We start from the raw sequence: 144,179 nt of genomic DNA, 5'->3' as shown, positions 1-144,179 counted from the left end.
CAGAAAGTACCTTGACATCAGTCTTAACAAAGTTTTTTTGGATCTGATTCCAAAGGCAACAGCAACAAAAGAAAAAATAAACAAATGGAACTATACCAAACTAAAAAAAAAAAAAAAAACTTCTGCACAGCGAAGGAAACCATCAACAAAATAAAAAGGCAACCTATTGAAGGGGAGAAGATATTTGCAAATCATGTATCTGATAAGAGGTTAATAACTAAAATATATAAAGAACTCATACAACTCAACAGTAAACAAACAAACTGATTTAAAAATGGGCAGAGGACTTGAACAGACTTTCCAAAGAAGACATACAGATGCCCAACAGGCACATGAAAATGATGCTCAACATTTCTAATCAGGAAAACACAAATCAAAACCACAACATGATATCATCTCACAGCTGTCAGAATGGCTATTATCAAAAGGACAAGAAATAACAAGTGTTGGCAAGGATGTGGAGAAAAGACAACCCTCCAGTGCTTTTGGTGGGAATGTAAATTGGCACAGCCACTACAGAAAATAACATGGATGTTCCTCAGAAAACTTAAAATAAAAATACCATATGATCCAGCAATTCCACTTCTAGGTATTTGTCCAAAGAAAATGAAAAACTAATTTGAAAAGATACATGCACCTCTACGTTCACTGAAGCACTATTTACAATAGTCAAGATATAGAAACACCCTAACTGCCCATCAATGAACAAATGAATAAAGAAGATGTGGTATATATACATAGAGTGGAAAAGTACTCAGGCATAAAAAAGAATGAAACCTTGTCATTTGTACCAACATGGACTGCTAAGTGAAATAAGTCAAAGAAAGACAAACACCATGATTTCACTTACATGCAGAACCTAATAAACAAAACAAAACTCATAGATACAGAAACAGTTGGTAGCTGCCAGGAGGGAGTGCTGTTGCAGGGTGGGCAAAATGGGTAGAGTGGATCAAGGGATACAAACTTCCAGTTATAAAATAAGTCATGGAACTGTAATGTACAGCATGGCAACTCCAGCCAATAACGCTGTATTGCAAATTTGAAAGTAACATAAAAAAAGCTGTCATCTTAAAAGTTGTCATCATAAGAAAAAAAATTGTAACTCTGTATGGTGACAGATGATAACTAGACTTATTGTGGTAATCATTTTGTAATGTATAAAAATGTTTAATCATTACATGGTACACCTGAAATTAATATCATGTTGTATGTCAATTATGCTTCAGTTAAAAATAAAGATATATGTTTCCCTATGAGGCCAAAGATACCATTTGGTTGTACAGAAAATAATGTTTATAAAATCCCAGCACTGTATGTACTGATTAATTTTTATTTCTATAAATAATTTGTATCTAAAACATGGAAGGCTAATTAATAGTTTACAGAGCAGAATTTATATATTTGTCAGTGTTAGGAATGTGAGAAATGAGCATTAGAAAGAAGATAAATGGAGGACAGTGTATGGAATGCGAATGTCTGGTTCTTATACAATGGGGTGTGATTACAGTCAAAAGACTGCTGTCTAAAGCTGACAGAACAGGTAATATAAGTTTAATAGCAAAAACTAACAGAGAGCAGTAAACTATAAATATCAGTATAACTTACTTCAGAGTGGGGAAGATGAAAGAGCTAAATTCCTAATTTTTCAAAGTGATAAGTTAACAGTTAACACAAAAAGAAATAGGGTGTATTATTTGTATAATGGTAGAAAGTACAATAAGAATTTAAAATAGACTATTAAAAGTGGTTACCTCCAAGGTATAGGGCCAAAAGTGGAGGAAAAAAAAACTTCATGTTTCATTTAAGCCATTCTCTATTCTTTAATTTTTCATTTAAGCCGTTCTCTATTCTTTAACTTTTCTTTGAACGGCGTGCATATGTTTTACTTTTATGATTAAAAGAGAGCTAAAAATAGGAAGTCAGGTGCTTAGATAACATAAATGACATTTAAAGAACTGGGTTATAAAGGTAAGCAGAGAGAGAAGATGACAGCTAGAGAGAGATAGGAGGCCAAAATAAGTGATTTAAACAAAATAACAGTGGAAGACTGAATATGCTGAGAGTGACAGAGACAGAGCCTGAAGATCCAGGAGAGAGGGGGGTGATGGATGAAGGGAGGTGTCTGAACACAGGGAAAGAGGATCAGATGCAGAAACCAGAGGAAGTGTTAGTGTTAGCCTTATAGGGGGAACCCTTTTCCGACTCCCGTGGTCAGGAAAGAGGTTGGCAGAGATGGAACTAGGCAAGTTTGTGGGCTGTGAGAAGAATCGGGACTTGGAGGGGATTTCTGCTCCACGCTTCCCCATTTTCTCCATGAAGTAAGCGAGAAGGATTGGGGTTGTCTGAGGGTCACTAGTCCCCAGCAGAGGTCCTCCCCTCTGTTTCCCAGCCTGGCTGGACAGGGCTGGGGTTTTACTAAAGGGGACGCTGGGAAGGATAAAAAAGAACAGGTGGAAGTGCTGCCTCATGTGGCCTAGACTGGGAAGGGAAGGCGCTGAAGACAGGAGGGAGCAGGCACAGGAGGAGAAATGGAGAGGATCCCCCAGGGCCCACTGCAGGGCTGTGACTCTGAAACCTGGGCGTGTCTTATGGGAGATGCTCCATCCCACCACATCTTGCACAATGGTTCAGAAGGTCCTGGCAGAGCTGTGTCAACCTCATTCAACCTCATGGATGCTGATGTAAAGCAGGCTGGGCTAGCACTGCTCAAAATCAGAACTCCCTACTTGGCCCCTACGTTCCCGCTCTCTGTACATCCTTCCCCAGAAGACACCACAGTCCCCTTTAAGTGTTCCACTTCTGTTCTCAATAGTGATAATGAGAAAGACTCTCATAAACACTTCTTACTTTTCTAAGTATGTTAGTTCATTGTATCAAATAAATGTTATATGTTAAGAAACATTTATTTTTTATGCAGCTCACAAAATCCTTGATAGCTAAATGCTTCTATCAGTCTCCACCAATATGTCAATTTTTACAAAATCCCCTCAAAATTATATGAGATATGCTCATTAAAAAAACAGTGGTGGGCTGCCATTTTGCTTCAACTGAGGTATTTTAACACGCATTTAGGCATAATAAATTTCATCCAAATCAGCCAACTTCCTTAAAAGAGAATATTGGAGAAATTCAGTATTGAACAGTCTAGATGAAAGACACTTAACTACATTTGACCAGTTATGGGCTATATTTTTTAGAAAACAAAAACTATGTTTTTATTTCAAGTTTTTCACTTAGGAATGTTGTTCTAAGTAGATATTTTTAAAGTATCACAATGGAATGAATAATCATAGAGAACCTGGCATAGCAAAATTTCTATTAATAGTACAATGACACCCATGCTGCAACTAAAAGACCTTGTAGGCCACAGTGAAGATGGAAGAACCCGCATGCTGCAACTAAGACCCAGAGCAGCCAAATAAATAAATATTATTAAAATGAGTACAATGACATTAAATGAGGTAAAGAAAATTATAATCAATATTTTAGAAAATTACATTTAAGACACAACTTTGATACCTGACAATAGCGTTCGAGTTCAATAATTTGGTTATGACGATCTCCATGAAATAAATTTTCAGCTGCATTGTTCTCCTATTAATATCAGAAAAATGAGTAAGTCAATACTTAATATCTCTAGGAACCAAATCAAGCACTAAAAATATATATTTAGCTCTATATTAATTGTTTTTTTAACCTCAAAAGTATTTCAGAAATCTACAATATAAAGCATAGATGAAGTAAAACCAAACCCCACCATCATGAGGATGAAAAAGATAAGAGCCAATTAAAAAAAGGGCTAAAAAAAAGAGGGATAAAAGAATGAAGTTATTATATAAGAAGCTAAGATTAAGAAAAGCTCCTGAATATTCATATGAACAGTTTATAATATACATACAAACAGACACACCCATAAATGTATGTGTATGCTGGATTAGTAGACACACTTATTTCCTAGCTCTGTCTACTAAGTGGGACTAAGATCTTGCTACACAAGAGTAGCAATGAACACACCTAGCGTCCAGAGCTTGGTTTCTAAATACCTCTCTCCAATAAAAGGAACCAGAGGTGAATTCCAGAGCTGGGACAGGGAAAGTATATATGAGGCTAGAACACCTTGCAATGTCAGAAAACATGGAATTGCTAAAAAAAGAAGTAGGAGGATGTCAAAAGGTCACAGGAGCCAGAGGAGCTCTCAATATATCATCAAAGCTGTAAAATTTGATCGATAAAATAGTGGCTATATTGGATTATAATGTATATAATAAAATAAATGCCCACCAGTCCATATTGATATAAAATATATAACTGAATAAATAAATGGGGAAGAAAGGATAGTTATTCCTTACAAATTAATTCCACTTAATAAATACAAAGAAATAAGGGAAACAGAAAGTCACCAATAGGCAAACACCACAGTAGTAAATGTTGCAAATAAAATCTATGAGCTAACTCAACACCGGAGAAGGCAATGGCACCCCACTCCAGTACTCTTGCCTGGCAAATTCCATGGGCAGAGGAGCCTGGTAGGCTGCAGCCCATGGGGTCGCTAGGAGTCGGACACGACTGAGCAACTTCACTTTCACTTTTCACTTTCATGCACTGGAGAAGGAAATGGCAACCCACTCCAGTGTTCTTGCCTGGAGAATCCCAGGGACGGGGGAGCCTGGTGGGCTGCCGTCTATGGGGTCGCACAGAGTCGGACACAACTGAAGCGACTTAGCAGCAGCAGCAGCAGCGGCAACTCAACACAGAGCAAATAGTTGAGGACAGGATGTTAGCACAAAGTATACTCCTTCCCAAAATATTTATTAATTACAAAGGAAAAATAGTAATTTTACAATGAAAAAATCCAGAAGACCACCAGATGATTGGTGTTAACATCACCAGTAAAAAGACATATGGACAGCTCAAACTCCTGATATGATTCTTGAGGAGAAAACATGGTGTATGTGGTGTTCTTGCCAAATTGCATAATTTCAATCTATTCAAAAGAAAATATCAGACATACAAAAATCAAGAGACACATTTTACAAATAAATGATTAGTACATTCATCAAAATGGTCAAGGTCACAAAAGACAAGGAAAGACTAAGGAGTCGTCACGAACTAGAAGATGCAACTAAAGTCAATGAGGAATACTGGACTGGAACAGAAAAAAAGACTGGAGGAGAGGGGATGGTGAAAACCAAACAAGGATGCAGTTTAGCTAATTGTAAGGTACCAATGTTAATATCCTGGTTTTGAAAACCGTACTGTAGTTAAACAATTACCATAACTTTAAGTTATGCAGGTCAGTTAACATTAAGGAAAATTTTGTGAAAGACAAGAACTCTCTGTAATATATTCATAACTCTTCCATAAATCTAAGTGAAAGAAAGTGAAGTCACTCAGTCGTGTCTGACTCTTTGTGACCCCATGGACTGTAGCCCACCAGGCTCCTCCATCCATGGAATTTTCCAGGCAAGAGTACTGGAGCGGATTGCCATTTCCTTCTCCAGGGGCTCTTCCTGACCCAGAGATCGAACCCAGGTCTCCTGCATTGCAGGCAGACGCTTTACCATCTGAGCCACCAGGGAATCCCCCATAAATCTAAAACCATTTCAAAAATTAGAAAAGTTACTGAAGCAAGGTACAAAACTGCTATGAATTTCTATTAGATAAGGAAAAGAGGAAAATAAAATGGTAAAGTACTCATGTAAGAGAAATATTTCCTTGGGCTCACCAACTCCACAGTAAATGAAAGCTGAAAAGAATTTTAATCACTTTCTTTATGACAGTAAATGTGAATATATTTGGCAATTATCAATTAATACTACAAAAATATTCAGTCTGATGTACATTCATTAATGACACTTTCACCTTCTTCACAATCAGGTGTTCATGTTCTTACATAGGGAGGATTTATTAATAAACCAAAAGGAAATACAAAAGAAAGAACTGAAAGAAAAGGCTTCAATTTCGCTTACAACAAGCATTAAAGGCCTAAAGGACCTCTGCCCATTGCAAGCATTACAATAACATGGAAAGATATTTCCAGAACTGTTTTCTCATTGAGTCAACTATACTTAAGACAATATTTTCCATTAAGCTTAACCCCTTATGTACTTCAGGATGGAAAGACTAGTCTTCTAGTAATCTGGTACCAGAACTGCTTTAAAAACAAATATTTCTAAACCACAAAGAACTAAATGGTGTATGACTTTTAACTTTCAAATAATCCAACAGTGACACTCTGTGGACAAAGCAGGAAGCACTTAAGCACCTGTTTTTCTTAATAAAATTACTCTAAGACATCTTAAATCCTTTTTTGGAATAAAACACAGTATAAATAAGTAAACAGACAGCAAATAGCCATTTGATTTAATTATTATAACTCTTTATTCTAAGGATAAATTGTGGACTATAAGGATAATTTTAATAGAACTATACCAAGTAATTATCAGTGTCTTTGTTTTTAAAATTATCTGAATTACCCCGCATTACAAATTTATTAGGCAGTAAAAATTTTATGGAATTATAATAGATTAGTATAAAAACAATATTGTCATCTTACCCTTCTACAATGCTTTATGCTTTTCAAAGTACTTCCACATAAATATGTCAAAAACCATGGCTCTTGGAAGGCAAATAATACTATCCCCCAAAGATTAAAACATCAGGGCTGACAGAAGTTAAAAGAACTGCCTACACTAACTAGGTGGTATTACTATCCTCATCCTTATGTAAGTAAATCACTGTATTTTCTGTTAAACTTAACTATAAACCATTTAATAATCTATTTTATTCATTTCAGAGATCTAGAAGCATAGCACAATATAATGAAAATGTAAAACAGCACAATCACTTCAAAAAACCATTTGTCAGTTTCTTATAAACTTTAATCTACCCTATGACCCAGTATCTCCACTTCTGAGGATTTACCCAAATTAAATGTAAACATATGTTGACAAAGAGACTCCCATAATAATGTTCATAGCCACTTTACTCGTAATAACCAAAAACTGGAAACCACCCTAATGTCCATCAAAAGGAGAATGAATAAACAAATCATAGATATTCATACAATGGAATATTACTCAGTAATAAATGGAAATGAAATAGTGCTACAACCAGATGAATTTCAAAACATTACTCTAAGGAAAAGAGACCATGGCATGAAAGAATGCACACTGTGTGAGTCTAGTTATTGTAAAGTTCTAGAACAGGCAAAACTAATCGATGATGGAAAAAAACATCAGAATGGTATTTCAAGGTTCAAGGGGATGGAGACTTACTGGGAACAGTTATGAGGGAACTTTCTGGGATGATGTAAATATTCTTTACCTTGATAGAGGGGGCATACATATTTGTTGAAACTCATTGAACTTAAGATCTCAAGTTATACTTAAGATCTGTGCATTTCACTGTATGAAATTAAACTCAATCTATTAAAAGAAATAAAGCTGAATGAAAAAAAGAAAAATTTTAACTTTACTGTACAAACCATGCGATCGTCTTCTGGAACAGAGAGTCGCCCTTTTTTGCACAATGGCACAGACTCCACTTCCTCTGAGTCAGGATTACCTCTTTTTAAACATGCCAGACATGAAACTACTTGGCTATTTAATGCTGCAAAATCTTCCATGTCTGGAAAGCAAATGCATAAAAAAGTTACTTAACACACTTACTGCTTTAATAAATTTAATATGGATGGATATATTTTCAGAACGCCAACTCAGGTTGAATTGGAGTTCTAGCTGAATTTTAGGGAGCAACAAAATGAGAATTCTTTTATTAGTGATTTAGGATAAACTTTTAAAAATTGAAGGACTTTATTACCCACAAGGGAGAAGGCAATGGCATCCCACTCCAGTACTCTTGCCTGGAAAATCCCATGGATGGAGGAGCCTGGTAGGCTACAGTCCATGGGGTCGCTAAGAGTCAGACACGACTGAGCGACTTCACTTACTCTTTTTGCCATCATGCATTGGAGAAGGAAGTGGCAACCCACTCCAGTGTTCTTGCCTGGAGAATCCCAGGGATGGGGGAGCCTAGTGGGCTGCCGTCTATGGGGTCGCACAGAGTCGGACACGACTGAAGCGACTTAGCAGTAGCAGCATTGTCCACAAGTAGGAATAAGAACCCAGAACAAACACAGTTCCAAATTGTGAAGCAAATGCTTTACAATCTAAAGGCAACAGCATAAGTGCTGAAAACAAATGAACAGAGCATGAGTCCTAACTGCTCTGGTCAAGGAGCTCAGAGGCTTTTCACTCAGGGAGGCTGCAGGCCTCCAAATTTAAATCAGGAGTCTCTTCGAGCTTGGGCCTCCATCATGGTGTGGCCTGGGCAGACCACTAAGACATCAGCTTCTCCCCTGACAGGTGAAAACTGGGCGAAATTACATCTAAGGTCATCTCAGTGCTAAAATTATGACTGCTTCCATAGTTAAATTTTATATTAAACCTAAATAACTGCATGTGAAAAATAAGCCAAAATCTCTTCTAGAATTATGAAGGCTCGTTTATGGTTGAGTCATTCATCTCTGCAACCAGAAAAAGACACTGAGTGCAATGCTATTATAGCGTATCTTTCTGGGAGGATCGTTCATGAGAGAGTTAATACCCTTTATCCATCCTGAGCCAGAGTAGTAATAAGAGGCAGAATGATGAGATTCGAGTTTCATCTCTTTTCCTATTTCCTTTTCATTCTACAGTAGAAATACTAGTCATGAACAAAGGTTCAGAAGCAAGAAATCAAAGGAGATAAAGACTCTCAAGTTAGATAAATGCTGACTAATATTGTGGGGAAAATTCAATTATGAAATACCTCCAATTTGAGCTATAACCTCACTTTAAAAAAAAACTCACTTTTTATTTTTTAAACTAGTTGCTTTTTGTCTGACTAATACAAGCTGCATTGGAGGCAGACGCTTTAACCTCTGAGCCACCAGGGAAGCCCATAATTAAACTGTAGTGTTCTCACACAAAGAACTACACAGCGATGGGAATAAACCAACTACTGCTATACACTGTGAGAATGAACCTCACAACCATAGCATTGAGTAAAAGCTAGACACAAAAGAGAATATAGTTGTGATATCATGCATTTATAATAAGAAATATATATTTGGTCTCTATCCTGGTTTCTACCACTGAGTTCCTAAAATCCTTAAAATGTTTTAAGTGATGAGTGATCAGATATCTTTTGTCATGTTATTGAGGTTACTTCTGGAATGTCTCTGGATCACCTAAGGATAGAGGCTGGTCACCAGAGGAACCAACCACGTGACTAGTGGATGGGCACTTCCAGTCCCATTCCCCTAACCTCCAGGAGGGGAGAGGGGCTGAAGGTTCAATCAATCACCAATGGCCAATGATTTAATCATGAATCTGTAATGAAGCCTCCATAAAATCTCAAAGAGAGTTCAGAGAGCTTCCAGGTTAGTGAACACATGGATATTGAGGAGAGTGGAGCTAGGAGAGGGCTTGAAAGCTCTATGCCGTTTCCCCATACCTTGCTCTGTGCATCTCTTTCATTTCCCTGTTCCTGAATTATACCCTTTTATAATAAACTGTTATTCTAGTAAGTAAAATCTTTCTCTGAATTCTGTGAATCTCACTAGCAAATTAATCGAACCCCAGCAGGCTGTGGGAACCTCTGATTTGTAGCAAGTCGATCAGAAGCACCTGGGCTTGCAACTGGGGTATGGGCACAGGGAGGCAGTCTGGTAAGACTGATATCTCAACCTGGGGAATCTGACACTATCTACATTAGGCAGTGTTAGAATTGAGTTGAATTCTCAGACACCCCGCTGGTGTCCAAGAATTGCTTCATGTTGTGTGGGAAGCCCCAACACACTCAGTAGAATTGGATCCAAGAACCTAAAAGGATAATGTATGATTTGACTGACCTAAAGCTCAATCTAAAAACAGACAAAAATAATCGATGGTGAGAGATATCAGGATAGCACTACCTTGCAAGAGAGTACTGACTGAAAGGGAGGTGAGAGCTAATTCTGGGGAGCTCATAACCTTCTATCTTTTAGTGTGGGTGTTGGTTATATGTGTGAATCAATTTGAAATTTTATGCTGTGTATTTATGATTTGTGCATATTTTTGCATGTGATAGATTTCTATAAAAAGTCAACCTAAAATTAAGTTCTTTATAAAAAATTCAGAATCTAAATTAAGTAATCTATCACTAATAAATATCATAACCCTGAAATACAATTCCTTTTCTCTTTTTTACTCTCTATTTTATCTAGTAGTTTGACCCATACTGTACACTGAGCAATTTTGTATGCCATTTGTAATTTTTAGATATTTTAAATGCCTGCATAATATTCCATTATGTGTATGTCCACAGGTTATGTTATCTGTTTTCTGTTGCCAGACATTAATACAGCTTCTAGTTGCTCACTATTTTGCTATAATGATGTGTACATATTCAAATGTAAATAGTTATGTATATCTCTGAGTAGTTCCTTATAATGGATATATAGAAGAATCCCTAGGTGAAAGGCTATGATTCTTCCAGGGGTTCTTGACAGGTGCTGCCAAAATGTCCAAAAAGGTTACACTAATTTACATTCATAAAAACTGTAGTGCAATTGTTTTCTCCATTAACACTAAAACAAATCATGTAAAAATTGCTAATCTGATAGATGAAAGTTTATCTCATTTTTGTATCCCATATTAATCTGCATTTCTCTTGTTACTAATGCAGTTGAATAGATGTTTTCTATTTTTTTCTAAGATTTCTTGTCCTGTAACTTGTTATTTTCCATGTCCATGTCCCCTGCTCATTGCCCTATTAGAGTTTCAGTGTTTCCTGTTTGATTTGCATGATGTCTTGCTATCTTAAGAATAGTAACTCTGGAAAATGCATATTTTCAGGAAATACTTTTCCCTGGTATTGATGTGATTTTTGAGGTCTGAGTTTGTGAGATAGGGAGGGGTTATTTGTCCTTAACTTTATCAAATTCATTAATATTTTTGTGCTTTCTTGAGCTGCTTCTATACTCAATCTTCCATAAGGATTAGAAAAAAACATTCAACTATGCTTTCATCTAGTCTTCCATACTTCCATTTACTGCATATTCAGCTCTTTAATTCATCTTGAAATTATTTAAGAGTGATGTGAGGCAAAATCAAGTGGTCTTCCCCATTTTTAATAGTTAACCATTCATACCAGCATGATTTGCTATGTAATATGTTATTCTTATTAATATACTGTGGTATATTAACTCTAAATTCTTTATTCTGTTTATGATCTTCCTATTGTATTAAATCTGGCTCCCTACTTCAAAACTAGTACCATAATATTTCATAATTGTACTTTTAAATGTTTTGTGTGTTTGATATGGTAAATGACCACCTGTCCATTAAATAGGTTTTCCCAAGGTTTTTTTAAAGGTACACTAGGGTATTTTTTCCTCAACCAGGAAAAATTTGTGTCTCTCCACAAGCTTTTGTCTCTTTGTGTCTCTTACTCAAGCTTTTTTACATGACGCTCAGTAAAGTATGTGCTTTCCTTTCATATAGGTTCTGCTATTTTTTTATTCCTTACAATTTTAAATATTTATTTGTAGCCATTATCTGTTGGGGTTTTTTCCCTATATATCTTCTAAATTGTTTGATGCTGATATGTGAGAAAATAATCTGTCCTATAATTTAAAAAAATTATCTAAACTGTCCCAAGGGAAAAAAATTCTCAACAGATCTATAACAAGTAAAAAGATTAAATCAATCACCACAAACCTCCCAGTAAAGAAAAGGTCTGGACCAGAGGACTTCAATGCTGGATTCTACCAAATATTTAAGGAGAAATTAACACACCAGTCCTTCTCAAAGTCTTCCAAAAAATTTAAAAATTACCCTGATACCAAAGTCAGATAAAGACATAAGAAAAGAAAAACAGGCCAATATCCTTATGAATACAGATGTAAAAATCCTCATCAAAATATTAGCAAGTCTAATCTAACAGCATATTAAAAGAATTATTCACCATGACCAAGAGGGATTTATCCTAGGAATGCAAGGTTGGTTTAACATAAGACAACCAATCAATGTAACACATCACATTAATAGAATAAAGAGGGCAAAAAAAACACGATCATATCAATTAATGCCAAAAAGACATCAGACAAAATCCAACACCATTTCTTACAAAAATTCTCAGAAAATCAGGAACAGAGGGGAAATTCCACAACTACATAAATGGTATTTATGAAAACCCACAGCTAACATCACATTCAGTGGTGAGTGACTTGAAAGCTTTTCCCCTACAATCAGGAGCAAGACAAATGCCCACTTTCACCACTATCAACATTATACTAAAAATCTTAACCAGAGCTATTAGGCTGTCTGGAGGCAGAAATGCCAAGCCACTCCAGTACACTAGCTGTGAGAACCCCATGAACTGTATAAAAAGGCAAAAAGATATGACACTGAAAGAGGAGCCCCCAGGTTGGAAGGTGTCCAGTATGCTACTGGGGAAGAGCGGAGGACAACTACTAATATCACCAAAAGAATGAAGTGGCTGGGCCAAAGGGGAATTGACACTAAGCTGTGGATGTGATACGTGAGGAAAGTAAAATCCAATGCTGTCAAGAACAGTACTGGATAGGAGCCTGGAATGTTAGGTCCATAGTGAATAGTGAATAGTGAAGTTGCTCAGTCGTGTCCGACTCTTTGCGACCCCGTGGACTGTAGCCTACCAGGCTCCTCTGTCCATGGGATTTTCCAGGCAATAGTCCTGGAGTGGATTGCCATTTCCTTCTCCAGAGGATCTTCCCAATCCAGGGATCAAACCCGGGTCTCCCACATTGTAGACAGACACTTTACTGTCTGCGCCACCAGGGACATCTTGAATCAAGGTAAATTAGAAGTAGTCAAACAGGAGATGGCAAGAGTGAACATCAACATTTTAGGAATCAGTGAACTAAAATGGACAGGAATGGGTGAATTTAATTCAGATGACCATTATATCTACTACTGAGGGCAAGAATCCCTTAGAAGAAATGGAGTAGCCCTCATAAATCAACAAAACAGTCTGAAATGCAGTACTTGGGTGCAACCTTAAAAATGACACAATGATCTCAGTTCTTTTCCAAGGCAAGCCATTCAACATCACAGTAATCCAAGACTATGCCTCTACCACTGATGCTGAAGAAGCTGAAGTTGATCAGTTCTATGAAGAGCTAGACAACTTCCTAGAACTAACACCAAAAAAAAAAAAGATGTCCTATTCATCACAGGGGATTGGAAGTAGGAAGTCAAGAGATACCTAGAGGAACAGGCAAGTTTGGCCTTGGCGTACAAAATGAAGCAGAGCAAAGGCTAACAGAATTCTGCCAAGAGAAAGCATAGGTCATAGCAAACACTCTTTTTCAATAGCACAAGAGACGACTTTACATATGGACATCATCAGATGGTCAAAATTGAAATCAGATTGATTACATTCTTTGTAGCCAAAGATGTATAAGCTCTATACAGTCAGCAAAAATAAGACATGGAGCTGAGTGTGGCTGAGATCATTAGCTCCTCATAGCAAAATTCAGGCTTAAACTAAAGAAAGCAGGGAAAACCAGCAGGTCAGTCAGGTATGACTTAAATCAAATTCCCTATGAATACACAGTGCAGGTGAGGAACAGATTCAAGGGATTAGATCTAGTAAACAGAGTGCCTGAAGAACTATGGACAGAGGTCTATAAGACTGTACAGGAAGCAGTCAACAAAACCACCCCAAAGAAAAAGAAATGCATGAAGGCAAAGCGATTGTCTGAGGAGGCTTTACAAATAGTTGAGAAAAGAAGAGAAGCAAAAAGCAAGAGAGAAAGGGAAAGGTACACCTAACTAAATGCAGAGTTCCAGAGGATAGCAAGGAGAGATGAAAAGCCTTCTTCAGTGGACAATGGAAAGAAATAGAGGAAAACAACAAAAAGTAAGACTAGAGAACTCTTCAAGAAAATTGGAAATATCAAATGAACATTTTATCCAAAGATGGGCACAACAAAGAACAGAAACGGTGGAAACGTAAAGATCTAATAAAAGTGGAAGAGATCAAGAAGAGATGGAAAGAATACACAGAGGAAGTGTATAAAAAAGATCTTAATGACTCACGATCTTAACCACGTGGTTAATGATCTTAACCACGACAGTATAGTCTCTCACTCAAGCCAGACTTTCTGGACTGTGAAGTCAAGTGGGCCTTAGGAAGCACTCCTTCTAATAAAGCTAGTACAGATGATGGAATTCCAGCTGATCTATTTAAACTCTTAAAAGATGATGCTATTAAAGTGGTGCACTCAATATGTCAGCAAATTTGGAAAACCCAGAGCAGTGGCCACAGGACTGGAAAAGGTCAATCCTCATCCCAATTCCCAAGAAGGGCAGTACTAAAGAATGTTCAAATCACTGGACAATTGCACTTATTTCCCATGCGAGTAAGGGTATGCTCAAAATCCTGCAAGCTAGGCTTCAGCATTATATGAACTGAGAACTTCCAGATGTTCAAGCTGGGTTTAGAAAAGGCAAAGGAACCAGAGATCAAATTGCCAATATTTACTGGATCATAGAGAAAGCAAGGGAACTCCAGAAAAACACCTACTTCTGCTTTACTAACTACACTAAAGCCTTTGACTGTGTGGATCATAACAAACTGTGGAAAATTCTTAAAGAGATGGGAATACCAGACCATCTTACCTGTCTCCTGAGAAACTTGTATGCGTGTCAAGAAGCAACAGCTAGTACCCTACATGGAACAACTGACTGGTTCAGGATTAATAAAGGAGTACAACAATGCTGTTAACTGTCACCCTGTTTATTTAACTTATATGCAGAGGACATCATGTGATATGCCGGGCTGGATGAGTTACAAGTTGGAATCAAGATTGCTGGGAAAAATATCAACAACCTCAGTAACATGGATGCTACCACTCAAATGGCAGAATGCAAAGAGGAACTAAAGATCCTCTTGATGAGGGTGAAGGAGGACAGTGAAAAAGCCACCTTAAAACTACATATTAAAAAAAAAAACTAAGATCATGGCATCTGGTCCTATCACTTCATGGCAAAGGGGAAAGGTGGAAGCACTGACAGATTTCCTCTGTCAAACCTATGGTCTGTACAGATGTGAGAGCTGAACAATAAAGAAAGCAGAGCACCATAAGAATCGATGCTTTTGAACTATGGTACTGGAGAAGACTCTTGAGAGTCCCTTGGAAAGCAAGCAGATCAAACCAGTCAATCTTAAAGGAAATCAACTCTGAATACTCTTTGGAGGGAGTGATGCTGAAGCTGAAGAAGCTCCAATTCTTTGGCCACCTAATGCGAACAGCTGACTCACTGGAAAAGACTCTGATGCTGGGAAAGATTGAGGGCAGAAGGAGAAGGAGGAGACAGAGGATGAGATGGTTGAATGGCACCACCAATTCAATGGACCTGAACTTGGACAAACTCCAGGAGATGGTGAGGGACAGGGAGGTCTAGCATGCTGCAGTCCATGGGGTCATGGAGAGTTGGATACAACTTGGCGACTGAACAACAACAATTAGGCTGTCTTATGCTACCCTGAACACTTATAGATGATTAAAATTATAAATATATATATTTTACCACAATAAGAAAACTACTTAGCCACCTTCTTTGAAATCTCCTAAATTTTTCTTTCAGTTAGATAAGATAAAAGGGATCCAACTATAAGTACTGCTTTGCAACCTCCTTTTTCTACTAAACATGTATTAGTCTTTCCAAACACAAACCTCTAGGTATACTGCAATCACTTTAACAGCTTCTCAGTTTCCTATCATGCAAATAGGCCATGCATAATCTATTTAACCAGTCCCTAACTCATGTATATTCAAGTTACTTCTAAAGTTTTTCCTCTGGCAAAGAACACGGCTGAACAGTCTTGCACTTCTGCAAGTAGTTCTGTGGGATAAATTCTGAGAAGCAGAAATGATAGGTAAAAGGGTATCCACAACTGAAAATTCTCCTCTATTTATTTCCACACTAAGGAGGGCTGTTGTTGATGTTTATAATACACTAAGAAAGCATCCTGTTGGTTTTGTATATAGTTTTAAAACCAGAACTAATAAAAAGTGATGACTTCTGGCATCATTTAGACCAGGGTTGGCAAACTACAGCCTGCAGACCAAACCCACCCTACTGCCTGTTTTTCTGTAGCACAGGAGCTACAAATGGTTTTAGTTGAGGGCTTTTTTCCCCACATTTTTAAGTTTTAAATTTTAAAAAACACAAACAAAAGAAGAATATTTCATGAAATGGAAAAATTATAGGATTCAAATTTCAGCATCTATAAAGTTTTACTGAAACACAGGCATATACTCATCTACTAATATAATGTTCTTTTCATGTTTCAACAGCAGAGCTGAGTAGTTGGAACAAGAGGCCTTACAACTGCAAATCTTAAAATATTTACTATCTGGCCCTTTACAGAAAAAGTTTGCTGACCTCAATCAAAGCAGCAATATTTCAATGTTTTAAAGAGTAGTAAACCCAATTCTCTATGCAAACAGAGAAGAGCATACTGTCATAGTTAATGAAGGGATGTTCCCAAGGGGTTAATGTCTCCTGGCTCTGTGTATAAGTGAGGAGGCAATGAGTCTCCCATTTCCTTGTGATTGTGGCTGAAAAGCAACCACTAGAAGGACAAGTAGCTAGAGTTCTGGTTGCAGGATTCTACTTTCCATGGACTTTTTCTTGGGTGCTAATGTAAATAAAATGCTGTGTTTTGAATTCAAGTTCCAAATGTTTATTGCTTGTATACAGGGAAGGTACTGATATTAACCTTGTATCCTGAGAACCTTGCTATAACTGCTATTTATTAATTTATTAATTATATAATTGCTTGCTATAATTGCTTAGGAGTTTTTTTTTTTTTTTTTGGTGATTCTTTGAGATCTTCAACATAGAAAATCATGTCATCTATTCCATGGACTCTTGACCCAAGCTATTTCTCCCAAAAGTTCAGTTTTAGCTTTGCCACCAAATCATTATAATTTTAGTTGCCAGGTATAAATAATTTTTCAGAGACAAAATATACTCTCCCCAGTGCTTTCCAAGGCTACCTCCCCAGTCCCCACAGAACAAAAACAGAAAAGGAGACATGACAGAGCTTAAATAAATGGAAAATGCAAGCACAAGTAAACACTGTGCTTTTACCACAAAGCTTGGCCTTCTGGTAATAAAGAATTAAGGTAAGAGTGAGAGGAATGTTTAAGTAATTACTGGAAATGGGGACTGGGGATCAAAATTTCCCACAGGAGGAAATTTAACAAAATTACCAAATGAAAATTCAGGCGGTTCCTCAGAAATATCACTGTCATCTTCAGAATCTGTTAGTAGAAGCAACACTTCATCATCAGAAAGTGAGTCCTCAGTAATATCTGTATCAAAGCCTTGTATTACCACAACTTCAGCAGCACCATCATTATCATCATCATCATCATCACTGTCTTCTCCAACAGATAAAACTATACAATCTAAGAAGAAGCAAAGAGAATGTGTAGATTAGATGCCACATTAAATAAAAAGTTTCTAGCAAAAACCACCTTATAAAGTTATGGAGTGTTTAAAAAACATTTTAGCTGAAAAAAATTAAGTATTTTCATATCTCCAATCATTGCCAACTTAACTAAGAAATCAACTGCTTAGTATAAAGCTTAGAGAGATATATATATACATAAACACAAATAGTACTATTTCTAGGAACTTCAGTTCTATAGAGCAATAAATTTCTTCTCCTTTAAGAAATTAGACCACCTGGCCCATGTACTGTCTTCAGTGATATCCTTTTAAGTTTTAAATGATACAACTGAGATTATACAACCACACTCTGGGGTGACCATGAATTCCCAAACTTGTTCTCTAAAAATTAATATAATCTTTAAGATACTAAATAATAGAGAAATAACATATAAAAGTAATGTTATTATCAAAAATTAAATATAAATTGACTCACAAAATGTAAAATAGATGACTACAAGTAAACTACATGTGAAATATAAACTTGGCAAACTTTGTATTTTAATGAATACAAAATGTAAAATATATAAATGAGCTTTCTTGTTTCCTAAAGTTGGTCTGAAAAAAGAACATGTTTAAGCTTGAAGTATTAACTTGTAGGTCACATTTACCTTGCATATTTTGGATTCAGTATATTTATTTCAAATAGACCAAAGTACTAGAATAAAGTAATGAACTAGTGTAAGGTGGTGTGAAAATGGTACTAAATTAGGAGTCACGTGGTGGAGGTTACGATTCAGGCTCTCTAGCTAACCAGATGTATGAACTCTGGGCCAGATACATCTACTCTTTTGCCTCTGTTTTGTTATCCATAAAACTTTGGGGTTGGTTTTGGAGAGTTGCAGTGAACTCTATCTACTTAATAGTCCTCATAGAAATAAAACAAAACTTTAGAAACTACCTGGTATCCAAATCAAAGAAAATTGGTTAAATAAATTATGGTAGTTCCATATGACAGAATTGTATATTGCCAATGAGAAGAACATTTTCAACATTTATTAATATTATAAATGCTTGTGAAATAATCTTAAAGGAGCAAAAAGATTCAAAGCAGAAAAATACAGCATAATCTTAACTTTGAGAGCAGAAGGAAACATACCAATGGTTATCTCTATGTCACTATCTCTGGGTGGCAAAATTATCTTCATTAGATTCCTTTGTTAAGATTCTCTACAATAAAGTTTAGACTTCAAAATCAAAAGAAAATAACAAAAGCAAAGGCAATTGAAATTTTATTTTTAAGATAAGCTTTTGCACATCAACAGATCTTTCAAACTAGTATGAGTAAAGCAATTGACAATTCCACTATGGTTTCTCAGTTAATTTGCAAAATTCCAATTAATTTCTTTAGGTATATGCATAGCCTTCACAGACAATTTTTAAGACACTATAACATTTAGAAGTAGTTTGAAGATTATGCTCCCAAGGTACAAGGAACTAAGTTGCCATGAATTTATCAAGTAACACATAGTTCACAATGATGAGGGCTGAAACCTGGCTTTCACATGACAACTACTGCAAAAAATGAAAAGTGAAAGTGTTAGTCACTCAGTCATGCCCAATTCTTTGTGACCCCATGGATTGTAGCTTGCCAGACCCCTCAGTCCATGGAATCCTCCAGACAAGAATACTGGAAGGGGTTGCCATTCCCTTTTCCAGGGGATCTTCCCAATCCAGGGGTTGAACCCACGTCTCCTGCATTGCAGGTAGATTCTTTACTGTCTTAGCCACCAGGGAAGCCTACTGCGAAGAATATACACAGAATATACACAACTAAATAGGACAAATAAAAATGGCCAGATCATTCCTTTTTTTTTTAAGCAAAAATGCGCATCAAAACAATCACTTTCTAAATCTTCTGTCAGGACTCTACAAAGCAGTCCTTCTACTCTCTCAATCAAACTTTAGAGACTAGGAAGTCCACCTGATCCCAAAGGATGATAATACTGTGTCCCCTCACCCTGCATTTGCTACAGGCAGGCTTGAAACTGAACTGACCCCATGCCCTGCTTTATAAAACAATGCATACAAAAAATGCTTGTAAAAGCTCTACTTGTAAATATTAAACCAGTTGACCACCTCCTGTTATAAAACCTGGGAGCAGTCCTAATTCATAGAAAACTGGGTAGAGGAGGGAGGGACGCTATCCCCCACTTACTAGTCTTTTCTACCAAACCATGCTCAACCCATACAGCTGGCTCACACAGAAGGGTTGGTCCTGGAGCTCACACAGGAGGATTCCCCTGCCTTACAGGGTCCTCACATTTTGCAGTGTTCTCCGACTCCTGCATCTGCCCTCTTGAAGCAAAGAATGCACTCTGTGCTGGGATTTCTCCATACACATATCTTTATTTTCTTTCTTCTAATTTGCATATTTACCATAAAACAGAGGCTGCCCAATCTGTCTTTGCCCCAATCACAAAAGATATTATAATGAATCAACTCGCTAGCTTGTCAATTCTATAAACTCAAAATTCCACATAAAATTTTGGTGCTGAGTATGCTGTAGGGTATACAGAAGTAGAAATATAAGGCACACATGAAACATATATTACGAACCAATGTTACCTCAGTGAAATGCAAATCTAAAAGGAAATAACAATAAAGTTGTAATATTTTTTTAAAGTCTACATAATGGCTTAAAGTCTTGGTCCTTCTTGGACCCCAACCCTCTATGACAGAGAAAAGAAAGAATAAAGGATCAACTTGTTCCAGAAAGTCAGCACGAAGTACTTAAAAAATAAGTGGCTAAATCTCAAAAGCCCATATGTTCTGGCATCCCTGGAGAGGCGGGGGTGGGGGTAGGGGGGCGGGAGGACAGACACCCCACCCTCCAAAGCGCTGCTACAATTTGAGGTTGCTGTGCAAGCAAAGCAAATCCTCTCCTCCCAGGAGTGCCCCAGCCGTTAAGCCAAATCACTTTCCTGTGCAACGCACCACGCTCTGCAGCTGCTGGTGGCGCGAGCACCAGAAGCCTTGCAATGAAGTTCAAAATAAAAAACTACAACTGCACAGAACTGCTTGCCTGCCAGTGTGGCACACTGCCCTCTGGAGGGCGCGGGAAACAACCGAGGTGGCCCACCCTCTGGCACGGTGAAGACTGAGACTTTTCTACCGCCACTAGAGGTCCTAGAAATAACTGCCGCTCTCACGCCGGAAATGAAGCTGGCTCTCACCACGTGCGGGCGCCATGAGAATCGGCGTCCTCTGGGATCACCTCGTCTGAAGGACACCATAAACACCAGAGACCTGAAAACCTCAGGATCTCCTCCACCCACCCCCCGCCCCAGAACGCCATAAACTCTGTAACCGCCTTGAGCCCCAGAATCCCCTTAAGCCCCTAGGACACCAGAAAACCTGCACCTCACTGCATGCCCCGGGAGCCATGAACCGAACTACATCATGCCCCAGGACACCATGAACCTAGGACTCCATTATGTCCAGATAGCCTCAAGCCTCAGGGATGCCATGAACCCCAAAAACCCCCAAAGCCCCAGAACCCCAAAAAGCCCCAGAACCCCCAAAAGCCCCAGAACCCTTCAACCCTGTGAACCCACAAGCTTTGGATCACCTCTAACCCCTGGGGCACCATGAACCCTGGGACCCCAAAAGCCCCAGGACCAGCTAGAGCCTCTCGAATACCCTAGCCCCGGGCGTACCTGACCAATATGGGACTGAAGCCGAGAGGCCATAACCAGTCATGCCCTGGCCAATACGCAGTCAGTCCCGTGGTCGCCCACGCAACCCTCTAAACTGACTGGGTTCAAACTGTATCAGAACCTTTCCCCGAACCAGGTAAGGAGAGGAAAAAGCTAGTGGGGGTCAGCTTTGGGGGCGTCTTACCATCCTCATCGGACATTGTGATGCGGGATGCCCAGGCTGGGTGTCTGCCCTGCTGCCTGAACACGACCTGCCTCAGCGAATAACCGCCACAAACTGAGATGCGGAAGCCAACGTACGCAAACCACCCAAGCTTCTACGGCTGCGCAGTAGTGCCTGGCTCCCCAACAGGGGACAGGGGAGACCACGCAGGACGCCAAGTATGGCGGTTTGCCTCCCTCACTTTCTACCTAAGTGTACTTTTTCAACACATACAAAAAAAAAAAAAGTGAACTGGTAGCCACCAGGGTAATTCCACCATAGGAAGCTTGTAGAATGTAAGAGATTTAAGTTCAGACTTTGTCTAAGGTTTCCCGGGTTTTGTACTCATATTCAACACCAGCTTGGGTACAAATCTGGGAATAATCCAACTTTCAAAATGTGCCTTTAATAAGGCCCACTAAACCTGTGCCGGGGGCTTTCCAGGTGGCGCTAGGGGTAAAGAACACGCTTGCCGATTTAGGGGACATAAGAGACGGAGGTTCGATCCCTGGATCGGGAAGATCCTGTGGAGGAGAGCATGGCTATCCACTCCAGGATACTTGCCTGGAGAATCTCCATGGACAGAGGAGCCTGGTGGGCTACAGTCCATACGGTCGCAAAGAATTGGACACGACTGATGCGACTTAGCACACAGCACACATCTGTGCCACCCTGCCCTTTAGCTGGACCGCTCCTTACTTGCTATTTTCCAACAGCCATGTGCGTGCACCATTCCTCCACTAAGTAATAACAGCTATGATTTACCGAGTGCTGAATGGCAACCCACTCCAGTATTCTTGCCTGGAAAATCTCATGGACGGAGGAGCCTGGTAGGCTATAGTCCATGGGGTCGCAAAGAGTCGGACATGACTGAGTGACTTCTCTTTCTTTCTTTCCTTTCTTTCTCTCTTTCTTTCTCTCTCCACATGCCAGTCACTAAGAAGTTGGTATTACTGTCGCATAGTAAAAATGAGAAAACTGAGGCTTAAAGAGTTTCATTAACTTGCTCAAAACCCCAAAGCTGGTGGCAGAGTTATGATTTGAACAAAGGTATTGCCCCCCCACTCCAGAACCAGGCCCACACCTCCCTGCCCCATAGCAGATGCTCCCATCCCCTGTTATTCTATTCTGCTCAATTGCTTCTGGAACTATCTCACATCCCTTGAAGCCTGTTCCAGAAGGACATTTGTTCTAATAATACCTACACCAAGAGCCTTTTCTACAGCCCCCTGGTAAGGAACTAGTAGCTTCTTCTCTAGGATTCCACAGTGGGTTCCTGTCACCTCTTGTTAGCACTTGTCATTTTGCTTGATAACAGAAATCTCTGTGGACATTCTTCTCTCTTTCTAACTTCCAGAAGAAAAGCACCACATCTTCTTTATATTTAAACGGTACTTCCTTCCCAAGGTTCTAAGAATTAAATGTTATAAAATATAGATCACCCAGCACAGTGCCTGGAATTTTGGTTTCATTTCATCAGGGCAATTATACAGTGACTCTTGGCACTGTACATCTTGTCATTTGGGGGGAAGGGTAAGAGCTTCTTCACTTGTAAGAAAGAAGGATCTATCTCCTTGGGTAGAAATGTAGAGTTGCTTCCTGGGAGTACAAGAGTGTAAATATGTGTAAGAGGGTGCACAAGGAAGCTGAGTGATAGAAAGGATGCAGTATGCTGGTGTTAAAATCAAACACAACAGAGACCAGACTTGAAAATTCCCTGAGCATACAAAACCAGTTTAGTCACACAAGCAAAGCTTAATTTAGTTTATTTTGCAAGGCAAGTGAGGCTCCCTTCACCTGGCTCACTTCTTGCTTATGCTTCTGAAAATCATAGGTGAAACAGATTATTCCCCAAAATTGTTTCAGTTTCAGTGCTTCTGGTCTACAAAAGGTCCTTTTGGTGTGTGCAAAATAAACTTTCACTAATTACTGCCTCAGTGATTCACTGGTTTTACTTTTTATTTTTTCTGAACTTTTGACACTGGTGCTCCCTTTCAACTTCACATTCACCCTTTTGTCTTCTCTATGAAAATGGATATGGACCCTTAATTTTTCCCTTTGCCAATAGCACAGTTTAAGCTTCTCTCAGTAGGAGGTATTGAACACAGATTGCAGAAGGAACAAGTTTTACCCTACAGGGCATATTTCTGGCAAGTTCCAGAGGGTCAATTTACAAGTTCCACCAGCGCAGCTGCACAATGATTTGTATCATTCAGTCATAGTTGTGCCCTCTTGGCCCACTGTCAGCCCTAGAGGTAGTCACTGTTACTTTGTTACTTATAGCTGTTATTTCTATATTCGTTAGAGTTTTCTGTATTTCTTACTAGCCAGTCCCTCATTACTACAATACACCATTATACTTAATACATCCTTGTATTAAACTTTCTCTGTTCCAATTATGTGATTTTTTTTCTCTTTATTGTATATCCAGACTGATCCACTACGCAGTGGACCCAATGTCTGTTCTTAGAATGTTACTGAACATCCAACAGATGCTCGACAATCCCTTCACTTTCATTTCTATTCAGAACTCTCCATTCTTTTGATTGACCCCTCTTCTCCATCCGGGGACACAGAATGGTAGGTGGAAATGCTTTCTTACCATGGTTCTCTCCTAAGGCTAGCTTTCCTCCTCCTAGTCAACCTAAGCTGCATCAACCTGACCAAGTAGGGCAGAACGCAGTGCCCAGGAGACCTTGCAGACATGGGAGAAGTGGGAAGAGATGCTGGTAGTACCATCAACCTAGGCTGAGGTGAGAGCTGAGCCACCATCCTACAGAAGAGGAGGTATTTTAATCAATACCCAGTGCAGTCAATGGAGTTCTGCTTCCTGTCATAATGGACAGGGGAACTGCAGAGCAGCCATTCTGGAAGACAACCAAAAATGCTGGATGAAATGTTCTAAAAATAGTATCTGAGAATATACTGTATAGCACAGGGAAATCAACCTAGTGCACTGTGGGTGACCTGAATGGAAAGGAAGTCCAAAAGGGAGGGGATATATGTATATGTTTGGCTGATTCATTTTGCCATACAGTAGAAACTAACACAACACCGTAAAGCAACTATACCACTACTACTAAGTTGCTTCAGTCGTGTCCAACTCTGTGCAACCCAAGACGGCAGCCCACCGTCCCTGGGATTCTCCAGGCAAAAGCACTGGAGTGGGTTGCCATTTCCTTCATCAATGCATGAAAGGGAAAAGTGAAAGTGAAGTCGCTCAGTCGTGTCCGACTCTTAGCGACCCCATGGACTGCAGCCTACCAGGCTCCTCCGTCCATGGGATTTTCCAGGCAAGAGTACTGGAGTGGGTTGCCACTCCAATATAAATTAATTTTTTAAATATATTTTTTAAAAGCTAAAAATATAAATAAAATAAAAATAGTCTCAAGAACATCAAAAAGTTAACATTATGAGCAATTACTGAGCTAAGAGCTGGAAAAGACCAGAAAACTAGAGAAGTGTGAGCAGCTGAGAGGATGGCTTCTGCTCTAGGGTATTTACTGCTCTTCCATAAAAGGATGAGAGGCCTTGCTGTAGTAGTGCTGGCTTTGTTGAACTGAGGGACAAAGTCAGACTCTGGGAGCCACCAAACAAACAGGGATGATAAACCACTTCCTCCCTTGGATGGGGACCATAAAGAGTCATCCCTTCAGAGTAAAAGTGATCCAACATTAAACAATATTGAGCAAGTTTGAGCAAGCTCCAGGAGATGGTGAAGGACAGGGAAGCCTGGTGCATTGCAGTCCATGGGGTCACAAAAACTGGACATGACAGAGTGACTGAACAACAACAATATTAACCAATAATTAACCACACCAGCTGTAGCTCAGTCTCATCTCATCTAGGGATTCAGCACTCCCAGGTGTCTGGCATAAGCAAATAAAAAATTTTTCCTAGGAAGAGAACATCAACTTATTTCCCCAAACAATATTTAAATAGAATATCAAGCATGAGGTGAAATATGATCAGATATAGAAAACATAAGACAGCTGAAGAAAGAAGCCATTAAAAAAATCTATGCTGGGGGGACAGAGGCCTCTGCTGCACCCTCTAACCTCCATGACAACACGGGGCCTCAATGCATAGTGGCCCTGAGACAGGCACCTCGCTAGTGACCCAGGTCCTCTGGAGGAAGCTGGTCTGGGGGCATCTCAGGACATCCATGGGAAGGATCCAGACTGAAAATCCTCGAGGCCCCAGGTTTTCAGAAAGGAGCCTCCTCACCATTTCAGTTCAGTTCAGTTCAGTCGCTCAGTTGTGTCCGACTCTTTGTGAATCCATGAATCGCAGCACGCCAGGCCTCCCTGTCCATCAGCAACTCCCAGAGTTTACCCAAACTCATGTCCATTGAGTTGGAGATGCCATCCAGCCACCTCATCCTCTGTTGTTCCCTTCTCCTCCTGCCCCCAATCCCTCCCAGCATCAGAGTCTTTTCCAACGAGTCAACCCTTCACATGAGGTGGCCAAAGTATTGGAGTCTCAGCTTCAGCATCAGTCCTCCCAATGAACACCCAGAACTGATCTCCTTTAGGATGGACTGGTTGGACCTCCTTGCAGTCCAAGGGACTCTCAAGAGTCTTCTCCAAAACCACAGTTCAAAAGCATCAATTCTTCAGTACTCAGCTTTCTTCACAGTCCAACTCTCACATCCATACATGACCACAGGAAAAACCATAGCCTTGACTAAATGGACCCCTGTTGGCAAAGTAATGTCTCTGCTTTTGAATATGCTGTCTAGGTTGGTCATAACTTTTCTCCCAAGGAGTAAGCATCTTTTAATTTCATGGCTGCAATCACCACCTGTAGTGATTTTGGAGCCCAAAAAAGTAAAGTCTGACACTGTTTCCACTGTTTCCCCATCTATTTCCCATGAAGTGATGGGACCAGATGCCATGATCTTAGTTTTCTGAATGTTGAGCTTTAAGCCAACTTTTTCACTCTCCTCCTTCACTTTCATCAAGAGGCTTTTTAGTTCCTCTTCACTTTCTGCCATAAGGGTGGTGTTATCTGCATATCTGAGGTTATTGATATTTCTCCTGGCAATCTTGATTCCAGCCTGTGCTTCTTCCAGCCCAGCGTTTCTCATGATGTTCTCTGCATAGAAGTTAAATAAGCAGGGTGACAATATACAGCATTGACATACTTCTTGTCCTACTTGGAACCAGTCTGTTGTTCCATGTCCAGTTCTAACTGTTGCTTCCTGACCTGCATATAGATTTCTCAAGAGACAGGTCAGGTGTTCTGATGTCTGTTCGTTTCCAAGGCAAACCATTCAATATCACAGTAATCCAAGCCTATGCCCCAACCAGTAACACTGAAGAAGCTGAAGTTGAACGGTTCTATGAAGACCTACAGGATCTTTTAGAACACCCAAAAAAGATGTCCTTTTCATTATAGGGAACTGGAATGCAAAAGTACCAAGTCAAGAAACACCTGGAGTAACAGGCAAATTTGGCCTTGGAGTATGGAATGAAGCAGGGCAAAGGCTAATAAAGTTTTGCCAAGAAAATGCATTGGTCATAGCAAACACCCTCTTCCAACAACACAAGAGAAGACTCTACACATGGACATTACCAGGTGGTCAACACCAAAATCAGATTGGCAGCCAAAGATGGAGAAGCTCTATACAGTCAGGAAAAACAAGACCGGGAGCTGACTGTGGCTCAGATCATGAACTCTTTATTGCCAAATTCAGACTTAAATTGAAGAAAGTAGGGAAAACCACTAGACCATTCAGGTATGACCTAAATCAAATCCTTTATGATTATACAGTGGAAGTGAGAAATAGATTTAAGAGATTAGATCTGATAGACAGAGTGCCTGATGAACTATGGATGGAGGTTCATGACATTGTACAGGAGACAGGGATCAAGACCATCCCCATGGAAAAGAAATGCAAAAAAGGAAAATGGCCGTCTGAGGAAGCCTTACAAATAGCTGTGAAAAGAAGAGAAGTGAAAAGCAAAGGAGAAAAGGAAAGATATTCCCATCTGAATGCAGAGTTCCAAAGAATAGCAAGGAGAGATAAAAAAAGCCTTCCTCACCCTTTAGTGACAGAAAACTGTATTCCGGCAAAGCCAGGGAGAGAGACTCGTGGTCCCAGGCCTTTCTAGTGTCCCCTACAGGTGACAATACCAGCTGAGGGCGCCACTCCTTGCATAGTGTGTGGAGCTAAAGACCTCAACATTTGCCACGGTGAGAAAAATAGAGCCAGGAAAGGTTGGCAGGGCTCTTGGAAGACAACAGAGAGGGGGATGGAAAGCAAGGTCTCCAAGGGAGCTGGAGGAGCAAGCTGGGGAGCATGGGGCCCAGCTCCAGCCACTGCTCCCAGGGGAGGGCAGCCAAGGCATTGCTTACTGTCTTCACTCACATACCCAGCCCCGGCTGCGCCCACCAATGCCAGGGGAGCTGTAAACACTGGTGCCCAGGTCTGGGCCCCAGAGATCCCCAGGTCCCTGGTCAGGGGAAGCTAGGCTCTGAGGCTGTAGAATTCCAGGGGTTTCTCACAGGTACTGGGCTGAGAGGCACTGCTCTGTACCCCACGAGAGGCTGGTCACGGGATCTTTGCATTTAATTATCACATCACCTGACAGGTTCATGTTATCAACCTGGTTCATGGAGAGCTAAGTGAGCATGGAAGAGGAAGTGAAATGACTAAATGCCTACTCTGCCCAAAAGACAGAGAAGGGTACAAATAAATATTCTCACAAAAGAGCAGTGACCCCTACATTTCAACTTCATCAGAACTACTGCAACCTGGATGACCAATCAGGTATATGAAAAGATGCTCAGCATGACTAAGCATTGGGGAAATGCAAATCAAAACCACAATGAGATAGCACCTCACGCTTGTCAGAATGGCCATCATAAAAAAAAAAAAAAAACCACAAATAAATGTTGATGAGGATGTGGAGAAAAGGGAACCCTTGTACATTGTTGGTGGGAATGTAAATTGGTGCAGCCACTGTTGGAGAACAGTATGGAGGTTCCTCAAAAACCTAAAAATAGAATTACCGTATTACCCAGCAATTCCATTCCTAGGTATATATCCAAAAGAAACAAAAACACTAAAAAAAAAAAAAAAGAAAGAAAGAAAGAAACAAAGAAACAAAAACACTAATATGAAAAGATACATGGACCCCAATGCTCATAGCAGCATTATTTGCAATTTCCAAGACATGGAAGCAACCAAAGTGTCCATCAATGAATGAATGGATATGAAGATGTGATTTATATGTATATAATTGATTATATTCAATTTAAATTATTTAATTTTAAATAAATGAATTATAAAATTATTGATCCAGCAAACAAAAAACTACTGCAACCCAGGGCTGGATTCACAAGGCAGTACTGATGGATGCCAAACAGCCTGAAATACTGGGGACTGCAGAGTCCATGTGTGGAAACTCACACTTGACCAAGACGTATGTCCCTGTGTCCTTGCTGACCCCTCCACCCCCACCTCCTAGGGTCACAATGAGGCTATTGGATCCAAGGCCTGAAGAACAGTTCTCATTGTGGGGTTGAGGGAGAGACGAGGGGTAGCAACAACACAGGTACAAGTTTGACCAACTTAAGTTCTCTTTGTAAAGACGGGAAAAGGCCTAGGAGAGGGACAGAACACCGCTTCCAGTGGTGGTGAAACTGGATCCCATTGGCCAATTAAGGGCTGAAATGGGGATGGAGTGTGTGAAAGAGACTGTGGGGGAAGATGGGGCTACGCTAGGAGCTGAGAATAGAAAAGACACTCCAGAGAGGACATGGAGGGAAATAAATCCAACCCCTCTCCACTGCTGTGTGACCTACACTTTGTAGGTGGCATCAGGCGAGGTAAGTGGGACAACAGCTTGTCTGCCTCCCTGGCCAAGCCTGGGCCTGGGACCCTGGTGGCTCCGGGGAGCACCCTCTCACCCCCAGGTGGTGGCCGTCTGAAGACACAGGACTCGGGGCCTCTCCTCACCTGCCTTCTTTGTGGTGATGACAAGAGTCCCACGTGGCTTCCTGGCCATGGTGCCTGGCTCCTGGGCTCCTGGGTGCCTGGGTGAGGTGGGGAGATCCGTCTGCACCCCATTGCCCTTTCAGTTCAGTTTCAGTTCAGCATCAGTCCTTCCAATAAATATTCAGAGTTGATTTCCTTTAGGATTGACTGACTTGATCTCCTTGCTGTCCAAGGGACTCTTAAGAGTTTTCTCCAGCACCAGAGATGGAAAGTATCTATTCTTCAGCACTCCTCCTTCTTTATGGTCTAACTCTCACATCTGTGCATGACTACTGGAAAAACAACAGCTTTGACTATATGGACCTTTGTCAGCAAAGTGATGTCTCTGCTTTTTAATACGCTCTCTTCAGTTTACTTCAGTTGCTCAGTTGTGTCCACCTCTTTGCAACCCCATGAACCGCAGCACGCCAAGCCTCCCTGTCCATCACCAACTCCCGGAGTCCACCCAAACCATGTCCATTGAGTCGGTGATGCCATCCAACCATCTCATCCTCTGTCATCCCCTTCTCCTCCTGCCCTCAATCCCTCCAAGCATCAGGGTCTTTTCAGATGAGTCAGTTCTTCGCATCAGGGGGCCAAAGTATTGGAGCTTCAGCTTCAACATCAGTCCTTCCAATAAACACCCAGGACTGATTTCCTTTAGGAAATACACTGTCTAGATAGCATTTAAATTGTTTTCTAATGCCCAACAATGCTTTTCAGACTTAAGCCTCTTGATGAAAGTGAAAGAGGAGGGTGAAAAAGTTGGCTTAAAGTTCAACATTCAGAAAACTAAGATCATGGCACCTGGTCCCATCACTTCATGGCAAATAGATGGGGAAACAGTGGAAACAGTGGCTGACTTTATTTTTCTGGGCTCCAAAATCACTGCAGATGGTGATGGCAGCCATGAAATTAAAAGATGCTTACTCCTTGGAAGGAAAGTTATGACCAACCTAGATAGCACATTCAAAAGCAGAGACATTACTTTGCCAACAAAGGTCCATCTAGTCAAGGCTATGGTTTTTCCAGTGGTCATGTATGGATGTGAGAGTTGGACTATAAAGAAAGCTGAGCACCGAAGAATTAATGCTTTTGAAGTGTGGTGTTGGAGAAGACTCTTGAGAGTCCCTTGGACTGCAAGGAGGTCCAACCAGTCCATCCTAAAGGAGATCAGTCCTCGGTGTTCATTGGAAGGACTGATGTTGAAGCTGAAACTCCAATAATTTGTCCACCTGATGCGAAGAGCTGACTCATTGAAAAAGACCCTGATGCTGGGAGGGATTGAGGGCAGGAGGAGAAGGAGACAACAGAGGATAAGAAGGTTGGATGGCATCACCGACTCAATGGACATGGGTTTGGGTGGACTCTGGGAGTTGGTGATGGACAGGGAGGCCTGGCGTGCTGTGGTTCATGGGGTCGCAAAGAGTCAGACACAACTGAGCAACAGAACTGAACTGAATTAAGGGCTACCTAGAGGGCTTGTTAAAATATAGATTGCGGGATTCCACTACTAGTTTCTTATTCACCATGTCTGAATCCTAAAACAAGATGCTGTTAAAGTTCTGCACTCAATACGTCAACAAGTTTGGAAAACTCAGCAATGGCCACAGGAGTGGAAAAGGTCAATTTTCATTCCAATCCCAAAAAAGGGCAATAACAAAGAATGTTCAAACTACCATACAGTTGTGCTCATTTCACATGCTAACAAGGTAATTCTCAAAATCCTTCAAGCTAAGCTTCACAGTAGGGTGAACTGAGAACTTCCAGATGTACAAGCTGAATTTAGAAAAGGCAGAGGAACCAAACTGCCAATATCTGTTGGATCAAAGAAAAAGCAAGAGAATTCAGCAAAACATCTATTTCTACTTCATTGACTATGCTAAAGCTGTGTGGATCATAACAAACTATGGAAAATTCTTAAGGAGATAGAAATACCCAGACCAACTTACCTGCCTCCTGAGAAACCTGTAAGCTGGTCAAGAAGCAATAGTTAGAACTGGATATGGAACAATGGAATGGTTCAAAACTGGGAAAGGAGTATGTAAAAGTTGCATATTGCCACTCTGCTTATTTAACTTACATGCAGAGTACATCAGGTGAAATGCCAGGCTGGATGAATCACAAGCTGGAATCACGATTTCCGGGAGAAATATCAACCTCAGATATGCAGATAATACCACCCTAATGGCAGAAAGTGAAGAGGAACCAAAGAGCCTCTTGATGAAAGTGTAAGAGGAGAGTGAAAAAGCTGGCCAACATTCAAAACACTAATATCAGAGGCAGTCCTAAGATGGCAGAGGAATAACAATGGGAGGACCACTTTCTCCCCAACAAATTCATCAAAAGGTCATTTGAATGGTGAACAACTTCCACAGAACAACTTCTGAATGCTGGTGGAGGACACCAAGCACCCAGAAGGCAACCCATTCTCTTTGAAAGGAGGTAGGACAAAATACAAATGACAAAAAGAGAGGCAAAAGAGTTAGGGATGGAGACCCATCCTGGGGAGGGAGTCATGAAGGAGAAGAAGTTTCCAAACAGCAGGAAACTCTCTCACCGGAGGGTCTATGGGGAGTTCTGGAATCTCAGAGCGCAACATAACCAGGAGAAGAAAAAAAACCCACAGAATACGTGCCAAACTGAAACTCCCAGCAGAGAAGTAGCCCAGATGCTGGCCTCCACCACCAGCGAGCAGGGGATGGACAGGGAGGTGTGGGTTGCATGCTTAGGGTAAGGACCGGGCCTGAATGCCTGAGGACAATCTGAGGGAGCTAACGTGAGATAGCAACCCAAACTGGGGTAACCAGAGAGAGGAAAAAAAAAAGGAGAAAACTTTGCCACAAAAACCTCTAACCTAAGGTGCAGCCTGGCCTGCTCACAGAACAAAGGGTTGAGCAATCACCAAGGGAGAGCTAGCTGGCTGCAGACTGGCCCCTCCCACCCAACCACAGACAGAGAGGCAGGTGTGCGATAACAAGAGCTGGAAGACAAGGGACAATCTCGGCCCCAGAGACTGGCATCCTCCGCCAAACTGTGAGCAGGCTCGCAGTTGCTAATTAAGGCTTCCTGGGATCTTGGATGGTTGACGTCTGCCAGGAGGGTTGCAGCCTGAGATCAGCTCCCCAGAGGACACACATGACACACCTGAGATGGCACTCTGATGGCACACCCAGGACACCAAGCGGCTGGGACCAGGGAGGTAATTAAGACCCACGGCCCAACTGGGACAGTGCGCTTGCCAAGCACCTGGTCGCCTGAGCTGCTAGGACCTGGGAAAGGCACAAAACGCACACCCAACCAAGTCTGTGCCTTTGTGGAGTACCTGAGAACGTGAACCTGAGCAGCTTAGACCTAGGAAGTGCACGAAACACAGAGCACACTTTGGACAGCACCCCTGCAGTGCAACCTGGAGCCTGAGGAGTGTAAGCACACCAGGAAAGCACACGCAGCCATGACCTGGGCAAACCCAGTGTGGTCCATATACTGCAAGCACTCACCACACACACCCATGATATTTGTTTGCAGGGTTCCTCCCTCCCCACAATACAACTGAACAAGAAAGCCTAAATAAGTGACCAAATTCACCCCCTTTGTCAGGGCAGAAATTAAACAGTGAAGAGACTTGCAAACAGAGGTAGCCAAAATAAACAAAGAGGGAACTGCTCTGGAACTGACAGGTGCAACAGATTAAAACCCGGTAGTTAACAATGACGAAACACTGGAAGGGGCCTACAGACCTTGAGAAGTATAACCTGGAACAAGGAACTATTTGAAACTGAACTGACCCACAATGCCCTCAACAGCTCGAGAAATTCCTAGATATATTTTTACTATTACCATTTTTTAATTTTCATACAATATTGTAAAGCAAATTTCTTATATATACTTTTTATAATTTTTGTGATTGTTTTGTATTTTTAATATTTTGAGAGTCTAACCTCTGTTCTAGATTTTTAATCTTTGCTTTTTGGTATTTGTTATCAATTTTGTACCTTTAAGAATCTAAAGTTCAGTACCCATTTTTACTTAGGGGTGTGATTACTGGCTTGATTGCTCTCTCCACTTTTGACTATCTCTTTCCTCTCTGAGGTAACCTCTACCTCCTCCATCCCACTTCTATTCTCTACTTAACTCTGTGAATCTCTCTGGGTGTTCTGGGTTGTGAAGAACACTTAGGGAACTGATTACTGGCTAGACTGGTCTCTCCCCTTTTGACTCCTCCTCTTCTCCTCCTGGTCACCTCTATCTCCCTCCTCCCTCTTCTCTTCTCTATGTAACTTTGTGAACCTATCTGGGTGTTCCAGACTGTGGAGAGCACATAGGAAATTGATTACTGCCTAGATAGCTCTCCTCACTTTTGACTCCCCCTCTTCTCCTGGTCACCTCTATCTTTCTCTTCCCTCTATCTCTTCTCCATGTAACTCTGTGAACCTCTCTGGGTATCCCTCACTGTGGAGAATATTTTCACCATTAACCTAGATGTTTCTGTGGTGTATGGATGGAGAAGTCTTGAGGCTACTTTCAGAATGAGACTGAAAGCCAGAGGCAGGAGGCTTAAATTCAAAACTTCAGAATACCAGGAAACTCCTGAATCCAGGGAACATTAATTGACAAGAGCTCATCCAAAAGCCTCCACACCTACACTGAAACCAAGCTCCACTCAAGAGCCTACAAGTTCCAGAGCAAGGCATACCATGCTAATTGTCCAGCAACGCAGGAACACAGCCCTAAGAAATAAAATACAGTCTGCCCAAAGTCACACCAAACCCATAGACACCCCAAAACTCACTACTGGACACTTCATTACACTGCAGAGAGAAGAGACCCAGCTCCACTCACGAGACCACAGACGCAAACTACCCTAACCAAGAAACCTTGACAAACCACTAATCCAGCCCCATTCACAGGGAGCCAGCTCCATAATAAAGAGGAACCACAAATTTCCAGCCTACAGAAAGGCCACCCCAAACACAGAAATTTAAACAAAATGAAAAGGCAAAGAAATATTCAGCAGGTAAAGGAGCATGATAAATGCCCACCAAACCGAACAAAAGAAAAGGAGATAGGGAGCCCATGAGAAAAAGAATTCAGAATAATGATAGTAAAGATGATCTAACATCTTCAAAACAAAATGGAGTTACAGATAAATAAACTAGAGACAAGGATTGAGAAGATGCAAGAAATGTTTAACAAGGACTTGCTACTGCTAAGTCGCTTCAGTCGGGTCTGACTCTGTGCAACCCCATAGACAGCAGCCCACCAGGCTCCCCTGTCCCTGGGATTCTCCAGGCAAGAACACTGGAGTGGGTTGCCATTTCCTTCTCCAATGCATGAAAGTGAAAAGTGAAAGTGAAGTCACTGAGTCGTGTCCAACCCTCAGTGACCCCATGGACTGCAGCCTTCCAGTCTCCTCCATCCATGGGATTTTCCAGGCAAGAGTACTGGAGTGGGGTGCCATTGCCTTCTCCGAACAAGGACCTAGAAGAAATAAAAAAAGTCAATCAATAATGAATAATGCAATAATTAAGATCAAAAGCACTCTGGAGGGAACCAACAGTAGAATAACTGAGGCAGAAGACAGGATAAGTGAGGTGGAAGATAGAATGGTGGAAATAACTAAAGCAGAGAGGAAAAAAGAAAAAATAATTAAAAGAAATGAGAACAACCTCAGAGACCTCTGGGACAATGTTAACCGCCCCAACATTTGAACCATAGGAGTCCCAGAAGAAGAAGACAAAAAGAAAGGGCATGAGAAAATACTTGAGGAGGTAATAGTTGAAAACTTCCCTAAAATGGAGGAAAAAATAGCCACCCAAGTCCAATAAACCCAGAGAGTCCCAAACAGAATAAACCCAAGGAGACATACCCCAAGACACACATTAATCAAATTAATGAAGATCAAACACAAAGACCAAATATCAAAAGCAGCAAGGGGAAAGTAACAACACACAAGGGGATTCCCATAAGGATTACAGCTGATCTTTCCATAGAAACTCTTTGGCCCAGAAGGGAATGGCAGGACATACTTAAAGTGATGAAAGAGGAAAACCTACAATGCAGATTACTATACCCAACAAGGATCTCATTCAAATATGAAGGAGAAATCAAAAGCTTTACAGACAAGCAAAAGCTGAGAGAATTCAGCACCACCAAACTAGCTCTTCAACAAATGCTAAAGGATCTTCTCTAGACAGGAAACAGGGAAAAAGTTTATAATCTCAAACCCAAAACAACAAAGTAAATGGCAACGGGATCATACTTATCAATAATTACCTTAAATGTCAATGGGTTGAATGTCCCAATCAAAAGACAAAGACTGGCTGAATGGATAGAAAAACAAGACCCCTATATATGCTGTCTACAAGACACCCACCTCAAAACAAGGGACACACACAGACCCAAACTGAAGGGCTGGAAAAAAGATATTTCATGCAAATGGAAACCAAAAGAAAGCAGGAGTAGCAATACACATATCAGATAAAATAGATTTTGAAATGATCAAAGGATTAATCCAAGAAGATATAACAATTATAAACATATACGCACCCAACATAAGAGCACTGCAATATGTAAGGCTAAGGCTAACACGTATGAAAGGGGAAATTAACAGTAACACAATAGTGGGACACTTTATTACCCTACTCACACCTATGGATAGGTCAATCAAACAGAAAATTAGCAAGGAAACACAATCTTTAAATGATACAATGGACCAGTTAGACCTAATTGATACCTACAGGACATTTCACCCCAAAACAATGAATTTCACCTTTTTCTCAAGTGCACATAGAATATTCTCCAGGATAGATCACATCCTGGGCCATAAATCTAGCACTGGTAAATTAAAAAAAAAAAAAGAAATCATTTGAAGCATCTTTCCTGATCAAAAAAATAAAAAACCTACAGGCCAATATCACTGATGAATATAGATGCAAAAATCCTCAACAAAATTCTAGCAAACAGAATCCAACAACATATTAAAAAGATCATTCATCATAGCCAAGTGGGCTTTATCCTAGGGAAGCAAGGATTCTTCAATATTCGTAAATCAATGTGATAAACCACATTAAAAAATTGAAAGATAAAAACCATGTAATTATCTCAACAGATGCAGATAAAGCCTTTGACAAAATTCAACATCCATTTATGATAAAACCCCCTAGAAAGCACGCATAGAAGGAATAAACCTCAACATAATAAAAAGCATATACGATAAACCCACAGCAAACATTATCCTCATGGTGAAAAATTGAAAGCATTTCCCCTGAAGTGGGAACAAGACAAGGGTGCATCCTCTTACCACTACTATTCAACATAGTTTTGGAAGTTTTAGCCACAAAAGAAAAAGAAATAAAAGGAATCCAGATTGGAAAAGAAGTAAAACTCTCACTGTTTGCAGATGACATGATCCTCTACATAGAAAACCCTAAAGACTCTACCAGAAAACTACTAGAGCTAATCAATGAATATAGTAAAGTTACAGGATATAAAATTAACACACAGAAATCCCTTGCATTCCTATACACTAACAGTGAGAAAACAGAAATTAAGGAAACAATTCCATTCAACATTGCAACGAAAAGAATAAAACACTTAGGAATAAATCTACCTAAAGAAACAAAAGGCCTATATATAGAAAACTATAAAACATTAGTGAAAGAAATCAAAGATGACACAAACAGATGGAGAAATACACCATGTTCATGGGATCAGAAGAATCAATGCAGGGAAAATGAGTATACTACCCAAAGCAATCTATAGCTTCAGTGCAATCCCTATCAAGCTACCAATGGTATTTTTCACAGAATTAGAACAAATAATTTCACAATTTGTATGGACATACAAAACACCTCAAATAGCCAAAGCAATCTTGAGAAAGAAGAATGGAACTGGAGAAATCAACCTGCCTGACTTCAGATTATTCTACAAAGCTACAGTCATCAGGACAGTATGGTACTGGCACAAAGACAGAAATATAGATCAATGGAACAAAATAGAAAGCCCAGAGATAAATCCACGCACCTATGGACACCTTATCTTTGACAAAGGAGGCAAGAATATACAATGGAGAAAAGACAATCTCTTTAACAAGTGGTGCTGGGAAAACTGGTCAACCACTTGTAAAAGAATGAAACTAGAACACTTTCTAACACCATACGCAAAAATAAACTCAAAATGGACTAAAGATCTAAATGTTAAGACCAGAAACTATAAAACTCCTAGAGGAAAACATAGGCAGAACACTCTCTGACATAAATCACAGCAGGATCCTCTATGACCCACCTCCCAGAGTAATGGAAATAAAAGCAAAAATAAACAACTGGGACCTAATTAAACTCAAAAGCTTTTGCACAATGAAGGAAACTATAAGCAAGGTGAAAAGACAGCCTTCAGAATGGGAGAAAATAATAGCAAATGCAGCAACTGAGAAGGAATTAATATCAAAAACATACAAGCAGCTCATGCAGCACAATACCAGAAAAATAAATGACCCAATCAAAAAATGGGCCAAAGAACTAAACAGACATTTCTCCAAAGAAGACATACAGATAGCTAACAAACATATGAAAAGATGCTCAACATCACTCATTATCAGAGAAATGCAAATCAAAACCACAATGAGGTACCATCTCATGCCGGTCAGAATGGCCGCCACCACAGAGTCTATAAACAATAAATGCTGGAGAGGGTGTGGAGAAAAGGGAACCCTCTTACACTGTTGGTGGGAATGCAAACTAGTACAGCCACTATGGAGAACAGTGTGGAGATTTCTTAAAAAACTGGAAGTGGAACTGCCATATGACTCAGCAATCCCACTGCTGGGCATACACACTTAGGTAACCAGAAATGATAGACACGTGTATCCCAATGTTCATTGCAGACTGTTTATAATAGCCAGGACATGGACACAACCTAGATGTTCATCAGCAGACAAATGGATAAGAAAGCTGTGGTACATATACACAAGGGAATATTACTCAGCTATACAAAAGAACACATTTGAATCAGTTCTAATGAGGTAGATGAAACTGGAACCTTATTATACAGAGTGAAGTAAGTCAGAAAGAAAAACACCAATACAGTATATTAATGCATATATATGAAACTTAGAAAGATGGTAACGATGACCCTATATGTGAAACAGCAAAAGAGACAAAGAGATAAGAACAGACTTTTGGACTCTGTGGGAAAAGGCGAGGGTGGGATAATCTGAGAAAACAGCATTGAAACATGTATATTATCATATGTGAAACAGATCACCAGTCCAGGTTTGATGCATGAGACAGGGCGCTCAGGGCTGGTGCACTCCGACGACCCTGAGGGATGGCGTGGGAAGGGAGTTTAGGATGGGGGATACGTGTACACCCATGGCTGATTCGTGTCAATGTATGGCAAAAGCCACTATAATACTGTAAAATAATTAGCCTCCAATTAAAATTAATTAAGAAAAAATCATGATCTAGAGAGAGGACCTCCCCCCCCACCAAAAAAAAAAAACACAAAAAACTAAGATCTAGTCCCATCACTTCATGGCACACAGATGGGTAAAAAGTGGAAGCAGTGACAGATTTTATTTTCTTGGGCTCCAAAATCACCGTGGACAGTGACGGCAGGCAGGAAATGAAAAGACACTTGCTGCTTGGAAGAAAAGCTATGACAAACCTAGACAGTGTATTAAAAAGCAGAGACATCATTTTGCTGACAAAGGTCCATATAGTCAAAGCTATGGTTTCTCCAGTAGTCATGTATAGATATGTGAGTTGGACCAAACGGAGGCTTGGTGCCAAAGAATTGATGGTATCAAATGGAGCAATCTCTGGAAGATAGTGAAGGACAGGGAACCCTGGCTTGCTGCAGTTCATGGGGTCACATATAGTGGACATGACTCAGCATGAAGAGAAAAATATTAGCCCAGCTCAATAAAAATGGAATCATCCAGTAACTGGTTTGCAGACATAAAAGTTGTCAGAAGGACATGGGACAGCTTTCTTAAAGTTGTTTTAAGTGTTTACAGCTCATAGTTACGTCTTCAAATCCTAGTTAAACATGCACACATACACACACTTTGTTTGCATCTATGACAAATCTTTCAGTCTTTTCATAAAGATGAGGGATTTTCTTCAGTTTTCCTACAGGGCCAAAGTTCTAGGACCCACAACAGATTTCCCAACCTGAGAATCTGGCAAAGGGACTGAGAACCCCTAGAGAATTTGACTTTGGAGTCTAGCGGGATTTGGTTACGGAACTTACACTGGACTGTGGAAACAGACTCTTGGAGGGCACAATCAAAACCTTGTGTGCACCAGGACCCAGGAGCAAGGAACAGTGAGCCCACAAAAGACTGACTCAGACTTGCCTCTGAGTGTCCAGTAGTCTCCAGTGGAGGTGTGAGTGGTGTCACACCTCCAGGGTCAGCGGTGGCCTGCTGCAGAGTCAGGGGCACTAAGTGCAGCAGTGCATGCACCGGACTTTAAAGGAGGTCACCATTATCTTCATTATCTCCACCATGGTTTGGTCACAGGTCAAACAACAGGGAGGGAATACAGCCCTGCCCATCAACAGAAAATTGGATTAAACATTTACTGAGCATTGCATCACCCATCAGAACAAGACCCAGTTTCCCCCATAGTCAGTCTCTCCATAAGCTTCCATAAGCCTCTTATCCTTGTCCTTCAGAGGACAGACAGAATGAAAACCACAATCAAAGAAAACTAATCAAACTGATCACATGTACCACAGCCTTGTCTAACTCAATGAAACTATGAGCCATGCTGTGTAGGGCCACCCAAGACAGACAGGTCATGGTGGAGAGTTCTGACAAAACATGGTCCACTGGAGAAGGGAATGGCAAACCACTTTAGTATTCTTGCCTTGAGAACCACATGAACAGCCTGAAAAGGCAAAAAGATAGGACACTGAAAGATGAACTCTGCAAGTCAGTAGGTGCCCAATATCATACTGAAGAAGAGTGGAGAAATAACTCCAGAAAGAAAGAAGAGATGGACCCAACGCCCAGTTGTGGATGTGACTGATGATGGAAGTAAAGTATGATGCTGCAAAGAGCAATATTGTATAGGAATCTGGAATGTTAGGTCCATGAATCAAGGTAAATTAGAAGTGGTCAAATAGGAGACAGTAAGAGTGAACATCAACATTTTAGGAATCAGTGAACTAAAATGGACTGGAATGGGCAAATTTAATTCAGATGACCATTATATCTACCACAGTGGGCAAGAATCCCTAAGAAGAAGTGGAGTAGCCCTCATAATCAACAGAAGAGTGCCCCACAAGAGACAAATCAACAAAATACTTGCATGTAACCTTAAAAATGACAGGATGATCTCAGTCCTTTTCCAAGGCAAACCATTCAACATCACAGTAATCCAAGTCTATGCCCCAACCAGTAATGCTGAAGAAGCTGAAGTTGAATGGTTCTATGAAGACCTACAAGACCTTCTAGAAATAACACCCAAAAGATATCCTCTTCATTATAGGAGACTGGATGCAAAAGTCAAGTGACTGGAAGTCAAGAGATACATGGAGTAACAGGCAAATTTGGCCTTGTAGTATAAAATGAAGCAGGACAAAGGATAACAGAGTTTTGCCAAGCATTGATCACAGCAAACACCTCTTTCAACAAAAAAAGAGAAGATTCCACATGGACATCACCAGATGGTCAATACCGAAATCATATTGCTTATAGTCTTTGCAACCAAAGATGAAGAAGCTCTATATAGTCAGCAGAAACAAGACTGGGGGCTGACTGTGGCTCAGAACATGAACTCCTTATTGCCAAATTCAGACTTAAATTGAAAAAAGTAGGGAAAACCACTAGACCATTCAGGTATGACCGAAAGTGGAAGAGACAAACAGATTCAAGGGATTAGATCTGATAGAGTGCCTGAAGAACTATGGATGGAGGTTCATGACATTGTACAGGAGGCAGTGATTAAGACCAACCCCAAGAAAAAGAAATGTAAAAAGGCAAAATGGTTATCTGAGGAGGCCTTAAAAATAGCTGAGAGGAGAAGAGAAGTGAAAGGCAAAGGAGACAAGGAAAGATGTACCCATTTGAATGCAGAGTTCCAAAGAATAGCAAGGAGAGATAAGAAAGCCTTCCTCAGTGATTAATGCAAAGAAATAGCGGAAAACAATAGAATGTGAAAGACTAGAAATCTCTTCAAGAAAATTAGATACCAAGGGAACATTTCATGCCAAGAGGGGCACAATAAAGGACAGAAATGGTATGGACCTAACAGAAGCAAAGGATATTAAGAACAGGTGGCAAGAATACACAGAAGAACTACGCAAAGAAGATCTTTATGACCCAGATAACCATGATAGTGTGCTCACTCACCTAGAGCCAGACATCCTGGAATGTGAAGTCAAATGGGCCTTAAGAAACATCACTAGAAACAAAGCTAGTAGAGGTGATGGAATTCCAGTTGAGCTCTTTCAAATCCTGAAAGATGATGCTGTGAAAGTGCTGCACTCAATATGCCAGCAAATTTGGAAAACTTAGTACTGGCCATAGGACTAGAAAAGGTCAGTTTTCATTCCAATCCCAAAGACAGGTAATGCCAAAGAATGTTCAAACTATCACACAATTGGCACTAGTTTCACATGCTAGCAAAGTAATGCTTAAAATTCTCCAAGACAAGCTTCAATAGTACATGAATCATGAATTCCCAGATGTTCAAGCTGCATGCAGAAAAGGCAGAGGAAACAGAGATCAAATTGCCAACATCCGCTGGATCATGGAAAAAGCAAGAGAGTTCCAGAAAAACATCTATTTCTGCTTTATTGACTACATCAAAGCCTTTGTGTAGATCACAACAAACTGTGGAAAATTCTGAAAGAGATGGGAATACCAGACCACCTGACCTACCTCCTGAGAAATCTGTATGCAGGTCAAGAAGCAACAGTTAGAACCAGACATGCAACAATGGACTCGTTCCAAATTGCGAAAGGAGTGCATCAAGGCTGTATATTGTCACCCTGCTTATTTAACTTATATGCAGAGTACATCATGTGAAATGCTGGGCTGGATGAAGCACAAACTGGAATCAAGATTGCTAGGATAAGTATCAATAACTTCAGATACGCAGATGACACCACCCTTATGGCAAAGAGTGAAGAGGTACTAAAGAGCCTCTTGACGAAGGTGAAAGAGAATGAAAAAGTTGGCTTAAAACTCAACATTCAGAAAACTAAGATCATGGCATCTGGTCCCATCACTTCATGGCAAATAGATGGGGAAACAATGGAAAGTGACAGACTTTTATTTTCTTGGGCTCTAAAATCACTGCAAATGGTGACTGGAGCAATGAAATTAAAAGATGCTTGCTCCATGGAAGAAAAGCTATCACCAACCTAAACAACATATTATAAAGCAGAGACATTACTTTGCTGACAAAGGTCCATCTAGTCAAAGCTATGGTTTTCCCAGTAGTCATGTATGGATGTAAGAGTTCGACTAGAAAGAAAGCTGAGCGCAGAAGAATTGATGATTTTGAACTGTGGTGTTGGACAAGACTCTTAAGAGTCCCTTGGACTGCAAGGAGTTCAAACCAGTCAATCCTAAAGGAAATCAGTCCTGAATATTCATTGGAAGGACTGATGCTGAAACTCCAATACTTTGGCCACCTGATGCAAAGAACTAACTCACTGGAAAAGCCCCTGATGCTGGGAAAGATTGAAGGCGGGAGCAGAAAGGGACAACAGAGGATGAGATGGTTGAATGGCATCACCGACTTGATGGACATGAGTTTGAGTAAGCTCCGGAAGTTGGTGATGGACAGGGAAGCATGGCCTGCTGCAGTCCATGGGTTCACAAAGAATCAAACTTGACTCGGCAACTGGACTGAACTGAACTGATGGCTCATGCTTATAGAGACAGTCCCAATTTAGAAGTCTGGGAAATTCTACTCTGGACCATGTACTATAAGACTCTCCAGTCATTAGAAGTTACAAAGACAAAAATCAGAAGACAAATGCTCGATGTGTCCAGAGGGCTTTGGTGCTCAAGCTGCAGGGTCCTGCTCCCTACAGAAGGTTGAAGGATGGACTGAGAGGGAAAACTAGAGCACAGATTAATTAAGTTCACAGGTAAACCATGCTAATATGGCATGATACTCCCTGGACAAAAATTTACAAACTACACAGTGAAAATCGACACCCCTACTCCAGTTACTTGAAATCATCATCCCTGGAGCCTCAGCTGGGGCCTGGTCATCTCCAATGAACAGTGATAAGAGTATCTAGATTCCAAGGCACCAGCTCCTGGGACAGGTGGGCTGAGGGGTTGAATCTTGAAGGCGATTCAACCACAACCCTGAGCCTCCAGGGCTTTTCCAGCACATAAGTTGGGAGAGTTGAAGGCTGAGTAGCAGTATAGTTTCTGGTCCCCAGGGGCAAAAGCACAGCCATAAAAAAAAAGCATAGGTCATAAACTCTGGTGGGATGAGGGATCTGGGGGGCACTGCCATTTTCTAGCATGCTTGCATCATCACCAAAGTAAAAAAAGCTTTGAGTACAGATAAAGCTCATTGATTTAACTTCTTACTGCCTCCCTGGGGTCTCATTTAAGGCCCTTGCAAAAGATAAGCCCTTTGCTCCTAAGAATCTGTTTACCAGTAGAATGAGACCAAGTGTTAAAACCAAGTATTTGGACACATAAAAACACAAACTTACTAGAGTGCTTCTTTTTCAACTGTAACTGATTCATATGTTAATATAATGTGGTAAAAGCAAGTAAAATAAAATCTGAGGCTTACACATTAACTGAGGTTATTTAACTTTATTATATTTTAAAATCTGAAGACTGTAAAACAGTATTTATACAAACACCTGAGGACTGTTTAACTGGGCACAGCATCTTCACACAAACAATTTGAGAGAAGACAGTTTAAATTAGAATTTTTGTCTTAAAACACAAAGTGAATAACATAGATGAAACCACCCTTTAAATAGTAGCATTCTCATATAAAGTACATTTGGTTTTCTAAAAAAGAAAATGTACATTCTTGCCCCTGGTGTACATTTTATTGGCATTTATAACAAATGGCTAATACTTTTAGCACAGATTCTCATAGCTTATAAACATTACACCAAAGTTATACAAAGTAATAACAATTAACATATAGCACCATTTCCCCTCAAAAGTTCTAACTTTAAAAATAAAACCCAAAATGATAAGTCAGAATTAATGCATCTTCCAAAATTTAGCAGAATAAATGGCTCAGAACTAAGCAAATTAACTAACAACATTGCATAGGACAGAGAACTTCCCTGTATGGAAACCAATCTGTGGATTGTTTCTTATCCCCTGAAGACTAAGCTGAGAGGTACTAGTGATAGCAAATGATGCAAAAATTTTTTCAGAATAAAAACATCCAACTATATAAATAGTTCACCATTACCTCTGTGGCAATGCAAAGTGCCATATTAAATTCAAAAAGAACAGGTTAACTTGTTTGAATACCTACAAGTACAGAATAATATATAAATACAGTATTGAATTCATATGAGGAATAAACATAGACAATAAAATATATATATTTTAAAATTTGGGCACAGGTGTCTTCATGTAAGGGCTTTCCTGATAGCTAAGTTGGTAAAGACTTCGCCTGCAATGCAGGAGACCCCGGTTCGATTCCTGGGTTGGGAAGATCCGCTGGAGAAGGGATAGTCTTCTTCATATAAAGATGTGAGAAAGAATCCCAAGTTAAATGTCTAAGCTTGGAGAAAATATGTAAAGTTTAGAAATAACAGGTATTTCATTGAAAAAATTTAATTGGACTCCATCAAAACCACCCTAGTATAATATCTCCTGCATAGAACAACTACTCTATAATTGTTCAAAATTCATCAAAAACTGATAAAAACACTTTATGAAAGTTTATAAGCTTGTTTTTTCTTTAAATATTAACAAATACAACATATAGAGCAATAGTAACGAAAGGAAGGTAATTTATATGGCTATTCCCTTTCAGGAAATTGACAGAACACAAACAGAACATTGCAGTAACAGACAAAGTATTTGAGAAAGAGATGATATCTATAGTTGCATCTTTAAATTCTCTTCTAAGGAAAACTTCACATGAATTTCATTAGAGAGCCTGTCAGTCCCTGATACTTTCCCCTTTGGGATTTAGCTGTTTTGGTTTTACATATATACATTAACCAAAATCAAAGGTGTTTCTTTGTTTCCTGCAGGAAGTGTATTTGTAAACTCTACAATAAAATAATAAACAGAGATAAAGAACTGCCTATTTGAATATGCTAGTACTAACATGTTAATGGCTTTTAAAGAAGTAGACTGGACTTATAATAGAGTTCTGCAATTCTGGATATAATGTAGTTTTAGAGGAACTATCTACAAAACAAAAATTGCTATGAGAATAAAAATACTTTTAAATTAAAAGTTATCAAAACAACTGAAAATTATGTCTAAACTTATATATTTTTTCAATTATATTTTCCTTCTTTAAGTTTTTCAATATAATAACATAACTTTAAGGCTGGCCCCAGTTTCAGTCCCATATACTTCATAATCACATCACTTTTGAGTAGTAGCAGAGCCTTCCCATCAATTTCCTATAGAGAGAAATAAATTATACTTATTAGCACTGATTTCACATTTTGTCAAGTTACTTACATATAAGAACATGTAAATAGAGTGTAGCTGTATATTCTCAATATATATTCTGAGTTTGCATTTATTTCCTGAAAACTATTAAAAACATAACTTATATGTGTAACATCATTTGAAAATTTCTAAATTCACTTCAAATTTTAACAAAAAGTAAACTTTACCTAGTGTCTTTGAAGAATGGCCTTTAGCATCAAACTATCTGATTTTAAAAACTATGTGCTGAATAAAATACCACATATCTATGACAAATGGTAGATAGAAAATTATGAATGATAGAAATGAATTTCAGACAGTCATCAACTTTCTTAGAAAGGCTGGGAATGTATGTCAGCATTAATGCAAACTCTGAATGTGCTAAACAGTGTTGTCTTTATGTTGAAAGCTATTTATTTAATTATGTGAAGCTAATTAGATGCTAAAACATATTACTGATTTTCTTACAATATGAAAAAGGATACAAAAGGATACATTTGGTCATGAATTTGATTTGTTAGAGAAGACTATAAACATTATTTATCAGACACAAGGTATCCTCCTAATACTATTTATTTGCTTAATAAAACAATTTATGTTTTGCAAGTATGTTTGATTTTCCTGAGTTCCTATTTAAAATAAAGCTGCACTTAATCTTATACAGTTACTGGATTCATTGGGCATTGTAATAAGAAGGACACCATGTTACAAAGGTGGTCATTCCCTCCTATTCACAATCCCGGGGCCAAGCAGGGAGCAGGTGGGGAGGAGGATCTTTGTAGCTGGTCTTACAAAGGAGAATACACCTGAGAGTGGCCATGCTGAATCATCTTCTCTTGAGAACTCAAAGACGTGTAAGTATGTTAGGGACTTGGGTACCCATTTAAAGCACAGATCCAGCCTCTATCCTTTAAGGATCTAACTTTGGGCAAAGTGAACTCTCTCAAATATGGAAAAATCAGTTGATAGGGTTCCCCCACCATCCACACTAATCAGTAACCAACTGAAGGGCCTGCAAAGAGATAATTCAAAGTCATTACAGCAGGAAAACTGGATCAAAAGATACATTACATGTTGCCTGAAGAGGTCAGCAAGGGGGCCTGACTTCTGAGGATCTTTATGTTTCATAAACTGTATCACTTCATCCACAGACCAGGTTTCAGGGTCCTTAGAGAAGCCTTTCTTCAGGACACTGGGGTCAGGTACAGCTATATAACTTGGAGCTTCAACTGGGGGGAAAAAAGACAAATCATACTTGACCTGATCATTATCCTGACAGAAAAGATGTTAAGCAGGGAATAATTTTATCATTCCTGGAATGTTCTGTGAAGTACCCCAGCATGGACCCAGGATTCCAAAGGTAAAATTTAGTGAAAGCCTAGATAAAGATGACCTGAGGATAGCTACCCAAGAATGTCCCACTTGAGCTCCTCCAAACAACAAAAGCAACTTCAGAATGTATCCTAGAGTTTCAAAGATCATGATACAGACCAAACAATCCAAGGCCTCTTTGACCATAAGCAAATACAGAAAAAGACCTGTAACTTAGGTTAAATCAAGGTTAATCTAAGCTAATCTATTGCTCTCTTCCTTTAAGTATTTTGAAGAATTTCTCTCAATCTTCCTCCTCTTGAGAAAAGACTCAAGATTAGGTTTGAGTCTTTTACTAGCTAACTGCAATGAAAATCCAAAGAATTTACAGTTTTATAATTGTTTAAATTAATTCACTTTAATCAATAATTTTCAATAAACCGTATTATCTCTTGAGAACCAAATTAGTTCTTTTACTGAATCTCTAACCATGTATTCAATAAAGATTATTTTTAGCATCAATTTATTCTTTAAACTCCTGTCTCTCAAGGCTTAAATTCTTACTTGAATTTTGAAGAAAACAAGATTATTTTGTACTTAGTTAGGTCAGAAGCAACTTTAACATTATACGGAATACCTCTTTCAAATTTTACTGCATAGTGATAGATATTTTGGTTGAAGGTTTATATATTTAAAAAGAAATCGAAACATGAAATAATTTAAGTGCTCATACCTCAAAAAGTTATAGTTGTGCTATTCACTAAGTTGTACTCAAACTTTCTTTCTGTCCAGACACGTATTCGTTTCCTTAACCAGAATGCCTGACTCTCTAAAGTTAGTATATGATAACAGAAGCGGGTTTGGTGCTTTGCTAGGAAGATTTGTTTCTCTAAACAAAGACCATCAACACAAATTTGATCTTTTCATGTGTGTGAATTACCCAAAAGCGAACCTTTTCTTTCCTGTCATCTGTGCTCTAGCCATCTTAGGGGTATTTTAGGTATTCATCCAAGGAAAGGGCAAAGAAAACAGAAGACGTAAGAACTTGCAATGGTAAATTTTTGGTGTAGCTCAGAATTTTATATATTTTCTTTTTAAATTTTATAACTTTGATGTGAAATAAAAATTCTTTACTAAAATCTATTCTACTTTCTCCTTGAGAAGGAAATGGCAACCCACTCCAGTACCCTTGCCTGGAAAATCCCATGGACAGAGGAGCCTGGTAGGCTATACAGCCCATGGGGGTCACAAAGAGTTGGACACGACTGAATAACTTCACTTCACTCACATCCTACTTTCTACTTGTCAGAAATAAAAATGTTGGTCTACCAAGAAACACTGCTAGGTTGTATCAACTCGAGTAAAAGTGATGATGATATAGACCATGTCATGCCTGAGGCATTCTAACAATTCAGACAGAAAAGTCTTCTCCTTTAACTCAAAAGAGACTCAATTTAATATTTAAAAAATTACTGGCAAGGCTAATCATACCTCTAAATTAACATATTTTGTGGGATTTTTTGTTTCTGTCATCAGAATCTGGTATGGGTTATGTCTTGATGTAAAAATAGGATTTCTAGTACAAAATTATAATTTTGTATTAAAAATAAAACAGCTGTGAGCCCACCTATCTATAATCTACCATGAAAAAATACTTTAATTGGGCCCATATCTTCAAGATAATCAGAGAAGGTTATAAACATTACATTAGTAGTATTATTCACATAATTATATGAAAAATAAGTAAAGTCCAGTCACGCTCTTCTCCTTAATGGCTCTGTCTTATATACACTAGGAGATCAGTAAATATTGCTGGTATAAATGAAATGAAAGTGACTTGATTTTATCCCAGATGATACTGAATTTCTTTCGTTTAATAAAAATCAATTTGTTTCATTCAAATACTGGGGTGGGGCAGGGCAGGAGGTTGTGTGAGCATCGCAAGAGGTTGTGTGAGCATCATCAGAAATCAAGGTAGACTCAGCTGTAAATAACAGTTCCAACACCTTAAAGAAAATAAAGTGAAATGCTTACCTATTCTCTGAAGATGTACATACAGCCCTGGAGTCAGAGTGCCTGGACTGGCCAAGCCACTTTCTAGTTGGGAGACCTTAGTTAAACGACTTCTCAGATTTCTCACCTGAAAATGTTTACCAGCACCTACATCTCAAGAAACTGTTGTAAATATGTAATGCATGAAGCAATGTAAATATTATGTGCTGGCACATAATATCAGATGGTAATGAAGATGATGATGATTTTATTACTATTAAGTAATATTATTACTATTAAGTCTTTCCACACCTAGGAAGACTACAGGCTAGCATCCTCAAACCCCAAAACAGGCTACTTTGGCATGGTAGTGTTAGACATACATTTGGAAGTGAGATTTAGCATTAGAAGTAACCTTTAGAGCATTCTTCTAAGAAGGCCTATCTTCATAAGCTCATATAGTGAAAATATCTAAAAGCTTATAATACACTACCCCTTTATAAAATGAACATCTAACTTTAGATTCTTTACAAAAATCACTCCAAAACCAGAGACAATCTATATGGGGTATATGAGAAGGGAGTGACAACATTAAATGTGTCACAGCATGTGTACAGATGATATCCATGATAAAAGGCAAGGGAGTGAGTTGATTCCTACTTCCTTTATTCCTCAACCTTGCCTAAATGCCTATCTGGTGAAAAAAGACAAAACACTTATTCCCTCCACCCCAACATCCTTAATCTTTAAAAGGGTACAGGATAGAGCTATCTTTGCACGTGGAAGGCTGTTCTGGCTCTTTCTAAATGAGTGGCAGGATGCTGTACAGTTTGTACACATCATGCTCTCCTGGTGGGTGTGAGGGAACGACTGAGAGTGTGGAAAACAGGGAAATGGCTGCAGCAACAGGATGCCAGAGCCGAGATCTGGGAGCCAAGTACAGGCTGGGGCCAGGAAAGGTCTCAAGAGGGACAAGGAAGGGAGCACATCAGAATGAAGAGGGAGTGTATCCTTCCAGGCCTCAAGAGTCATGCAAGGTTTGTGAGTCCAGACAGTATCCAAGGAAATGAGAAACTACAATGGAAACTGAAATGAAAACCAATAAAATAAGAAGTCTCTATCAGAAACATGATTGGTGATCCAGATCCCCAGAAACAGTTCTGTAATGCCATGAGGATTAGAGCATCTGCAGCAGCTTGGCCCTGACAATGATGTGAAGGGGAGGACTCTTACCTCCTCAATTTTGACAATTTCTTCAATGTGATAAACTCAGGGGATGATGTGGGGCATGGAACCTTAAGGGGAAAGACAAACCCATCGGATGAGAATCATTGTTTTGGAAAATACCTTCACTTTCCCTCTGCATTTCAAATTCAACTTCAAGCTGACTACTCTTGATAGATGATTTGGTCTCCACTACTTTGGGGCTTGAGGTGCATGACACACTTTGAGAACCATTCATGGAGACTGGAGTATGAGTGCTTATAGGATTTTTTCTGACAGGACTCAAAGAATTTGCTGAACTAAGTGGTGACTTCTTGGACTCTTCAGAAAGCTTTTCCTCTTTGGCCATGCCATCTTCCTCAGAAGGTAATACTTCCTCTACAAGGAAAAAAAGAAGAAGACAATAAGAAAAAAGACAAAGGCAATTATCTTCAACAGACTTACAGTTTGAATACTACTAAAATGTCAAAAATCCCCTATATTGGCAACAATGGTTTACTTAAGCCATGCTATAATGAACTACAAACCTCTAACACAAAGCAGATGGCCATCCCCTTCTTGATGTTTATAATAATGGACACTGTCCTGAAATCCAAATTGATTCTAATGACATCATAACTAACCCTTGCCAGTCTTGCCACCAAGACTATGAACACTTCACTAAAACATTTATTTTTACGAATACAGTTCTTACACAATTGGTTTCTAACATTTGCTTACTACTTGGGCACTTAAAAAAAAACAACCTTCACTGGAGAAATGTTTTAGGTTTTTCTATTCCTCTTTCTATAAAGCTTTTGGCAATACAAAGCTGAATGGGAAATGCTGCTATAATTGTTTTTCTTTAATCTAAGGAGAAATGACAACTGTGCATTTCTTAAGGGAATGAAGTGCTCAACAAAGCTGCCAAAGTAATAGCTAACTGCCAAACGGATTTGGCAGTTGGGAAACATACTCCCCTATTCCCAACACCAACACTCAACAGCATACATAAGTGATAGCAGAGTGACTTTTCTTTCCAATCATGCAACATGTAACTACTGTTTACCTTCAGAGGCATGCACTATTATTCTGGGTTGCTTAGGAGAGAGAGGAGCAACATAAGGCAGAGGTTGCTCAGAAGGTCGTTTGGTGATTTTCTTTTCTGTTATATCTTCTTCTACTGTTTTCAAAAAAAGAGATGTCTACTGTAACTAATTAATATACTTAAGCATTTTTATATCAACAGCATAAAACACTTCTTCGTATATCATCTGTCTACTATAACTTCATCAATAATCAATCATTTGTTTATGAACAAGATGTGCTCATTTCATCCTATTAAATATTTCAGTGATATACAAGGGTTAAAACCATTATATCTAGGCTTCACTTATTCTAGGGTCATCATATTTTTCTAACTCTCTCAGGCAGCAGTGAGGCAACTAAAAAGGCCTGAGAAAATTGCTCCCATGAACAACAAAGTTTAAGAATTCAGAGAAGTTAGAGTAGACAGAGTACAAAGAACACTCCATTTTATAGGTAACAATCCTGGCCTAGGGCTACTCTTCAAACAATTCTACTGCTTACTTATCATTCAACCAAATGCATTTCTTCTTAAAAGACCATTCTTTAAGGCATAACCCTAAAATGAATCAATATTTTGATTTAATCTCCAACTAAAAGGAAAAATAAAGTACAATAAAAATCTATAAAGTAGGATAATAGATATTCAGAAAGGAGAGAGACTGCAATGACAAAGTACCAAAGTCAAACTTCATCTAGCTAAAAATGGCTAAAGGTCAGGAATGTCCCTTAAAATCATCTGATAAGTAATTTTTAAACATCCAGTTACTGACTGATTATGAATGAGCCTAAGAGCGCTCTCAACATTTGATTTTATTTTTAATCATCAACTACAAAAATCAACAGCCAAAACATATTTCAGTGAGTAGGACGTATTTCTACAATTGCGACTGTTAAATTCTAAGAAAAGAATTAACTGACTTTTTTCATACCAATTTACTGATACAGAAAATTTGAACACTAAAGTATACACTTTCTACAGTTTTCTATAGGTATTTACTTCAGAATTATAGCAAGATCAGAAAAAGTCTTTACTTACCTTTTATATACAACATTATAATACTTTATGAAAAGTTTATGAAGCTACTATATGGTCTACTATCTGGGATTGATACAAACATAAAATTGATTCTTGACTTCTGTTTCTGGGTACTGTAGTAAGCTAAGGCATGAAACTGTTCCTGCAGAGTAACTAGAAAAAGCCAGATAATTTACAAAGTACTTTAAAAGTCATCATAGAGAGGCACTTCCAAGATGACTGATTAAGGACTTTCCATTCCTTCATAAAACTAATGACAGCACTGGCAAAATCAATTTCTTCAAAATTCTGGATGTTAACAAAAGGCTTGAGTGAGTGAAAGCCACTCAAGTCATGTCTGACCTTCTGACTCCATGGACTGTAGCCTGCCAGGCTCCTCTGTCCATAGAATTCTCCAGGCCAGAATTCTGGAATGGGTAGCCATTCCCTTCTCCAGGGGATCTTCCCAACCCAGGGATCGAACACAGGTCTCCTGCATTGCAGGTGATTCTTTACTGTCTGAGCCACCAGGGAAGCCCAAGAATACTAGAATGGGTAGCCTATCCCTTCTCCAGGGGATAAAACAATCAAAAAAGTGTTTATTCAAGAAAAATGGCTGAATATCACAACAACAAATTCTGTGACACTTTAGCTTCCCCCATCTTAATCTCAGTTTTTCAGGAGTTTTGCAAACTAACAGCTTTGCAACTATAGTAGCTGTGAAAGCCAGCACCCTAACACTGGAAGAGGCACAAAGCCTTTGGAATTCTACAAAAGCTCCACCCTCAGAGAACTGTCACTGAAAACCTCTGATCTCTGGGCTTGTTTTATTTGACCTAAATCAGAGCCTGCTCTGTGTGAACAGTCCTATCTCCAAAGCACTGGTCAAAAATTAAACCAAATCAAAACCAAAAAAACCACAACAGAGGCAAATGTTTAGCAGTGAAGCTCTCTGAGGCAGGATTATCAGTTGAGGTTGACAAAAAGCTTGACCAAAAGAACTGGAGAATGAGATGCCCATTAGGACACTTAGAAAAGCACCGAGCTATTCCTGCAAATCTGTAAGGCCGTATATATGTGCATGGCTTTATGAATGCTTAGGAAAGACTTTAGAAGGTCCTAATCTTTCATTTCATGACAACTTTGAAGCTCTGCACAGGAGTGTGAAGTTTCAACACACACACACACACACAAAAACCTTGACAAAGGCTGGAAGATATACTGGTTCTGGGCACTTAGGAAAATCCCTGTCCAATCATTAGCAGACCACTAAGGTCATAGCAAACACTCTCTTCCAACAACACAAGAGAACACACGGACATCACCAGATGGTCAACATCAAAATCAGATTGATTATATTCTTTGCAGCCAAAGATGGAGAAGCTCTATACAGTCAGCAAAAACAAGACCGGGAGCTGACTGTGGCTCAGATCATGAACACCTTATTGCCAAATTCAGACTGAAATAGTAGAAAGTGGGGAAAACCACTAGACCATTCAGGTATGACCTAAATCAAATCCCTTATGATTATACAGTGGAAGTGTCAAATAAATTTAAGGGACTGGATCTGATAAGAGTGCCTGATGAACTATGGACGGAGGTTTGTGACATTGTACAGGAGACAGGGATCAAGACCATCCACAGGAAAAGAAATGCAAAAAAGCAAAATGGCTGTCTGAGGAGGCCTTACAAATAGCTGTGAAAAGAAGAGAAGCGAAAAGCAAAGGAGAAAAGGAAAGATATAAGCATCTGAATGCAGAGTTCCAAAAAAATAGCAAGGAGAGACAAGAAAGCCTTCCTCAGCAATCAATGCAAAGAAAGAGAAGAAAACAACAGAATGGGAAAGACTAGAGATCTCTTCAAGAAAATTAGAGATACCAAGGGAACATTTCATGCAAAGATGGGCTCGATAAAGGACAGAAATGGTATGGACCTAACAGAAGCAGAAGATATTAAGACGTGGCAAGAATACACAGAAGAACTGTACAAAAAAGAGCTTCACAACCAAGATACTCATGATGGTGTGATCACTCACCTAGAGCCAGACATCCTGGAATGTGAAGTCAAGTGGGCCTTAGAAAGCATCGCTACGCACAAAGCTAGTGGAGGTGATGGCATTCCAGTTGAGCTATTTCAAATCCTGAAAGATGATGCTGTGAAAGTGCACTCAATATGCCAGCAAATTTGGAAAACTCAGCAGTGGCCACAGGACTGGAAAAGGTCAGTTTTCATTCCAATCCCAAAGAAAGGCAATGCCAAAGAATGCTCAAACTACCACACAACTGCACTCAGCTCACACACTAGTAAAGTAATGCTCAAAATTCTCCAAGCTAGGCTTCAGCAATATGTGAACCGTGAACTTCCAGATGTTCAAGCTGGTTTTAGAAAAGGCAGAGGAACCAGAGATCAAATTGCCAACATCTGCTGGATCATGGAAAAAGGAAGGGAGTTCCAGAAAAACATCTATTTCTGCTTTATTGACTATGCCAAAGCCTTTGACTCTGTGGATCACAAGAAACTGTGGAAAATTCTGAAAGAGATGGGAATACCAGACCACCTAACCTGCCTCTTGAGAAACCTATATGCAGATCAGGAAGCAACAGTTAGAACTGGACATGGAACAACAGACTGGTCCCAAATAGGAAAAGGAGTACATCAAGGCTGTATATTGTCACCCTGCTTATTTAACTTCTATGCAGAGTACATCACGAGACATGCTGGGCTGGAAGAAGCACAAGCTAGAATCAAGATTGTCGGGAGAAATATCAATAACCTCAGATATGCAGATGACACCACCCTTATGGCAGAAAGTGAAGAGGAACTCAAAAGCCTCTTGATGAAAGTGCAAGAGGAGAGTGAAAAAGTTGGCTTAAAGCTCAACATTCAGAAAACAAAGATCATGGCATCTGGCCCCATCACTTCATGGGAAATAATGTGAGATAGCAACCGAAAACTGTGGGATAACCAGAGAGAAAAAAAAGAGAACTTTCCCAAGAAAGACTCTAACCTAATGCGCGGCTTGGCCTACTCACAGAACAAAGGATTGAGCAAATAGCAAAGGAGAGCTAGCTCCTGTATACAGCCCCCTCCCCCACCGGAGGCAGAGAGGCAGGTGTGCAATAACAAGAGCTGGAAGGCAAGGAGCAATCTAGGCCCCAGAGACTGGCATCCTCTGCCAAACTGTGAGCAGGTTCCCAATTGATAACCATATATTTCTGGGATCCTAGAGGGTTGACATCTGCCAGGAGGGTTGCAGCCTGAGATCAGCTCCCCAGATGAGACACAGGGCACATCAGAGACAGTGCTCTCATGGTGCACCAGGGAAACTGAGCAGCTAGGACCCAGGAGGTGATTAAGACGCACAGCCCAACTGGGACAGTGTGCTTGCCAAGCACCTGGTCACCTGAGCTGCTCGGACCTGGGAAGGGCACAAAACGCATGCCCAACCGACTCTGTGCCCTTGTGGAGAACGCGAGAACCTGAACCTGAGCAGCTTAGACCTGGGAAGTGCAGGAAACGCAGGGCCCACTTTGGACAGTACCCCTGCAGAGCAACCTGGAGCCTGAGCAGTGTAGACCTGGAAAGCACACACCACCATGAGCTGGGGCAAACCCAGTGTGGTCCATACACTGCGAGCACTCACCACAAACGCCTGTGGTTATTGTTTGCAGTGTTACTCCCTTTCCACAACACAACTAAACAAGTGAGCCTAAATAAGTGACCACTTTTGCCCCCTTGTCTCAGGGTGGAAATTAGACCCCGAAGAGACTTGCAAACAGAGGAAGGCAAAATAAACAAAGAGGGAACTGCTCTCGAACTGACAGGTGCAACAGATTAAAACCTGGTAGTTAACACTGACTAAGCATTGGAAGGGGCCTATAGATTTTCAGAAGTATAAGCTGGAACAAGGAAATATCTGACACAGAACTGACCACACACTGCCCACAACAGCTCCAGAGAAATTTCTAAATATATTTTTACTATTACCATTTTTTATTTTTTTAAATGCTTTATTACTACTTTAATTTTCATTTTTATACCCTACTATTACCTTGCAAAAAAAAGACCCTATTTTTAACGCAAATTTCATATATATATTTTATAATTTTTGTGATAGATTTTGTTTTGCATTTTTAATATTGTATTTTTCAGAGTCTACTCTAGGTTTTTAATCTTTGCTTTTTGGTATTTGCTATTAATTTTGTACCTTTAAGAATCTAATCTGCAATAACCATTTTCACACAGGGGTGTGATTACTGGCTTCATTGCTCTTTCCACTTCTGACTCTCCCTTTTCTGCACCTCGTCACCTATATCTCCTCCCTCCCACTTCTATTCTCTACTTAACTCTGTGAATCTCTCTGGGTGTTTCAGGCTGTGGAGAACACCTAGGGAACTGATTACTGGCTAGACTGGTCTCTCCCCTTTTGACTCCCCTTCTTCTCCTCCTGGTCACCTCTATCACCCTCCTCCCTCTTCTCTTCTCTGTGTAACTCCATGAACCTATCTGGGTATTCCAGACTGTGGAGAGCACATAGGGAATTGATTACTGCCTAGATAGCTCTCTCCCCTTTTGACTCCCCCTCTTCTCCTGGTCACCTCTATCTTTCTCCTCCCTCTTCTCTTCTCCATGTATCTCTGTGAACCTTTCTGGGTATCCCTCACTGTGGAGAATTTTTTCATCATTAACCTAGATGTTTTATCATCTGTGGTGTATAGATGGAGAAGTCTTGAGGCTACTGTAATAAAAAGACTGAAAGCCAGAGTCAGGAGGCTGAAATCCAAAACTTGAGATCACCACAAAACTCCTGATGCCAGGGAACATTAATAAACAAGAGCGAATCCAAAAGCCTCCATATTTACACTGAAACCAAGCTCCACCCAAGAGCCAACAAGTTCCAGAGCAAGACATACCACATTAATTCTCCAGTAGTGCAGGAACAGAGCCCAGAGCGTTAAAATACAGGCTGCCCAAAGCCATGCCAAACCCACAGATGCCCCAAAACTCACTACTGGACACTTCATTGCACTGCAGAGAGCAGAGACCCAGCTTCATCCACCAGAACACAGATGCAAGATCCCCTAACCTAGAAACCTTGACAAGCCACTAGTCCAACCCCACTCACAGGGAGCAAGCTCCACAATAAAGAGGAAACACAAACTTCCAGCCTACAGAAAGGCCACCCGAAACACAGAAATTTAAACAAAATGAAAAGGCAAAGAAATATTCAGCAGGTAAAGGAGCATGATAAATGCCCAAAAAAAACAGCAAAAGAAAAGGAGATAGGGAGTCTACCTGAAAAAGAATTCAGAATAGTGATAGTAAAGATGATCCAACATCTTGAAAGCCAAATGGAGTTACAGATAAATAGCCTGGAGACAAGAATGGAGAAGATGAAAGAAATGTTTAACAAGGACCTAGAAGAAATAAAAAAGAGTCAATCAATAATGAATAATGCAATAACAGAGATCAAAAACACTCTGGAGGGAACCAACAGTAGAATAACTGAGGCAGAAGACAGGATAAGTGAGGTGGAAGATAGAATGATAGAAATAACTAAAGCAAGGAAAAAAGAATTAAAAGAAATGAGGACAACCTCAGAGACCTCTGGGACAATGTTAACCGCCCCAACATTTGAACCATAGGAGTCCCAGAAGAAGAAGACAAAAAGAAAGGGCATGAGAAAATACTTGAGGAGGTAATAGTTGAAAACTTCCCTAAAATGGAGGAAAAAATAGCCACCCAAGTCCAATAAACCCAGAGAGTCCCAAACAGAATAAACCCAAGGAGACATACCCCAAGACACATATTAATCAAATTAATGAAGATCAAACACAAAGACCAAATATCAAAGGCAGCAAGGGAAAAGCAACAATAACACACAAGGGGATCCCCACAAGGATAACAGTTGATCTTTCAATAGAAACTCTTTGGCCCAGAAGGGAATGGCAGGACATACTTAAAGTGATGAAAGAGAAAAACCTACAATGCAGATTACTATACCCAACAAGGATCTCATTCAAATATGAAGGAGAAATCAAAAGCTTTACAGACAAGCAAAAGCTGAGAGAATTCAGCACCACCAAACTAGCTCTTCAACAAATGCTAAAGGATCTTCTCTAGACAGGAAACAGGGGAAAAGTTTATAATCTCAAACCCAAAACAACAAAGTAAATGGCAACGGGATCATACTTATCAATAATTACCTTAAATGTCAATGGGTTGAATGTCCCAATCAAAAGACAAAGACTGGCTGAATGGATAGAAAAACAAGACCCCTATATATGCTGTCTACAAGACACCCACCTCAAAACAAGGGACACACACAGACCCAAACTGAAGGGCTGGAAAAAGATATTTCATGCAAATGGAAACCAAAAGAAAGCAGGAGCAGCAATACACATATCAGATAAAATAGACTTTGAAATAAAGGCTGTGAAAAGAGACAAAGAAGGACACTACATAATGATCAAAGGATTAATCCAAGAAGATATAACAATTATAAACATATATGCACCCAACATAAGAGCATCACAATATGTAAGGCTAAGGCTAACACGTATGAAAGGGGAAATTAACAGTAACACAATAATAGTGGGAGACTTTATTACCCCACTCACACCTATGGATAGGTCAATCAAACAGAAAATTAGCAAGGAAACATAATCTTTAAATGATACAATGGACCAGTTAGACCTAATTGATACCTACAGGACATTTCACCCCAAAATAATGAATTTCACCTTTTTATCAAGTGCACACAGAACATTCTCCAGGACAGATCATATCCTGGGCCATAAATCTAGCCTTGATAAATTTAAAAAAAAAATGAAATCATTTCAAATATCTTTTCTGATCACAATGAGGTAAGATTAGATGTCAAGTACAGGAGAAAAACTAATAAAAATACAAACAAATGGAGGCTAAACAGCATGCCTTGAATAATCAACAAATCACAGGTGAAATCAAAATATGCATGGAAACAAATGAAAATGTAACCACAACAGCCCAAAGCCTATGGCATTCAGTAAAAGCAGTGTTAAGGGGAAGGTTCATAGATATATATGCTTACCTCAAGAAACAAGAGAAAAATCAAATAAATAACCTAATTTTACACCTAAAGCAACTAGAAAAAGAAGAAATGAAGAACCTCAGGGTTAGTAGAAGGAAAAAAAATCATACTAATTAGGGCAGAAATAAATGAAAGAGGAACAAAGGAGACTATAGCAAAAATCAACAAAACTAAAAGCTGGTTCTTTGAGAAGGTAAACAAAATAGACAAACCTTTAGCCAGACTCATCAAGAAAAAAAGGGAGAAAAATGAAATCAACAAAATTAGAAATGAAGGTGGAAAATCACAAGACAACACAGAAATACAAAGGATCATAAGAGACTACTATCAGCAACTATATTACAATAAAACAGACAACCTGGAAGAAATGGATGAATTCTTAGAAAAGTATAACCATCCCAAACTAAACCATGAAGAAACAGAAAATCTTAATAGACCCATCACAAGCAATGAAATCGAAACTGTAATCAAAAATCTTCCAACAAACAAAAGCCCAGAACCAGCTGGTTTCACAGGTGAAGTCTACCAAAAATTTAGAGAAGAGCTAATAGCTATTCTACTCAAACTCTTCCAGAAAATTGCAGAGGAAGGTAAACTGTCAAACTCATTCTATGAGGCCACCATCACCCTAATAACAAAACCAGACAAAGATGCCACACACACACAGAAGAAAAGAAAAAAAAAAAAAACTACAGGCCAATATAACTGATGAAAGTGAAGTTGCTCAGTCGTGTCCGACTCTTTGCGACCCCATAGACTGTAGCCTACCAGGCTCCTCTGTCCATGGGATTTTCCAGGCAATAATACTGGAGTGGATTGCCATTTCCTTCTCCAGGGGATCTTCCCAACCCAGGGCTCAAACCTGGGTCTCCCGAATTGTAGATAGACCCTTTACCGTCTGAGCCACCAGGGAAGTCTGGTGAACTTCACTGATAAACAAAGATGCAAAAATCCTCAACAAAATTCTAGCAAACACAATCCAACAACATATTAAAAAGATCATACATCATGACCAAGTGGGCTTTATCTGAGAGATGCAAGGATTCTTCAGTATTTGCGAATGAATCAACGTGTTACACCACATTAACTAATTGAAAGATAAAAGTCATATAATAATCTCAGTAGATGCAGAGAAAGCCTTTGACAAAATTGAACATACATTTATGATAAAAAACACCCCAGAAAGCAGGCATAGAAGGAACAAATCTCAACATAATAAAAGCCATATATGATAAACCAACAGTAAACATTATCCTCAATGGTGAAAAATTGAAAGCATCTCCTCTAAAGTCAGGAACAAGACAAGGGTGCCCATTCTCACCACTACTATTCAACATAGTTTTGGAAGTTTTAGCCACAGCAATCAGAGAAGAAACAGAAATAAAGGGATTGGAAAAGAAGAAGTTAAATTCTCATTGTTGGCAGATGACATGATCCTCTACATAGAAAACCCTAAAGATTCCACCAGAAAATTACTAGAGCTAATCAATGAATAGAGTAAAGTTGCAGGATATAAAGTTAACACACAGAAATCCCTTGCATTCTTATACAGAAACAATGAGAAAACAGAAAAATTAAGCAAACAATTCCATTCAACATTGCAACGAAAAGAGTAAAATACGTAGGAATAAATCTACCTAAAGAAACAAAAGACCTATATATAGAAAACTATAAAACACTGGTCAAAGAAATCAAAGATGACACAAATAGATGGAGAAAAATACCATATTCATGGATTGGAAGAATCAATACAGTGAAAATAAGTATACTATCCAAAGCAATCTACAGATTCAGTGCAATTCCTATCAAGCTTCTGCTGCTAAGTTGCTTCAGTTGTGTCCAACCCTGTGCGACCACAGAGATGGCAGCCCACCAGGCTCTGCCATTCCTGGGATTCTCCAGACAAGAACACTGGAGTGGGTTGCCATTTCCTTCTCCAATGCATGAAAGAGAAAAGTCAAAGAAGTCGCTCAGTCGTGTCCAACTCTTTGCAACCCCATGGACTGCAGCCTACCAGGCTCTTCTGTCCATGGGATTTGCCAGGCAAGAGTACTGGAGTGGTGTGCCATTGCCTTCTCCATCCTATCAAGCTACCAATGGTATTTTTCACAGAATTAGAACAAATAATTTCACAATTTGTATGGAAATACAAAAAACCTCAAACAGCCAAAGCAATCATGAGAAAGAATGAACTGGAGGAATCAACCTGCCTGACTTCAGACTATGCTATGAAGCTACAGTCATCAGGACAGTATGGTACTGGCACAAAGACAGAAATATAGATCAATGGAACAAAATAGAAAGCCCAGAGATAAATCCACACACCTATGAACACCTTATCTTTGACAAAGAAGAAAAGAATATACAGTGGAGAAAAGACAATCTCTTTAACAAGTGGTGCTGGGAAAACTGGTCAACCACTTGTAAAAGAAGAAACTAGAACACTTTCTAACACCATACGCAAAAATAAACTCAAAATGGATTAAAGATTTAAATGTAAGACCAGAAACTATAAAACTCCTAGAGGAAAACACAGGCAAAACACTCTCTGACATAAATCACAGCAGGATCCTCTATGATTCATCTCCCGGAATAATGGAAATAAAAGCAAAAATAAGCAAACAGGACCTACTTAAACTTAAAATCTTTTCCACAACGAAGGAAACTATAAGCAAGATGAAAAGAAAGCTTTCAGAAAAGGAGAAAATAATAGCAAATGCAGCAAATGACAAGGAATTAATCTCAAAAATATATAAGCAACTCCTGCAGCTCAATTCCAGAAAAATAAACAACCCAATCAAAAAATGGGCCAAAGAACTAAACAGACATTTCCCCTAAGAAGACATACAGATGGCTAACAAATACATAAAACGATGCTCAACATCACTCATTATCAGAGAAATGCAAATCAAAACCACAATGAGGTACCATTTCATGCCAGTCAGAATGGCTGCGATCCAAAAGTCTACAAGCAATAAATGCTGGAGAGGGTGTGTTTAGAAAAGGGAACCCTCTCCCTCTTACACTGTTGGTGGGAATGACAGCCACTATGGAGAACAGTGTGGAGATTCCTTAAAAAACTGGAAATAGAACTGCTTTATGACACAGCAATCCCACTGCTGGGCATACACACCGAGGAAACCAGAATTGAAAGAGACACGTGTACCCCAATGTTCATAGCAGCACTGTTTATAATAGCCAGGACATGGAAGCAACCTAGATGTCCATCAGCAGATGAATGGACAAGAAAGCTGTGGTACATATACACAATGGAGTATTACTCAGCCATTAAAAAGAATACATTTGAATCAGTTCTAATGAGGTGGGTGAAACTGGAGCCGATTATACAGAGTGAAGTAAGCCAGAAAGAAAAACACCAATACAGTATACTAATGCATATATATGGAATTTAGAAAGACGGTAACAATAACCCTGTATGCGAGACAGCAAAAGAGACACAGATGTATAGAACAGTCTTTTGGATTCTGTGGGAGAGGGAGAGGGTGGGATGATTTGGGAGAATGGCATTGAAACATGTATAATATCATATCAGAAACAAATCTCCAGTCCAGGTTCGATACAGGATACAGGATGCTTGGGCTGGTGCACTGGGATGAACCAGAGGGATGGTACAGGGAGGGAGGTGGGAGGGGGGTTCAGGATGGGGAACATGTGTACACCCATGGCAGATTCATGTTGATGTACGACAAAACCAATACAATACTCTAAAGTAATTAGCCTCCAATTAAAACAAATAAATTTTTAAAAAATTAAAAAAAAAAAACCACAAGAGGTACCATCTCACACCAGTCAGAATGGCTGCTATCAAAAAGTCTACGAACAATAAATGCTGGAGAGGGTGTGGAGCAAAAGGAACCTCTTACACTGTTGGTGGGAATGCAAACTAATACAGCCACTATGGAGAACAGTGTGGACATTCCTTAAAAAACTGGAAGTGGAACTGCCAAATGACCCAGCAATCCCACTGCTGGCCATACACACCAAGGAAACCAGAATTGAAAGAGACATGTGTACCCCAATGTTCATCAGAGCACTGTTTACAACATTCAGGACATGGAAGCAACCTAGATGTCCATCAGCAGATGAATGGATAAGAAAGCTGTGGGACATATACACAATGGAATATTACTCAGCTATTAAAAAGGGAACACATTTGAATCAGTTCTAATGAGGTGGACGAAACTGGAGCCTATTATACAGAGTGAAGTAAGTCAGAAAGACAAACAGCAATACCATATATGAATGCATATATGTGGAATTTAGAAAGATGGTAACGATGACTCTATATCCGAGACAGCAAAGGAAACACAGATATAAAGAACAGACTTTTGGACTCTGTGGGAGAAGGCGAGGTGGGATGATTTGACAGAGTAACATTGAAACATGCATATTACCATATGTGAAATAGATCACCAGTCCAGGTTCGATGCATGAAACAGGGCACTCAAAGGTGATGAACTGGGACAACTCTGAGGGATGGGATAGCGAGGGAGGTGGGAAGGGACTTCAGTATGTTGGACACATGTACACTCATGGCTGATTCATGTCAGTTCAGTTCAGTTGCTCACTCGTGTCTGACTCTTTGTGACCCCATGAATCACAGCATGCCAGGCCTCCCTGTCCATCACCAACTCCCGGAGTTCACTCAGACTCACGTCCATCGAGTCAGTGATGCCATCCAGCCATCTCATCCTCTGTTGTCCCCTTCTCCTCCTGCCCCCAATCCCTCCCAACATCAGTCTTTTCCAATGAGTCAACTCTTCGCATGAGGTGGCCAAAGTACTGGAGTCTCAGCTTCAGCATCATTCCTTCCAAAGAAATCCCAGGGCTGATCTTCAGAATGGACTGATTGGATCTCCTTGCAGTCCAAGGGAATCTCAAGAGTCTTCTCCAACACCACAGTTCAAAAGCATCAATTCTTCAGTGCTCAGCTTTCTTCACAGTCCAACACTCACATCCATACATGACCACTGGAAAAACCATAGCCTTGACTAGATGGACCTTTGTTGGCAAAGTAATGTCTCTGCTTTTGAATATGCTATCTAGGTTGGTCATAACTTTTCTTCCAAGGAGTAAGCATCTTTTAATTTCATGGCTGCAGTCACCATCTGCAGTGATTTTGGAGCCCCCCAAAATAAGGTCTGACACTGTTTCCCCATCTATTTCCCATGAAGTGATGGGACTGGATGCCATGATCTTCGTTTTCTGAATGTTGAGCTTTAAGCCAACTTTTTCACTCTCCTCTTTCACGTTCATCAAGAGGCTTTTTACTTCCTCTTCACTTTCTGCCATAAGGGTGGTGTCATCTGCATATCTGACGTTATTGATATTTCTCCCGACAATCTTGATTCTAGCTTGTGCTTCTTCCAGCCCAGCATGTCTCGTGATGTACTCTGCATAGAAGTTAAATAAGCAGGGTGACAATATACAGCCTTGACGTACTCCTTTTCCTATTTAGAACCAGTCTCTTGTTCCATGTCCAGTTCTAACTGTTGCTTCCTGATCTGCATATAGGTTTCTCAAGAGGCAGGTTAGGTGGTCTGGGATTCCCATCTCTTTCAGAATTTTCCACGGTTTATTGTGATCCACAGTCAAAGGCTTTGGCATAGTCAATAAAGCAGAAATAGATGTTTTTCTGGAACTCTCTTCCTTTTTCCATGATTTAGCAGATGTTGGCAATTTGATCTCTGGTTCCTCTGCCTTTTCTAAAACCAGCTTGAACATCTGGAAGTTCACGGTTCACGTATTGCTGAAGCCTGGCTTGGAGAATTTTGAGCATTACTTTACTAGCGTGTGAGCTAAGTGCAGTTGTGCAGTAGTTTGAGCATCTTTGGCACTGCCTATCTTTGTCAATGTATGGCAAAAATCACTGCAGAGTTGTAAGGTAATTAGCCTCCAACTAAAATAAATTAATTAATTAAAAATAGTAAATAGAACAAAGAAATTAAAATGGCACACAAGAAAACATCTATTTAAAACAAAAGAAGGAAATAATGGAGGAAAAGAACTCCCCCCTGGAAAAAGACACATATAGAAAACAAATATCAAATGGTAGATGCAAATCCTATCTTATCAGTAAGTATATTAAATGTACATGAAATAAACACTCCAGTAGATATTAGATTGGCATAATGGATTTTTTTAAGTTCCAGTTACAAACTTACTACAAGAGACAAACAAAAAGGTTGAAAATACAAGGATGGAAAAAAATATACCACACAAACAGTACTGAAATGTCTATACTAGTATCAGACAAAATAGACTTTAAGAAAATCCTAAGGAATTCATACACATACAGAAACCCTAATGAGAACTAATAAACAAATTCAAGGTTATAGATTATAAGATTAATATAGAAAAATCCATTGTATTTCTATACACTTGCAATAAAAACGCCAAAAATTAAGAAAGTAATTCTATTTACAGTGGCATAAAAAAGAATGAAACATTTAGGGATGAATTTATCAAAGGAACTGCCAGATGTACTCTCTGAAAACTATATCTGACTGTTGAAATAAATTTTAAAAGACCTAAATAAATGAAAAGACACTCTATGTTCATGAACTGGAAGACTCAATATTAATATGGCAATTATCCCTAAACTGAACCATAGATTCAACACAGTCCCTGTTACAATCCCAGCTGGCTTCTTTGCAGAAACTGTCAAGCTTATTCTAAAATTCATATAGAAATGCAAGAGACTCAGAACAGCCAAAACAATCTTTAAAAAGGAGAACAAAGTTGGAAAACTCATCCTTCCCAATATCAAAACTCACTACAAGAAGCTACAGTAATCAACATAGTATAGTACTTCCATGATGACAGACCCAGAGATCAATGAAACAGAAAATCCAGAAATAAACCCTTTATTTATAGCAAACTCATTTTTGACTAGGGTGTCAAGACAAGAGGGAAAAAGTGGTCTTTTACAAACAGTCATAAACAACTAGATTTCACATGTAAAGGAATGAAATTGGGCCCCTACATCTCACAACATAGGGCAAAACATGAAGTAAACCTTTATGAACTTGTATCAAGCAATGTTTTCTTAGATATGACAACAGAAGTACAAGAAACTAAAGAAAAAATAGATAAATTGGACTTCATCACAATTAAAACTTTTTTACTTCAAAGGATACCATTAAGAGAGTGAAAAGACAACTCACAGAATGGGAGAAAATATAAGCAAAGCACATATCTGAATGGAACTTTTAATCAGAATATAAAGAATTCCTTATATATTTATATATAATAAATATATAATATATACATGTATACTGGAGAAGGCAATGGCACCTCACTCCAGTACTCTTGCCTGGAAAATCCCATGGGCGGAGGAGCCTGGTAGGCTGCAGTCCATGGGGTCGCGCAGAGTCGACACGACTGAGCGACTTCACTTTCACTTTTCACTTTGATGCATTGGAGAAGGAAATGGCAACCTACTCCAGTGTTCTTGCCTGAAGAATCCCAGGGACGGGGGAGCCTGGTGGGCTGCCGTCTATGGGGTCTCACAGAGTTGGACATGACTGAAGAGACTTAGCATATACATGTATAATAAATACAAAAATATGTCTGTATAATGAAAAGACAAATAATCCAATTAAAATGGGCAAAGGATTTGAATACACATTTCTCCAAAGATGATGTACAAATAGCCAATAAGCATAAAGATGTTCAACATTAGCCACTAGGGAAATGCAAATCAAACCACAAAGATATTGGGCTGGCCAAAAAGTTTGTTCCAATTTTTCCATAAGATGTTACAGAAAAACTCAAAGTTTTTGGCCAACCCAATAGCTTTGAGGTTTTGGTTCTCAAGTTCATTATGAATACAATAAGAAATTACTTTTCCATTTTGAATGAACAAAAAACTATGTATTATACAGGCCTGGATTCCCTGGTGGCTCAGACCGTTAAGTGTCTGCCTGCAATGCAGGAGACCCGGGTTCGATTCCTGGGTTGGGAAGGTCCCCTGGAGAAGGAAATGGCAATCCACTCCAGCACTCTTGCCTGGAAAATCCCATGGATGGAAGAGCCTGATAGGCTACAGTCCATGGGGTCGCAAAGAGTCGGAGACGACTGAGAAACTTCACTTTCACTTTATACATGCCTAGTTAGTTCACTGTGGCTAAAAGGTTTACCTTAAGGAGGACACAAGGAAAAATTGAATTATACAAGACTTTCAAGTTAGTGACGGATCTAATGTAAGATTAGTATAAAATTTTACATTTTCTCTTACCTGGTTTATTTTGATCATTCTCTTCAGGACTATGAGTATTACCTCTATAAGAGCTAAAAGGCTGGCTACTCAAAAGGTTATCACACTGCAGGCTGTGGCACAAGTTCTCAAGAAAGCGAAGAACAAATGATGCACTGTTCACTGGAGGCAGCTGGATGGAATGAATTTCCCCATCAAAAGCAGCTATGAAAAGATGTCAGAGTCACATCATAGAAAGATGAGAACCAAAACATCAACAACAAAAAAAAGCCATCAATATAGGAAATATAAATCTAATGTGTGATTTTTGTAATTAATAAAGGAATAATCTTAAATTATATAAGTTCCTCTCATTCAAATACAATAGTCTGAACTAAGAAAAGCATTCTCATTTAAAAATATTCATAAAGTAAACAACAATAGAAACCCACTGATCTACAATACTTTCTACTCTTCCAAACACTGAGTGAAGTGAGTGAAGCCACTCAGTTGTGTCCAACTCTTTGCGACCCTGTGGACTGTAGCCCACCAGGCTCCTCCATCCATGGGATTCTCCAGGCAAGAATACTGGAGTGGGTTGCCATTTTCTTCTCCAGGGGATCTTCCCAATCCAGGGATTGAACCCAGGTCTCCCACATTGCAGGCAGACGCTTAAACCTCTGAGCCACCAGGGAAGCCATGGGTACAAATGCAGTATCTGATCACACAATCATGAAAGCCATATGTATTTTATCCCTTAATCACTTCTTGAATCACATGTTTATTTAGAGATTCTTATAGTCTGTCTTCTAAAAAAAAATTAAAATATATTAATATAAAGCTCACTTTATCTATAGTGAGCTTAATAAAGAAGGTAAAAGGAAAAATCTGTACCTCTTACCTCAATTTACAGTATTACTCTGACATTATTAGTTTATTTTGAAAGTTAAATTTTTTTAAAACAGGGTTAAAAGTCTATAAACATATAATTATTATAAATATTCTATATATTAACAAAATAAATATTCAAATATTATCATTACTAGAATAAAAATTTAGAAAATAATCTATGTATTTTATAAAATCTTTGCCTTCTTGAAACCTAAAATCCAATTAGAGAACAAAAGCTGATAAAGGATTAGATGTGCATACCGGTTATCACTTCTCCTCCACGATCATCTGGCTTAAGGAATTCAAAAACAGTCTTACTTTGAATGGCACAATCCACACAGGCCTGCACCGTCTGCCGGAGCACCACATTGACAGGGCCTGGGCCAAAGTGGTCTGGCAGCTGCTGGATTTTCTTCTGATCCAGGTGAGGGCCACAGTTTCCATGTTTGTTTATATAGACACAGACTTGATAAAAAATGTGTATATAGATATAACAATGAGACTGGTTAGAAGGAACATAAACACTACATAATCACTATATATCCCATTAGCCACACTTCAGTCAAAGAGAACCTAAACATAGTTAATATCAATGATCATTTCTGTTACCTAAAAATATGTAAACATAGTTTCACATTGTATAAATATATTAAACCTAGAAAGAAATAATCCAAAAGCTTCTTCAATTTTCTACATATCTGTCCAAACTAATTATAGAAACAATAGAAGTTTTAGTAGCATCACAAAACAATTCTTTGCACATTCCCATATTAGATAAAAATGGCTTAGAGACAAGAATACTTTCACTTTTTTACTGCAGTCACAGTGCAAGAATTTTCTTTCAAAACTGGTTATCTTAGCACATTCCTTTCAGACTGAATTTATTTTAAATCAACAATACTGCATTTATTCATTATGTAGTATTTTCTAAAGTAACCACATAATTTAAGATATGTGTCACACCAAGTGGGCTTTATCCCAGGGATGCAAGGATTCTTCAATATCTGCAAATCAATCAATGTAATTCACCACATTAACAAATTGAAAAATAAAAGCCATATGATTATCTCAATAGATGCAGAGAAGGCCTTTGGCAAAATTCAACATCCATTTATGATAAAAACTCTCCAGAAAGCAGGAATAGAAGGAACATACCTCAACATAATAAAAGCTATATATGATAAACCCACAGCAAACATTATCCTCAATGGTGAAAAATTGAAAGCATTTCCCCTAAAGTCAGGAACAAAACAAGGGTGCCCACTTTCACCACTACTATTCAACATAGTTCTGGAAGTTTCGGCCACAGCAATCAGAGCAGAAAAAGAAAGAAAAGGAATCCAGATTGGAAAAGAAGAAGTAAAACTCTCACTGTTTGCAGATGACATGATCCTCTACATAGAAAACCCTAAAGACTCCACCAGAAAGTTACTAGAGCTAATCAATGAATATAGTAAAGTTGCAGGATATAAAATCAACACACAGAAATCCCTTGCATTCCTATACACTAATAATGAGAAAGCAGAAAAAGAAATTAAGGAAACAATTCCATTTACCATTGCAATGAAAAGAATAAAATACTTAGGAATAAATCTACCTAAAGAAACTAAAGACCTATATATAGAAAATTATAAAACACTGATGAAAGAAATCAAAGAGGACACTAATAGATGGAGAAATATACCATGTTCATGGATCAGAAGACTCAATAGTGTGAAAATGAGTATACTACCCAAAGCAATCTACAGATTCAATGCAATCCCTATCAAGCTACCAGCGGTATTTTTCACAGAGCTAGAACAAATAATTTCACAATTTGTATGGAAATACAAAAAACCTCAAATAGCCAAAGCAATCTTGAGAAACAACGGAACTAGAGGAATCAACCTGCCTGACTTCAGGCTATACTACAAAGCCACAGTCATCAAGACAGTATGGTACTGGCACAAAGACAGACATATAGATCAATGGAACAAAATAGAAAGCCCAGAGATAAATCCACACACCTATGGACACCTTATCTTTGACAAAGGAGGCAAGAATATACAATGGAGTAAAGACAATCTCTTTAACAAGTGGTGCTGGGAAAACTGGTCAACCACTTGTAAAAGAATGAAACTAGATCACTTTCTAACACCATACACAAAAATAAACTCAAAATGGATTAAAGATCTAAATATAAGACCAGAAACTATAAAAATCCTAGTGGAGAACATAGGGAAAACACTCTCAGACATAAATCACAGCAAGATCCTCTATGACCCACCTCCCAGAATACTGGAAATAAAAGCAAAAATAAACAAATGGGACCTAATTAAAATTAAAAGCTTCTGCACAACAAAGGAAACTATAAGCAAGGTGAAAAGACAGCCTTCTGAATGGGAGAAAATAATAGCAAATGAAGCAACTGACAAATAACTAACCTCAAAAATATACAAGCAACTCCTGCAGCTCAATTCCAGAAAAATAAATGACCCAATCAAACAATGGGCCCAAGAACTAAATAAACATTTCTCCAAAGAAAACATATGGATGGCTAACAAACACATGAAAAGATGTTCAACATCACTCATTATCAGAGAAATGCAAATCAAAACCACAATGAGGTACCACTTCACACCAGTCCAAATGGCTGCGATCCAAAAGTCTACAAGCAATAAATGCTGGAGAGGGTGTGGAGAAAAGGGAACCCTCTTACACTGTTGGTGGGAATGCAAACTAGTACAGCCACTATGGAGAACAGTGTGGAGATTCCTTAAAAAATTGCAAACAGAACTGCCTTATGACCCAGCAATCCCACTGCTGGGCATACACACCGAGGAAACCAGAATTGAAAGAGACACGTGTACCCCAATGTTCATTGCAGCACTGTTTATAATAGCCAGGACATGGAAACAACCTAGATGTCCATCAGCAGACGAATGGATAAGAAAGCTGTGGTACATATACACAATGGAGTATTACTCAGCCATTAAAAAGAATACATTTGAATCAGTTCTAATGAGGTGGGTGAAACTGGAGCCGATTATACAGAGTGAAGTAAGCCAGAAAGAAAAACACCAATACAGTATACTAACACATATATATGGAATTTAGAAAGATAGTAATGATAACCCTGTATGCGAGACAGCAAAAGAGACACAGATGTTTAGAATGGACTTTTGGACTCTGTGGGAGAGGGAGAGGGTGGGATGATTTGGGAGAATGGCATTGAAACATGTATACTATCATGTAAGAAACGAATCGCCAGTCTATGTTCGATACAGGATACAGGATGCTTGGGGCTGGTGCACAGGGAGGATCCAGAGAGATGATATGGGGTGGGAGGTGGGAGCAGGGTTCAGGATTGGGAACTCATGTATACCCGTGGCTGATTCATGTCAATGTATGGCAAAACCAATACAGTATTGTAAAGCAAAATAAAGTAAAAATTAAAAAAAAAATTTAATAAAAAATAATAATTAAAAAAAAGATATGTGTCACAGTAAGTCCTAATGACCTGGAGAAAATTTTTCATTAATTTTAAGAAAATAAAAATGTTCTTTCTATACATGCTGAGGTTCACAAAAGAAAATTTTAAGAATAAATGCTTTCCTTAGTATAATAAAAGCATTTACAATTTAGAAGTAAATACCCTATAATCACAGTCAAGTTTCCTTAATTTTTCTTCACTGAGAATCAAATTCTAATCAACATACAATGTATATGATTATTACCAAAAAGAAAATATACTGTCCCCCTAAATCAAAAGGCATGTTATTTTTCTCCACTGCTTTATTGCAAAATTTTCACCTATACAAAGTCTGTATTTAGTACAATAAAAACCCATTAATCTCACTTTCAGCATGTTGAAATATATGATAATTCTCAACTTTTTGGCAACAGCCAGAGAAGGATCAACCCTGTCCTAGAAACATCACCTACTAAAAACAACCTGAGGTACTGATGGCCTTGACAAAGCTCTACTGAGCACAAATGAGCTAAACAAGGATTTCAATGTTTATACTCATTTAGTCAGTCTCACCAGCTAATGGACTAAAAATCAGAAATAATAAAGTGACAAAATGGGAAATGTAACAATAATTATTTTTAAAGTGATACCTATTTCAAGAAATTAAACTATAATTTCTTTTTAGCAAGAAAAGAAAAATTGAGGGGAAAAAGTCTAGGGAAGAGAAGAATGTAAGAGAAAGATAATTAAGAATCTAGGAGAGGAAGCAATAAAACTTGCTATAAAAAAAACAGGAAAGGAATAAGGAAATCTGCAGAAGATGACAAGTCAAAGGGATTAATTAGTTTGGGTGCCTGTCATTTCACACTCTTTACACAGCAAACAACAATTTAAAGTCATCATGTCCTTTGATAGGCAAGGATCTGTGAAAATTTTAAAAGGCATTTAAAAAAGTTTTGAGGTAGCTTTAAAAATATATACAAGACAAAAAGACAAATTGTGAAACGAGATAATGGGAAAACAAGAATAGATTTGACAATAACGCAAATGTTATAAATTTTACCAAGAGGGATAAAATATCTTAAGGACGCTGAATTTTCAAGTGACTCATGTATTTAAACAGACTGTTTTTCCTTAACATCAAAATAAACAACTAGAATTTCAAAATATTTTAATATGAAAAATTCTCAAAGAAATGCTTATTATCATCTTTTCTCCCTCTTACTTTCAGAATTTCAAAGACACTGAATATAATACAACAAAAGTACTAATTTTATACTCTTAAAAATCCTAATTTACCTGTAGACATCACTATTTTAGATGACCCAGGGACAGCATCCTTATCATATGAAATGTTACCACGTTCTCTGGCCAGTGCATTTAGAGAAGTTGAAGATGTGGAGCAAATGACAGGAATACATTTTCCCTGTTAAAAAAGAAAAAATTCCTAGATAAGGAGGTCAGAAAATCATTGGCATCACTGGTCCACAAATGATCAGTGGTCAGAAGTCCTTTGGGATGGAAATTTCTCTGTTACAAATTGTAGTACTTTTCAAACTGTGCTAAGAGAAGACCATAAGCTAGTCAAGTAGGAGAGGAAGAGACCAAGAGACTAGGATTCCCAATGCTATCCTTGCTCCACCTAGTCATACCTTAGCCAAAATAATTATTATGTAAAACTTGTGGTTTGTTGCTTTTTTGTTTTTTAGCTTCCCAGGTGGCTCAGTGGTAAAGAATCTGCCTGCTAATGCAAGCAATGCAGGGTTCCTGGGTTGGGAAGAGCTCCTGGAGGAGGAAATTAACAACCCACTCCAGTATTCTTGCCTGGAGAATGCCATGGACAGAGGAGCCTGGTGGGCTACAGTTCATAGGGTCTCAAAGAGTCAAGACACAACTGAGCATCCATGCATGTAAGTTTTATACACTCTGGAAATCTAATCCAGCAATTCATCAAATGAGGTTGGGGAACCTCAACAAGGCAGAGGACAGTTTGTCCTCAGAAAGCAGTCACTCATCTGCATTTCTCCATATTACAAATGATAATTTTGACAAAATTAAAAGTGGCTTGCTAAAGTCCATACAGAATTATGCCCACTGTATGTAAGAACAAATGTCTTCTGGGTATTGTTAAAAATCACTAGCGGTTTATATTATATCAGCTCTTGACGTTTACTAGGAGCTAACTTCAAACAAGACTCTCCAGTATCAGAAAAGAGGACCTTGGGCCTAGAAAAGGTAATAACAGAGATATTTAAAAGGCAGGGACAAAGGAGAAAAGGCAGAACACTCAGTGCTGTTGGATTTTTCTTTGTTTAAATTAGTGACTGTTATCTGGGTTCATAGTATAGCAGTAAATTATGTTATTTTTAAAGTGTTGTTGTTTAGTCACCAAATTGTGTCTGACTCTTTTTCGACCCCATGGACTGTAGCCTGCCAGGTTCCTCATCTATGGGAATTCCCAGGCAAGAATACTTGCCTTCTCCCAGGATCTTCTCCAAGGGTCTTCTAAACTGAGGGATTGAACCTGCATCTCCTGCACTGGCAGGAGAATTCTTCACTGCTGAGCCACCAGGGAAGCCCTTTTAAAGTATGCTGAGTTTTAAATAAACTTCCCCAAAGATAAATACACCCATGCAGTATTTTCAGTGTGGCTTTGAAGAGGTCAAACACTATTCAGTCTTAAGTTTATCTAAGATTCTACACCTTTATACTTAAGAGTACATTTCTTACAGACAAGATGTATTTGGATCCTATATATAACAGTTTACATCTGCTAGTCCCAAAATCCCAATCCCTTTCTCTCCCCCTTCCCCCTTGTAAAAAGCCTTATACACTCTTGGTATATTCCTCAAGGGTGTCATAATACTCTTGTTGTTGTTCAGTCGCTAAGTTGTGTCCAAATCTTTCGAGCCCACCAGGCTCCTCTGACCATGGGATTTCCCAAGCAAAAATACTTGAGTGGGTTGCCATTTCCTTATCAATGGGACCTTCCCAACCCAGGGATCAAATCCACGTCTCCTTTATTGGCAAGTGAATTCTTTACCACTGAGCCATCTGGGAAGCCCATATAACACTCTTAGTAAATCCTAAACTGTATGTTTAATAATAAGGCACTACAGAGACCCATAATAGAAATTAGTAGGAGATACAACTAACCTTTCTTCCTGAGTGTGGGCCTTTTTTCTTTGTTGTGGTATTCTTAACAGAACTTCCCTTCTTGGGGACTGAAGGATATCCAGGCGGTTTAGGCTGACCTGATTTCTTAATCTGATGTGTTGGTAATATTATAGCACTGTTCTGTGGAGACTGCATTGAGCGCTGAGCTGCCTTGGAAGGAGGCGGCTGTGTTTTTGTGGTATTCTTTGTAACAAGAACTGAGAGAAAAAACACACAACACAAAAATATGATTAAAGTAAATGACATAATTAAAGTATTTTCTTCTTGATTCAAAAGACATTTAACTCAATCTTTAAAAATATTCCAAAGGTTACTCACTAAAAACCACCTGAAATAAAGGTACCATTTAAAATCAAGTTACAGATATTTAAGATTTTAGATTATCAGGAAATAGTCTAATTCTCTAGAAAAAATAAAGACGCTCTTATAAGAACCAGTAACTTCAAACTTACCTGGCACACTGAAAAACTCTATCAATTTACCTTTTGTCTGTTTCTCATATTTCTAGACCTTGGCAGATAAAAGTTTTTCCTTCAGAAAATAGTATCCAATGATGCCATATATAGGAATAATTCTGCCCATCAATATAGAAAAACATAAAGCAGCTACAATGGCTCCTGTTTCATCTTCTAAAGGTCAAAGGAATCCCCCTACTTGATTTTTAATGGCTAAAATACATTATATACCTATATGTATATTTAACAGTAAAGTTTTATAAGCTACAATATAGACTCTACATTAACATTGTCACAGAAGGACCGTCATATCCAAATGATTTGAATTTGTTACTTGCAGCCCAATCAAGACAGCTTTAATATTTCAAATGAAGGTTACTTGCCAGGTTACTCTTACATATATTCGAAGTTAAGTAAAAAGATATTTTTAGTATTAATCCCTTAATTTCATTAGTACAAAAAAATGACTTTTACACAGTAAATAGTACTGATGTCAGAAAGTCTTTACAGGAAGAGCTGAGCTACCAGGGAAGCCCCCTGACCCTGTATACATCTACGAAAAAAAAAAATCAACTACTTTTATTAGGTCTCTGGTAGCTCAGCTGGTAAAGAATCCGCTTGCAATGCAGGAGACCCCAGTTCGATTCCTGGATCAGGAAGATCACCTGGAGAAGGGATAGGCTACCCACTCCAGTGTTCTTGGGCTTCCCTGGTGACTCAGATGGTAAAGAATCTGCCTGCAATGTGGGAAACCTGGGTTCAATCCCAGGGTTGGGAAGATCCCCTGGAGGAGGGCATGGCAACCCACTCCAGTATTTTTGCCTGGAGAATCTCCATGGACAGAGGAGCCTGACGGGCTACAGTCCATGGGTTGCAGAGTCAAATAAGACTGAGTAATCAAGCACTGCAATTTTATTTTGAGAGCTTTGTTTTACAACTTAAGGCTTCCCTGGTGGCTCAGTGGTAAAGAATCCACATTCAATGCAGGAGACGTGAGTTTTATCCCTGAGTCAGGAAGATACCCTAGAGAAGAAATGGCAACCCGCTCCAGTATCTTTGCCTAGGAAATCCCAAGGACAGGGGAGCCTGGCAGGCTACAGTTCATGGGGTCACAAGAGTCTAAGACAACGTAGCAACCAAACAACAACAACATTTTACAATCTGAAACGAATTTACCACTTTGCTTCTCCCATCCTCAAAGACTAGGTGTAAACTGACCTTCTATGGAGAATACCACATCTTCCCTGCAGCCTTTTTATCTACCTAGTCACCAAGTCAAGAGGGTGGAACACCTCAGCTGCCAGGGCAAATGGAGGACCACTTAACTGCCGCCTTCTCTTTTCCCTTCCCCTTATTCATAGTAATTCACCTACTTACACCAGCCTCTTTTTAACTCTTTATCATCATCTAATTTATACTCCATGCTCATTTCCACTTTTTTCAAATAATTCTAGCAACATAATTCACATTAGCTCTACTTACAGTCTCCCTGATATCATCTTCAGGAACTGATCATACTTCTGATGCTTCATCATCCTGACCTAATCATTAGACAATTTGTGAAGCTCTTCTACCTCTAAAATAATCAACTGTGCTCCCCTTGTCTACATCCAGCTTCCTTATCTGTCATTTTTGCTTCACACCAACTGATCATGCTTTTCATTCTCATTATAAGACTTAGTCACAAGCCCTCTTCATTTTCATCCAATCTATTAGCTATCTTCTGGCTTTACTGTACTCCCTATTAACCTGCAACCACCTGTCCACCTCCACCAAATCCCCATAACTAGTATCCCTTACGTTATCACCCCCTGATCTTTGATCATGTCCAACATGTCAGCTCCAACCTCTGAGTCACACTCTCATTTGTTTTCTCTGGTCCTGAGCTACAGAACAAAGGTCAGCAATCTTTCTGTAAGGGACCAGACAGTAAATATTTTAGGCTTTAAATGTCACATGTGGTCTCTGTCACACAATCTTCTTTGTCTCTTCAGTTTTTTTTTAATCCTTTATGAATATAAAAAGTATTCACAGCTCACAGGCTACATGTGGCACTCAAATTATAGTCTGCCAACTCCTGTTACAGAACATTAGGATATGGCTGATCACTGTAACATCTATGCTAATCTCAACTAAGGTGTCACTGCTTGAACTCATTGATTTCCAAGTATGTTTCCATGGCAGAACATTCCCCCCCTTTTAAGTTCCTCTCTCCCTCTCACCTTATTCCTTTCAGCAAATGACCCTACCTTCTACTTTAAGAGAAGATTAAAGGCTATCTTGTAGGAGTGATCATAACCATCCCATTTCTTCATCTTCAGTTCAGTTCAGTCGCTCAGTTGTGTCCAACTCTTTGCGATCCCATGGACTGCAGCATGCCAGGCTTCCCTGTCCATCACCAACTCCCAGAGCTTGCTCAAACTCATGGCCATCAAGTCGGTGATGCTATCCAACCATCTCATCCTCTGTTGTCCTCTTCTCCTCCCACCTTCAATCTTTCCCAGCATCAGGGTCTTTTCAAATGAGTCAGTTCTTCGCATCAGGGGGCCGAAGTATTGGAGTTTCAGCTTCAGCATCAGTCCTTTCAATGAATATTCAGGACTGATTTCCTTTAGGATGGACCAGTTGGATCTCCTTGTAGTCCAAGGGACTCTCAAGAGTCTTCTCCAACACCACAGTTCAAAAGCATCAATTCTTCAGTGCTCAGCTTTCTTTATGATCCAACTCTCACATCCATACGCGACTACTGAAAAAAACCACATCTTTGACTAGACGGACCTTTGTCAGCAAAGTAATGTCTCTGCTTTTTAATGTGATGTCTAGGTTGGTCATAGCTTTTCTTCCACTTTTACTTTCTCCATCTTAAAAGACTCTTATTTTCATTCATTCTCATCTTTTCCTCTTGTATCAAATGAAGTTTTCTCTTTACTCTCCTAACCAAATCCCCTTTCACTTAAGTCCATAACTATCTTCTTTGGTTTCTCTGGCATTTTACAGTTTCAATTATCTTCTCTCTTCACAGTATTTAATCACTTGATCCCCAAACTCTTGCTCTTTCTTACAACCCATATATATATATATATCCCTTATTTTGAAGTTTCCTTCCCTAGTTTCTGGTACTTTCTAGGCCATGCATAAACCTTCCTTCCACTCACTACCATGATACAAAGAAGAATCACTTATTCTTGATATTTAAATTTCCTTATTATTCTGTGTTTCCTTAGCCTCCTATAATAAGCTATTCTTCCTCCAACCACTTTAAGGTCAGTAATGACCTCTTCCTAGTAACTAAATCCAAATAAATCCTTATTCTCTTGATGAATCTCTTCAACGTCACAGTTCTGGTCCCTACCTTTTAATACATGGCATAAAGAAAAGGAAATACGATTGGGGTCTGGACCTGAGGTTAAATTCCTGCACTAGATTAGTTTAAGACAGAACCTAGCAGTACAGGAGGTCCTCAAAAAATATTTACCAAATAAATGAAAAATCCTTTCAACCTGCAAGCCAATGTTTCACCTCCAAAACAAGTATATTTTATATAAAGTATTACATAGTAACAAAACATTACTCTGTGGAACATGGCAAATGTAATGAATGTAATATTTGATATAAAAAAGTTGACATTTGATATTAATAAATCATGGGACACAAATATTTGAGCTGTAGCTTCAAATAGTCTCTCAAAATATAATATTCTATTTTATAATAAGAACTTTTTGATGCATGGTATAAACATATGTATGAGCAAAGAAAATGCTCATATTATAAAAAACTTTATGTATGAAAAAAATTTTCATTTTAGAAAGCAAGCTTTTCAAAGGCAAAGATTCAGTTTGGTTCACAGCCATATTCTCAGCGCCTAGAACAAAATACTTTTTAAACTACTTTAACTAAAGAGGAATGAATAATCATTCAGTACACTGAACAACAAAATTAAACTATATACACTATACATGTATTTTCATCTCTCCTCCAAAGAGCAATCATATAACATATAAACACCATGCTAAAACTCTATTCAGTATTAAACTATTTTAAAGGAAAATAGATCTGTTTAAGACATAAGGTTAAAATTATATATATAGCACTACAACCATGTGTTCATAGTAACAGTAAAAACATCTTTGAAAACAGTATATAAAATATATATAGAAGAATATGCTAATCATCTTCAGTAAAACTTTTATATGAATACTTAACACAAAATTTACCTGGTTCCTCAGCTTTTCTTCAGGTAAGAGAGACAATGTTTGGGTAAGATAATGAAGTTACTCAATTATGAAAATGCAAAAGAAATGAACAAATATGGGAAACAATCAAAAGGCAGGAATTAAAGTCAAGAGGAGGCCTCGAACAGGGGGAACCAAAGAAAGAAAGGAGCTAGATGCCAACATTAATTTGCTACCCATTATATGCTAAGCACTTCAATATCTGTTATCACATGTAATCCTCCCAAATGTCCTATGAGGTAGGTATTGTTCCCCACTTTACACACGAGGAAACTCAGGTTCTGTGATGTTAGGTAACTTTGCCAATATCACCCATTTGGCTAAGAGGCTTCTAACTTCTAATTGCACTTTTTCTAATATGCCACCTTGCTTTCTGTCCTCTAACAAAAAAAGGTATTAAATTCACTCTCCTGAGTCAAAATGCATGTGTTTTTTTTAAAAAAAGAATGTCCAAAAGACAACCTTGTGAACTCCTATGTGAGAGTTCACTAGTAGTTGCAAGGTGCACTCTGACAGAGGGAGTCTTGGTTTTTGGTTTTTTTTTTAATAAGATATGGAGGCATACTTATAGGGAGAAAATATTAACAAGCACAGACAAAAACATGCTGATAAAACTCTTCATGACTGGGGATTTAACCTTATTTAATTGTTTACTGCCAAATTAATGTACTCATTAAATGTACATTTCTGTTGACAAATGAAGATGCTTTATTATTGAAAGATACTGTTTGTACTCTTATAACTATGAAAAGAGAGTAGTACTTCAGAAAAGGAACTATAGTTAGAAATGAACAGCAACCCCCTATTTTAAGTGACTGCTGGTTTGGTTTACATATGGCTGACTTGAGAGGAACTAACATGGATCCAGTTCAGTTCAGTTCAGTTGCTCCGTCGTGTCCAACTCTGCGACCCCATGAATTGTAGCACGTGCATCACGAACTCCCGGAGTTTACCCAAACCCATGGCCATTGAGTCAGTGATACCGTCCAGCCATCTCATGCTCTGTTGTCCCTTTCTCCTCCTGCCCCCAATCCCTCCCAGCATCAGAGTCTTTTCCAATGAGTCAACTCTTTGAATGAGGTGGCCAAAGTACTGGAGTTTCAGATTCAACATCAGTCCTTCCAATGAACACTCAGGACTGATCTTTAGGATGGACCGGTTGGATCTCCTTGCAGTCCAAGGGACTCTCAAGAGTCTTCTCCAACACCACAGTTCAAAAGCATCAATTCTTCGGTGCTCAGCTTTCTTTATGATCCAACTCTCACATCCATACATGACTACTGGAAAAACCATAGCCTTGACTAGATGGACCTGTGTTGGCAAAGTAATATCTCTGCTTTTAAATATGCTATATAGGTTGGTCATAACTTTTCTTCCAAGGAGTAAGTGTCTTTGAATTTCATGGCTGCAAACACCATCTGCAGTAATTTTGGAGCCCAAAAAAATAAAGTCAGCCACTGTTGCCCCATCTATTTCCCAAGAAGTGATGGGACCAGATGCCATGATCTTAGTTTTCTGAATGTTGAGCTTTAAGCCAACTTTTTCACTCTCCTTCACTTTCATCAAGAGGCTTTTTAGTTCCTCTTCACTTTCTGCCATAAGGGTTGTGTCATCTGCATATGTGAGGTTATTGATATTTCTCCCGACAATCTTGATTCCAGCTTGTGCTTCTTCCAGTTCAGCGTTTCTCATGATGTACTCTGCATAGAAGTTAAATAAGCAGGATGACAATATACAGCCTTGATGCACTCCTTTTCCAATTTGGAACCAGTCTGTTGTTCCATGTCCAGTTCTAACTGTTGCTTCCTGACTTGCATACAGGTTTCTCAAGAGGCAGGTCAGATAATCTGGTATTCCCATCTCTTCCAGGATTTTCCACAGTTTATTGTGATGCACTCAAAGGCTTTGGCATAGTCAATAAAGCAGAAATAGATGTTTTTCTGGAACTCTCTTGCTTTTTCCATGATCCAGCGGATGTTGGCAATTTGATCTCTGGTTCCTCTGCCTTTTCTAAAACCAGCCTCAACACTGGAATTTCACGGTTCACGTATTGCTGAAGCCTGGCTTGGAGAATTTTGAGCATTACTTTACTCGCATGTGAGATGAGTGCAATTGTGCAGTAGTTTGAGCATTCTTTGGCATTGCCTTTCTTTGTGATTGGAATGAAAAGTGACCTTTTCCAGTCCTGTGGCCACTGCTGAGTTTTCCAAATTTGCTGGCATATTGAGTGCTGCACTTTCACAGCATCATCTTTCAGGATTTGAAAGAGCTGGAATTCCATCACCTCCACTAGCTTTGTTCATAGTGATGCTTCCTAAGGCCCACTTGACTTCACATTCCAGGATGTCTGGCTCCAGGTGAGTGATCACACCAACATGAGTATCTGGGTCGTGAAGATATTTTCTGTACAGTTCTTCTGTGTATTCTTGCCACCTCTTCTTAATATCTTCTGCTTCTGTTAGATCCCTACCATTTCTGTCCTTTATCGAGCCCATCTTTGCATGAAATGTTCCCTTGGTATCTCTGATTTTCTTGAAGAGATCTCTAGTCTTTCCCATTCTGTTGTATCCTTCTCTTTCTTTGCATTGATCGCTGAGGAAGGCTTTCTTATCTCTCCTTGCTATTCTTTGGAACTCTGCATTCAATGGGAATATCATTCCTTTTCTCCTTTGCTGTTCACTTCTCTTCTTTCCACAGCTATTTGTAAGGCCTCCTCAGACAGCCATTTTGCTTTTTTGCATCTCTGTTCCATGGGGATGGTCTTAATCCCTGTCTCCTGTACAATGTCATGAACCTCTGTCCACAGATCTTCAAGCACTCTATCAGACCTAGTCCCTTAAATCTATTTCTCACTTCCACTGTATAATCATAAGGGATTTGATTTAGGTCATACCTGAATGGTCTAGTGGTTTTCCCTACTTTCTTCAATTTAAGTCTGAATTTGGCAATAAGGAGTTCATGATCTGAGTCACAGTCAACTCCTGGTATTGTTTTTGCTGACAGTATAGAGCTTCTCCACCTTTGGCTGCAAAGATATAATCAATCTGATTTCAGATTGACCATCTGGTGATATTCATGTGTAGAGTCTTCTCTTGTGTTGTTGGAAGAGGGTGTTTGCTATGACCAGTGCGTTCTCTTGGCAAAACTCTGCTAGCCTTTGCCCTGCTTCATTGTGTACTAAAGGCCAAATCTGCCTGTTACCCCAGGTGTTTCTTGACTTCCTACTTTTGCATTCCAGTCCCCTATAATGAAAAGGACATCTTTTTTGGGTGTTAGTTCTAAAAGGTCTTATAGATCTTCATAGAACCGTTCAACTTCAGCTTCTTCAGTGTTACTGGTTGGGGCATAGACTTGGATTACTGTGATATTGAATGGTTTGCCTTGGAAACGAACAGAGATCATTCTGTCGTTTTTGAGATTGCATCCAGGTACTGCATTTCGAACTCTTTTGTTGACCATGATGGCTACTCCATTTCTTCTAAGGGATTTCTGCCCACACTAGTAGATATAATGGTCATCTGAGTTAAATTCACCCATTCCAGTCCATTTTAGTTCGCTGATTCCTAGAATGTCAATGTTCACTCTTGCCATCCCATTTGACCACTTCCAATTTGCCCTGATTCATGGACCTAACATTCCAGGTTCCTATGCAATACTGCTCTTTATAGCATTGGACCTTGCTTCTGTCACCAGTCACATCCACAACTGGGTATTGTTTTTACTTTGGCTCCCTTCATTCTTTCTGGAGTTACTTCTCCACTGATCTCCAGTAGCATATTGGGCACCTACCAACCTGGGGAGTTCATCTTTCAGTGTCCTATCATTTTGCCTTTTCATACTGTTCATGGGGTTCTCAAGGCAAGAATACTGAAGTGGTTTGCCATTCCCTTCTCCAGTGAACCACATTCTGAACATGGATTAGAGATATAAATTAATATGGATCTTGTTTTTGATCTAAAAATATTTGACAGAGGTATGACTGCTTACTGTTCTCCGTATTTTTCCATCCATCATTTACTTAATGGGCTTCCCTGGTGACTTACTTAATACCCAGTGTGTTCTTTTTACGAATCTAGGCAATTTAGGAAATTCAGAATAAATAAATATGGTCCCAGTAATACAGTTCACATCTTATATGTATATTTGTGCATATATGTATGTATATATATATATAAAATTCATATTGAAAGATTGTTGTTGAACCATGCAAAGATGCCGGGATCCTTGGCCTCCAGGAAGAAGAATTCAATCTGGGGCCAGAGAGGAGGCTTGCTCACTCAGAGATTTTGTGTAATAAAGTTTTATTGACGTATAAAGGAGATAGAGAAAGCTTCTGACATAGACATCAGAAGGGGGAAGATACATTATTGTTATATAATCCTTGTAAAGACCAGACCTACTCCCATAATTTACATTTTAAGATAACATGATTAGCCAGGTTTAATCCAGAGACTGTCCTCAGGCAGGATACATAATCCTAAGGAATGTAGAGGAAAAAAATGTTTGTCCTTTCTTTCTCCTTGAGAATTCCAGACCCCTCTCTCCTTGGGGACCCCTAGACTTCTTATCAACCTGCCTAGGAAATGACTCTCTCAATGTCTCCTTAAGTATATAGATTATGATTTCTTTCTCCTCAGAGATTGAATGCTATATATATATATAAAACCACACCATAAGGGCACAAACCACTATGAAAACAGATGCCTTGAATGTGAGGCTAGAAATAGACAAAATCAAAGTATGAATAGACAAAAATAGAAAAGCAAAATACAGTGTGGAAAAATCAAAACTGAGTAAAAAGAAAAAAACTGTCACTGTAAACATTTAACTTTGGAAACTTTTTCAGATTTAGAAATTCTTTGCGAGTCATCTTCCTTATATTTAAAAATGTATGTACAATGAAACTGTCCTTACTGTTAATGATCTTTCATACTGGTAACTATAAAACCAAGGAAACAACACAAACCTCAATTTTGAAAAACATGGAAATTATTAACAGAGATGGCTACACCTAACCTATCCAACCTGGAGGCCTGGTATTCACAGAAACTCAGTCAAGGTATCCAATGTCCCTACTTGGAACTTTACTCTCTGTTCCATAGAGCCCATGTTACCACAAACTCATTGGTCATGGGCAGCAGTAAGAGCCAAGGCGAGGCAGAGTCAAGTGTAAACCCTCTGAAATCCCTTCCTTCATTTATTCCTGCTGCCATCTCATGCCACAGCACTGGCTGCCTTGACTGGTATCTTCAGACACTACCCCATTTCATCTCTCTTCTCCCCAAATTTATACCAAAGAAGCCACAATCCCATCCCAGAAACCTTCCTTTAGGAATTAAACGTTCAAAACTGACAAGCTTCAAAACTACCTTTTGAATACACAAGGAGTAATATTGTAACATAAGAGTAACTCTACTTTTTCATAAGCATACTGACAGTCTTTTAAATACATTTATTTCCTTATTTTTAGCAATAAAAAAATCCATTTAGAAAATCTCAAATAAGCTAAGAAAAACTCTTGAAGGAAACCACAGCCGTAGTTACTAGTGGAAAAGAAAACAAGCAAGCAGGTTCCTGACCCTTATCACAGCAGACATTTTGGAAGGCAGAAGCCAGCTGAGGACTATGAATTTTCTCAGAAGGAGCAGAGTAGAGATAAGACGGACATGGAACTCTGGTACTAGCCACTCTTTATACCTATTCCCTCTTCCTGTTTCTTACTATCTAGTGCTAAGACACTGGTTCCAGACTAATTAGGTTCAAATCCAGCTTTACCACATAATATCTATGAGAAATAATAGCTTGGGCAAATTATCTGAAATCTGCATGTGGTACATGGTATACACTCAATAAATACTAGCTGTTATTATTACCACCGTCATCATACCTGTCTCATCCTACTCTTCCTTCCCAGATGGTGCTCCTTGCCCTTTTCATCAGTGAATTGGATATTGGGGAAATCTTGCTGTCAATGACTAACAAATGGAAGAAATAAGTCCTCCAAAGAAGGAACTCCTACTTATCTACATTATCTGCAGCTAATATCTTCACTTCTTATTTTTATAACCGAACTTCTGGAATGATTAGCTCTCATTCACTATTATTTTCATGTTCTCAATTTTCCACCCTCTACAAGCATACTCCCAGGCACCTCTTTTTAGGAAATCTCTGAGTGCTAACACCACCCATAACCTGTAACAATCACTGACAATGATGTTTCTTCCTGTTCTTATTTGACTTCCAGCAGCACCAAACACTTCTTTTTAAAGTTCTTTCTTGGATTTCACATGGCCACTCACTCCTTGTTCTCCTCCTACCTCCTCTCTCACTTTTCCTATGGTGTTCCCAAGGATAAGCTATCTTCTCCTTACCCTCATCGCAGTTTTGAGCACTTTAGTTCACATCCTTGATTTCAGCTACTATCTACACATAATAATGATTCCCAAAATGTTCTCTTGCTCACTCAAGCATTTACACGCCTGTGTTCCCCTACCACAGCCCCCACAAGCCTATCCCAAGTTCCAGAGCTGTTTTCAACAGCTAACTAGACAATTTAAATAGGCATCTCAAACTCAACAGGTCCAAAAGCAGAATCTTCATGCTTATCCTATATGTTCTATCTTGATGAATGATATTACCTTTTCCCACAGAATTACCAGAAGTCAAAAATCTTGAAGTCATCTTTGTACTTATCCTCCCTTCACGTGTCTAACCAAGACTATTTCCTTTAAGTGAAGTGAAGTCGCTCAGTCATGTCCGACTCTTTGAGACCCCATGGACTGTAGCCTACCAGGCTCCTCTGTCCATGGGATTCTCCAGGCAATAGTATTGGAGTGGATTGCCATTCCTTTCCCCAGGGGATCTTCCCGACGCGGGGATCGAACCTGGGTCTCCCGCATTGTAGACAAGACGCTTTACCGTCTGAGCCACCAGGGAAGTCCAAAAAGTAAAAGTCACTCAGTTGTGTGCAACTCTTTGTGACCACATGGACTATATAGTCCATGGAATTCTCCAGGCCAGAATACTGGAGTGGGTAGCCTTTCCCTTCTCCAGGGGATCTTCCCAACCCAGGGATCGAACCCAGCTCTTCCATGTTGCAAGTAGATTCTTTACCAGCTGAGCCACTAGGGAAGCCCATTTCCTTAAAGTATTTCCTAATTGTGTTCCTTATGCCTGTCAGTGACTTGGTCCAAGACCTCATGACTTCTCATATAAGCTACAATACTAGCTTTTTAACTGGCATTCCTGGCTGCCATTTTCAATTCATATTCTATAGTATATTAGCATGACTTTTTCAAAGTATAAATTGTATGTAACTTTTCCACTTAAGATCATCAGTGATGCCACATTACCCATATGCTAAAATCTGAATTCCTTGGCCGGGTATCCAAAGCCCACTACATTATCTTCACAGCTTCATCTCTTTCCAATCTATCATTTCAGTCAGCCATAATCATCTGCTTCAAAGCCCCAAACATTCTGACCTTCACAGTCTTTGCAGAAGCTGACCCAAGAAAAGCCTTCCCTCTTCTGTCACTAGCTGAACTACCTACATTACTTGAACTCTGCTCAAAAACTGGCTCTGAAAAATTCTAGCAGTAAGCTCCAAGTCAAACCATAGAATGTTAATATTCATACAACACACATACTGCGTTATCTCTACTGGCACAGATCTTACAGTTTGTGTGCATGCATCCTCAGTTGCTTCAGTCATCTCTGACTCTTTGCGATCCTATGGACTGTAGCCCGCCAGGCTCCTCTGTCCATGGGCTTCTCCAGGCAAGAATACTGGAGTGGGTTGCCATGCCCTCCTCCAGGAGACCTTCCCAACCCAGGATCAAATCTAGGTCTCCCGCTTTGCAGGCGGATTCTTCACCAGCTGAACCACCAGGGAAGCTCTAAGTGCTCCCAAATTTGTAAGTTTTTAAATGGTTGGTTTTATATTACATGAATTAAAAAAAAAACATATTGGAGGAGAAAAGGGAAGAGAAATTTGTATACTTCAAATGAGCCAGAGACTACATATATATTATTAAAATTTGTGTTGAAAATTTTGTAAAACAAGTACTAATATCTCGATTTTACACATAAAGAAACAGAGGCTTGGGAAAATAAGCAAAACGCAACCCAGTATCACACATCCAGTCTAGAAGTGGTAGAAATGGGATTCAAATTCAGGTTTGTCTCACCCAAAAGCCAATGCTCTTTGCTTAAACTGGGTACTATTTTTAATTAATGAGGGAAAAAATGAAAAGATGTGGTCTTTTAATTAAAATATTTTCTTCTATAAACTTAATAAACAAGATGCAGAATTACATTTTTTCAGGTTGAAATTTGAGGAACCTTACATGTAAACAGCAAAGAAAAATATTTAAAGTAATACTGAAAATAAATTATCAATATGCCCTTAATAATTCAGTGTTTTAGGTGCTTTAGTTTTTTCACTTCTCTTGGCCAAATATAAACCCTTAAGGGAAAAAAATGCATCAAATATTGGAGTACTTTCTGACAGTCTTTCTTTACTCTTTTAATTTTCTTGTGGATTTTTTCTAATTCAAATATTTACAATCATAACACATTTTGTAGCTATTAATTACTAGAATAACAATTCACTAGATGAGACCAAATTAATACAATTTTGTGTACATGCAACAGAATACAACATATGCTTCTGAAGATGTCCTCAACTGGTCTGAACGACTTTTGGCAATAATATTTCTCATTTTTTAAGTAAAGCTTCCTAATGCTTATATACCAAAATATTACCCAAACTGTATCCAGATGACAGGAATACAAGCAATTTTTAGATTTTACTCATCACTTATCTTTGTTTTCTAAATGTTCCACAATAAACACCAATTTTGTCACTGAAAAAAAGAACTCCCCAACAAAGATAAACCCAATCACTTCCTGAATAAGAATAGAACCAGTCACTCTATTTAGATGTCTCTAAAGAAAACAATCATTCAACATAAAAAATATAAGATTCTATTTTGACAAAAAGCCATACAACTTTTAGACTAGCATATAAAAAATCCACTAAAAATAACATTAGAAAAATTCACACAGGCTCACTGTATACCTACAGCGACCTTCAGAATCTACAGCTCAGGCTCCAACAGTTTCAAAACTGAAGAGCAGATACCTTTAGTACCAAGGCAGAAATATTTCAGAGAAGTTGATTGAGCAGAACATAATCATGAAAGCATCTCTACTGCTCAAGCAGTTGACCATCAAAGACATAGGGTGCCTACCATTCATAGTCGCAGGGGCACTCTCTGTCCTAGTCAAATATACTCCCACACTTCAATCCTGCCTCCCCCAGGTCTCTGCTTATCCTTCCGTTTATCATCACTTAAAGACTTCTCTACCATACCACTTTTAAAAGTTGGCTTAAAACTCAACATTCAGAAAACGAAGATCATGGCATCCAGTCCCATCACTTCGTGGGAAACAGATAGGGAAACAGTGGAAACAATGGCTGACTTTATTTTGAGGGGCTCCAAAATCACTGCAGATGGTGACTGCAGCCATGAAATTGAAAGACGCTTACTCCTTGGAAGAAAAGTTATGACCAACCTAGACAGCATATTAAAAAGCAGAGATATTACTTTGCCAACAAAGGTCTGTCTAGTCAAAGCTATGGTTTTTCCAGTAGTCATATATGGATGTGAGAGTTCGACTAGAAAGAAAGCTGAGCACTGAAGAATTGATGCTTTTGAACTGTGGTGTTGGAGAAGACGCTTGAGAGTCCCTTGGACTGCAAGGAGATCTAACCAGTCCATCCTAAAGGAAATCAGTCCTGAATATTCATTGGAAGGACTGATGGTGAAGCTGAAATTCCAATACTTTGGCCCCCTGATGCGAAGAACTGACTCATTTGAAAAGACCCTGATGCTGGCCAAAGATTGAAGGTGGAGGAGAAGGGGACAACAGAGGATGAGATAGTTGGATGGCATCACCAACTCGATGGACATGAGTTTGAGTAAACCCCGGGAGTTGGTGATGGACAGAGAGGCCTGGTGTGCTGCAGTCAATGGGGTCTCAGAGTCAGACACGACTGAGTGACTGAACTGAACTTCACCAAAACAAACATAAAAGTCCTTTTTTGACCTCTGCACCCCACTCCTCACTCTTCATTCACTTTAAAAGGTTTATTTGCTTCACAACTAATCACTACAAGGAAAAAAATACAAAGGAAAACAAGATGTCTGATTTTTAGTGGTAACTGTTCTGGTTTCTATGGAGATGGGACTTGTCTTTTCAAATTTAACCTTTGCTAGACCTTGCAGCCAGTTACCTATTGCAACCTGAGGACTGCCCAGTTTCCTGCTCACTGAACAAACCCTTAGCTCCTCCACTGTCCTTCCTGATTGTCCTTCTTGACCCATGTAAGGTTTCTCTCAACACCGAGAACCACAGCTTTACAGTATTAAAAATACTTTAAACATATAATAACAGGTAACTAACACATAAAAGGAAATTCACTCAAAAATAAAGATCTTACTTAAAAGAATTTGCTTTTAAGTGACACAACTGAACTTACTTACAAAACAGAAAAAGACTCACAGACTTAGAAAACAAACACGGTTGGGAGGGTAAGGGATAGCTAGGGAGTTTGGGATGGACGTGTACACACTGCTATACTTAAAATGGATAACCAACAAGGATCTATTGTATACCACATGGAACTTTGCTCAATGTTATGTGGCAGTATGGATGAGAGGGAGAACTGGGGGAGAATGGATACATGTATATGTATGGCAGAGGATGAGATGTTAGATGGCATCACTGACCCAATGGACATGAACTTGAACAAACTCCCGGAGATAGTGAAGGACAGAGAAGCCTGGTGTGCCACAGTTCATGGAGTCATAAAGAGTTGGAAATGACTTAGTGACTGAACAACAACATGTGCATGGCTGAGTCCCCTTTGCTGTTCACCTGCAACTGTCACAAAACTGTTCATCGGCTATACCCTAATACAATAAAAAGTTTAAAACAAAAACAAAAAAGAACTTGCTTTTGGGGTCTTCAGAGTGCATTTCCATTTGGGAAGTGCTGCCATGTCTTTGGAGAAGGCAATGGCACCCCACTCCAGTACTCTTGTCTGGAAAATCCCATGGATGGACCTGGTAGGCTGCAGTCCATGGGGTCACTAAGAGTCGGACACGACTGAGTGACTTCCCTTTCACTTTTCACTTTCATGCATTGGAGAAGGAAATGGCAACCCACTCCAGTGTTCTTGCCTGGAGAATCCCAGGGATGGGAGCTCGGTGGGCTGCCATCTATAGGGTCACACAGAGCCGGACACGACTGAAGTGACTAAGCAACAGCAGCAGCAGCCATATCTTTTCTGGTAGTCATGTCCAACTCTTTGCAACTCCATGGATTGTAGCCCACCAGGCCCCTCTGTTCACAGAATCTTCCAGGCAAGCATACTGGAGTGGGTTGCCATGCCCTTTTCGAGGGGATCTTCCCAACCCAGAGATCAAACCAGAGTCTCCTGCATTGCAGGCAGATTCCTTACCATCTGAGCCACCAGGGAAGCCCAGACGACTAAGTCAAAATCAAATACATTGAAAAGATCTGTAGCTTTGAATCAGTCCTTCCCCCCATTTCAAAACAAGGCTTGGAGATCTAATAAAAAAGATTAAAGAGAGAAGAAATTCTTCAAACACCTGCCTTATAAAATAAAATCTGCATAGAATATTCCAACTTAAGGTGATTTAAAACATGTAATAATGTTTCTGGGAAAATTTTTCCAAACATAATTGAAAGGATATAGGATAGCTCTCTACTTATACAAATTGCAAAAGTCCAGTTAAATTTGTTCATCTCCAAGCCTAAGTGACAACACCGTCTTCCTTTAGCATACATGCAAAATTAAAATAAGAAAATCTATTAGTTGAATTTATATTGTTTTTTCCTACCCTGTTACATAATTATATCTTATATGTATTTAGTCTAGAAACAAAATCATAAAAATGCAAGAACAAGCTAGAAATCACAATTAGAATTTAGAAGGGTTTTAAAAGAATTGTTTTAAAAACATATTTGTTTTTGACTTGCAGATCATAGATGCTTTGTAAACCAGTCCCTTCAGCTTCAAGGGTGGTGCTTTCCATGATCATTTTAATTCAGTTACTACTCCTATCTGCTCAGTTCATAAGAAAACAAGATTTTGGTTAAAATGACATTACTGAAGAAGATAACAGTTACCAAAACTAACAAAAGAAAATTTTCAAAGGAAAGTTTGCACAAAAAGAAGCAACTTTAGTTGTGTCAGGTCAATTCATATCATCTAACAAGACTCAGCTTTTAAAAGTCACTCCATTTTTAAACCATAGTTTTTTCTTATCGAATGACTTCTATAGAGTGACTTTCATTATGCTCAAAAAAAAAAAATGACAGCAGTCACCACCATAATTTCCACAAAACACATTAAATGTATGATACAATATTTAATTAGCAAAATATGTTATGCACATTTCTATATCATAAAAATCCTCTTAATAAGTCTCATGTAATACCAGTGAAAAACCATGCTGAATTCCTCAATGCTATAGAAAAGTATCTGGCAACTTTTCATCACTAACTGGAGATTTAAATGATCAAGTTTGATTTACAATAAGGTTGTTCTTTTCTATTTTAAAATATTTTTATCATGGAAATAACCAAAATCTGACTTTTCCTTGTATTATAAAACAATTTTTAGAAGTGACTAACCAAATAATTGGTGCCAACAATTTAGCACAGAATATTTAGAACAAAATAGAGGATTTTGTTGTTGTTAACAGAAATCCCTGCGATATTTAGTATACAAAAGCTAACAAAGCAGACAATGAATCTTTAACCACACTTCAACTGCAATAGAAAGAAACTCTGGGGGTAATTCCTACCTTTAGAAATATTCAAGAGAAACAAGTTGGTGCTGTATTTACCATGAGGGTGATTTAGGTTCCACTTGATAGCCTTTCTCCTTTACCAGGAATAAAACTGCCTTTCTGGAGAAAGCGAGTTAACAAAGCCCATGTTGCTGGAGTAAGCCTGAATTTCTAGCAAATAGAGATGAAGCTATTTGCATTTGCTAGTTTGAGGAAGGGGAGAGTGGGAGGAGGGGACTAAGAGGACTGCTAAAGTAATTCACATATTGTCTGTGGGCCGTATAGACAGTGATCATCAGTCACCTGCTCAAACTTCCTTCACTCCTGCCTTCAGAAAAGAACCAAAGTTTATCCTGGGTCAGAGAATCTGGAAACAAATAAGAAGACAAGCAAAAATCTAACTGCCAACCCGATTGTGCCCACAGAAAAAGTTATCCCTGCTGGATTACTAAAAACCAAGACATTTTAATAGTCTCAAGAGGACTTGTTAAAATATATCACAAAACAGAAGAAAAAGCTTCAGGCTCTGCTTGCAATTACTGCAATACTTAGCTGAAGTACTTAAAGGACAGACATTTGTTTTTTTCTTCAAGACACTCCTTTGCATCATAATAGCTATCTTATTTGCACAAGCAAACATTTGTTCCAAGCTGTTCATGTGAAAAAGAAAGTATCAACTGTTTAAAATTTCTTGGCTTGTAAGTGAATAATTTGGGCTGACAGCATTTCTAACTATTTTATACCAAACAGGAAAAGCACTAAATATACTAAGCATCAATCGAGCATCAGCTGCTCAGTCTTGTCCAACTCTTTGGGACGCTAGGACTGCAGTACACCAGGCTTCCCTGCCCATCACCAACTCCCAGAGCTTGCTCAAACTCATGTCCATCGAGTTGGCGATGTCATTGAACCATCTCATCCTCTGTCATCCCCTTCTCCTCCTGCCTTCAATCTTTCCCAGCATCAGGGTCTTTTCCAATGAGTCAGCTCTTCACATCATTTTATTATAAGCTACATTAAGGGTAAAACTCTAAGCAAATACTCAAATGTTTATTCAGAATCTTTCTGATAGAACTGATACACCTTGAATTTTTACAGCCTTAATTTTATGCACCTCTGTTATTTCTGACACACCATAAGAGAAATGAAAAGTGCTGCGTTATGTGGTATTTACTCAACACAGTCATATAAAGAGGGAAAAAATTGGAAAAGATGTCTGAAAAACTATAAAATCTTAATTTTAAAATTTAGAGAGGTGAAGCACAAGTTATAGAAACCACATAATCCTCTGGTTACCTGAACAAAGAGCAAAAGCAGCCATAATTCGTGGCTTTGGTTTTTAAAAAATGAGAATGAGATGGGGGTGGAGAGTAAAGCTACTTCTTGTCCACACATAAAAGCTTTGAAATACTTCTCAAAAAACTAACTTTGAAAAAGAATATGTGTGTGTGTGTGTGTGTGTGTGTGTGTATACTGGCTGTACAGTAGAAATTAACACAACATTATAAATCAACTATACTTCAATAAAATGTTTTTAAAAGATTAACTTTTAAATAGTTCCAAAGGAAAATGTTACAAAGGGCCAAATAAGACTATAATGTAAAATGACTAATTATATATTTTAAAGGATCAGAAGTTTAGATTTTAAAACCCACTCCCTTAAAATTTTAATTAAAAAACTAAACCATATACATGTGTGCGTGTTACGGGAAGCACACTGACTGAAACTGCCCACCCTGGCCAGGCATCATAGTAACCATTTGCATGAGCTGTTTTACGACAGGAAGTCCTGGTAAAGAACATGGAATTAATAAGCCACCAGCAACCGGAAGAGTTTGGAAAAGGTCAAAAGGAGATACCACATGTCCAACCATCTCCCAGAATCCTTCTCACTGGCATCCATCTTGGCTGAACAAGGCATGCACCACCAGGAAGGACTCTGAGTCAGAATGACTGGCTAAAGATAACCCCGAAACTAATCCCATCACCATAAAACCAGAGACTGTGAGCCACATGGCAGAGCAGTTCTCCTGGGTTCCCTTACCATATTGCTCTCCTCCCGGGCACCTTTTCCCAATAAAATCACTTGCTTTGTCAGCACATGTGTCTCCTTGGACAATTCATTTCCAAGTGTTAGACAGGAGCCCAGTTTCGGGCCCTGGAGGGGTCCCCCTTCCTGCAACATGTGCATACACACAACATAAAATAAACCATCATTCAAAGAAGCAGCTAGTGCCCAAGATAATCAATTTAAAACTTATTTTTCACTTGAATCTTAAGAAAAAAGTTCTTATTCATACAATTTATGTCTGAATTACCAACAAAGAAAATCTAATATGCCAGTTCTATCAATTATTCATAATCAGAAATGTTTTACAAAGTTGTGAATGAAATGACATGTTACCAATGAGTTCCATTTGGAAATTAAAAGTTGTTTCCGTGAGAGGTAGGGAGTGAGGGACCCAAATAAACTGAAGGATTTGATCAAGAAAAGAGTTAAAATGATCACTGACAGCACACTGTGCCATTATACAGGAATGCTTGGCTACACTTTTCTGATTCTAGGTTTTCCCCTCTTCCACATTTCCCTTCAGACCAGAGGAATTCCTCTATACCCTTGGGATCCAGAAACTTTATACTCTAAGCATCTGGAAGCTTGCTGCCCTCTTTCCTGGTCTGTATGGCCACAAATGCTTAAAGAATTAGACTACACGATGACATTTCACACCAGTGTGGGTCATTAATCTATAATCAATGAGGCATAAATCTGAAGCTAATAAAATTAATTTATTAATATTTCAGAAATTATACAAAGTTAAAGTTTAATTTATATAGTTAACTTTAAGAGTATTTAAGTACTTTTAAAGTCAGGTAGAATGGTTTGTAAGTATTTATAAAACAAAAAACTTTGAATATCTCACAATATTACAAAAAGTTAACAGTGAATCAAATTTTTTAAAAGAATCCTGTTTCTGAGTTTCCCTAATTTCTCAGAACACTAAAAACCTACATTTACTGTGTTTATAAAACAAAATGGCAACATATTTGTTTACAAAATTTTCCAAATAAAGACAAGAAAAAGAAGGTTTAAAAAAAAATAGCCTTTAAAATAATGATTGACCCAGCTCTGATTCAAAGTTGCTAGATTCCAAGTCTTATTCTTCATGTATTAAACATTTGGACTTTAATGAAATGACTGGCTATAAATTCCAGTAAGTGTATATGCTGGAAACAAAAGGAGGGCAATATGAAAAGAAACCAATAGTTAACCAACAGTTTACAGGGCATTCCTAAATTTATATCATTTATTTAGAAGAGAACTAAGATGTAAGATACAAAAGAAAGGGAGAAAACCAAAACAGAGAACAGCAAGATCAAATAAATTTTGCAAGAAAAAATCTACAATGGACTTTGTTTTAGTTTACTTGACTCAGCCTTAAGTTGCCAAGGACACAGCAGCACACACTTCCTTCCTCTTTCTCACCAAATGCCCCATTCAGGTCTCTAGAATAAATCTGATGAGCTGTGACAGCACCAAATAGAAGTAAAGGGCTTTGAAAGTAAAGGGTGAGAGTCATTAACAAGAGCCAACAAAGGAAAATTTAAATAAACAAGAGGGGAAAAAGCCACTCAGCTTGCTTTATTTCTCAGCATGTTTCTCAGAGGATTTCTATACCAATGATAGGCCTGATAAGAACTTAGCTCGTTCTGATTATAGAAGTGTTAACACCAGGGAAAAAATAGTTAGAAAAAGTTTTAAGGTAAATTAAACTTTATTACTATTCTTGAAAAGAAGAGCAGTAAAGCTTAAATAAGGTTTTCAATGCAAAGTCAAATAAAGTAGCACTCATGGAAGCGTCACTATATTTCTTTAAGAAATTATGCAAGTGAATTGTGTTTGCATGCATGTTAAGTAACTGCAGTCCTATCCAACTCTTTGTGAGTCCATGGACTATAGCCCGCCAGGCTCCTCTGTCCATGGGAATCTCCAGCCAAGAATACTGGAGTGGGTTGCCATTTCCTCCTCCAGGGAAATCTTCCTGACCCAGGGATAGAACATGCATCTCCTGCATCACAGGCGGATTCTTTACCATTTGAGCCACGAGGGAAGCCTGAATTGTCTTTACTCATTAATTATTTGAAAAGGTTTTATGTGCTATAGTCTTAAAAAAATGGAAAAGCAATTAAAAAAAGGTTGAAAAAAATTCCAAATTGAGAAATATTCAAAACAAATAAAAACAATACAGATTTTTAAAATTCATGAAATTCTACTAATTTAATATCATTTGTCCCTTTGAAATTATTTAACTAAGCCCCTTAAGTTATTTAATATTCAAGTCAATAAGTTTAATATTTCTGTACATTCTCTTAAAAAACCATCAGTTTAGTTCAGTCGCTCATTCGTGTCCAACGCTTTGCAACCCCATGAATTGCAGCACACCAGGCCTCCCTGTCCATCACCAACTCCCGGAGTTCACTCAAACTCACGTCCATCGAGTCCGTGATGCCATCCAACCATCTCATCCTCTGTTGTCCCCTTCTCCTCCTGCCCTCAATCCCTCCCAGCATCAGAGTCTTTTCCAATGAGCCAACTCTTCGCATGAGGTGGCCAAAGTATTGGAGCTTCAGCTTCAGCATCAGTCCTTCCAAAGAACACCAAGGACTGATCTCTTTTAGAATGGACTCGTTGGATCTCCTTGCAGTCCAAGGGACTCCCAAGAGTCTTCTCCAACACCAAAGTTCAAACGCATCAATTCTTCGGTGCTCAGCTCTCTTCACAGTCCAACTCTCACATCCATACATGATCACTGGAAAAACCATAGCCTTGACTAGACGGACTTTTGTTGGCAAAGTAATGTCTCTGCTTTTGAATATGCTATCTAGGTTGGTCATAACTTTCCTTCCAAGGAGTAAGTGTCTTTTAATTTGACATTAAAAAGCAAATGACTGACAAAAAGCTTTTATTTTTATGACAAAGGGTTGATTATGTGCAACAAATGAAGCAGTCAAATCCACAAGGAAAGGAACAATAAGAAAAAAGTGGGAAAAGGTAATTAGCAGGAAAATTATAAAGGAATACTAATAGTTAAAATACATGGAAACAAAAAGATTCAACTTCACTAGTAATCTAAGAAATAAAAAATTTAAAAATAACATTTTTTAAATTAGCAAAAATAAGATGATAATGCCCAAAGTTGACCAGAGAAAGAAAAAACATTTTCACCCACCACTGAGGGGAATGGATGTGAGTATACCTTTCTGAATGACAATCTGTCAGCCTTAGAAACATACCCTCTAACTCAGCAAACTTATTCTATGTAGATAATTAGAGAAGTGTGCAAAGATATATTCTTCATATCATCTAACTGAATAACATAAATGTGTAAAAAGCCTAAATTCAAAGAAAACAGAGTTTGGATAAATAAATTATGGTACAGCCACATGATGGAGCACAAAACAAGTAAAACTGAAATTAGAGGAAAGTACTTCACATGGTAATACAGTCACAAGATATCATGAAAATAGCAGACAAAAGACTGGAGTATGCAGTATAATCTCTTTTCAAACTGAAGCCATGAATTAATCTAGACACAAATGTAACATACCAATACATTATGGTTTAAACAACAACAACAAAGCCACAGATAAAAGTCCCCATTACCATCCTTTCCAGAAATAATCACTATTACGAATTTGTATAGCCTTTCAGATCTGTTCTATGTATTTATTTACATATATCTATAGTTAAATATCGGAGAAGGCAATGGCACCCCACTCCAGTACTCTCGCCTGGAAAATCCCATGGACGGAGGAGCCTGGTGGGCTGCAGTCCACGGGGTCACTGAGTCAGACATGACTGAGCGACTTCACTTTGACTTTTCACTTCCATGCATTGGAGAAGGAAATGGCGACCCACTCCAGTGTTCTTGCGTGGAGAATCCCACGGACGGCGGAGCCTGGTGGGCTGCCGTCTATGGGGTCGCAAAGAGTTGGACATGACTGAAGCGACTTAGCAGCATAGTTAAATATAGAAATACATTCTTATTTTAACTTAATGGTATTCATATTGTATGTACTACGGAGGTTGTTCTTTTCAATTAATACATCTTGGAGAGTTTCCTTTCTTGGTAAACAGGAACAGTCTCATTCTTCTAAACTCTTCTATATGATTTTTAAGAATAAATATACCCTAACAACATTTTTATACTGCTTTGCTGTGTCTGTATTCTTAAGCTATATGTGCAAAACAAAAATTTTTAAAAAGCATTATGAAGCCAAATACAGATAAAACTGTTTGCCATGGTTATCTCAGTATGGTTTTCTCATTGTTCTGCTTTAAGCATTTATTACTTTTTCTATTAGAGAAAAAATATATTAAAAATAATTTAAAAATAATTTTAAAAATTTTGCTTTCAAGGATGTATCACATTAGGATGTCCATGATGGGCCAATGGTTAAGAATCCACCTGTCAATGCAGAGGACACCAGTTCAATCCCTGGTCTGGGAAGATTTCACAGGCCACAGGGCAACTAAGCCCATGTGCCACAGCTACTGAGTCTGTACTCTAGAGCCTGCAAGCTGCAGCTACTGAGCTCAGGCTCTGCAACTACTGAAGCCCACAAGCCAGCACTACTGAAGCCTGCATGCCATGGAGCCCAAGTTTCACAAAAAGAAAAGCCACCACAATGAGAAGCCCATGCACCACAATAAGAGAATAGCCCTGCTCACTGCAACTAGAGAAAACCTGCACAGCAACAAAGACCCAACACAGCCAAAAATAAATAAATAAAAAGAATATATCACATTATGTCTAAGAAATGATACTTCTATATTATAGCTGCCATTTCATGAATAATATATTGGCTAAAGTAAATGTTTTCTCTACTCAAAAACAAAGTATTTCAGCTTGTGTAAGTATAGTACTAACACTATTAATCTATCTGCAATTAATAAGCAATGCTTGAAAAAAATAAAAATGAATCATATATGCAATGTCTCTGAATATCAACTAACAACTTTTAACCATACTCTTCCCAGAATCCTAAGGTTCTTGTGGGAACATCCATGAATCTTTACATATCAGAATGTGGCACCAGGGGGTATCTCTTTGTTTCTATTCTACTGCTTCCAAATACTATTTTGGCACAGGTTGGATTGTGTATGAAAGTCACTCAGTCATGTCCGACTCTTTGTAACCCCATGGACTGTAGCCCGCCAGGCAACTCCATTCATGGGATTTTCCAGACAAGAATACTGGATTGGGTTGCCATTTCAATTTGCAGGGGATCTTCCCAACCCAGGGATCAAACTCAGGTCTCCACCACTGCAGGCAGACTCTTTACCATCTGAGCCACCAGAGATGCCAGGTTGGATTATTTGTATTCAAAAAGTAGTTATAAATCAAGCCACAAAGCTACAGTAATCAAAACAGCAATGGTATTGGCACAAAACCAGACATACAGATCAATGAAACAGAACAGAGAGCCTACAGTCAATTAATCTTTGACAAAGAAGGCAAGAACAAACAATGCAGAAAAAAGTAATCTTTTCAACAAGTTGTGTTGGGGAAGCTGGACAGCTACATGTAAACCAATGAAATTAGAACACTTCCTCACACAATATACAAAAATGAACTAAAAATGGTTAAAAGACTAAAAAACACATGATACCATAAAACTCACAGGAGAGAATATAGGCAAAACATTCTCTGATATTAATTGTAGCCATATTTTCTTAGATAAGTCTCCCAAAGCAAAAGAAATAAAGAGAAAAAAATAAACAAATGGGACCTAATCAAATTTAAAAGCTTCTGCACAGCAAATGTGACCATCAACAAAATTAAAAGGAAACCTATAGAATGAGAGAAAATATTTGCAAATGATATTTGCAAACCACCAACAAGGGGTTAAGGTCCAAAACACACAAAGAACTCATACAACTGAACATCAAACGAATCAAAACACCAAACAAATCAAAACATCAAAAACACCAAACAAATCAATCAAAAAATTGGAATATGAGAAAATTCATACAGACATTTCTCCAAAGAAGACACACAGTTGGCCAACAGGCACGTGAAGATGCTGAAAATCACTAATTATCAGAAAAATAAAAATAAAAGACACAATGAGGTATTATCTCACACTAGTCAGAATGGCTATCATCAAAAAGCCTACAAATAATAATCAAGCATCTTCTCCGACCACAATGCTATAAGACTAGGTATCAATTACCAGGAAAAAAACTGTAATAAACATAAACATATGGAGATTAAACAATATGTTCATAAATAACAGATTACTGAAGAAATAAAAAAGGAAATAAAAAAATTTCTAGAAACAAATGACAATGAAAACGCAACAACTCAAAACCTGTGGCATGCAGCAAAAGCAGTTCTAAGAGGAAAGTTTATAGCAATACAGTCCTACATCAAGAAACAAGAAAAACATTGAACAGACAGCCTAACTTTACACCTAAAACAACTGGAAAAAGAAGAACAAAAAAACTCCAAAATTAGTAGAAGGAAAGAAATCATAAAGATCAGAGCAGAAATAAATGAAATAGAAATGGAAGAAATAATATTAAAGATAATAAAACTAAAAGTTGGTTCTTTGAGAAGATAAACAAAATTGACAAACCTCTAACCAGACTCATCAAGAAAAAAAAAGAATCAAATCAACAAAATTAGAAATGAAAAAGGAGAAGTTACAACAGACAATGCAGAAATACAAAGGATTATAAGAGACTATTATCAACAACTATATGGCAATAAAATAGATAACCTGGAAGAAATGGACAGATTCTTAGAAAAGTTCAATCTTCCAAGTCCGAACCAGAAAGAGACAGAAATTATGAGCAACCCAATCATAAGCACTGAAATTGAAGCTGCGATCAAAAATCTCCCAAAAAACAAAAGCCCAGGACCAGATGGCTTCATAGGAGAATTCTATCAAACATTTAGAGAAGAGCTAATGCCTATCCTTCTAAAACTCTTTCAAAAATGTGCAGAGGAAGGAACACGTCCCAAACTCATTCTACAAGGCCACCATCACCCTGATACCAAAACCAGACAAAGACAACACAAAAAAAGAAAACTACAGGGCAGTATCACTGATGAACAGATGCAAAAAACCTCAACAAAATTTTAGCAAACAGAATTCAGCAACACATCAAAAAGCTTATACACCATGATCAAGTTGAGTTTATTCCAGGGATGCAAGGATTCTTCAATATATGCAAATCAATCAATGTTAATCATCTTAACAAATATAAAAATATAAAAATCACATGATAATCTCAACAGATGCAGAAAAAGCCTTTGACAAAAATCAGCACCCATTTATGATTAAAACTCTTCAAAAAATGGGCACAGAAGGAACCTACCTCAACATAGTAAAGACCATATATGATAAGCCTACAGCAAACATTATTCTCAATGGTGAAAAACTGAAAGCATTTCCCTAAGATCAGGAAAAAGACAAGGATGTCCACTTTCATCACTATTACTCAACATAGTTCTGAAAGTCCTAGCCATAGCAATCAGAGAAGAAAAAGAAATAAAAGGAATTCAGATCAGAAGAGAAGAAGTAAAGCTCTCACTGTTTGCAGATGACATGATACTGTACACAGAAAACCCTAAAGATACTATCAGAAAATTCCTAGAGCTAATCAGTGAATTTAAGCAAAGTTGCAGGATACAAAATCAATACAAAGAAATCACTTGTATTTCTATATATAGTAACAATGAAAAATCAGAAAGAGAAATTAAGGAATCAATCCCATTCACCATTGCAGCAAAAAGAATTAAATATCTAGGAATACTTACCTAAGGAGACAAAAGAACTGTACACTGAAAATTATAAGACCTACAAGACCTTTTAGAACTAACACCCAAAAAAGATGTCCTTTTCATTATAGGGGACTGGAATGCAAAAGTAGGAAGTCAAGAAACACCTGGAGTAACAGGCAAATTTGGCCTTGGAATGTGGAATGAAGCAGGGCAAAGACTAATAGAGTTTTGCCAAGAAAATGCACTGGTCATAGCAAACACCCTCTTCCAACAACACAAGAGAAGACTCTACACATGGACATCACCAGATGGTCAACACTGAAATCAGACTGATTATATTCTTTGCAGCCGAAGATGGAGAAGCTCTATACAGTCAACAAAAACAAGACCTGGAGCTGACTGTGGCTCAGAACATGAACTCCTTATTACCAAATTCAGACTCAAATTGAAGAAAGTAGGGAAAACCGCTAGACCATTCAGGTATGACCTAAATCAAATCCCTTATGATTATACAGTGGAAGTGAGAAATAGATTTAAGGGCCTAGATCTGATAAATAGAGAGCCTGATGAACTATGGAATGAGGTTCGTGACATTGTACAGGAGACAGGGATCAAGACCATCCCCATGGAAAAGAAATGCAAAAAGGCAAAATGGCTGTCTGGGGAGGCCTTACAAATAGTGTGAAAAGAAGAGAGGTGAAAAGCAAAGGAGAAAAGGAAAGATATAAGCATCTGAATGCAGAGTTCCAAAAAATAGCAAGAAGAGATGAGAAAGCCTTCTTCAGCAATCAATGCAAAGAAATAGAGGAAAAGAACAGAATGAGAAAGACTAGAGATCTCTTCAAGAAAATTAGAGGTACCAAGGGAACATTTCATGCAAAGATAGGCTCGATATAGGACAGAAATGGTATGGACCTAACTGAAGCAGAAGATATTAAGAAGAGGTGGCAAGAATACACAGAAGAACTGTACAAAAAAGATCTTCACAACCCAGATAATCATGATGGTGTGATCACTCATCTAGAGCCAGACATCCTTGAATGTGAAGTCAAGTGGGCCTTAGAAAGCATTACTATGAACAAAGCTAGTGGAGGTGATGGCATTCCAGCTGAGCAATTTCAAATCCTGAAAGATGATGCTGTGAAAGTGCTGCACTCAATATGCCAGCACATTTGGAAAACTCAGCAGTGGCCACAGGACTGGAAAAGGTCACTTTTCATTCAAATCCCAAACAAAGGTAATGCCAAAGAATGCTCAAACTACTGCACAATTGCACTCATCTCACATGCGAGTAAAGTAATGCTCAAAATTCTCCAAGCCAGGCTTCAGCAATACGTGAACTGTGAACTTCCAGATGTTCAAGCTGGTTTTAGAAAAGGCAGAGGAACCAGACATCAAATTGCCAACATCCGCTGGATCATGGAAAAAGGAAGGGAGTTCCAGAAAAACATCTATTTCTGCTTTATTGACTATGCCAAAGCCTTTGACTGTGTGGATCACAATGAACTGTGGAAAATTCTGAAAGAGATGGGAATACCAGACCATATGACCTGTCTCTTGAGAAATCTGTATGCAGGTCAGGAAGCAACACTTAGAACTGGACATGGAACAACAGACTGGTTCCAAATAGAAAAAGGAGTACGTCAAGGCTGTATATTGTCACCCTGCTTATTTAACTTCTATGCAGAGTACATCATGAGAAACGCTGGACTGGAAGAAACACAAGGTGGAATCAAGATTGCCAGGAGACATATCAATAACCTCAGATATGCAGATGACACCACCCTTATGGCAGAAAGTGAAGAGGAACTCAAAAGCCTCTTGATGAAAGTGAAACAGGAGAGTGAAAAAGTTGGCTTAAAGCTCAACATTCAGAAAATGAAGATCACGGCATCCAGTCCCATCACTTCATGGGAAATAGATGGGGAAACAGTGGAAACAGTGTCAGACTTTATTTTGGGGGGCTCCAAAATCACTGCAGATGGGGACTGTAGCCATGAAATTAAAAGACGCTTACTCCTTGGAAGAAAAGTTATGACCAACCTAGATAGCATATTCAAAAGCAGAGACATTACTTGGCGACTAAGGTCCGTCTAGTCAAGGCTATGGATTTTCCAGTGGTCATGTATGGATGTGAGAGTTGGACTGTGAAGAAGGCTGAGTGCCGAAGAATTGATGCTTTTGAACTGTGGTGTTGGAGAAGACTCTTGAGAGTCCCTTGGACTGCAAGGAGATCCAACCAGTCCATTCTGAAGGAGATCAGCCCTGGGATTTCTTTGGAAGGAATGATGCTAAAGCTGAAACTCCAGTACTTTGGCCACCTCATGCGAAGAGTTGACTCATTGGAAAAGACTTTGATGCTGGGAGGGATTGGGGGCAGGAGGAGAAGGGGATGACAGAGGATGAGATGGCTGGATGGCATCACTGACTCGATGGACGTGAGTCTGAGTGAACTCCGGGAGTTGGTGATGGACAGGGAGGCCTGGCGTGCTGCGATTCATGGGGTCGCAAAGAGTCGGACACGACTGAGTGACTGAACTGAACTGAAATAATGAAAGAAATCAAAGATAACATAAACAGATGGAGAGCTATTCCATGTGCCTGGGTAGGAAGAATCAATATTGTGAAAATAACCATACTACCAAATGCAATCTACAGATTCAATGTGATCCTTATCAAATTACCAATGGCATTTTCACAGAACTAGAACAAAAATGTTCACAGTTCGTATGGAAACACAAAAGACCCCGAAGAGTCAAAGCAGTCTTGAGAAAGAAGAATGGAGCTGGAGGAATCAACCTTCCTGACTTCAGATTATACTACAAAGCTACAATCATCAAGACAGTATGGTACTGGCACAAAAACAGAAATATAGACCAATGGAACAAGATAGAAAGCCCAGAAATAAACCCATGCACCTATGGATACCTTATTTTTGACAAAGGAGACAAGACTATACCATGGGGCAAAGACACTCTCTTCAATAAATGCTGTTGGGAAAACTGGACAGCTACATGTAAAAGAATGAAATTAGAACACTTCCTAACACCACACACAAAAATACACTGAAAATGGATTAAAGATCTAAATGGAAGACCAGAAATTATAAATCTCTTAGAGGAAAACATAGGCAAAACACTTGATGACATAAATCAAAGGAAAATCCTCTATGACCCACTTCCTGCTTCTGCTACTGCTAAGTCACTTCAGTCGTGTCCGACTGTGTGTGATCCCACAAACGGCAGCCCACCAGGCTCCCCCGTCCCTGGGATTCTCCAGGCAAGAACACTGGAGTGAGTTGCCATTTCCTTCTCCAATGCATGAAAGTCAAAAGTCAAAGTGAAGTTGCTCAGTCGTGTCCGACTCTTAGTGACCCCATGGACTGCAGCCTACCAGACTCCTCCATCCATGGGATTTTCCAGCCAAGAGTAGTGGAGTGGGGTCCCATTGCCTTCTCTGGACCCACTTCCTACAGTAACAGAAATTTTAAAAAGGTAAACAAGTGGACCTGATTAAACCTAAAAGCTTCTGCACAGCAAAGGAAACTATAAGCAAGGTGAAAAGACAACCCTCAGAATGGGAGAAAATAACAACAAATGAAACAACTGACAAAGGATTAATTTCTAAAATATACAAGCAGCTCATACAACCAGCTCTTGCCTGGAAAACCCCATGGAAAATAATAGCAAAAGAAACAACTGACAAAGGATTAATCTCCAAAATATACAAGCAGCTCTTGCCTGGAAAACCCCATGGATGGAGGAGCCTGGTAGGCTGCAGTCCATGGGATGGCTAAGAGTCGGACACGACCGAGTGACGTCACTTCCACTTTACTGCACTGGAGAAGGAAACGGCAACCTACTCCAGTGTTCTTACCTGGAGAATCCCAGGGATGGGGGAGCCTGGTGGGCTGCCGTCTATGGGGTAGCACAGAGTCAGATACGACTGAAGCGACTTAGCAGCAGCAGCAGTGTGTGTATGTATGTATGTATGTGTGGTGTGTGTGTGTGTGTGTGTGTATAAAGTGAAGTGAAAGTCGCTCAGTTATGTCCAACTCTTTGCAACCCCATGGACTATACAGTCCATGAAATTCTCCAGGCAAGAATACTGGAGTGGGTAGCCTTTCCCTTCTCTAGGGGATCTTTCCAATCAGGGATTGAACCCAGGTCTCCTGCATTGCAGGGTGACTCTTTACCAGCTGAGCCACCAGGGAAGCCCAAGAATACTGGAGTGGGTAGCCTATCCTTTCTCCAGCAGATCTTCCCCACCCAGGAATCAAACCGGGGTCTCCTGCATTGCAACTGGATTTATTACCAACTGAGCTATCAGGGAAGCATATACACACACATAAACACACAGTTTATAGGATTACAAAAATACATAATTAAAATATACAACAGTAATAACATGAATTTCAGGGGCATAAATGGGTAGAATATTCTAAGCTTCCTTTATTGTCTTGATGCAGAATAAAGATATTAATTTCAGACTTCCTTTAAGAAAACATGTTAAAATTCCTAGAGTATTATAAAAACAGAAAATATAGTGTATAACTTTCAAACAAGAGGGGAACAAATGGAATAAGAAAAAATAATCCAACGATAAAAAAGAAACTAGAACATGGAAAAGGCAAGACAAATAAAAAGCACAAAATAAGATGGCATATTGAAAACTCAATATATTTGTGATTACAATAAATATAAATAGATTAAAAGCTCCAGTTAAAAAAAACAGACTAGCCGACTGGTAAAACAAAAAAAAAAAAATTAAAATCTAACTATCTGCAAGAAACGCATCTCTTTAGGACAGACAAAAGTTGAACATTATAAAGAGAGAGAATTATGTCATATTTGATAGTGTTGAATACTTATTTACTTAAAATCTTTTTCTCTTCTGCTGTTGGGGGAATCAATCTAACGAATCTTCTGCTGCTGCTGCTAAGTCACTTCAGTTGTATCCGACTCTGTGCGACCCCATAGACGGCAGCCCACCAGGCTCCCCCATCCCTGGATTCTCCAGGCAAGAACACTGGAGTGGGTGGCCATTTCCTTCTCCAATGCAGGAAAGTGAAAATTGAAAGTGAAGTCGCTCAGCCGTGTCCGACTCTCAGTGACCCCATAGACTGCAGCCTACCAGGCTCCTCCATCCACGGGATTTTCCAGGCAAGAGTACTAGAATGGGTTGCCATTTCCCTCTCCAATGAATCTCCTACATTTATATATATTGTTTCTCAGTGTCCTAAATTGAATTCTATCATCTACCCATCTCTTACTCTTGTGCTTCTCAAAGTTTGGGCTTCAAACCACGTGCAACGGAAACACCTGTGCCCCACTCCAGACCTACTAATTCAGAACACCAAGTCATGAGTATCAGGGTATCAGTCTTTTAACAAGGTCTCCCAGTTGATTTAAGTATAAGAATTATTGATTTAAATGTTGACCCACAAGGTTCTGTCAGTCCTCATCTACCTTCTGTTACACATGCACCAAAAATCACATCCAAAACTTCCACCAGTTATTAACAGGATGTATAAGCTGCCTTACCTCCACAATCCCCACCACTGCCAAAAACTATAATCCCACCTGACACAAAGAGTACTTATCTGAATGAACGTGATGATTCTTAAAGCCGCTTTGTCAACCAAGACCTAACTTGTAGGCATAATACCTGCATGTGCATCAATCCAATGGACATGTCCACCTGGATGTCCTAAATTACCCTGAATCTATCAGTTAGGATTAAATTCAGCTAACAGTAACAGAAAAGCCTAAAATAGTGGTTTATATAACACAAAGTTTATTTCTCTCAAATAACAGTCTGGAATAGGTTAGTATAAAAATTCTGCTCCACAAAGTTCTCAGAGAGTCTGGCTCTTTTCTGCTTTCCACTTCAAAATGCCTAGAATATGGTTCCCATTTGATAGTTCAAGATAGAGCTCTATCCAAAACAATCACATTTCTAACAACGGAACAGAAGCAAGAAGGGAGAAGGGTACATTCACCTCTCTGTAACACATTATCTGTGCTTTTATCCCACTGAGAAGGATTTAAGTGTCAAGACCATAACTAACTGCTAAAGCTAGAAATCTAGTCTTTATGTTAGGCAGCCAAACTGTTACTAAGGGGAGAAAAAGGGGGGAGACCAGATACTGAATGACAATAGCATTCTTGACTACACCTTCAGAAGTTACAATGTCCCAACCTGAACTCATCAGTTTCCAAAACACACTGCAATTTCACACCTTTGTGATGTCTCTATCTCCTACCTTTATCTTCATTCTGCCTGGCAAACTCCTTCTCCTCTCTTAATACTCACATCATGAATCTTTTTGTGAAGCGTTCCTTTACCCAACCACCTTTACTGCCAGCCTAAACAAACCAGATGTCTTTCGGCCTCCTTCGTATCTAGCATATATCTCTATTATTACACTGTTAATTTTGTATTGTATCTTTTTAAAAGTCTATCCCTCCATTCATCCCTCTCCCAGTAGAAGGCGAACTTCTTGAGAGCAGAGACTATGCCTTATTTTAGTATCATATGCACATAAATCTGTATCATACTAAATTTTACAAAAATCAACCATTAACATCTGTTACCTAAAATTATGACAGCAGGGAATGGGTAAAAAGAGGTACCTAATAAAAAGAACATCATGGTACGTAGTACTGTAGAATAATGGGATGTCTTAAAGTTCCAAATTACATAAGATTCTACTAGCAGTTACAAGAATATTATGGCTATATGCTCATACTTAAGTACTGCGTTCCTCCACACACGTTACCTATTCATTTTCTACACTCATCTTTCTTTTCCTTCTGGTATAAATTAATATATTGGGGTAAATTTTAAGTAGATTTATATTTGATTCCACTAATAAGTTCACATTTAACTTGGATCAAACAATTGGGTTCTGTGCTTAGACTCCAGTTAAATCTCAGCAGTTATTTCATCACAGAAGACTGGGTCAGGTATGTCTATGTCCTTGGAAGAGTCAACCAAAGAGCTTCAATGTTTTGATGTATTTTTTCTGAAAGAAAATATCTAGGCTAGATAACACAGTACTCAACTTAGGAAGCACAACATTACAACTGATAAACACTTGACTGAAATAACATACTAAATAATATACTAATTTATAATGGCTTTCATAGTCAAAAATTTTTAACATGCATAAGTAAAATCTTTATAGAAGTGAAATCTTAACACTATCAAAGCACCAATTTAACTTGAAAAGTCAACCAAAATCATGTAAAACATGTATAACAATTGCTATGCCCAACCTTTAAAAAAAACTTCAAGATATTAACAATGGAATGCCATGTGTAATTTTAAGTAGGATATCAACTATAAACGTAGCTAAGCACCCCAAAATGCTTACAGCAGCAAAGCTTCAACGGTGTAAATGTGGCCTGCAGCTTTGCCCATATTGGCCAGTGTGGTCTATCAATTCAGACCATGATATTGTGCTGACCCTCAAGAATTCTAATCATAACCTTTTACCCGAGTTCTCTAACCTGAACAGTGTCCTCACTGTTCTGCCTGCTGTTCCTCAGCTGGGCATGAAGTCCTACCTTCAATGTCAACAGCAGTTAAATCTAACTTCAATAAAATAAAAGAACATGTATTAGTTATTATCTTACCATTACTTCCTAGTGGTTGTAATGTATCTCCTGTCAGGTTACACCACCCAACTGGGAAAATATCTCGACAATCATACTTGCACCAATAATTGAAAGCTCCGCTCCAGCCATCAAATGTGATATAAACTTCATCTCCTTTAACATTTCCAATAGTTGCAGGGCAGATCAGATAAGGGTTCTTTCTGTCTACAGCTTCAAGTTTCATTCCCACTTTAAAATTATTTAGAGGTGGCTTTGGTGGTTCCTACCAAAATATTTAAAAAAAAAAGTTTTCATTGTTAAGATGTATTAAGAAGCATTTGCTCAACTGTATTCTTACAATCTTCAGCAACCAAAAATTAAGCTTCATGTTTATCAATTAAATACAGGAAGAGACAGTTCTCACAGATCCCTTTGAAACTCTGCTCTACAATATCTCACTTACTCTGGAGCATAGTCAAGAACCTAGAAGAAAACAAAACCAGCCTGATGGTCATTCATTCATTCAAGAAATATGTATTACATACTATGTACCAGGAATTTACCATTCATAGGTGAACAAAAATATCAAGATCCCTGTTCTTGGAGACATTACATTCTAATAGTGGTGGTAGCAGTGGTTGGGAGGCCAGACAGAATGAAGGGGAGGAAGCAATAACAAGAAATTTTAAAAGAGGGAGTCAAACAAACCTAAAATATGTAAATTATAGAGTAATTTGAAAGATAAGCCTGAAGAGAAGGAACAGCAACAGATAATATGTAAAAAGAAACTCAAAATATAAAATGTAGATACAAGAACATCAAAGTCACAGTCTGGGGTCATTTGTGATATGCAATCCAGAAACAAATATTTAAAAGCATTCCTTAATCACAAAAAGCTGAAGTATACAAATGCTAACAGGATTCTTAGACCAAGGGCTACATTAAAAGCAACATCATCTTTTTTTCCACTCTGCTTTTTATCCCAGTAAATGGCACCATCAGCAACCCAGTTACCCAAGTCAAAAACCTGGAAATGGCCCTAGACCTGTGGTTCTCAGCCTGACTAAACATTAGAATTTCCTGGGGCCACACTGCCAGAGATATTGATTAAACTGGTCTGACATGGGCAGGGTTCATTTTAATTGCCCAGATGATTCTACTGTGCATCCAAGGCTGAGAACCACTACCCTAGATGCATCTTTTCCCCCTAACACTCACATTCAGAGACTACAACCTGCCAATTCTACCCCCTAAATCTCTAGAATAACAACATTAAAAGTTAACTTTCTCTTCATTAAGACTTCCAGAAATTAGAAAATAAATAATATTAGGGAACACATTATAAAAAGGTTAACCTTCAATTTCCTCTATTTCTTTGCATTGTTCACTTAAGAAGTTTTTCTCTCTCCCTGCTCTTCTCTGGAACTCCGCATTCAGTTGGATGTATCTTCCCCCTTCTCCTTTGCCTTTCCCTTTTTTTCTCAGCTATTTGTAAGGCTTCCTCAGACAACCACTTTGCCTTCTTGCATTTCTTTTCCTTTGGGATGGCAAAGCAAAGACATCACTTTGGTGACAAAGATCCATATAGTCAAAGCTACGGTTTTTCCAATAGTCATGTACAGTTGTAAGAGTTGGACCATAAAGAAGGCTGAGTGCTTTCAAACTGTGGTAATGGAGAAGACTCTTGGGAGTCTCTTGGACAGCAAGAAGATCAAATCAGTCAATCCTAAAGGAAATCAATCCTGAATATTCACTGGAAGGACTGATGCTGAAGCTCCAATATTTTAGCCACCTGATACGAAGAGCCAACTCACTGGAAAAGACCCTCATGCTGGGAAACATGGAGGGCAGAAGGAGACGGGAGCAACAGAGGATGAGATGGTTGGATGGCATCACTGACTCAATGGACATGAGTTTGAGCAAACTCTGGGAGATAGTGAAGGACATGGAAGCCTGGTGTGCTGCAGTCCGTAGGGACGCAAAGAGTCAGACACAACTTAGTGACTGAACAAAAACAACCACCTTCAATTGTTGAGCATATGCACAGTTTAAATATTCTCTATATATTCATTTAATTCTCACAACAGACCTATGAAGCCAGTGCAGCTATTATACCCATCTTGCAGACAATAAAACTAATGTACAATGGCCTAAGACTACACCATAAGTATCAAAGCTAGATTTTAAGTCTAAGTAGCCAACCTTCTGGAACACTCTACAGCCCAACATCTGCCAAGCCAATTCCAACTCTCCCGCACCTCAAAGCCCAGTTCTCCTGGTCTCTTTAAAGCTTCTCTGAACAATGCCTGCTATTCCGAGGCCCACCAAAGTGGCACTCATCTTCAATTGTGAAACTATTAAAATATGTTTACTCTTCTGAGATCGTTTTTATATTGTTATTTCCAGCACAGTACTCAATGGCAAGCATTTTTTAAATGAATGAACCGAAGAATCACCTGGAGTACAGTAAACAAGCTCTGAACTACCTCTTTCAACAAGATATAATTTTTAAAACCTATCTGGTAGATGGGTTCCTTTTAAAAATGTCCCCTTTAAACCCATCTCATCATCCCATGCTTTCTCTGATCCCTTAGTCATGTCTGACTCTTTGCGACCCTATGGACTGTAGCCCACCAGGCTCTTCCATCCATGGAATTCTCCAGGCAAGAATACTGGAGTGGGTAGCCATTCCCTTCTCCAGGGGATCTTCCTGACCCAAGAATCAAACCCGGGTCTCGTGCATTGCAGGCAGATTCTTTACCATCTGAGCCACCAGGGAAACCCTATTTCTTCTAAATTTCATGAATACCCTATCAAATTTTCTTACACAAATAAGTGTTAATAGAGCTCTAGAAGAAAACAAATTTTAATTTGTTTCATAACAAATTAACTCTTTTTTCATAACATAGTAAATGAAAGGGCTTTATCACAAAACAACCAACCTCCTTCCAGATTTAGATAATTTGCAAAATGGTTCCCTCTGCTGTCAACAAAAGGTAATGATACAAAAGTTGCTTTAAGACATGTTTTAAAAGAATATAGTTTGTCATTATCCATTCTTGAATGACTTCCTAAACACAAAGATACAATCTGTAAAAGCAAAAGCTTATATAAAAAGGGATCATTCTCTTTTCTTTTACTGTAAGAAAATGATTCTGTTCTAAAAGGTGGCCCTTTTAACCTCCCTTCTTGCTTACCTACAATATGGTTCTTCTTACAGGCTATTTTCCCCTATATCCCACTGATTGAAGCCAGTCTTAGCATTATCTACATTACCCTTCTGCCTGAAATATTTTTACCCTTGTAGTCTCAAGGTTCATTCTCTCCCTTTCTTCACATCTTCACTCAAATGGCACCTTCTCAGCAAGACCTTCCTTGCCAAACTATCTAAAACGTCACCCCTTTGTTCTCCTTAGCATATACAACTATCAAGCATAATACAATGCATTTATTATGATTTACTATAAATTTACTCAGCTAGAAGGTAAGCTCCATAAAGGAAGGAGTCTTTTACAGCTAAGTTTGCAGCTATATTCCTGGAGTCTACCTCTGATCACAAACTCCTATCCTTAAATTTCTACTTCCTTACTTTTAATCAATTACTTCTTTGATTTCATCAAGAATTCTAGTCCTTTTACCTTCATTTATTCATTTACAAATATTTACTGAGTGCCTACTAAGTCCCAGACACTACTGAAGGTTTTTGATATATATTGGGTTGGCCAAAAAGTTCATTCAGATTTTCCTGTACACCAACGAAATTTTTGGCCAACCCCATATTAGCTGGCAAAATAAACAAAAAACCCCACCTGTGCACTTCTCACATGCTAGTAAAGAGAAAGATGAGGAGCATAATAAGTAAAATATATTCTTTATGTTATAAATGATAAATGCTTTGCAGAAAGAGAGAGCAGAGCAGAGTTTAAGGGAGATCCAGAGAGCAATGTAGCTTTGCCACATCTACTGCGAGAATGAAGACCATTCTCAGCAATCAGACTGTCGACATCCCAGAAAATGTCGACATTAACTTGAAGGGACGGACAGTTATTGTGAAGGGCCCCAGAGGCACCCTGCAGAGGGACTTTAATCACATCAATGTAGAACTCAGTCTCCTTGGAAAGAAAAAGAAGAGGCTCCATGTTGACAAATGGTGGGGAAACAGAAAGGAACTGGCCACTGTTCACACAATCTGTAGTCACGTACAGAACATGATCAAGGGTGTTACACTGGGCTTCCGTTACAAGATGAGGTCGGTGTATGCCCACTTCCCCATCAACGTTGTTATTCAGGAGAATGGTTCTCTTGTGGAAATCCGAAATTTTTTGGGTGAAAAATACATACGCAGGGTTCAAATGAGGCCAGGGGTAGCCTGTTCAGTATCTCAAGCCCAGAAAGATGAGTTGATTCTTGAAGGAAATGACATTGAACTTGTGTCAAATTCAGCTGCTTTGATTCAGCAAGCCACCACAGTTAAAAACAAGGATATCAGAAAATTTTTGGATGGTATCTATGTATCTGAAAAAGGAACAGTTCAGCAGGCTGATGAAGAAGATCTCAGTGATCTGCAGAAACAACAAGATAGCAGATGGTTCTATGGACTCAGTTGTGATCCTTTAAAGAGACAATAAAAACTCTTGATTTGGAAAAAAAAAAAAAAAAAAAAGAAAGCAATGTAGGGGAGGGGTTGTGAGATTATAAATACGACAATCAGGGCTTCCCTGGTTGCTCAGTGGCAAAGAATCTACCTGCCAATGCGAGAGACACAGGTTTGATCCCTGATCCGGGATAATCCCGCATGCTGTGGAACAACTGAGCCCATGCACCACAACTATTGAGGCTGCATTCTAGAGCCCAGGTGCCACAACTACAGAAGCCAGTGTGCCCTAGAGCCTGTGCTCTGCAACAAGAGAAACCAACACAATGAGAAGCCTGCACACTGCAACTAGAGAGTAGCCCCTGCTCACCAAAACTAGAGTAAAATCCATGCAGCAACAAACACACAGCATGCACAGCCATAAATAAATAAATAAAATTCTTTTAAAATAAATAAATAGGGAAATCAGGATGAGCTTCATCTGGAAGGTGACATGTGAACAGAAGCCTGAAGATTATTAGCCAGTTATCTAGAGGAAGAGTGCTTTAAGCAGAGACAACAGCTAGGAACCAAGGCCCTAAAACAGAGACATGTCTGAAATGTTCAAAGAACAAGGAAGCAGAGTGTGGCTAAAATGTAGTATGCAAGCAGGAGGGCAGTAGGAAACAAGGTCAGAGAGATAATGAGGGGTCATATCATGTAGAATTATGGAGGCCACTGTAAGAACTCTGGCTTTTACCCTGAGTAAATCAGGGAGCCCCTGGATGACTTTGAGGAGAGGAGTGATATAATCTCACTTATGTTTTAAAAGGAATACTCTGGCTGCTATGTTGACAACAGACTGTAAAGAGATCAATAAAGAGGTTACTCAGTAATCCAAGTGAGAGATAAGGGCAGCTTATACCAGTCTGACAGCAATCGAGATGGCAAGTAGTAGTTGGATTTCAAATATATTTTAAAGATAAAGGAAATGGAGTTTCCATATGGACTGGATGCAGTGTGTGACAGAAATAATCACCAAGGTTTTTGGCTTAAGCAAATGGAAAGACAGTTGCTATTCCTTGATATGGGAAAGGAGGCAGGTTGAGCAGTTAGATGTCTATTAGACACATCCCCAGGGAGGGATACTGAGTAGGTGGGCTGGGTATAGAAGTCTGAGTTGGGAGCAAAAGGTCTGGACCAGAAATATAAATCTGAAAGGCATCTGCATATAAACTGTACTTACAGTCACGAATTAGATTAATCACCAAGAAATTAATACAGATCAGTTTCTCAAACACGACACTACTGTCATTTGGGATCAGAACATTCTGTTGTGGGGGCTGTTCTGTGCATTGTAGGATGTTTATTAGTATCCCTGGTCTCTACTCACTAGATATAAGTAGTACCCCACACACACACACTCACAGTTGTGATAACCAAAAACATCCCCTGTTGAGAACAACTGTATGAAGAAAAGGACCAAACACTCAACTTCTATCACACCCTTTCACATCCAGGTTACAGAGCATCATATCACCATTTTCTTCTCAGCACCCCAAACCAACTTATCCCCTTGTCCTGGTTCTATTATCTCCAAACCTTAGTTCAGTATCACCCTCCACTTTACCTATTTATACTTAGCTGCTGAGCACTGCTGGAGAAAATTCCCACATGCGTATTACATGCAGTGCTACACATGTTTAGTCTTCGTCCTCAGGTGAACCCTCCAAAATACTGTCATATGTCCCTAGGTCGATGCCCCACCCATCCCATATGGCAGCTATTCCAAACCTTTATAATTTGCCTTAAGACCAATGTTTCCTCATTGAATGTTTATTATTTTATTTGTTAACTGACTTTCTCCCCAACCACAGAATAAGCTCTCTGCCTTGGTGGTGGAATATAGTAGACTTTCAGTCTATGTATGCCTTTGTCGGTTTCCCATTTCAGAGTAAACTGAGGCCATTAGGAATGAACTCTAACAATATTCTGCCTTCACGATTATAAACCTCACTCTATCCAAGGACAATTTTCAGTTGGTCTTCGGTTCTTGCTAATGTAACTGATGAACTTCCTCTATAAAATAGTCAAGAATCAGCCTTCCTTTTAACTGACCTCTACTAAGTACCTGATATGGGTACTTCTATATTATAAAGGTGAGTGGGTATTTCTCAAGGTTCTAAACTTGACACTCTTCTCTCCTTCTCTGTTTTGCCTTTGAACTGGCTCATTCACGCTCAAGGCTTCTATCACTACCATTTAAGCTAAAAAATCCCAAATCCATGTACCCAAGCCAAATCTTATTTCTAAATTCTAAATATATTTTATGTCAATGTCTGGTGGTAGTCATTCCTCCTCAAACTTGCCAGAGGCACTTTTCAACATGTCAAAAACTAAACCCATCTTCTCCCTAAGTATTCACCTTCCTGTACTACTCATTCTTTCTTCATTCATTGAACAAATAAGTATGTACCAGGACCTAGGATAGGCAATGAGAATACAAAGTAATATTAACTTCTGAAAAGGAACTATAGTCTAGGAAGCAAGAGAGAGTGAAAATAATAATATAATTCATTATCTACAAAGACTGACATATGCACAAAATGCTACAGAAGTATAAGAATAGAGAGGTGAAATTAGGGAAGGTATCTTGGAGGATTTAATGCCTGAGATGAATGTTACAAGAAAAATAGGAGTGAACCACAGATAACCAGTCTTTTTAAAAGGGGAACATGGTATGGACAGGCTATTACAAGCAATTTAGAACTTAAGATCCAAAGCAAGAAGTGGCAACTGTAAACCAGATCACAGGGTACCTTAAAGACTATATTAATAAACATATTTCATCCTGAATGAAAATGGGAACTTCAAAGGAGTTTTAAGTATGGAATAATGCAGCATGGCTTCTGTATCAGATATTTCTAGCATTGTATGTAAGGGTGTTAGAGGCAGTTATAAGGCTAGTTGAATAGTCCAGACAAGAGAAAAGCCTGCAGGAGTGGTAGTAAGTAGGAAGAAGAGACACAACAAAGATAATCAGCAAGCTAAATAGGTGGGCCTTCCTAATTAATCAGCTATCCAGAGTGCAGGGTCAAGATGGAGTGGGGATTTAACATGGCTCCTAGTCAAGTTTCAAGCTTGGCTGAAAAAGGCACCCCACAAGTAAGTAAGGGTAAGAAAAGAAATCCAATAGAAAAACAGGCAAAGGCTATAATCAGCCAGTTCACAGAAAAATAAAAGGCCATTAAACACATTTTGAAAGTTCCATTTCACTGGTAATTACTTCCATACAAATTACAATGGGATACCATTACCATCTCCACCTCCAAAAAAGATTCACCAAATTTTAAAAGATGGATAATATTCAATGCTAGTAAAGGTATGGGAATGTGAATATATCTAAACACTAATAGTGGAGAATAGTTTGGAACACCCTTTTTAGGTGCAATTTAACAATATAGTTAAACACTACTTGAAGGACATTGGAATTCTACTTCTATTAATAAGAGTGTAGCCATTCATACTTATATAAAAAGTTCTATACAAGAATGTCCACTGTAGATGATTTAAACAAGAATATGGAGACAACCTAAACATTAATCCTTCAGTTCAATTCAGTTCAGTCGCTCAGTCGTGTCTGACTCTTTGCAACCCCATGAATTGCAGCACACCACTCAAACTCACATCCATTGAGTCGGTGATGCCATCCAGCCATCTCATCCTCTGTCTTCCCCTTTTCCTCCTGCCCCCAATCCCTCCCAGCATCAGTCTTTTCCAATGAGTCAACTCTTCACATGAGGTGGCCAAAGTACTGGAGTTTCAGCTTTAGCATCATTCCTTCCAAAGAAATCCCAGGGTTGATCTCCTTCAGAATGGACTGGTTGGATCTCCTTGCAGTCCAAGGGACTCTCAAGAGTCTTCTCCAACACCACAGTTCAAAAGCATCAATTCTTCAGTGCTCAGCTTTCTTCACAGTCCAACTTTCACATCCATACATGACCACTGGAAAAACCATAGCCTTGACTAGATGGACGTTTGTTGGCAAAGTAATGTGTCTGCTTTTCAATATGCTATCTAGGTTGGTCATAACTTTAGGGAGAGGTTAAATCAGTTATGGTAATCCATACCACAGAAGAGAGCAATACACCCTATAATATGTATGAAACAAAATGGAAATTTCCAAAGCATACACACTTTAGGGGAAAAACTAAATCATAGACTATATTCCAATTTACATTTAAGAAATAGAAGTCCATATATGTTTGTAAATGCACAGATAAAGGTCATGAAGAACTTCTTGGAGAGAAGAGTAGAATGGAGGAATGGATAGGATAAATGGACACTCATTTTCCACTTTAGTTAAGGATATAGCTTGATTCCTCCACACACACAAAGATAAATTACTTTTATAATTTTAAAAATGAAAAACACAATGTGCGATATGTGACGTGACTAGCTGATAAAACAATTCCATAATTAAAATAGATCCAATGGCTTTTCTAAAGCCACAGTCTAAGCTATTAAGTATTTAATAAAGACTATTACGAAACATCTCTTTTGTTATTAACTATCGTCAAATACGCTTTACACAGTGCCCAAAAGGACTGCATTCACTTGTGCCCCTTGCTGGTAAGGCAAGCCCACTTATAGCATTTCATGCTGCACAAAGCTGTACTCAAAGAATTTTTCTCTGCAATGTAGATATCATGTCAATTGACATTTCACATCTTTGTACATTTAATCTTCTTGAAAAAGTTTTAAAACTATAATCAATGTTTACCATTCCTGATACGAATGGCTGTAATAAAATTTAAGTGACTGAAAAAACAATGAGGACAGAGTGAAAAATTTTTGACCTATAATTTAACTAAAACTTAGCTTTCATTCACTGTTTCTTAACACAGTGTACTCTCTTTCAACATTTTCTCAAGAGCATAAACTATTTTTGGAATTTTCCCTCTTTGTTATATAACAAGTATTTCCTTATAAAAAAATTCTTTCTGATGACTGTTTTTAACATTCTTTTTACTTCTGCAACCAAATCTGTCCAAACAACTTTCAAGTTTTCTTGTCCCATCATTTTCTCCAATATCAAAGAGATGACTAACATCACAAACTGAGAAGTTTCACTTCTGAAGGTAAATAAAAAATAATAACAAACATCTGCTTCCAGTAAAGTACCCATTTGTATCTGAGGTCAAGAAAGAGGTACTAATTCACTTTGACTACTGAGTGACGAAAACTGAGCCTTTTTTATGACTCGCTGTTATGGGCTGAACTGTGTCTCACCTCCTATTCCACCAAAATACATATGTTTAATTCCTCATCCAATACCTCAGAATGTGACTATATTTGGAGACAGGGTCTTTAAAGAGATAATTAAGTTAAAATAACGTCATTATGGTGGGTTCTAATATGAACAGTGTCCTAAGAGGAGGAAATTAGGACACAGATATGTAACTAATGTAAAAACTCAAAGAGGAGAAGATGACTATCTATAAACCAAGAAGCATGAGAGAGTCAAAGTGAGAAAATAAACTTCTGTTTAAGACACTGTTATGAAATGAGTTACATCTTTTCAAAATTCATAAACTGAAGCCCTAATTCCCAATGTGAGTATACTTAGAAGCGGGGCCTTTAAGGAGGTAACAAAGGTTAAGTGAGGTCATAAGGGTGGAGCTCCAAATCCAGGACTTCTTTACAAGAAAAGAAAGGAAAACCAGAGATTGCTCTCCTTCCACCACATGCACAGAGCAGAGGCCATGTGAGGACACAGTTTAGACTATAAGCTGAGAAGAGACACCTCACAAGAAACCAGCCCTGATGACACTTTGATCTTGGACTTCTAGCCTCCAGAAATGTGAAAAAATAAATTTCAGTTATTTTAAGCCACTGAGTCTGTGGTACTTTGCTACAGCAGCCTGAGCAGACTAACACATTTGCCAATCAAGCAGTTTGCAAAGTACTTTCGATACACGTTAGAGAAGACAAAGCATTTAAGAATCCCCACTAAATAAAAAAAAAAAAAAAAAAACACACAGCCCAGTTGATGGAAGCTTTTTATAACATCTTTCTTACCTTCTTAAAGAATGCTTCAGGTGCCATTTCAGATCCAGTCAGTGTTCGCAAGAGGAACATTGGCCAAGATGATGTGTTCATCTGGTACCCTATTTTATAAAATAAAGCAGGTATTTTTTAAAAGCTTCTCTGTGATAGTACAGCAAGTTGGCATAAGAAACGTTCCATTTACCATTCTTCTCCAAAGAATGACTTTCTTACCGAGGAATGCAGGAAATGGGCTAGAGGAGCAGGTGCACCCTCCAATCAGTGCTACTGCATCCACTGTACTGCTAGACAAGAAGGCTACAGTGGGGGTAGAAAGTCTCAGTTTTAAAAAGCCACTAGCTAGGGTTCACAAACATACACATATATGCTGGGAATGGGCCATAATACTAGGAGAGATCCAATTCAAAACCCAGGAGAGCTTCCATTCCCCACCAACCGCCACACATGCAGAGTAAAAAGGCTCCAAAAGACTACCAGCCCCTTTTTCCTCAGAGCCTCTGCCTAACTTCCTTTGAGAAAGACAGTTTTCTGTCAAACTCAGTAAATGTACACTTATGATGGTATATTTCACTGTATGTAAATTTTACCTCAAAAGAAAAACAAACTGTAAATAAACAGTGAACTCTAGTTAATGATATGCATGCTAAAGGATTTAGGGGAAATGCACTGATGTCAATAACTTATCCTGAACTGCATTTAAAAATATAATTCACTGATGAACTGACAGAAAGGCAAGTAAGCAATAAAGCAAGTATAGTAAAATGATAATGGGTAGAATGTAGGTAGTGGGTATGTGGGTGTTCACCAGAAAATTCTTTCACCTTTTCTGTACGTTTGAAATTTTTCATACATTAAGTTGGGAAAAAAGACAGCTCTCACTTTAGCAGTCCCTACACACACTAAATGATTTTATATTAGGATTTGTATCAAATGCTATCAAAATAGACTCAACATGTGTATTCTCTAGAGATCTCATCAATTAACGGTGACTATCACAGCATGTGGCATGTGCAGCAGGGAGCAGGAGTCTGCTAGCTTTACTATTTTCTGGGGGCAATCTGTTACATGCAATACTTGCCTGCCATGATGCCAGAATTGGTTGGTGAGAACTTGGCATGTATCCCTGATGAATACATGCATTAAGATAGGGAGGCACATGAATCACATTGCCAATGGGTCCATCAATAGCATAAAATATACAAGAAAGTTCATACAGAAAGTCATTTTATAATAATCATGTATCAAAACACCCTAAATCTGACTAGGAAAATAATTGCTGCTGGGGAACTGTAAAGGGTTGTTACACACTCCCTTAAAATAAACCAGTATTACTAGTGATACCTAATATTAAATAGTTATCCAGAGCATGGATTCTCCACACTATTGTTAGAATAGAGCATGACAATCATTCTCTGGTCCTTATGCCTTTCTCTTAACCTGTATCTTATCCTATTACATGAGGTACCATGACTTTGTTTTAATTTAGCATTTTCCTTAATTCTGAATTGCCTAGAGTCAAACACAGATCAAAGTGCATGTAAAAAATTCAAACACAGCTAAAACTAATTCATGATATTAGGAAGTCTGGACAGTAATTACCTTTGGAAAGGAGGAGGATATGACTGGGGATCAGCAGGAATGGGGCTTCTAGGGTGCTGACAATGCTCTCTTTCTTTATTTGGGTGTTGGTTTTTATACGTGTTCATTTATAAGCTCGGAGGAAGCAATGACACCCCACTCCAGTACTCTTGCCTGGAAAATCCCACAGACGGAGGGGCCTGGAAGACTACAGTCCATGGGGTCACTGAGGGTCAGACACGACTGAGCAACTTCACTTTCACTTTTCACTTTCACACATTGGAGAAGGAAATGGCAACCCACTCCAGTGTTCTTGCCTGGAGAATCCCAGGGATGGCGGAGCCTGGTGGGCTGCCGTCTATGGGGTCGCAAAGAGTCGGACATGACTGAAGTGACTTAGCATTTATAAGCTGTACACTTTTTTCCATGTATATTAAAACTTTAAAAAATAATTTTAAATAATATCCTTTCACATTTAAATAAATAAACCTTTTAAAAAGTAAAACTATGTAAGTTGTGTTATATTAAAATGGAAACTAAACTATTCAAAAGCATCTCATGAGCAAATTGGCAAAAATTGTATTTTTTTATTATGTGGTGTCACAATGCATACTAGTCAGCATGTATTGCTATATATTTCATATTTTTTATTAATAAACTCTAAAAAGTAATTTAAAAAAATAATGATTATAAATTTGGTTATGTGTCTGAAATGCTGACAATCACCACAGCTGTTTCCTTTAAACAAAATACAAACAGATACTAGCATACTGTCAATAGAGAAATAAAACCCAAACAAGGAAGCACTAAGCCTCAGATGTATATCTGTTACAGAAGTCTGATTTAAGATATTATAAAAATAAGCAATAAAAAAATTTGAATGTTATAAAGAAAAGGGGAAAAGCAGAAAACACATATATCCTAAACCATCTTCTTGGGAATAACACATACTTGATTAGTTTTTAAAAATATTTTAAACCAAGTTAGTATTAATTAACCATTAGAAGAAAGACAATATAAAACGATGTTAGAAAAAACAGTTATTAGTATTAATTAACCATTAGAAGAAAGACAATATAAAACGATGTTAGAAAAAAGTTATTACTGTCTTAAATTTTTTATTCTTACAGCTTCTGTCCACTAGTTGGAGACAAAAAAAATTAACTGTCTCACTGTGCATTATAATAGAGCATTTACATTTTAGCATTATAAAAAAGAAACAAAAACCAATACCCACCATTCACTCAGAATGTGTAAGTAATAAACTAAATACTTATATTCTACAGAACACCATGGTACACCAAAGTATTAAAACAGAAAAATTTTTGCACAAAATTAGGGTCACGTACTTTGTTTCTTTTAAAAACTTGGTCAAAATCAAGAATTTTATATTAAAAACCTTTGCTGAAGTGTTACATCAATCTCTTCCTTTACAAAGACCTAAAGTAACTGATTCCTACCCCTCTCACTATGATTTCTTCCCACACAGGTGTAATGAAATTCCCAAGCCTGACACTGGAGTCCCAGTGTAAAATCATCTCCTTCTGCCATGCTAATCCCCATAACAAAAAGGATGAATGGCTCATTAGACAATACTGAGGGAGGAAGTGACTCATATCGAATGCTACAAACTTCTCCCCCAGAAGGGTTTCTGAATCTGCATGTGTAATCTGCTTTTGACATTTCAAGTTTTAAGGCAGGAGTCGCTCTGGAGTGGGAACCTTTAGCCACACATATGCCAAAATATGTACTTAAATGAAACTCTATAACATATGGTACTGAGTTGCTTTCTCAAACCTTCTCCACAGTAACCACCTGACCGTCTGTTTGCCAGAATGCCCAGAAGAGATTTTTAAAAGGTCAGTTAAAATTATTTCTACTGAATATTACATTAGCAAAAATATTTTGTTTTAAAACTGTTTATCCTTACCCAGTGGGGGCTGAAGTAAGTCCCCTTCCTTTTCACATGTCCCAACAGGCTGTATGTCTGGAGAATCAACCAGCCGCCAAAAGTCATTTTGGTTATCACTACCATCCAATCTTAAACGCAGCCTGGCACCTGTAACTCCAACAACTGTAGCAATACATACTGAAGTCGTATTGCGAGGGTCATGGGCTTCCAACTTCATGCCAACTTTGAAGTCATTAGCTGGTGGAATCTTAGACTATATACATAAACACATACAAATAAAATTCTGTTAAAACTCTTTAACTGTAGGAAAATCGAACGGTCAGTTATGTTACCAGAATACATGAGGAACATTTTAAGTAACAGTTGCAACAGTTGGTGAACAAAATGAGAGCTGTAAGGGTTAAGAAAAAGATCTCCAAATTCTCTCCTTGGCTTGACACACAGCCTGACATGGTTGCCCACTGCTTGTCACTCACTCATCTGCCCACTTCCAGGCAAACCAAATACAACCTCTAAAATGCATCCTGAGTGCCTTTCTAATATAAGAATTTGATTAGGCCTTTACTCTTAAAGTAAGCCAAAAGGCAGCTTACCACTGCCTAATGTAAAGTCCAAACAGTCAGTATAGTTTAAAAGCCACCACACTTTAACCTCACTCCCATACTTAGTTCTCTATCTACTTAGTGCTCCAGCCACCCATACCATCCCTCAACACTCAGGTTCTTTTACGCCCATGTCTCTTTCCTTTGGATGTTCTCTCTGCCTGGAATATCCTTCCCCTCATTACAACTACCTCATTACAACTACCTCAGATAGGACCTCTTCTGTGAGTCCTTTCCAGTATAGTTATCACACTTTTTATCATTAATTATTTACATGGCTATCTTTCCCTCCAGATGGGCAGTCATAAGAGCTTAGTATACCTGACATAAAGTAAATTCTTAATCAATGAATGCAAAGAGACCATCTGGTTCTTAAGCAGCACTCCCACAATCCCACATTGCTTCACACTAATAGAACCTAATAACAGATTCCCTTCAACAAGTTAATAGTTTACAAAAATAAATATAACATGGTATCTACAGAATTTTGGCATACCTGTCTGAAATACTCTGAAGGAGCACTTAAAGATCCAGTCTCTTCCAAGTATTTTTCCCATTGAAAATTATCTGGAAAAAAACATGCAAAAATAGGTGGTTTTTTTGGTTTATTTTTGGGCCCCACCAGCATAGCTTATGGGATCTTAGTTCCCCAATCAGACAGCAAACCCAGGCCCATGTCAGTGAAAGTATCAAGTCTTAACCACTGGATTGCCAGAGAATTCTCAGGGTTTTTAAAACATATATAATATGTATACTAACTTTCAGGAATAAAATGGATTTTAGTTCCATATCTCTTTAAAGAAATACTTCTCAAAGGACAGATACAAACTTCCTCATTTGACTACCAGCATGGAAATAAAAAATAAGACCATTTCCTGGTTCTGATATAAATGATAATCCAGATTTTCTTGATGTAATGAGGACTGCATCACAGTGATTCTAAAAACGTGAACTCTAGAAACAACTAAAGGACTTTTTATAGAGTAATAGCAAATTCTACTCATATGTCTCTAATACTAATTTACTCAAAATATGTCATTTCATCTCACTACTCTGAAGCTATTTCTTTGTTTTTCACAGGGATCTAAAGGTGTGTGGCATAGCAGAAATAAAGCATTAATTTATGGAAAGAAAAACTCTGAGAACCAGCGTTGTTTCTCAATTGACTATTAGATCTCCATCCAGGGTGTCAGAATATGGTGGCAGAATAAAGCAGAAACCAGTCATCAGTGCAATGACTAACACAGATTGTTGTAACAATCTATATTTTCTGCAAACTCCTTCTGTTCTTTCTCTCACTTAGTCTTGATGACATATAATGCTAGAAGTAAAGGTCAGAAGGCAGTACACTTTTCCCGGACACTTCAATTGACTGTGTCAGTCACAATGCCCTGAAAGACTTGACAGCAGTAGTAAAGGTACTATTAACTCATATAAACTTTAATTCTCATCAAACGAGGGATTTTTTTTCTATACTTCCTGTTTAATTAATCTCTTTACTATAAAAATATTAGGGCTCCACAGTTCCCTCCCTGGGGGAATCTGTGTTACTAGCCCCTTATACATTCTTCAAAGGCTGTAACAGTTCCACTTACACACACACACATTCATACACTGCTAATAAATGTTTAACAGCCAGCTTTCCAGAAAATACAAACAAGAAGCCTGACTGGAACTGTTAGTGTTTGCATATTTCTGTGATGTAAATACCACCACCACAGCTGATTGCAAGATGCCAAGGTAAAGTTACCAACCACACAGTCAGGAAGAAATGTGAGCTGATGTGAAATGTGAGCAGGATTCGGAATATCCTGTTACATGAAATTATGCATTTAGTATGTGTGCATACATATGGTATTAAGCATGTCATTTCATAACACTGTATACACCCTTTTAGAGATTTTTCCACTTTAAAAAAATACTAGGTTTAATTCTGCGTCCAGATCATGTAAACCAAGCACTACCACAGTGCTGAAGAGCATGCAGCAAAATGTCAAGAACACAGGCTCTTGACATGAAAATGCTATCTTTCAGTCTAACTCTGCCTTTTACTAGCCAGTGACTCTGAGCAAGTCACTTCATTTTCTCGGCCTCAGTTCCTTTATCTATGAAATGAGGAAAGTAATACATATGGTATAACGTATTTTTGAGAACTAACTGAGGTAGTATGCATATAAATAATTTGATAAATACATACTACTTAGTGAAATAAAGATGACATAAAACTAAATGTCATCCATTGGATCACTGAAAAAGCAAGAGAGTTCCAGAAAAACATCTATTTCTGCTTTAATGACTATGCCAAAGCCTTTGACTGTGTGGATCACAACAAACTGTGGAAAATCCTTCAAGAGATGGGAATACCTGACCACTTTACCTGCCTGCTGAGAAATCTGTATGCAGGTCAAGAAGCAACAGTTAGAACCAGACATGGAACAACAGACTAGTTCCAAATAGGGAAAGGAGTATGTCAAGGCTGTATATTGTCACCCTGCTTAGTTAACTTCTATGCAGAGTACATCATGTGAAATGCCGAGCTAGATGAAGCACAAGCTGGAACCAAGATTGCCAGGGGAAATATCAAAAACCTTAGATACGGAGATGATACCACCCTTATGGCAGAAAGCGAAAAACTAAAGGGCCTCTTGATGAAAGTGAAAGAGGAGAATGAAAAAGTTGTTTTAAAACTCAACATTCAAAAACTAAGATCATGGCATCCAGTCCCATCACTTCATGGCAAATAGATGAGGAAATAATGGGAAAAGTGACAGACTTTATTTTGGGGTGCTCCAAAATCACTGCAGATGGTGACTGCAGCCATGAAATTAAAAATCGCTTGCTCCTTGGAAGAAAAGCCATGACCAACCTAAACAGCATATTAAAAAGCATTACTTTGCCAACAAAGGTCCATCTAGTCAAAGCTACAGTTTTTCGAGCAGTCATGTACGGATGTGAAAGTTGGACTTTAAAGACAGCGGAGCACCAAAGAACTGATGCCTTTGAACTGTGGTGTTGGAGAAGACTCTTGAGTGTCCCTTGGACAGTAAGGAGATCCAACCAGTCCATCTCAAAGGAAATCAGTCCTGAATATTCATTGGAAGGACTGATGCTGAAGCTGCAGCTCCAATACTTTGGCCACGTGATGCAAAGAACTGACTCATTTGAAAAGACCCTGATGCTGGGAAAGATTGAAGGTGAGAGGAAAAGGGGATGACAGAGGATGAGATGGTTGAATGGCATCATCGACGCAATGGACGTGAGTCTGAGCAAGCTCCAGGAGTTGGTGATAGACAGGGAAGCCTGGTATGCTGCAATCCATGGGGACACAAAGAGTCGGACATGACTGAGCAACTGAACTGAACTGAAATGTCATAGTTGTGCCTAAACTTAAGAATACTGGATAGCTGTACTAAAAGTGAAAACTGAGATCCATGGCTCCAAAATTTAACTGACCAGGTTACTTCAGTGACCTCCTAAGCACTAACCTGACAATCAATAGACCCAAGGTTCTAAATGAAGCTCTACCACCATATGATCTTGGAGAGCATTAAAAAAAGAAGAAGAAAACAAAACATGAAAGGGGGAAAAAAATTTGACTAGGATGTCACTAAAGAGCCACCATACTAGGATGAAAGGAGTATAAGTTGGAAATAATAACTGAGAAATCAAAGCCATTTCACAATTAGACCTCAAAGAACTTAAGACTTTTCCACAAACCAGTTACATTTGTAAAATTTTTCAGTGACACTGGAAAATACTTAATTCATCTAAGACAATGTTTAAAATATTCTATCACCATTTGTGTCTTCAGTCAGTCAGTTCAGTTGCTCAGTCGTGTTCGACTCTGCAACCCCATGAATCCCAGCATGCCAGGCCTCCCTGTCCATCACCAACTCCGGAGTCCACCCAAGCCCATGTCCATTGAGTCAGTGAGGCCATCCAACCATCTCATCCTCTGTCGTCCTCTCCTCCTGCCCTCAATCTTTCCCAGCATCAGGGTCTTTTCCAATGAGTCAGCCCTTCGCATAAGGTGGTCAAAGTATCGACAGCTTCAAATGCAGTCCTTCCAATGAACACCCAGGATTGATCTTTAGGATGGACTGGTTGGATCTCCTTGCAGTCCAAGGGACTCTTCTCCAACACCACAGTTCAAAAGCATCAATTCCTCTGCACTCAGCTTTCTTTATAGTCCAACTCTCACATCCATACATGACTACTGGAAAAGCCTTGACTAGACGGACATTTGTTGGCAAAGTAATGTCTCTGCTTTTTAATATGCTGTCTAGGTTGGTCATAATTTTCCTTCCAAGGAGTAAGTGTCTTTTAATTTCATGGCTGCAATCACCATCTGCAGTGATTTTGGAGCCCAGAAAAATAAAGTCAGCCACTGTTTCTACTGTTTCCCCATCTATTTGCCATGATCTTCGTTTTCTGAATGTTGAGCTTTAAGCCAACTTTTTCATTCTCCTCTTTCACTTTCATCAAGAGGCTCTTTAGTTTTTCTTTACTTTCTGCCATAAGGGTAGTGTCATCTGCATATCTGAGGTTATTGATATTTCTCCTGGCAGTAATGGGCTAAAATTTGAACTAGCAAATCCTTTATACCAGTGCTATATATACAAGTGCTTTCTATTTCACTGCTAGTAACCTTTGGAGCCTTAATTTTTTTCTTTGTTCATAAGGCAAAAATTCTTAGTCCACAACACTATTCAGCTTGGATGCCCATATGATGAGAGTCTACCAAAAACATAGTGGAAGCACACATAGCAAAAGGCTTTACTAATTTAGATTTGATACATCTATAGTACCACAGTGAGAATTCCTGACCAAAATAGTTCAGAAAGTAGAAGCCTAAAGTCCCTATCTGTCTCTGCATTTTTATGCTCATTGACAGATTAGCAGCTGGGGGTGGGGGGGCGGGGGGTGGGGATTTACTGTTTCAGAAAAGAGCCCTGGGAACTGATAGGCCTTTTCAGGAGACAGATGTATATAATGTTGTGATCTATTTCTGCAAATGTCTGTCAAATTGACTAAGTAATCTCATTTTTAATCAGAGTTTCTCAAGCAGAAAAGTTTGAAAATTTTGAAAAGGTACTAGTTTCAACTTTTAAGAATATATTCTTCAAATTGATTTTCATGAAATTTCCAGAATAGGCAAATCTATAGAGATAGAAAGAAGGTAAATGGTTGCCTAGGGAGAGGCACTGTGAGGAAATGGAGAGTGACTACTAGCTAGGTACTAGGGTTGCTTTTTAGAGTGATGAAAATATTCTAAAACTGATCATAGTAATGTCCCCACAACTGGGAACACACTACTGAGAACCACTGAACTGTACACTTGAAATGGGGAGATTGTATGGTATGTGAATTGTATCTCAATAAAACTATTATATTAAAAATGGAAAGGAATTTGTAAGGATGAGAAAGAGCACTCTAACCTAAGAGCCTCCATTTCCTTGGAGAGTTTTGGGGATTGGAAGGAAGAGCTGAGGAACAAGTAAGGCCAAGGAGAAAGAGAACGAAGGAAACACTGAGGACCCAGCTACAGTAATAAAGAATGACTCCATGGGATTACCTCTACAGGCAATCTTTTCGTAGGAACAGAAAGTCATGGGTGAACTACTTACTCCAAGAGTGGGGCTGGCAGGGAAGGCGCAACAGAAACACAAGGGGCAAGAGGCTTGCCTGGAAATTGCTGGTAAACACACTAAGTTTGCTATTGTATTTTTTTAATTCAGCCTTTTGTCTGCATATGACTTATTTCCTCACTTTCCATAAGAGCAGGTGCAATGGGTCAGAGTCTATCTCCTGAGTCTCTGATATAATGCTATACACATGCTATTAACAATAAAAGCTTAAAACATGAATTAATAACTCAGACAATAAAGTTAACATTTACTGAACACTTACTACAAGCCTAGGCATTATATTAGGTGCTTTACATTCCTTTTCTTTAATTCTAATAGTTCCATGAGTAAGGAGTTATTATCCCTGTGCTACACAGGAGAAAAGAGACTAAAAACATTGAATAATTTGCCCAAGGTCACAAGGCTAGCAAAAAATGAGGCCAAGATTCTAGAAGAGGTCTGTCAGATCCCCTAAATGCCTAAGCTTTAATTGACTAGACTGTCTTTTAACCATCAAAAAAGACATTCACATTGACTCTAGTGTTAGAAAGGTTTTCATTAAAAATCAAATTATTTTAAGTTGGTAATACATGGTAATTAATAACTAGATATCTTTACCTTGGCAAAACTGCACTGAAATACATAGTTATCTTTTAACTTAATCCCTCTCTATGTGAAACCAAAGTAAAATTTTCAAAATTAAATACTATCTTTTCGGTCTTTCCTATTGCTTACATTTTATATTTACAAGAGCTTACTATACATAGATTATACCAAAAGCAATAAGAAAAGAGTTCATACTAACACTGAGTGAAGAAAAAATACATGTTCTACTGAACTAATTTAAAACCTACCATTTTGCACAGATGTGCCTGATTGAGGAGCTCTCTCTTGATTCTCCTTCTTTACACCCATTGAGTCTTTAAAAAAAGAAAGAAAGTAGTGAGCAATACCAGAAGAACAGAGCAACAGTTTGAAAGAGTACTTACAAAAATCTAAACTGCATTTTCTAACAGGAACCAGTTTCAATCTTATAATTTAATCCTCACTTTCTGCATAGGACTTAACTTTCTTTTTTTTCTTTTTTCTTTTTTACAATACTGTATTGGTTTTACCATACATTGACATGAATCCACCATAGGTGTACATGAGTTCCCAAGGACTTCACTTTCTAATATATAATGTACTTTATAATTTATTTGTTTATTGCATGTCTCATTTCACTCAAATGTAAGCTCCAAAAGGTCAGACATTTTTTCATTTTGTCTCTTATTCACCACTTTTTATCCTCAGTGCCCAGAAAAGGACTTGGCACACAGAACATTCTTGAACATTTGTTAAATAAATGAACAAACCAAAATGAGCTGAGCTGATCCTTACAATATTCAGATTAATGTGTCCCAGCAATAAAGTGCATACTTTTGAGAATTTAAAACAACAGAGAAGCTAGAATACAATGTAACTCAATGAACTGTTTGTTGTTGTTCAGTCACTTAGTTGTATCTGACTCTTTGTGACCCCATGGACTGCAGCACACCAGGGTTCCCTATCCTCCAACAGACTAGGAAAAGTTTTTCTCTGTGCTAGGCTGAGGAGCTCAAACACAATGGACCTTGGACCTTCACCAAATCTAAGATATATTTCATCCACATTTATTATAGTATGTATTTCTTAAATGACTCATTGTGATTATTATGCTGAAAAACTAACCACAATCTTCAATGTTATCAAATAAGCAGTCACTCTTCTTAACTTCCCCATTGTCTTAAATATTTTAAATGTATCTGTTTCAATCAGGACCCAAATAAAGTCCATACAGACAGTGGTAGGTACATTTCTTAAATTTCTTTTGATCTGTAGGCTCCTCCTCCTCTGTTTATTTTCCCTTCCTCTAGCAATATTTTTGCTGGTGATATCAGTTCAGACTTTTCCAGTCTGCTACTTCTTCATGATACTGGGTTCTTCTGGTCCTTATAGTTTCTCTAAATTGATACAGCTATTTCAAGCCAGAAGAGCTTAACCAGATTCAGGTTTAGCTTTTTTACAAGGGAAGAGAGAAAATGACTTCATAGGTGGTGGTGTGTACTTCTCACAGGAGGTTCCTAATATACCTAGTTCTCTTTTTGTGATATGAGCAGCCACATATGACTATTGCCTAGATCCATTAGCTCATCAGTGGTCGCATAAGGGAGTTATTCTAATTTTATCATCCTATCTTTATTAGCCAAAAAACTTTTATAGAGAGAAAACTCCCCTCTTCAACCATTCAGTTGCACTGAGGTAGAGACCACAAAAGGAAGTCACAATCAATGCTTTATTCTTTCTCCTTTATTTTCTAGTTTTCAAAATAATGAATTGTATCCCCACCATTCTCCACAGATGACCAATAAGTATTGTTTTGATTTTTTAGTATCGTTATGAACCAATGGATTTAATAACATGGTGTGTTTCCATCTAGTGCTGTTTTACCCTTACTGATGCTTGAACTGTCAAGTGACATGCTTCTTAAAGAAGAATATAGGAAGGATGCCAGGCGTACCATTAAAGGTATCAGATCTACTTTCTGGTTATGACTGACTCTTCAAGATATGTGAACACTCAAGAGGGATGTATGGGCCACTTTCTATTTAGATAATTTGACTAACATAAAGTAAGTACACATTTATATTTACTAAATAGTTCTACAGTAGTATTTTCTAACAGAGAAGAAAGTAAAATTATAAAGGCCTGGTTCCTGCTCAAGGAAAGCTAAGAATCTAGGTACAGAGACTATACCAAACTAATACACTTGACAAAAACAGAAATAGCAGAGCATAACATTCAGCATGCAGCCAGAGTAAAAGTCATGAGAGAAAGAGAACTTAAACTGGGTCTTGAAGGAGGAACAGGATTCAGGACAACAAAAATATAAAGAATATATTATAGGAAAGAAAATACAACTCAAAACAGAGAGTGACAATGACTGTGACACACTCATGGGACAGTGAGCTGACTTCTCACTAGAGCAGGACAGGTTGAAGCATTTTTTTATCATCCATATTTAAGTAAGAAAATCTGGACTGTGATCTTGGCTGTCATAGATTGTTATATGACCTGTACACTTAACCTCCCTGAGTGTCAGCTTTCTCATTTATAAAACTAAGAAGGGAAAACAAGATTACCTTTAATAGCTATTCAGTTCTAAAACTCCAATTCTTAACACCTAAACTAACGTGTTCCATTAATTTCATTTTTCAAAAAAGCTTTTTTTTTAATATTCAGTCTACCAAAAGATACTAATTTCAAATGATTGACTAAAAGTATCATCTTTAGACAAGTAAATCTTACCTTCTTTCATTGTTTGCCCCATGGTATCTCTCTCTGGTGTGCTTTCCTACAAGGAGAAAAATCAATTACTGCCTCCTTTTAACATAATACATTTCTGCAGGGTGGTATTATTAGAAATCAGCTATAATGGGACTACATCAAATTAAAAAGCTTCTGCACAGTGAAAGACACTAAACAAACTGAAAAGGTGACCTACTGAATGGTTAAAAAAATTTTGCAAATAATATACCCAATAAGGGTTGGATATCCAAAATATACAAGGAACTCATACAACTTAATATCAAAAAACAAACAAACCAATTAAAAAATGGGCAGAGGATTTGAAAAGATTATTTTTCCAAAGAAGATACCCAAACGGCCAATAAGCACATAAAAAGATGTTCAACATCACTAGTTATCAGGGAAATGCAAATCAAAACTTTAATGAGATATCATCTCACAGAATGGCTATTATCAAAAAGACAACAAATAACAAGTCTTGGTAAGGATGTGGAGAAAAGGGAATCCTCATGCACTGTTGGTGGGAATACAAATTGGTGCAGATACTATGGAAAACAGTATGGAAATTCCTCAGAAAATTAAAAATAGAACTACCACACAATCCAGCAACTGCACTCCTGGGTATTTATCTAGAGAAAACAAAAACACTAATTCAAAAATATATATGCAACCCCATGCTCACTTGTATTATAAACATTGTTAACATTATTTACAATAGCCTAGATATGGAAGCAACCCAAGCATCCATCAGCAGATAAATGGATAAGACGATGTGGGGTATATATACACAGTGGAGCATTAATCAGCCATAAAAATAAAAGAATAAAATCTTGTCATTTGCAACAGCATGCATGGACCAGGAGGGTATTATGCTAAATGAAGTATGGCAGACAGAGAAAGACAAATATTGTATGATTTCACTTATATATGGAATCTTAAAAAACGTAACAAAACAAAACAGTCATAAATACAGAAAACAGGTTGTTGCCAGAAGGGAAGGGGTTGGGAGAAAGAAAGCTGAGGGAAATTAAGAGGGACAAATTTCCATTTGCAAAATAAATGAGTCACAGATATGGAGTGAGCAGGCCCCTGATGGCTCAGACAGTAAAGAGTCTGCCTGCAGTGTGGGAGACCCAAGTTCAATCCCTGTGTTGGTAAGATTCCCTGGAGAATGAAACGGCAACCCACTTCAGTATTCTTGCCTGGAGAATCCCATGGATGGAGGAACCTAACAAACTATACAGTCCATGGAGTCGCAAAGAGTCAGACATGACTGAGCGACTTCACTTTCACTTTCATCTTTGTATGACAACAAATCATGATTATAAATAGAGTTATCCTGGTGATCATTTTGAAATGTACAGATATCTGGAATCACTGTGCTGTGTAACAGAAACTAACATAGTGTTGTAGGTCAATTATACTTTAAAAACAAAGAAACAAACTCAGAAAAAAAGATCCGATTTGTCATTACTAGAAGTAGAGGGGTTGGGGGGAGAGAAGGAGAAATTGGCTGAAAGCAGTCAAAATGTAGAAATAAAATAAATGCTAGTTATAAGATAAATAAATGCTAGGGATGCAATGTATCACATGATAAATATAATTGACACCGCTGTGTATTACATATGAAAGAGATTAAATCCTAGGAGTTGTCATCATAAGGAAAAATTTGTTTTCTATTTCTTTAATTTTGTACCTTTATGAAATGATGGATGTTCACTAAACTTATTGTGATAATCATTTCATGGTGTATGCAAGTCAAATCATGCCAATTTTATCAGTAAAATTGGAAGAAAAAAGTAAAAGTTCGATGCTTGATACTGGATGCTTGCGGCTGGTGCACTGGGAAGACCCAGAGGGATGGTACGGGGAGGGAGGAGGGAGCAGGGTTCAGGATGGGGAACACGTGTATACCTTTGGCAGATTCATGTTGATGTATGGCAAAACCAATACAATATTGTAAAGTAATTAGCCTCCAATTAAAATAAATAAATTTATATTTTAAAAAATAAAGGTTAAAAAAAAAGAAATCAGCTATAGAGTTAGATCCTTTTAATCTCTTTCCCTTGAATAAAAATAAGTTCAGTAGATTAGTAGTTGCCAGGGGCTGGGGGAAGAGGGACTCAGGAGTGACTGTTAATGAGTATGGTTGTAAATACGGGTAAGGGGTTTCTTTTTTAAGGTGAGGAAAATATTACGGAATTATATAGTGGTGATGGTTGTAGAACCTTACAAATACACTAAAAACCACTGAATTGTATACTTTAAAAGATTAAATTTTATGGTTAAATGAATAAAAAAGAGCAGATGGTAAGCTAGTAGAGTTGAGATTCAAACTAACAACTATCCCAAAAGCTGACTTACACCCATATTACCAAGAGGTGGAAGAATTATAACTGTGTTGATGAAACCTGTAAGAAGTGCCAATCTTCTAACAAGGTAATTACTTGTTAAAAGGCCTCTGTATTTTGAGCCACTAAATCTTTCATTAATTCAAACTTTTTCTGCATGTCCTTGATATGCCAGGCACTCTACAAAAATATATATATATACTGTCCTTGACTCTCTAGTCAAAAATAGGTGCATGAACAAAACACATTGAGTGTTATAAAAGAAAAAGTACATGAAACATTGAACATGACAAAGGGACAGCTACCTCTCACTACTCTGTGTGCCTGTAGTCAGAACATGATGATGTACGTAACAGAAGGTAATTTGTTATTTAAAGGAAGCCTATGGGGAATATGTTCTCTAAGCCACCCAGAACATCACTTGCACCTCTAACTCAACAGATTTATACTCAAGCATCACCTCCCCAAAACTTGCTTTTTCTAACATTTTTGTTTCTCTTACTAGCACCACTACTTTTCCAGGTGCTTGGCCTTAAAACCCCAGCTATGACTAAATGAAGTTCTCTTATTTCACTCACATATTCAGTCAGTGGCCAACATGTGCTCTCTCATTTCCCTTTCCCCTGCTATTAACCAGTTTCGTTGTTATTTAGTCACTAAATCCTGTCTGACTCTTTAGTGACCCCACGAACTGTAGCCCACCAGGCATGGGATTTCCCCGGCAAGAATACTGGAATGGGTTGCCATTTCTTTCTCCAGGGGATCTTCTCAACCCAGGTATCGAACCAGAGTCTCCTGCATTGCAGGTGGATTCTTTACTGCTGAGCCACCAGGGAAGTGGGAAGCCATTAACTGGTTTACACCCTCATTAGCTCCTGCCTGGTCTAATACCATAGCACCCTAACTGGTCTTATCACAAGGGTCTACCCCCACCCACAAACTACCCAATACACAATGTCATACATTGTCTGAACTGTTTTCTGCCCAAATTACCCTCCTACGTTAGTAATCTCATTGACTACTGAATTGAACAAATCTTCGTTGGGACATATTTAAAGCCCCTCATAATTTCAAAGCCACCTGACATCTACTATCTATAGCTATCCTGTGGCCTAGCCCAAAACTCATCATGTTATTCTATCTACATGGGACACCCTTTCCTCCTCTTCTGCTTCTGGAAATCCTATCCATCCTTTAATGCCCAACATAAATGCAAGCTCCTTCTTGAAGCCTTTCTTGTTCCTTTCTACATTACCACCATCTGTTTGCAGGTGTGATCTGGTTATTTATATAAACATATTTACAGAATTCTTGTTATATGCTTGATGCTGTTTGGATAGAAGATACACAATCTACTACAAAAGAGCTATAAATCTAGTGGGAAAGACATATTAACAAATAGTTATCAAAAAAAGCAAGACAATACACAGGCTCTTCAAGAAGGTAGGAGGTACTATTAACTGAGAATATATCAATAAAAGAAGGCTTCTCAGAGGTGTGTAAACTGGTTCTTTAAAGGCGAACATTAAAATGAGCAGAGAAGACAGAGAGGAATTTCAAATTGAGGGTACAAAATGAGTGAACACTAAAGAAGATCCTGCCTGGTCTACTTGATTATGAAATGCTGGAGCTGCTCCAGTTCCTTCTGGGCTCTCATCTCCCTCTACAGTCTCCCAGGAGCCAAGCATACACAGACAACTTGCAAAGTATTACCTTTCCCTCCCAGATCGCACCTCCGAAAGTCAGACTGAAATAATTAAATGGACTTGATATTTGATACCACTGTGGAGGATACTGTCAATTAAGGACTATAGCCTAACAGCGAAAAAGAAAAAGTGAAAAATATAAAGTGTGCTGAATTGGAGCAGAAAGTAAAGGGAGACGAGCCACAATCCAGGTAGGGACCAAAGGAAGTTAACCAACTCTAGTCAGAAAGCAAAAACTTGTGAATTACATTAAAGTAAATCCCATTGCTACACAAAGGATTTAGTTCAAAAAACTGAGGGATGAATCACACACAGAAGATAAACCCAGGTTCCTATGTTCTTCTCTAAAATCTCCATAAGTGAGTTCTTAATCCCAACTGGTATCAACTGTTCCCATTAGTTGAGTGATTTTGTAAATCTTAGAAGGTAAAATTATGTGTTTAGAAATAATTAAAAACAAATATTTTTTGTATCTTCTTCCCCCCCCTTATCTTAATTGAGGTATAGTTGATTTACAGTATTTGTTAATTTCTGCAGTATAGCAAAGTGACTCAGTGATACACACATATACACTCCTTTATATATACTTTTCCTGAAGACATGTACCATGTCAGAGGAACCAGAAATCAAACTGCCAACAACCGGGGGATCATCAACAAAGCAAGAGAGTTCCAGAAAAACATCTATTTCTGCTTTATTGACTATGCCAAAGCCTTTGACTCTGTGGATCACAATAAACTGCGGAAAATTCTGAAACAGATGGGAATACCAGACCATATGACCTGTCTCTTGAGAAATCTGTATGCAGGTCAAGAAGCAACAGTTAGAACTGGACATGGAACAACAGACTGGTTCCAAATAGGAAAAGGAGTACCTCAAGGCTGTATACTGTCACCCTGTTTAGTTAACTTATATGCAGAGTACATCATGAGACACACTGGGCTGGAAGAAGCACAAACTGGAATCAAGACCGCCGGGAGAACTAGCAATAACCTCAGATATGCAGATGACATCACCCTTATGGCAGAAAGTGAAGAACTAAAGAGCCTCTTGATGAAAGTGAAAGAGGAGAGTGAAAAAGTTGGCTTAAAGCTCAACATTCAGAAAACGAAGATCATGGCATCCGGTCCCATCACTTCATGGCAGATAGATTGGGAAACAGTGGCAGGCTTTATTTTTCTGGGCTCCAAAATCACTGCAGATGGTGATTGCAGCCATGAAATTAAATGATGCTTACTCCTCGGAAGGAAAGTTATGACCAACCTAGGCAGCATATTAAAAAGCAGAGATATTACTTTGCCAACAAAGGTCCATCTAGTCAAGACTATGGTTTTTCCGTGGTCATGTATAGATGTGAGAGTTGGACTATAAAGAAAGCTGAGTGCTGAAGATTTGATGCTTTTGAACTGTGGTATTGGAAAAGACTCTTGAGAGTCCCTTGGACTGCAAGGAGATCCAACCAGTCCATCCTAAAGGAGATCAGTCCTCAGTGTTCATTGGAAGGACTGATGTCGAAGCTGAAATTTCAATACTTTGGCCACCTGATGGGAAGAGCTGACTCATTTGAAAAGACCCCGATGCCGGGAAAGATTGAGGGCAGGAGGAGAAAGGGACAACAGAGGATGAGATGGTTGGATGGCATCGCCGACTCAATGGACATGAGTTTGGGTAAACTCTGTGAGTTGGTGATGGACAGCGAGGCCTGGAGTGCTGCAGTCCATGGAGTCACAAAGAGTCAGACATGACTGAGCGACTGAACTAAACCATGTTCACAAGCTGGAAGATTTCTTGAATAGGCTTTAAAATGCACTAATCCTAAGATAAACTGGATTTAATCACGATTAAATTTTGTTTATCCATAGGTACAGTATAATCAGGCTTCCCATTACAACTTCCCATTACTAGTTCCCATTCCCAATCAGGCACTACTGGTAACGTACCCACCTACCAATACAGGAGACATAAGAGACAAGCGTTCTATCCCTGGGTTAGGAAGATCCCCTGGAGAAGGAAATGGCAACCCACTCCAGCATTCTTGCCTGGAGAAGCCCATGGACAGAGGAGCCCAGCGGGCTACAGTCTATAGGGTAGCAAAAAGTCAGACACGACTGAAACCACTTATTAACATACTGTGTAATCAAGATGGCACAGTATTGGCACAAGGGCAGATATATAGATCAATGGATAGAACAGAGTCCTGAAAGGTTCACACACATATCATCAACAGATTTTCAACAAAGTGTCAAGGTAATTCAGTGGAGAAAGGATGGTTTTGGGTTGTTTTTTTTTTTTTTTCCAACAAGTGGTGCTGGAACTAGTCTACATACAAAGAAAAAAAAAAAAGATGCAACAGGCAAGGGCTTAATCTCCAAAGTATACACAAACACACAGTCAAAGGCTGTGGGAAATTCTTAAAGAGGTGGGAATACCAGTCCACCTGGCCTGCCTCCTGAGAAATCTGTATGCAGGTCAAGAAGCAACAGTTAGAACTGGACCTGGAACAACAGACTGGTTCCAAATAGGAAAAGGAATACGTCAAGGCTGTGTATTGTCACCCTGCTTAGTTAACTTATATGCAGAGTACATCATGAGAAATGCCAGGCTGGATGAAGCATAACCTGGAAAGAAGATTGCCAGGAGAAATAGCAATAACCTCAGATATGCAGATGACATGACCCTTATGGCAGAAAGTGAAGAAGAACTAAAGAGCCTCTTGATGAAAGTGAAAGAGGAGAGTGAAAAAGTTGGCTTAAAACTCAACATTCAAAAAACAAAGATCATGGCATCTGGTCCCATCACTTCATGGATGGGGAAACAATGGAAACAGTGACAGACTTATTTTTTGGCTGCAAAATCACTGCAGATGGTGACTGCAGCCATGAAATGAAAAGACGTTTGCTCCTTAGAAGAAAAGTTATGACCAACCTAGATAGCATATTAAAAAGCAGAGACATTATTTTGCCAACAAAGGTCTGTCTAGTCAAAGCTATGGTTTTTCCAGTAGTCATGTATGGATGTGAGAGTTCAACTAGAAAGAAAGCTGAGCATCGAAGAATTGATGCTTTTGAACTGTGGTGTTGGAGAATACTCTTAAGAGTTCCTTGGACTGCAAGGAGATTCAACCAGTCCATCCTAAAGGAAATCAGTCCTGAATATTCATTGGAAGGACTGATGCTGAAGCTGAAACTCCAGTACTTCGGCCACCTGATGAGAAATGACTCATTTGAAAAGACCCTGATGCTGGGAAAGATTGAAGGCAGGAGGAGAAGGGGATGAGAGAGGAGGAGATGGTTGGATGGCACCACTGACTAAATGGACATGAGTTTGAGTAAACTCCGAGAGTTGGTGATGGACAGGGAAGCCTGGCGTGCTGCAGTCCATGGGGTTCCAGAGAGTTGGACATGACTGAGCGACTGAACTGAACTGATACACAAACAGCTCATACAACTGAAAAACAACAGAAAAAAAAAAACAATCAAAATATAGGCAGAAGATCTTAATAGACATTTCTCCAAAGAAGACATATAGATGGGCAGTAGGCACATGAAAATATGCTCAACAATACTAATTATCAGAGAAATGCAAATGAAAAGTACAATGCAAATCAAAACCACACTGGTTAAAATGACCATCACTAAAAAGTCTACAAATAACCAATACTGGAGAGGGTGTGGAGAAAAGGGATCCTCCCCTACACTGTTGGTGGGAATGTTAAGTTGGTGCAGCCACTATGGAGAACAATATGGAGATTTCTCAGATAACTAAAAATAAAATTACCAAATGATAAGAACAAAATAATGCCAACTTGCAGTGACATGGATGCAAGTAGACATGATCATAATAACTGAAGTAAGAAAGAGAAGAACAAATACCATATGCTATCGCCTGTATGTGGAACCTAAAATATGGCAAAGGGGGAAGGAAGAGGAGGGAGGCTCAAGAGGAAAGTGATACACGTATAATTAGGGCTTATTTGTGCTGTTGTATGGCAGAAACCAACACAGGATTGTAAAGAAAGTTTCCTCCAATTAAAAAATAAATTTAAAAAAAAAGGAATCAGCTCAATACCAGAAAAACAAACAACCCAATAAAAAAGTGGTCAGAAGACCTAAACAGACATTTCTCCAAAGAAGACATACAGATGACTAAAAATACATGAAAATATGCTCAACATGGCTCATTATTAGAGAAATGCAAATCAAAACTAAAATGAGGTATCGCCTCACACTAGTTAGAATGGCCATCATCAAAAAATCTACAAACAATAAATTCTGGAGAGGGTGTGGAGAAAAGGGAATGCTGTTGCACTGTTGGAGGGAATGTAAACTGATACAGCCACTATGGAGAACAGTATGGAGATGCCTTAAAAAATTAGGAATAAAACCACCATATGATCCAATTATTCTACTACTGGGCATATTCCTTGAGGAAATCATAAGTGAAAAAGACACATGTATCCCAAAGCTCACTGCAGTACTATTTACAACAGCTAGGACATGGAAGCAACCTAGATGTTCATCAATAGATGAATGGATAAAGAAGTTGTACATATATACAATGGAATATTACTCAGCCATTAAAAGGAATGCATTTGAGTCAGTTCTAATGAGGTGGATGAACATAGAGTCTGTTATGCAGAGTGAGATAAGTCAGAGAAAAACAAATATCATATGTTAATGCATATATATGGAATCTAGAAGGATGGTACTGATGAACTTATCTGCAGGGCAGTAATGGATATGCAGACATGCAGAACAGATTGGTAGACACAGTGAGGGAAGAAGAGAGTAGGATGAATGGAGAAAACAGCACTGAAACATGTACATTATCGCATGTAAAACAGATAACCAGTGGGAAATTGCTATATGACAGAGGGAGCTCAAACTCAGTGCTCTGTGACAACTTAGAGAGGTGGGATGGGGTGGGAGATGGGTTCAAGAGCGAGGGGACATATGTATACCTGTGGCTGATTCATGTCAATATATGGCAGAAACCAACATAATATTGTAAACCAATTATCCTACAATTAAACATAAAGATTGCAAAAAATAATTTAAAAAATTAAAAATAAATAAGATAAAATATGGCAAAAATGAATCTATCTATAAAACAGAAACAGACTCACATAGAGAACAGACTTGTGGTTGCCAAGGGAGAGGGGGGCAGAAGAAGGAAGAACTGGAAAAGCAGGATTAGCAGATGTAAACTACTATATATAGGATGGATAAACAATAAGGTCCTACTGTATAGCACAGGGAATTATATTCAATAACCTATGATAAACTATAATGGAAAAGCACACAAAAAAGAATGTATGTTTATAAGTGAGTCACTTTGCTGTACAGTAGAGATTGGCACAACACTGTAAATCAACTATACTTCAATTAAAAACAACAAAAAAGAAAACAATGCTTCACCCACAATAAACAAAAATTACCTTGAGACAGTTCATAAATCTAAACATAAAGCCTGAAACTATAAAATATCTAGAGGAAAACACAGAAATACTGTAATTTTGAATTAGACAATGATTTCTTAGATATGACACAAAAAGCACAATGTATAAAACAAATAATTGATAAATTGGACTTCATCAAAACTAACAACTGCTCTTCAAATGACACTATTAAGAAAACAAAAAGATAAACTACAGAATGGAAAAAAATGTTTGCAAAACACAGATCTGATAAAAGATCTGCATCCAGAACATACAAAAAACTGACAACTCAATTTTAAAAAGGCAAACAGAGCCCAATAAAAGCATAATTGGCAAAAGATTTGGACAATCTCTTTGCTAAAGATACACAAATGGCCAACTAGCATGTGAAAAAAACGTTTAAAATCATCAGTATTCAGGGGAGCACAAGTTAAAGCCACAATGATATATCACCCCATAAATGGTTAAAATTAAAAAGACTGACACTACCAAATGTTGGTAAAGATAAAGAACTGGAACTCATTCATTGCTGATGATAATAGAAAACAAGTATTTCTATTAAAATAGAACCTTCTTAGAGCTAAACACAAAGTAAAT

General features: G+C 38.6%; 1 protein-coding gene and 1 pseudogene across 1 annotated transcript; one reads left to right on the top strand and one right to left on the bottom strand.

The window, feature by feature from the left end:
* Positions 1–45,855: 45,855 nt before the first annotated feature.
* On the bottom strand, positions 45,856–134,110 carry SCML2 (Scm polycomb group protein like 2). The gene is made up of 14 exons (XM_068962206.1): positions 134,089–134,110; positions 131,616–131,681; positions 125,631–125,701; positions 124,551–124,785; positions 121,055–121,143; positions 110,440–110,683; positions 75,414–75,631; positions 73,557–73,683; positions 69,068–69,271; positions 67,958–68,140; positions 51,591–51,704; positions 50,666–50,920; positions 47,087–47,238; positions 45,856–45,984 (listed from the first exon to the last, which is right to left on the bottom strand). The coding sequence occupies exons 1-14, from the start codon at positions 134,108–134,110 to the stop codon at positions 45,856–45,858; spliced, it is 2,109 nt and encodes a 702-aa protein (XP_068818307.1).
* On the top strand, positions 114,372–115,028 carry LOC138071034 (large ribosomal subunit protein uL6 pseudogene; annotated as a pseudogene).
* Positions 134,111–144,179: the final 10,069 nt, after the last annotated feature.

This window comes from Capricornis sumatraensis, chromosome X (assembly GCF_032405125.1).
Source record: "Capricornis sumatraensis isolate serow.1 chromosome X, serow.2, whole genome shotgun sequence".
In the NCBI taxonomy this organism is placed as follows: Eukaryota; Metazoa; Chordata; class Mammalia; order Artiodactyla; family Bovidae; genus Capricornis; species Capricornis sumatraensis.
The sequence above is the reverse complement of the archived record's forward strand: the minus strand, read 5'-3'. Positions and strand labels throughout refer to the sequence as shown.

Coding starts and splice junctions, on each gene's coding strand:
- SCML2 (XM_068962206.1), bottom strand. CDS start 134,110: ATGGGGCAAACAATGAAAGAAG. Junction 131,682..134,088: donor GGGGCAAACAATGAAAGAAG/GTAAGATTTACT, acceptor CTTTTTTTAAAG/ACTCAATGGGTGTAAAGAAG. Junction 69,272..73,556: donor TAAAATAGTGATGTCTACAG/GTAAATTAGGAT, acceptor TTTTTTATCAAG/TCTGTGTCTATATAAACAAA.